This window comes from Megalops cyprinoides, chromosome 15, assembly GCF_013368585.1.
Source record: "Megalops cyprinoides isolate fMegCyp1 chromosome 15, fMegCyp1.pri, whole genome shotgun sequence".
NCBI classification, from domain to species: domain Eukaryota; kingdom Metazoa; phylum Chordata; class Actinopteri; order Elopiformes; family Megalopidae; genus Megalops; species Megalops cyprinoides.
In genome coordinates, this window is record NC_050597.1 from 19,139,237 (window position 1) to 19,266,973 (window position 127,737).

General features: G+C 42.7%; 3 protein-coding genes across 4 annotated transcripts in view; 1 reads left to right on the top strand and 2 right to left on the bottom strand.

The window, feature by feature from the left end:
• Positions 1-43,932: 43,932 nt before the first annotated feature.
• cdc42ep3 (CDC42 effector protein (Rho GTPase binding) 3) lies at positions 43,933-53,149 on the bottom strand. Of its 2 annotated transcripts, none has more exons than XM_036547009.1 (2): positions 52,666-53,149; positions 43,933-45,658 (listed from the first exon to the last, which is right to left on the bottom strand). In XM_036547009.1, the coding sequence occupies exon 2, from the start codon at positions 45,317-45,319 to the stop codon at positions 44,399-44,401; it is 921 nt and encodes a 306-aa protein (XP_036402902.1). In that variant the 5' UTR covers positions 45,320-45,658; positions 52,666-53,149; the 3' UTR covers positions 43,933-44,398. The 2 variants fall into 2 exon arrangements, with proteins under 2 accessions (XP_036402902.1, XP_036402903.1); XM_036547010.1 differs by lacking the exon at positions 52,666-53,149 and adding an exon at positions 50,655-50,682.
• Positions 53,150-78,593: 25,444 nt separating this feature from the next.
• LOC118789987 (regulator of microtubule dynamics protein 2) lies at positions 78,594-118,071 on the top strand. The gene is made up of 11 exons (XM_036546762.1): positions 78,594-78,647; positions 80,980-81,425; positions 96,504-96,699; positions 97,004-97,106; positions 98,480-98,540; positions 111,645-111,720; positions 113,948-114,025; positions 115,226-115,324; positions 117,034-117,087; positions 117,285-117,365; positions 117,979-118,071. Exons 2-11 carry the CDS (start codon positions 80,989-80,991, stop codon positions 118,030-118,032), a joined length of 1,239 nt encoding a protein of 412 aa, XP_036402655.1. The 5' UTR covers positions 78,594-78,647; positions 80,980-80,988; the 3' UTR covers positions 118,033-118,071.
• Positions 118,072-126,944: 8,873 nt separating this feature from the next.
• The window catches only part of LOC118790375 (cytochrome P450 1B1), a 5,435-nt gene continuing 4,642 nt past the window's right edge, over positions 126,945-127,737 (bottom strand). The window contains exon 3 of the mRNA XM_036547281.1: positions 126,945-127,737. This exon is cut by the window's right edge and continues 23 nt beyond it. Within this exon, the coding sequence (XP_036403174.1) occupies positions 127,148-127,737 (590 nt within the window). The 3' untranslated portion in view covers positions 126,945-127,147.

Consider the following 127,737-nt stretch of genomic DNA (forward strand, 5'->3'; position numbering starts at 1 on the left):
AAACCTGAAGACCTGCAAGAACTGCAAGGCATTGCCATTGCTCTTCAAAACCATGATACAGTATATAAATAACCATCACTATTATACGGGGTCAGGCACACTCAATAAATGTTGTCAGACATGTTATATCCTTCATCAGAGGGTCCACACAAACTAGAATCCATGCAGATCTCTGAGAAGACCATCTCTGATAATCAGTAATACTAGACAGTCAAACAAAATAAAGGGGTGATATGAAAACAACACTTGATCACAAGATCACAACGAGTTGAAATTCGGCATCTGGCATGGTCTGGGAGCCCACTCCCACCCAGAAGGAGCGCTGTTTTGAGGGGTGGAGGGAATCTAGGTCAGATCATCTTTCCACAGATAAACAAAGAATAAAGACAAGAAAAGATTCAGCCCTCTGCTTCAATTAGTGAGGCATCTGTGTCCTCCATCTGCAGGCCTCACCTGTTTAAAGGGAGAGAAGTTGGCCAGCTGTGTGCAGAACCTGCTTGCGGCACTGGGAGGGTCTGAGCTGTTTGATGTGTCTCCCTGCTCAGTTTCTCAGCCTTTAATGGGTGATGCAGCCGGGGTGAGTGAGGTGCACCGAGACAGAAAGTCATTATGTGTCTGACTTTTCTAGGAACTCAATTAGAGGAAAAACACCAAAGAGCTCTGCAGTTTGACAAAAGAGGCAAAAAGGAGAAACAAATCCAAAGTGAACGCTGAAAAAGGCAACAGGCACGGTAGTTTGTGTGTCAGGGTTAGAATTGCAGGAACTGGGACAAGCAAAACTGTGCCACACCAAACAGAGGCAAACACTCAAAGTGGAGAGTGGCAGAGGGACCAAGGTGCGTTGTAGGAAAGCAGGGGTTTCAGATGACCTAATCCCTCTGCCCCCATTAACAGACAGATCCAGAGTTGTTATGACTTTGTTAGGTCAGTAATATAATATGAATAAACTTTAAATTATTTATTATTCATCTAGTTATTTGTTATTTATTTAAATTGATAATGAATAAGTGGCAGGTTAGATACCCATACATGCTAGAGTATGACTAGGTTTGAATGATGTGGTGCTCACATTGTACGCTTTCATTTCATTACTGTTTAAAGTGATTTCACTGTCAGAGTTAATTGTGAATTGAAGCAAATGTCTTAATTGTCTTAAAATAAATGAACTATATAAAAACTTATTTGAAGTGATTGTTGTACAGGAGTCATGTTAGGGGAGGTGTGTCTTCTCTAAATAATGCTGTCCTAAACCCAATTGTATTGTCCAATCTCATTGTTACACATTATTACTGAAAAGTCTATCATCTTTGAATGCAGGATTGGGTGGAATTGGCTTTTGTATATATATATATTTTTTCACTGTCATCATATTTAAAGTTCAAACACAATGAATAATGGTTATGTCCACATTTCACTTGAATCACAGAAGTAGGCAAAAGATAAAAACTGAACAGATACTGTTCAGAGGCTACAACTGAACATTTGTCATCTAGTGGTGAACTTCAGGTGCTTTCATTACTGTGGGGTAACTATTCATTGAGTAATCAAAAGAGCTAGTGAGGGAAACTGCTGTTTCTATAGCTATTTATTTGAAGCCACAATAGTAGGAACTATTCATGTGCATTTTTTAGCTCACTATTGCACAGAAATACCAGAAGAACCCATTTTCATTCAACATTCTGCTTACCAGTTTGCATTCGTATGAAGCCAGGAGTGTGTGTAAATGAACCTGTGGTAGGAAATGCAGGTGTCATCATATCCATTGGGCATGTGGAAGTCTGACTCAGTTTTCACAACATGCCTGTCAAAGACCCTTTCAAAACTTTGAATGCCTTGTGTATTTTCTCCTCATCTTTTCAGAAGGCAAAATTCTGAGCCCCAGAAAAGAAGCATTTACTGTGTACATTTTTCATCAAGATGCACGAATGGGGGCAGTTTAGAAAAGATTTATTAAGCTAGTATCTCATGCTAATTTTCTGGCTCCCTGGGAATGCATAGCCCTACCTCTCTGAAACAAGAATTCGAGATTAAACCCATTGCAATTATTGGACCCTGCCACTGTCAACTGCAAGAGAACAAGACTCTAGGAGAAGGGACTCTGCCAGGGAGGAGAAAAAAGTATGGGGCAAAATAGCTTACTACTGAAAATCCTGTGTTTTTTCTGCTTCCAATTATCCACACCAGTGATCGGAACCACCAGAGTGAGCAGGGGATATGAAGTGAAGCGAGAGAGAAAGGCCGGCTGCCAGTTTCACCACAGGCAGCGGGTCAATGACAGCCAATCACGGCATGAAAAGGGAGAGGAAATTAAGAGGTACTTCAAAGAGGAGGCTCCTTTCAGCTGGGGTCAGAGGCAGCGGTGGCAGGCCGACTGAAGACGCCGTGACATCGTGTGAGAATGTCATTTGCCGACTTAAAGGAACTCCGGAAGCCTCCTCACCCGAGCCAGACTCATCAAATCAGATCTATCGCTCACACAGGAGCAGCTTTTTTTATCCCTACAGCAAACAATCCAAGGTTTGACACGAAAAAACAGCAGACGTCAGCATTACTCCGCCATTACTCTGACGACCAAAGCCTTTGAAGCTCCATTGTGCTTGGGAATACATCACTGGCAAATGAATTATGCATGGATATGTAAAGACTTAAAACAGTTTTTGCTGCCTTTCCTCAGCTTAAACTGTATGTATGTATCAGTGTGTATTACTGTGTGCATATGTGTGTGTGTGCTTGTGAAGTTACCCCATGGCCACCAGGGAGGTCCACACGTTTCTGGGTCTCTAATGCGAGTGTGTGTTCTGGTGGCGTTTAATGGTAGTGGAAGGATACAGCAGTTCATCAAGCCTTTGGTTCATCAGTACTGGGTGACAAAATAGTGCCTGTGAAAAAACTTGAGCCAGTTTTCTTCTTATTAATTATGGTTTATTACTGCCACTGTAAAACTCCAGTGAATGGACAAATCTCAGTGTGAGTCCTGCTCTGCTCTGTTTTTGACATTAATGATGAGAGTGCTAGCCGGTCTCCCTGCACCATACCCATGGAGACTCAAAGACGAGGAAAGACAGAGGGCATGAAAGGGGTTCTTTTGTTGGTTCAATGATAGACAACAAATTAGCAGCTTGTACAGGGGAGAGCTGTGAATTCAGTTCTGAATCTCAATTCCTGCAGAAAGCCCTACAGGGAAAGATCATCAAAAATAAATGAAAATGAATCAAGTCTCGAACTGAACCACCATTTCATGTCAAACGCAACTTGCAGGTTGGACTGTGATCAGAAGGCGAATGCTCCCGGGATTACCTCTGTTGGGCATTAGGATGGATTTGGATGAGAGGTGTGTTTAAGAAGATCTGTGGAATGACTTCAAGTCGAATCCAGCCCAAAAAAAGAAATGGAATGCTGGCCCAGTAAAATCCAAAAGAATGCAGAAGTAAGAAATTGCTATCAGCGCTCAGTGTAATAAACTCAGAATATTTATAGAGCAGACAAAGTACCACTATTGAAAAGTGGAGTCAGTGCTGCTTTATTCAAGAACAATAGGACTCACTCTCATTGCTTTTGAAAAGAGCCAGCACTTATTCAATTCCAGTGAAGCTGGGTTTCTCACAAAATTATTAATTTTTATGATTTATTATTATATATAATTTAGATATAATTTAACTTATACACGCAGCATTTATAACATATAATTATTTGCATGAAATTTCATGTTACATATTGCAAATGTCTACATTGTCCCCTAAGGACCTTCTTATAATCCTGATCCAATACATGTCATCAACAATAAAAGAGTTTGACGACATGTCAGCGTCAAAAGAAAACTGTTTTGTGTGCCAGTGACACACCTCTGGGCAGGGGGCAGGGGGCAAGCACAGGCAAAAAGGGAATTTTTTTCTGTTTTTTTCTTAACAAGCTTGTATGTTTGACATTGGACCACTCTGAGAAAATTGTGCCTTTGAAAAATTGTTCCGTCACTGGATAGCAATGCCTGGAGGCTGAACCATGAACATCACGTTATGACGTGGTACGTCAAACTGTAATACAGCACGAGTGTCCTGTACTATGAATTTTCCTGCTGTGAAGTGTACTGTTGAACTGGAACAGGAAAAAATCATAACCTACTACTGACTGTGTTGTTATACTCTTTTTGACTTTTACAGCTTTTAGCTTTAAAATTCTACAGCTTCTTCACAAATGCTCAACAGAGGTGTTTTTTTGACGGGCAGGCAAATGATGCAGGAGCCCTCAAACAGAGTTCCACTCCAGCAAAATAGTTTTATGTTTTCTCGGCAAACTATATTAGCAAAAGCAGATTTGAGGCTCTTTATCATAAATCTTCAGCTACGCAAACACCCTTTAAATTAAAACAGACAGAGGTGAGTACCTTCATAGAGGAGGTCAAGAAGGTGACAAAAATTGGTCCTGTTATGGTCATGAAAAGAAACGGCCACATTCTGAGGCTGTTCGATACAAAATGAGAGAGAAGACGGAGTAAGATTCTAAACGCAGAGAGGAGAGAGGAAACTCTCACATTGGGTCATATTGGGATGTGTCAGTCAAGCCTGTTGTCAGCAGCCCTTAGGGTTTATGAGCATGCAATCATTCTGATACACATGGGTGGAAAAATCTGCATTTCTCTACGTGCTCTAATTTTTATCGTCAAGCATCCTTTTAGCCTGATTTGGACTGTGTGTCTACTTTTCAGTTACAACACTATAGACAGAGAGAAACAGAGGAGGGGACAAAGAAAGACAGAAAGATGGTGGGAGTGAGAGAGAGAGCAAGAAAGAGAGATAAGAACAAACAGGGCTTTAGAGTGAAATAAGGCAGTGCAGCTTGTGGAATACATTATAGCCACGAGTGATTATATAGCAGACACTCCATGGAAAATAGGACAAGCTAAATGTCAGTAATATTCAGGTTCTTCAGAGTGGATGGCTCAGACATCAGTGGATGGACTAAACACTGATGAGTCAAAAACAATGTGAGACTAGGACACTTAAATGTGCACCAGAGAATGACAGTTGTATCAGGTCTGCTCACTTGACTGTCAATACTGCTGTTTTTTTTTTTGTTTGTTTGTTTTTATAAGTATAATTTTAAGTATAATCTGGACAAATAGGCCAAAATGTCAGTTGCATTCCTTAGGTTTTTGGTTTTATTCTCAGCTACACCTTTGATGCCTCCTCTGTCACTGTAGGATATGTGTGCGTTTTGTTTGTGTAATCCCAAACCAGTCAAATACATTTTCTTCCAGGTCCCAAAGCACCCCGCCGATTTCCTCCATAGCCACACTAGTCCCTACTTCTCACATCACCACTGGTGTCCACAAATGGCATCGATCTCAAACCAATTCATCCAGCTGCAGCCTGCCATGTTAGACTCAGGAGGTCACAGCTCTCCTGCTGAATATCAATCATGTCCAACAAAGAACACAGGGGAGTGTTTGTGAATACCTGATGAATACCTGCAAAAGGAGCACAGGAAGAATCCTCTTGTGTGTGTGTGTGTGTGTGTGTGTGTGTGCTGGGCTGGGGAAAAGGTCCTTTTAAAAATTATTAAAAATGAATCATTATTACTATTAAAAGTCATAGATGCATAAATCACGTATACAAACCCTACTCCGCCCCCATTTTGATTCTGAGTAATCACCCAAAATACAAGATAGGTTCCCATCATCCCCCGTATTCACCCCCCCTTATGTGGCCATAGAATCATTTCACGTATAATCCCAGAAAATGCCAACTATTTATGCTTCAGAGAAGTGGGATTTGTAAATGGCTTCAATCACAGAGAGACTATCGGCTATTTGCGTCAGCTCTTGAGAGGAAAATAGAGGTGCCATAATGTGTTCCTTTATGTGATCATCATTCCAAACCCATCGTTGCATGATTAAAAAGCATGCCCATTTGAATGAGCGTCACATATTAGCAGCTGATTCTTTCTGTGATAGAGTTATCTTTTTTGCAAATTCAGATGCAATCAAATTAGACAAAAATGCACTGCAGACAAAAATGTGTCGTTCGTTAAAATCAATCTCTGATTGCTTTGTCATGATGAAAATAAATGAAACCTAACCAGTTTGTTATGGCTAATATGATTGAAAGTGAAGTGCATATAATTAATCTGTTGCCTCAACATTAGACACAAATAAAAGGAATCAGGTACTAATGGGTGATCCTTACCCAACCTAACTCTGTCTTGTTTGGACTCGCTGACCACACTATAAGAGCACAAAGTGGGCGGGACCTGCCATTTCACAAAGAGTGAATGAGTTAACTGTTCCACAGAAGCATCTAAGTTAATACACAATGTTAGCACAATGCTCACAGCAGCATTGTGAGAACGATACCCATTCAGAGCTGGGAAGGGCTCATACATCGAGACTGACTTCCCCATCAATGTCAGCTTAAAGGCCATGCGACAAATGGATCCACCCAATGCATCAGTCATTATGTCCCAAACCATTGGAGCAACTGGACTATGCGGCAGCTCAGGCTATGTGCAGCTGATGATATGGCAAAGATGAGGCTCACTGCATGTGTCACCTGTCTTCAGAGGCAGATGCAGGGCTGAGCCCGCACACCTGGTGCCGGGCCAGGGGGCTGCAGCTGGGTTTGTCTCGGAACATTAACCAGGAGGGGCTTGGTCCCCGAGGCTGAATCAGAGCCATGAGCTTCAGGCCAATGCGGCCGCTCTTTTCCCTCTCACTCAAGGCTTCAGATAAATCACTAGCGAGCCATTTTGTGTCACACAGATGGGCATATCTAGCGCCATATAAAATGCTCATTTTTAGCAGCATTTTTGCTAGAGCACTTGAGGTAAAGCACTACTTGTGAGGACACAACAGCACTGTCTCAGATGGGATAATTTAATCATTTTGAGCTCCACAAAAGCGTTATATAAATGGCATTTACCAGGGGATTAAAACCCTCCACCCCCAGGATCAGTGCTGTAAACACTACCACACAGGATGTGACAGAGAGTGTTTTTGAGCGCAGCAGAACGTGTGTTCTGTTCTGGTGATGGCCTTTAGGATCAGAGCTCTAGATGTCTCTGGAGATCTGATTCTAAAGGCCATCATCAGAACAGAACACAAAAACACAATACAAGTAGAATGAACGTAACAGATGTAAACATATGGTGAGACATCTGTTTTCGACATGAACAAACAATGAAAGAAAACTGAACATTTCACAGCCACAGAGACCAGGCGTGCTTATTTACCTTATTTTTACATTGATTTTGTTTCTGCTGGTTATTTTCTCTCAGTTCGAAAAGTCTAAAGGAACAGAAGGAGAGTTAAAATAACTAATTGCTTGAGCATGTACGCGCACGGGCACGAACGTGCACACAAACTCCCACAAATAGCCAGCCATAAACACACTGGCAAAGTGCAGTTAATGCGGTTGAATAGATGTGATGTCGTGATGTCAGTTGATGTTACCGAGGAAGTGCACGTAATGTCATCGAGCAGGTGCAGGTGATGTCATTGAAGATGGGCAGCTGATGAGGCGTGGAGGGGAAAGTCACCATGTGACATTGTGGCTGGTGCACTGACCAAAACATAGTGAAACTACACTGCCTGTGACTGTCATCCAAGCTGTTATTGTTTTTTTTAACTGACTCTTCTATTCTAGTGAAAAATTGACAGTGTTTTATCCAAAATCTTTGCACTGTTACCGGTCTGGAATTAGTCAGGTGAAGAGACTACCACAATGGTTTTCATTTGACTGCCTAGACCTGTGGGAGATGGCTGTGGAGGGGACAAACACCACTGTAATGAGTATTGAGGAGGCTGGCGGCTTGTGTCAGGTCTGTGTCAAGCTGTACGCCACTCACAGAGCTGAGCCTGATTGCTTCCCGCTGAGGTTCTCTCTCCTCAAGGGCACTCTGTCCAAGTAAATAACAATGATGGGTTAAAAAAGCTTAAAAATAAACAAACCTTAACAGTGTCCCTGGAAATGGCCCAGTGAATTTTAAATCCTTTCAGCTGATGTTCAACAGGGAGGGACACATCCTGAAGCCTGAGCGCCTATTTTAAACAATCTGTCCAGGGCATTCACAGCGTCATCCCCTCCGAGCCTCCCCTTGCACACTAACAATGCCATGTACAGATTTTTTTGTCACAAAATTGAACAAGTCTAAAACCAATTCATCTTGTTTTGACATCAGTTGGGATGCAACCTTATCATGCACCAATGTTTGTGAATAGCGGAATATTATGAATATTCTTCGGATATAGTCCTCATGGATGAGCTGTTCTAAACCTTCATTTATGATTATGAGTAACGATAATCATAACAATGTGTTTTTATTTCAAGTGTGCATTAATTCAGAAAACATCCTCAGAGAACTGTAAATAGCTCTCTCACATCAAAGGAGATGTAGGAATTATACTAAAAGCAACAGCAGAAGGAATATTTTTTCTCTCATCTGATAAAATTTCCATGTTCTGAGTGGTTCCTTTTTGCACCATTTTGCGTAGTGCATCAGAGGAAGCTACTTTTTCTATGTGCCGGTGATCTGAGGGGCTCTGAGTGGTTAGAAATGGCCTTGAGGGGAGTACAGTGGAAGAGGCTGTACAAATGTCACACACACATGCACACATAAGCACACACACATAGATTACATCCTACCACACACACACACAATTGCTCTGGTTAACATGTAACAGCATGGATGGTACAGCCACGGTACAAAGTGCACAAGCACTTCTCTGTTTGTCTACTGCTTTTGGTGCCTTTGGTTCAGTAACCACACAGCACCATAGCACCCGAAGCTCTGACGAGGAAACTGACAGGAGCCGTTCCATTTCTCCCAGTGGCTCTGCGGATTTTTCCGTTCCAGGCAGTTCTCCCATTCGCAATTAGTCCCAGTGTTTGCACTACTCCTCAGCCACCTGTGTGTGTCTAAATATAGCCGCACATAAACCTCTTGCTCGTGCAGGGAAGCGAGAAAGGTGTTCCACTGTCACCCTGACTCCTTCCATTCTGAAAATGTCCTCTACCTGCCGATCACTGTCCGTAGATGTATTGTATTGAGAATGAGGCTGTGGAAAGCCTGTTAATCCAGGTTCATCTGTATTCCCAAGCAGCCCCGGTAGAACAAATTACAATTTGTAGAAGAGTGGATGATATCCCTGTCAAACACAGTGCTGCAGGGCCAGCTCATATTTTCAAAGCTGAATCGATCACAATATGCCTCACATTTTAAGTAAGAAATAAATAAATAGTCTGACACGTGGAATGATTTATTTGGCCATCATTGATGGATGAATGCTGGCAAGCAGTCCTTGAATTATCAGCATTGTTGTTTTTTTATGGGACCAAGGGTACAGTCATTCCCAGAATGCATATTCCAGCCTATTCCATTGGACAGTAATAGCATGATGCATTTTTAAACTTGTTTCACTCAGTGCTATTTCCTGCCCTTCAGTCTGAATGAGGAGAGGAGAGAGGGAGAGGGAGAGTGTTCTTAAACAACATGAACTGAATGCTATTTATATCTGATGGAAACAGTTTTGTTTTGAAGTTCCCTAGGTTTTATCAGTCAGTTTATAATCACCAGTATCAAGTGCACTACCAAACTACTTCCATAAAAGCATAATTGCATTGCATTGGGCATTTATTATCAAAATGATTTGACTTCAACAACAATTTATTTCTCTCTTTTCTTTTTTTCTAATTCATGGTCTGTTGAGTTTAATTCTTCGGGCATCAACCAATGCCTTTATTATATGAAATCCTAAGTTACTGGTTCTATTTCCTTCTCAAGGGAAATGCCATATTTTTTACATTGAAATTACTCCTCCAACTGCCAAACATCCTGCATATCAGAACTCCTAAACCCCTCAATAACTTTCATATCAACTGGAACTTCCTTAGACAAATAAGAAAGGGAAGCATCATGCATAGTCTCACTGGTCGTATTTTCCCCTGCCCTTAGACCTCCCATTGAATATTAAGACAAATTAATATGTTTATATATCCTGTTCATCGAATACCCTCTTCCTGTTGGACAAGCGAAGTAAAGCAAAGCAAACCTAAAAGTGACTGGAACTGTTTAGTCAGAAAAATGGGATTGTTCCTGACATTAATGATATGATCTCTGTCCAACTCTTTCACTGTCTGAGAAGATCAGAGGCAGTAGCTGAGTTTGTTTTCTTTCCTTTTGAGATAGCTAAAATACAGTGCATTTTTAAATTGCTTATTTCTTTGTCTCCAGCCTGCTCATTTATTCCCATTTAAATATTGACACAGAAAATGTTATCTGCAAAGCATCCTGTATTCAAAATTCAAGTCAGGTAGTTGAGTTGTTTATGTTTAATTACATATGATTGACACGTTAATGCTGTAGGTGACACACATGTTATTGTCATAATATCACAGCAGTGCTGTGGGATATTTTGTGTCAGTTGTTCAGAAAAGACAACTATATTTTTCCCATCTTGGATTTATCTCTGTGTCACAATATTAGATTTAATGCAGTTAAATGCAGTGCTGTAGATTAACTGGATTTATTCCGTGCAACCCTCAAATGCATTCTGGCATCTGCCACTCCTTTAAAAAGTCTATTTATTTATATCTTTCATGAAGGAAATTGGAGTCAACAGATGCCAAGATAGTCCATTATCCATGCTACAGTATCATCATACTTGGATGTGATCCCATCATTTCATCAACATAAATATTTATGATAGTCAATGTTTCCATGCATCAAAGAAATTCTTGGATATCTGGACGTTTATAGTTTATGAGCAAACATAATCTTCTCAGCTAGTGACTGCTGTGCAGACAGCTAGAGTGCAAATAATTATTAATATCTTACAAGGTCTAAAACAGCAACTTTCAGTGCAAGTAGATTGTGATATTACTCTTCCGATATTACAACACATGTTTTTTTCCTGTCTGCAAAAATGCGCAAAAATACATTAACATTGAAAAGGCAGAGGTGAAAAACATGATTATCCACAGAATGCTGAAGAGGAAGCTCTTGACTCCACTGGCAAACCTTCCTGAACATTCACAGTATTGCAACAAATAAATGTGATAAAACCTTTGCTATGACTCTCCAGCATTCCTCCACTAATCTCTGACAGACTATGGCATTAGCACAATTGAAACATCATCTCTCCATGTGTGTGTCAATGATCAATGTGTAATGAGTGACTTGCTTTTCCTTTGTTACGCACAACACAATTGTGGCCCACTTTGTCTAGCCCTTGTGGAGCTGTGTTAGTTGATGTTGGCAAGAGCCTATGCTGAAACAATGCTCATAAAGCGTAAGTTAACAGGTGAGAATAAAACGCAAGGAAATGATCTGGTTGGAAGTGACATTCTTTTGTAGATCATCCCTGTAAAGACCATTTAGTCAGGTGGTGTGTCTCATTTAATTCTCCTATTGTTTGCAAACACTTACTTCCCCCTCTCTTCTTTGTCTTCTTTCTCTTCTCTCTCAAAGCAAGAAATCCTCATATTCTTAATCATTTCTTGTTCATGATTTATGTAAATCTAACAGTAATTGTTTTTTTCCCTAGATCTGAATGACTTCAGTCGTAAGGGGACAATCACAAGGTATGCTTTTGTTTGAAATATTAAGCATGAGGAACCCTGGGCTCAACTGCCAGATCAGAAACAGAGCACTGTAGCAGCTTGGAGGCTGGAAGCATGTTTTTCATATCAGATAGGGACAACAATGGCACCTTCTGCCCAGATTTACTATAGAAATGAGCTAATTCCCTGTGCATGAAATTAGCTGTAATGAACACATTTCACATTGACATGAAAAGGTCAGATTCTGACATTTTTAGTCACACGCTCAAAATGTCAGAACACCTACACCACTCACATGTATAGAACCTGATCCCATGCACACTGTACGATGGTAGGGCTTTCTTATCCTGCCTTATACAGCCCAGGAAACCTTCCCATTTTAGACAGACCATGCTCAGAGCACTGATTACCTATAGTTACAAAATAATGCCAGCGTATGAAAGCTAAGGCATTCATTTTAAAGATAAGTAATGACTGCCAGACTATCAGTGTTTTGTATTTCTATTTAATACCTAGAGTCTGAGACGAGTTATCAAGAATTTTTGGTTCCAATCCAGCTCTGGATTAGCTCAAACAAGGTGGGGCCTAGGGCACCAGTAATTTCAGTGACAAGGGGGGTGCCATGGTGATCCTCATCCAATATGCTGTCGTGGCGATTGGGTGGGGTGGAATGCGTGTTCATTTCCCCATGGCTTGCTGTTCATTTCCTGCTCCTGAGTCAATTGTCTGTCTGTGGAGCTCTGTGTGGTGCAGCTCCAATGATCTCTGATCCTCGGGATTTTGTTCCGTCATTATTTATTCAGCACGCTGTCTTGTACAGCGATTAACATCGCTTACGTTTTATGCAATTTTCAGGTGAAGTATCTTGTTGCTTGCGGATGTGGCAGCCCAGAGCTTTGACCATCACTCCATACAGCTGACTGCTCCACACTGTTGTTTTGACCCCTGCTCCACACAATGAACCACAACATTCTGTCCGGTAACAACTTGTTCATATGGGCAAGGGTCACACAGGCACTCACCTCTATTCTTTTTAGTGACATACAGTCTAAATATATCTGTGTCCCCTGCTGTTGATGCCAATCAATGTTTTATATGTTTGCTTTTAAGTCAATGTTTTTATGTGTTTTACTTTTTAAATAATAAATGTTAATTTCTTATTGGCTCTAATACTAACTAATTTTGAGATTGGTACTGCAACACAGTCAAATTAAATTGATATTTTAGCTACAATATTAAAAAAAAACATTAATTGAAATACCAAACTGTTTCATAACGGAAATGTTTTTCCCTGAATTCTTCTCCTTTATTTGAATTGTTCTAATATTCTTCTAAATGGTTTAGGGATAGGTGGTAAATATGTGCTCATCTGGCCCAAAGTCTGGCCCTTCCTGTCTACTGCCCCACAAGATATGACCAAAAATAATTACTGAGAGAATTCAGAGAATTTCCTGTCATGTCTACTACATGACTCTAGCTTGAGCACCAAGACACTCGCCAGATATTTCTGTCTTCATTGAACAATCCTTTCTGAACAAATTGGGTATGTGAGCTCATTGATTTGCACTAATGTGTGGATATTAGAGGGAGGCTTCTGGGATGTGGAGCTGCATCGATCGAAGTGGTTGAGTGTGTCAGTGTTGCCAGTTGTTTGGTCTGGCCATCTGCAATGTGTAACCTGCTTGTGTTCACTGCCTCAGATACCAAATCCCTATGTCGCTGCTAAACTTATAGTATCATTATACTATAGACTGGTATAGTATCATTATACCGTGGTCAAAACAGTTAACAATCAAGCAGTCACAAAATATGTTACCTGGAAACAATCACATTTATGATATTTTTGGTCAAATTCCTGTTATGAATTATGATGATAGTATAGATGGCCTCTTTTTCAGTAAAGGAAGAAGGCAAACACAACAAATGCAACACTGTGCAACACATGCCACTTTAAATACTGGAGAATGCTCCATTGTCCCTAGTGACAAGGCTTACGGAAGGTCACAGACTAGGATGTCCTTCAGCCCAGCCAGCTGGAAAACATGACAGAGAGATGTCGCAGAGATACACGGCTGAAATTTGAGCTTTCGTTGTGTCGTCATCTGGAAGTTTTTCCCTCAGGTTGACATTGATGATTGTGAACAATCAAAAATAACACTAATGAGGCACATTTTGCCCTGACCAGACCTAGCCACTCCAAATAGCTTGAAAGAGATCCTTTTATAACAAAAAAAGCGACATAAACATAAAACCACTTAACAATAATTACAAAAATCTTATAAAGCCACAACACAATGTCTAAAAATGCACCACATACAACAAGTTTATTATTTTTCCCCTTTTTTCTTTGCCTTTGTGAAGTTTGTGTGTGTGTGTGTGTGTCGGGGGGTGAGAAGACTTGGAATTATTTGTGGACATCTTATTTTTTGCAGCCTGTGCCTCAACCAGTGGGCTTGCAGGAACTGTGGAACTGAATTCTCCACATAATGTCCTTGTGTTGTCTCTCTGATGTGTTTCTGTCGATCTGAGAAGTGAAAACTGCAGTGGGAGGAGGGGGAGCAAAACTGCAGGCCAGTGGGTTCACTGCAAGAGTGAGATGCAAATGCAAGCAAATATTTCGGTTTCTTTTTTCTGAGCAGCTCAGCAAGAGGCAACTCTTTGAAAAGTCACATGAGTGTGTTTCAGACAGAGGACACATGCTGCTTTGACTTGACCGTATCAGCTGACCTTTTTCACCATCCTACAGATATAGAAAGAAAGCAGAGGACACATTTTCTTTACCTATTCTAGATAAATGAGCACCTTTCTGTCTCTTAACCTTTTGGAGAGGCCATTATCCCCAGTTCACTCAGAGGACTGCTGGCACAAGTGAAACTTGACCAATTTGACTCTGTTTTCTCTGCAAGAACTCTCACAGGGGGGTGGCCAGTCATCCTGTCCTCACTGGACACACCCTGATGGAAAGTTCCCTCCATACTTCTGATGCTGATCCTGTGGGGGAATCCTGTAGGAGACAGTGTTAATCCCACTGGGAAGTCTCCCTTTATAGATTCTTACAGGTTTTTCCCTTAGGAAAAATACCTTCATTAAAAATAGAGGGAAGCATCAAGTCAGGCAAGCATGCAAAAAAATTGTATGTTTCCTTGGCAACAAGCTTTCCATCTTAACCTGTTACAACTGGCTCAGCATCCCGTCTGCATAAAACATGTACTCATTTCTGTTCTCAGTGATGGTTGGCACATTCAGATATGATCTGGTATATAGCAGTATGGAAGTATAATCAATTTGGACTGTAGTGGTGTAAGTATGCATACCCTCTGCTGCTCATATTTTTGGTTATGCCACCTACCCAGAATGGAGCTACAAGTCTGAAGAGACAGGAAGTGCAGGAAATTAGACATGTGACCTGTTGTGCAAGTGTGCCTCCTGACGCTCTGCCCTTTATTGCATCTGTCCTATCCAAACACCTGACCTTTGACAACACCTGTGATGTCTTGTTTTGTTTTCCCACCTCCCCTCCTGCCTCTCTCTCCCCTCACAGGTATGCAGCATACGGTCTCTGGGGGTTGTCCACTGCCTTCTAACATCCAGGTCTCCACCATGGACTCCAAGACAGATGCCTCTGACCACATTGTTATTAACCCTCCTTACCAGAAAAAGATTCTTTGCCTTGAATTGTAATTGCGTAGTAATAGTAAAAGTACTGAAATTTAAAAAAACTGCATGTATTCTCTTTAATGACTTGAAAAGTTTGAGAAACCCCCTTATCTAAAGGACCCAGAGATGGGGAAAGTATTCTTTCTTCAGTTATTAATGAGTCATACAGTACTTTGATGTAATAAATGATGTGATTATAAATGATCTTTTCCATGCTTTTTGCTCTATTAGCAACTCTATTCTGGAATCACCAATTGCTCATTAGGTTCATCTCACTGGAAAAACCTTTGTAGTTGTGCAGGAGGGCTAAAGCAAAAATGAATGCAATCCCCATACAGCTAACTGTATTTTTCTCACTACAAGTCCCATAGCACACCACAGTGATGTACAAGTCAAATTAGAGGATGGTCACTCCACTGACGTTATCTGAGTAGCCTGCAGGCACCTGACAACTCACAGGGTGCCTGAGAGCAGCGAGACACACAACCCCTGTCAGCATGCCCATGTCACAACCTTGGTGGAACACAGTCAACTTGATCCAGCACTGTGGGCTCCTGGTTGCAGTTGGCTGATGACACAGCTGGAATTGTGCCTGAGCCTTTGTCCACTTAATGATCATTTTCACAAAGCGTCTTCATACCATACCTGTAATTACTATTCTTTGTAAAAAATCATATAGAGTATTATTGTTGTGGTTGTAGTAGTATCATTATTATAACTAATGTTTAACGTTTAATAATTAATGTTGAATGTATTATTCACTTTTAAATGTCATTTTTCCCTATTAGCACCAGGGACGTAATGAGAGCAGAGAAACATTACAGAAAGATGGGACTTAAAGGATTGTCTGACCTGAACTGACAGACCTAACATCTTAGTTTCAATCTGTGGTGGCAAAATGGGGAGGGAAAAGGAAAGTAAACAATGTTTACATTTCCATTTCAGGTCAAGTGCCGAACGCTGCCGCTGATCTAATTAGGCTGATTTTCTGTGCCTCGAGGTCGACGAGTGCTTCAGGCACATTTTCCACAAGCGTTCACCTGCCAATACTGGGATCACTGAAGCTATTCTACAAAAAGAATACACATTTTTGTTTGGTTCACCTTAAAAACTCATGCTTCTAATCAACAAGAACTTGTATGTAGGAATGTAGGAAGACAATAGCTTATATGTTTCAGCATTAGACTGCCATTAGACTGGTAAAAGGGAGACAACTGAGAAATTGGGGCACTTTTTAACAGTTTACTGATGTAATGCACAATGAATCCGGTGCTCTGAATTATGGCATTCAAACACCAATATGCACCTGAAAGCTGATGAACTGGGTTACTCTAAGAACATCTCACCTTCATTTAAATGTACATTGCTTGTTATTTACGAATCTGCCACACTAGAAGCTGTAAACCGTTAATCACCTGCTGATGTGTGATCCTTTCACTGGCACACCTTCATCACCTGAAATAATAAGAAGTAGGTTTAGGATGATGAGTAGTTTAAAGGTGGGGTTTTCTCCTCCTCTTTCAACCTTGTGTGTCTCCTCTGCAGTTATAGGTTATACCATACTCAGTGTTAGAGCAAACATTCAAGATTTGTCCCCCGGACTTTCTCCTCTATGCACTCCTCTAGCGCATATGTGGCATTGATCCTTAAAACAATTGCTTCCTGGAAAACATTCATAGATTTCACAGATCACTTCTGCTCACAGATTACTTCTGAACTGCTCACAGATTACCTCAAAACTGCTCACAGATTGCCTCTCAGACCTGCTCCTTTTTGCTGACTTCTTCTTTCTCTGATTTTTTAGCATTTTTTCTCTACAAAGCACATTATAACAACCACTGAACTTGTAGTAGGACTGTCCATGCTCAGCATTCATTCACACATAAAGTGTGGGTTTGATGAATTTACCTCAGGTAAAGGAAGAAACATCGGTTTCCTGGAATGATGGCAAAAGATATAGCCCTGACCCTATTTTCTTACAGCAAATGGAGGCGAGAGCAACACTAGATGTTGTAGAATAGAATTCCACATATATTACATGCAGGGGTAGTAGGGATGGATTGAACACTTTTGCCATGACCCAGTTTCTGTCTTTATGTGCTTGATGTGTTTTAAGAGATGAAAAAACTGTGAAGCAAAGAGGTAAATGCACACGCCTGGCACCGTCTGTTCATTAAATTGTGATGATAGACAAGGTTTAATGGCCAAAAGCAGGTATGCCAAGGACCTTCAATAACCACAAAAAACCCCACTCTCCTCTTGTTGAGGCAGAATCCAATCGGTGGCCTTTTGCTATGGTTGTTCCTATTTATGCATTAGAAGATGGCAGATTAAAAAGACTCCAATAAAACCCATGAGCTGGGCAGTTATGTATGAGGAATACATATCAGGAGAACGAATGCATGTACAGGGAAACATGTCTTATGTGTTTCCGGTAGTGTATGTTTTTGCGTTTGTTTGTATATGTAGGTTTTTGCGCCGGTGTATGTATGTGTGGGTGTGTGTTCAGGCACATTTTCAGTCCTCGTTGCCTCTGTCAGACTGAAGCCATTACTGCTGCCTGACTCTTCACTCATTCAAGAAAACACTGTCGCCTCAGAGACTGTCTGAACTGCTGGTCTGTGATTTGTGTTGCGGGGAGGGTGTCAGGCTTTATTCGAAATAAAAATAAACAAAAATGCTTTCTCTCTGCAGTCTCCATCCAGCTGCTGAATATTCATATAGTTTTGTTTTCTCCATGTGTAACGAGAGACTTGAGTCGTGGAGACATATACGTTGAATTAAAATTACAATAAACTTTGCATAATTCATGCAGGAGTAGCAGTGATGCTCTCTGATGCAGACGGAATGCAGTGTGTATGTCATACAAATGCAGTCTGATTACTTCCCCTGAGATTCCGTGTCTAAACCAAACCCTGCACAGTAGGAAGCAGATAGCTCAGCAACAGCACAAAACAGAGAACTATAATTTTTCATTTGTGACAGAAAGGTTCTTTCAAAACACCTAAGGAGATGTTAACATTGTTGTACACCAACCTGAATGCTTTTTTCATTGACCCTCGTTTACAATTACACAGGTCTCAGAAAGCAGGTAGTCATTAACATTTAAAGTGGTTTTTGGGTGTGTGCTGTCAATGATAAAACAGAGCTGAACTGTATACCGCTACAAGCTGAGCCGTGAGCTGGAGCCTGCCGAGGATTTTCTCAGTCAGTTTTAATGAAAGAGCTTAATAACTTATCTTCAGTCAGCTCCAGTTCCCTCATTTGACATCCTCCCCCCACCCCTCTGAGTTTTTGAGTTAGACAAAAAAAAAAAAATAGCAGAGCTCTGTGCATCATGCTTTTGATCCCCCCCCCCCCCCTCTGATGGAGGGGGAGGCATGGTAATGCGTGAGTGTGGATTCAGTGCTAATGGACTGTGGTCCGATCATGATCTTGATCGGTGAAAGTGACTTGTGTGTCAGGGTTCTGTTTCCCAGCCAGCTGCCCTGTTATTCCTGCTGCCTCAGAGAGTGAGGGTGCCACCCAGACCACCCATCTGGCTGCAGCAGTGGGAGAAAGCACCTGGAAAGAGCATCAGGCAGTGGATCAGCCTCCATGCTTACACCTCAAATATATCTGCACAGGTGAGAGGATGTGAACAGGGACTCTCTGTGGAAACGTTAGTCAAAACGCTGAAAAGGAAATTTAATAAATGTAAATAATAAAAAAAAGTTAGAAAACAAAAGTAAGCAAATCATTTGTGGAGCAGTGGTTGAATTGCACTGAGTTTCTGACTATTTTCCCATTTCTTTACAAATATACTTTTATTTTTATTCTAAAGTGAGTTCTTTCCTTTTTAGTCCTTTTTAACAATGGCCATTTAAAAAAAAACTGCATCCTCTCTTGGAAGATGAAGTTAAATGTTTAAGGCCTCTGCCTTGCTCTATGGCCTGGCCTTGATAGTATCTCAACTTGATACTATCTCAATGCTTACAGTGACATGATGTGCAGCATGATTTCTGATAGGTTGCCTGGGGCACGAGGCCTGGTGGAACATTTACAGTGCTGTAAGTGGAGCCATACACTGAGGGATGCTTCAATGGCAGTGCCAACCTCCCTTTGGTTCCAAATGGATACTGAAGTGAAATGTAGCTGGATAGCAAAGAATGAGAAGTTGGAGCTGTGTTATCCTGAAATCAGAGGGAACTGGTCATGGGATGCTATCTATTTTTGCTTATCATCCTAATAACCTTACAGCTTAAGCAACTTTACTTTTGTTTTTCTTCTCTGTTGCTATATTATTGCTGTGCAGCTGTTTGAGGTTCATACTTTTGTCAATCAGAGAAGACACTGAAAAATAGCTAGATGATGTTATGTATTTCTGCATTTCAGATGATCTGATATTAAGGAAGTGCTATTTTGATGACCTGATCATCTGTTCAGTAATATAACTGCTTTCCTTGTTTTGCCACCTTGTCCTTTTTCCTGTCTCAGAATCAAAACAGCGATTGATATTCTTAAATTACCTTATTCTAGGGGGTTTACAGAAGTTCAATATTTAAAACATCTTTGTATGCATCAAAGACATTAGCAAAAGAGGCGTTTGAGAACAGTGAGGGGGCACAGAGTCACAAGACAACATACATAGGATTTCTACTTCATTTACATGTCTTTTTAAATGTCCTCATGCTTTAAACCCATAGGTATTATGAAACTGGTGCCTGGTTATGTTTCTTTCATTTTAAGTGGAAGTGCTTGGAAATTATTGATAATGGCTACTTTTGTTTTTTTTTTTTTTTTTTTGTCCTTAAAGAGAACTGAATTCATCATATAATCATGGATGTGTCCTGGATGTCCTCTAGGAGTAATGGTACTACAGTGGACACATTTTATCTACTCCCACTACAAAATAGTTATAAATGGCTTCATTTGTCCGGCCACAATTTATAAACTACTATAAGTTAAAATAAATATATACTGACGAAATATAAAGTAAATTTGACCGTTGAAAGAACAAGTTCATATCAGGGAGGCAGATTAACACCCAACAAAGGGGAAAACACTGGTATTTGTCAGTGTGTTTGTACACCAACTATATTTAACCACTATGGTTTGTTTATATTCAGCTTTCCATGGCTTGGTTGGCTGAGAACTCGTTAGTCCTTTAAGGTGCTACAACATTTTATAAAAGATTTCAAGTTGATTGATATTTGGTTTTTGCAGAACCCAGCCACTAAGGATTGTGCATATTTTCTGCCATGCCCTAAAATATTCGAAAGTATTGATGGTGCTCTTTCCTCTTTGGAGTTAAATGTTCCTGCTGGGAACATAGGCTTTATTCCATGCTGTATTTAAGATCCTAATGCCGCTACAACCCCTTTTAATTTAGCTTCTATTCAGGGTAGATATCAAAGGATTTGCATGTAACAACACCATTTGTGTCTCCTATTCTTCAAAAAATTCTACATTACAATTAATTTCCCAGTTAAGGCTCAGTTGCAGTGAACTGGAGAAGGCTCTGAAATCTAATCATACCTGGGAGACTGAACTTAAATTAAAGATTGGAAAGGCAGAACCGTATACTCTGTTTAGGGAACATAAATTTCTCATGCATATTACCAAACACAGATTTCACTATAATAACAGTCACCCAAGCCAACATTTTGCACTAATTGCAATTTTAGAAAGGAAAAAATTATATAACAAATATTTTTTATCCTTTATCAAAAACTACCTTTTTGAAAACTAACACTCTTCAATGTAATCTGCTGAAATGCCAATAATCATCTGACCTTCTGGCTGTTTTCCTTATGAGACTTGAAACTTCTTTAGTCACTCGATTCTGAACAACTTGACTCTGATTGTCATTTGATTAGTTATGTCAAACTGTAAATTTTACTAAAAGGGGCATTCATATAGTTTGCCACCCAAGCTCTATTTAACACTGTGGGGTACTCAAGGCTCTGTCTGGTTGTCCATTATACTGCTGCCTTTGCAGGGCTACTCTCACTGTAAAACTTTGAGGGATTCAACATAACATTGCACTGTTCATGGCGCTTGCTTAACTGAGTAAAAACTTTGAAAGCTATGAGCCTATATCATTAATTAATGCTGACATAAAAAATATATGCTTGAGTTATTACCCTTTGATTGAAGACAAAAAAGTTAGTGGTCTGATTAATCCTGACTAAGTTGGTTTTGTAAGGCCAATAATGTTAGCGCCCAATAACATTCAGCACTTATTGCCAGTAATTACAGAAGCTTGTGAAAAACAATTCAACTACCCTGTTATTATTTGCTCAGGCAGAAAAAGTACTCAACCACCTGGAATGACAGTATTATTTATGGTTCAGTTTCATGGTACAAGTTTTGCATTCAAACCTCCCTCCAAGAGTTTCCACTGCTGGACCCTCGCCTGAATTAGTTGGTATCTTTGTGACTCTAGACAGGGAAACTCACTATACCTTTCCTCAGAATACTGTACCTTCCCAAAAAAATTCAGTCCTCCTCCAGCTGACATATTTCTGTGATCATGATAAGGTTTTATGTACATCTGACTTGCAGAATTCCTTTCCAAATGTGCTTAAAATAATGGGAGATTGCAGTTTGACAGCTGGTTATAATATGAACTGGGCAAAATCAGCATTTATATATCTGAGCACTGAGGTAGGTAGGACCTACAGTGTATTCCCAGATATTCCAGTTACACATAAAGTCACTTGTTTTGGTATTGAGATGCATCCTTCTGTTTCCTGAATGAGTAAAAACCAGTACATATGAGTAATATATTTTAAAACAGTTAAGGGAATACATTTTACACATTTACAGTAAAGCATCATGTGTTGCACAAAACTCTGTGCCTCCTCAAATGCACTCTTATGGATTAGATTACAACATCTGTACTTTGTGTGAATTTATGTTTATTTAACTTATTTATTTTTAATTCCAGAATAAACTGAATGATATTTTGTGATACACCTGGACCATGCCTAAGGTGCCTGTTGGCATTAGTCGTCAGATTTTATAGGGTTAAAATCTCTTTCCTGTTCTACTTTTTGCTCCTTAGGGACCCCTCTGATGCATAATGTTGTTGGCCTCCCTAGGTGCACAAAGATTTTTGGTGTCTGACGTTAATTTTCTCCCTTGTTTGAAAGCCCTTCCCTCAGGGTCCTGTTCTTGGGGAATGGCAATATGGTGTGAAATAACCCCAAAATAAAACTGTAATTTCCAAACAAATCTTTTTGCAACATCCCTCATTTACTCATTACACATTTCTAATCCATGATGGAAGGCCAGTTCCTGGGCCTAAGGAGTTTTTTTCAGCTTTCTACTGAAGCAGAGAGCATTTTACACAATTTGCCCAAATACACAAAAAACAACAATTAATGAAGCTCAAACTTGCATTGGCAGGAAAGTACCAAAAACTGCAGTGCAGCTAAACATTACATTATTTATTGCCTAGCAGTCATGCTTATCCAGGGTGACTTATATAGCTTACATTTAAGGTCATCAATCATTTATACAACTGGATGTTTACAGGAGCTATTCGGACTACTGTAAGTACCTTGCTCAAGCTTACAGTGGCAATTGTCCAAAGGGGATCTGTACCTCCAACCTTCTAATGTCAAAACCTGCTTGTTGTCCCATGAATTACATTCTTAGCACTCCTAAAAACTGTAGGTGTATATACAGAAGAAAAGCATCGTTCGTAAACTACAATTTTACACTGCTGCCCTAGTTTTACTGTAGTGATGGAAAAGTTGAGAGTTTCATCACATTCCTACAGTATGTCTTGCCTGTTCATTCCCTGAGTAGAATGTACTCTGCACAGGTTCACCAGTTGCCCTGCGGGCATAAAAGAAAGCCTTACAATGGTGGGCTTATCTGAGACCTTTGCTTGCTTGTACCTCCATTTTTTCCCTGAGGGAAGGGCGGCCAGTCAGACAGAAAGCCCACTAACTGGAGGGCCAATTAACTCTGACCTTCCTGAAGGGTACCAAAGGAGTTGACGGCCCTCTGGAGTAATAACATGTGACAGAGTATGTGACACACACTCAAAATGGGCCATCAATTAATGGTGACAGGCAGGGTGTCTGTCCTTCATGCCATTTTTACTTTTTTTATGATCTAATGGGTCCAGGATTCTATATCTCATATTCCATACATGACAAATAACATGAACAAACACTGAACAAATTGCACCCAAGGTATATGAGGATTCCGTTGATATGAATTGCAAGATGAATGTATTGGAGGGCACATAGATTGACTTGTTGATATTGGTATAATGATGTTAGTGTCTGGGTTGGGATAGGAAAAAGAGATCACACTTGAACATTATGTCAAGACCCTTGACCCCCATTTAGAGATCATAAACAGGAAAAAAGATGAAGATGGAGTGGAAGAGGGATGCAGTGATCACAGTGAGTGACACAGAGAGAAGTCATCGGTGCTTTCTTATACTAGTATATTAAAAAAAAAAGTTAGTTGCATGGGAATTGCCTGAAACCTCTCCTCCTGAATCTTTATTCTGAACTTTAGGTGCGCCTGTCTGTGCTTGTGGATGTGTGACATATATGTGTGTATACATATGAGAGAGAGAGGGAGAGAAACTATGTGTCAGAGAGTATGTCTGAGTATGTATGTGAGAGACAGAGACAGATGTCTTAGGAAGTGTGAATGTATATGTGTGTGTATGTGCCAGATATGTGAGAGATGTGTATGTATGCACATCAGTGTGCTTGTGTTTGTGTGTGTGTGTGTGTGTATGTGAGAGAGAGAGAGAGACACAGACATTGTATGTAAGAGTGTGACTCTGAGTATGTGTGTATACGTGTGTGTGTGTGTGTGTGTGTGTGTGTGTACATATGTGCAGGTATGTGAGACACTGTGTCTGTGTGAGCATGGGTGTATTTGTGAGTGTGGGTGTATGTGGGAGTGTGGGTGTATGTGGGAGTGTGGGTGTATTTGTGAGTGTGGGTGTATGTGGGAGTGTGGGTGTCACTTTGCTTTGCCTCCTTTGGAGCCACCAGCCATCTACTGTCATGTGGACAAAGTCTGAATGAATAAATCAAGGCGATGACAAAAGAGGCTGCCTGTTTTTGTCTATTACATTGTTATATTCACTCAACAGTGGTGTGCTGAATTCAGAAGAAGACACAGCGCTGTCTGTTACCTCAGCTGTAACTGCAGTCTCACCCTACAACACACACACAACATTTTCACAGTATCCCTCTCTCTGTTCCCTCATTGGTTAAACGTATCTGTCTTCTGTTAGAAAAACTAGGATTAATCAAAGGACAAATGCAGGGAATATTCTAAAATGATGCTCTCCCAGTGGCTCACGAATATATTGTAATGTTTTCATCAGTAGATCAGTCATTTCACGGCTGGCTAGGTCATGTCCGTCAAGAAAGGAAAATATAAGACAGTGAAAACAAAGAGCCCTGAATGAGAACTGGGGCAAGTCTGTAAAGAACAGAAGAACATTCTTAAATGAAATCCTGTGATGAATAATCCATAACTGGGAGGAGATAGAAACCCCAACACTGGCTGACTTCGCATAGGATTTTGCATGCAGGGAATCCTGTCATCTTATACATGTTTTTTTTCCCTTGTAAACAGAGTACTGTTCAACTGAGCTGGGGTCTACAGGTTACATTACCATCCACCACGGCACGGTTCTCATTTACAGTTGTTCTAATTCGGTTAATGAGTGTGTGCTTGCAGCCGCAGTGTGGCTTACTCTTGAACCAGCCACCTTTGAGACCATGGGGCACAAGGTCTGAGTTGAGAAATCTCTGATCCATCACACAGGAGACTAATCAAGCTTGTACCATAGTAAACCCAATTACGCTCAAAGCACCTGAATCCTGCACAGTATACATTATTCATCAGATCATTACGCTTATCATAAAGGTCACAGAGACTTCATCCACGTGAGCTGAGCAGTATTTTTATCACAATTCAAGTCATATGTCATGTCATATTCCCACAACATTATAGGAATGTGTCTTCTTAGCAACAGCTATGAGAAAATTGTATAACTGCAGTCAATATGTTGCCTGGGGAAATCAGAGGGGCAAATGAGATAATTGGCCATGGCTAAACTGTAACATGGTACATGTTGGAGAGGATCTGCAGGAACATAATTTTAAGACAATAGAATTAATGTTTCAGTGACAGCATGTAAAGGCGTCTGAATGTCCCCCCGGTATTGACTCACACAGGTGGAGCCACGCAGGTGGTGGCTCTGCTCTTCACACATCGTCCTGCTTGCAGTCTCAGAGGTGGGAATATGGGAGAAGGCTGTGACGCCAAGGAAGAACTTTCGGAGCCCCGCCAGGAGAAGGAGCGAGGCGGAACACGGAACAGCACTCAGCGTGTGGTGAGTCACTGTGCCGGCGACCCAAACAGCCCTGGGACAACTGCCCCGGCAAGAGGGGGAGTACTGGGCCTGGCGGGAAACCAGGTGACACACACACACACATGCAGATGAGAATACAAACAGAGACATGGATATACAGACTGAAAACCACTGACGGAAATTCAGACATAAAGTTACAGAGCGACAAGCAGGCAAACAAAAGAGCAAACAGACTGACAGGCAATCTGGCATGCAGTCAGACATGTTGACAGAGGGCTTCACTGCTTTGTGTGCATGTCTGTGTAAACCTCGGCAAAATAGCGCTCTCCGGAAGCGTGCTTGTCAATCTGCCTCTCGAAGATGGCTTTGGGGTAATGGCACTGCAGGAGATGGGAAGACTCCTGGGTGCATGACTGTGCATGAACAACGAGGTACTATTCGGAACTCTCTGTACTAGTGTGAGCGGTGTCTGCTCCCCGTACAGCCTGGTGTGGATTCCTTCCTCATCTTCCAAAACTGGAAGAAGGAATCCATCACGTGCACGCAGGTACTCTGAACCCATGGAGTCCAAAGTTACCTTTACATTTAACATCAATTATGCAGTGCGTATGAAGTCTGTTCCTTTGGACACAATTTCAGCTGCTCCTGTCATGGGAGTCACAAAGATGTTCTCGGTTAGTGGAGATGCATGTATTGTTTTACTGGATGTTGGAGTCAGGTACAATGCTGGTGACATACAGCAGACTTTCCTAGCCATCATCCCATTACTCTGGATTTGCTTGCGAAACAATTTAATACTCTGGTTTGTTAATATGTCATATTTATGATAGGGATTTTCCACTCATTAGCCAGACAGGGAGCAAGCTACTTATGGTAATGAGGTGGTCAATGACAAGCACCTGCTGGCCACCAGACTGTGAGGTGGAACCCGATTAACCACCGTAGCTTATCTGCAAACAATTTCGGTGTGAGTGTCATCTTGAAAGTCTTCTTTTTTATAATGCTGCAGAGGTACAGTAGCAGACACACCTACTCATAGAATGGTTTTTCTTTTTTTTTTTTTTTACTATTTTTCACATTTTAGAATAATAGTAAATGCATCAAAACTATGAAATAACACAACTGAAATAATGCAGTGACCAAAAATATGTTAAACAAAAGTCTCATATTATGTCAGCTACATTCAGGATTCTGCTTTTTTAAAAAAAAAAAAAAAAAAAACACCTTCACTGTTCCACTATTGATCACATCTGTTTTCTGCATTCGGCTCAGCAGCTTGGGATCCAAAGGCTGAAATCATGACAACAATCATTTAAACAAAGAGAGCCAGTTGCATGACTTCTTCTTTGATAGGTTGCGACCTTTGAGGATACGGCCAGTTGGGTGGACCTGCGCGGCTCCACCTATGTAACAGTAGGACATTCCAGGTAGGACATTCAGACATCTTTACATGCTGTCACTGACACATTAATTCTGTTGTCTTAAAATTATGTTCCTACAGATCCTTTAACTCTAACAATCTGTTAAAATGCATAATTTGTACAGCATTTATTCCCCTTACAGTGCTTCCAGTAGACTTTTTTTCATTACTCGGATCTTGCATCCCTTATGATTTTACTTATACCCAGATTAATATTTGAGCATTTTAACAACCTACGCTTTCACACCACCATTAATTTCAAAGAGGTTCATTACCATAATTAATCTAACTGAAAAGCAGTTTGCTGATAATGAAGTGTTCGGTTCATTTCACTTCATACCTTCATTCTTGATGGCTACACCAAGGAGATTTATACAGGAAGAGAGCAATGGTATCAACCCCCCCTGCTGAGCTCTCTTGTAACTTGTAACTGCCCCCACGATTTCATTGTTTCCAGTGTACCACAGCCTGTCTTTGTTCTATGCTGTTTCTATTTTTGGTTCAGGTGTTCCTAAGAAAATATGTCACCCCTGTTCATTTAAACAAGACATTGTAGGACCTTCAGAGATGTCCCCAGAACCCCTCAGTACACTATTGTGTGCACTGCTGTAAGGTAACAGCTCATATACACTTGTGAAGTGAAAGCGAGGTCAACATTAGTAGCAAGGTTTGGACTGCTTGCTCTCTCCTGACATAAACCTCTCCAGACAGATGTGCTGTACAAAGCCTAATAAAACCGGAGGGATGGTTTTTACTCTTCTGTGCAGCCACAGAGGATGAATTCCTCATAGCTTGGCCTCTATGTCCTGCCGCATTCCATGAGCTCACCAACAAAGATAACTATGGAAGCCAAGATTCTGGGGAACTGTGCCACATCAGAGACCATACTGGATGGCACATCTGCAGGAGCACTGGATGTGGGAAAAAAATCTGAATTTGCACCACGCCCTCTAGTGGTACATTTCAGTAAGTCAAAAAGACCACATCACTTGTTTTAAGGTTGTACCAGGGAATATTGTAAAGCGAATATTATTCAGACTTGTTGAAGATGCAGTTCAGTATTTGTTTTGATCTAAAGTACTGTCAAGTTTCTGTAACTGCAGAAAGACTTGAATTTGGGAGACCAGTGATGGAAAAACAGAAGGCTACCCAAGATCACAGAGATCACAAAATGTCAGCATGTGAATGTTTATTACAAACAGCACAGAAAGCTACAAGCTAGCCCATGAAGGATGTCACATCTGTTCATCAATGAGCATGTTTAAATGCGTTAGCTGTGGATCCACTGCTTTCTGAGCATAGTTTATGCAGCTTATTCAGCTTCCCGAGAAAGCTAGAGCTGAATGTGTTCATTCAAGGAACACTATGAGCTCATGGCTGCTTGTTTGCTGGTGTAGAAATATGTCACTCTGTATGATTGTGCTGTACAAGAAATCATATAAGCAGTGAACACTAGATAATTGCATTGAACAGCACATTTTTCAAACCGGGGAACAAAAAATTCGTTGTAGCTAATTAGTTACATACATTACAACTTCACCTATCCAAAACCATTGGTATTGTGCAGAATGCTTTTCCATAGCTGACTCCATGATCCTGAGTAGGAGCCAAAATTGATCAGGGCCATGGCAGGAATGCATTCAGAATTTATAATTAGCTGATTTTTTTATTGTGAAGGAGAGCCCCCCTAGACCTCTCCATCTTAGATGTTTTATTGTGTTACATTGTTAAATGTTTATGTTAAAGACTGATTCTTATTTATATCATCAATTCAAACTTGCCCATTACAGATCTAATCTCATTAGCTTCATTAGTTTCATTCCTAAACAGGTTAATTCTATTTGTATAATTATAATTGTGTGTGTGTGTGTGTGTGTGTGTAAATTGTCTAAGCCAGCTATTGGTTAATGGTCCCCACCTGCCTAATCAAAGGAAAGTTAAAAGCAGGTGTAAATGTTGCTGAAGGAGCTTTCATTGTGAGTAGTTTTGCTGTGGCTTTCTGCTGAAATTGGTCTGGTTTGTGGTGATATACATACTAAGCTGTTTAAAGTTTTGTTCTTTTTTTCCTCCTTGCGATGTTATGTTCAGAGCAGAGCATTGGCCGGCATCGTCCCAAATATACAGAGCTGAAGAGTCTGATGTTTTTATTATCCATCCATGCATTCATCTGCCTGTGAAGTCTGTTTTATTTTGCACTTGGCAAGAGGTGATGGAATGCCTGTTTTTTATGGACAGTACACTGCACAAAGCACACTGGAGTTATGCTTCTGGTGAGATGACCGGGACAACCTCAACAGTCCTTGCTCAAGAGCAGCCTCTTGTTTTCTACACCATACTAGCATTATACATATTTCAGAGGACCCAATGATAATTTAACCATCATTTTTAATCATCGCATCGATCAGAGATGTCATGGATGACACCCCCCCCGTCCCCCCCCCCCCCCCCACACTCCTCTGAAGCGCTGCGGGTTTGCCACCCCTGAGACGACAGTATAAATAAGCTGTACCACTCTAAAGGTAGGTGTTAATTAAATAACCACTAACAGCACACTCATGGACATGAGGCACTAGGCCATGGGTCTGTTAATCTAATCTTCTGTCATAATGTGAAACGCACCTATAGGATCCTTAATCAGACAATCAGGACTCAGCCTGATTAAACTCTTTTACAATAAATGACCATCATCAATTGTAAGTAACTGCCATGATCAAATATGTTTAAATTTAATGCACAACTGCTATTTATTGCTATGGTATAGAGATGAAAATACAATGAGTGCGATTTATTCCTGGTCTGTGATATCAATTGGTTGTATTTGATACATCAGCTAATAAAGTAATAACTAATTGCTTTGTGTGATGCTTGCAGTAGCTACCACCATTGGTACTGCTAACTTGGTATGACCCTGTTCATTTAAAAGGTTAATTGTGATTATGACAATACAGATTTCACAGACAGCACATTAGTGTCCCTACCATGTTCTATTAGCATGTGTCTTTAAATAATGCAGAAATTCAGAAACGCTTTTAAACAAGCAGTCAAATTACAATCTGTTTGCTGAAGTGACTCACTATTAAGCAGTGAAAATGTAATCTGACAGACTAAAGCCCTGTGAATTTAGTCAGTCTAAACTAAATCCTCTTGGTAAATTGCAATGTCCTAAAATATCCCCATGAATCAGGTTATTAACATTAAACAGTATTTAGAATTCATTATCAAAGCCCCCTCAGTAGAGCGGCAATGAGGTGTAAAATGATTTTTCCGATTTAAAACAAGGGTACTTCACATGTCGTCCACCAGATGGCAGAAGAGGTTTACCGAAGATGAAAGCAAAATCCATGCAAATATAGTACAGTACTTCTCAATTTATGGCTGTTAATAAGTGCTCCTTAAAATAGTAATTTCAGTTACATTTAATGTTACTTATTACAGTTAATAGAACAATGAAACACTGAAGCTTTATCAATCAAGATCTTTATCATGTATTTGGTGTTACATCTGATGTGAAAACATAGATGAGAAAAAACATTCACTTTGATCAGTTTAACATCAAAAACACTTCTGACTACACACTCCTGTTACTTTGGTTAATTGAGCCCAATTTTAATTAAACACAGCATTCAGTGGTCCAACAATTGAGGTACAATGAGCTGTTCTGGTGTACACACAATGACCAATACGCTCTCAGCAGATTTAAAGGGCAACTCATAATAATAGTACCAATTCACACACACACACAATTACAATTACAATTAACCCGTTTAAACTAAGTGGGTCTCGTGGTTTGTTGATTATAGATAGTCCATAGCTCCCCGAGATGTCTGTTAGGATCCATTTGTTCGGTGTTAGTGTGTAACCTGACACCAACACGTTGTGGATTCTCTTCTCAGATTAGTGAATCTGAATGATATGCATGTCTGGATGCAGTATAAACAAGACATGCTGAAATAAAATACAAAAGAAATGCTTTATAGTAACCTGAAATAACAATTTAATGATTTGGTGTGTTTTATAAAAGAGACTGCACTGAGCATGTCATTACGTCCCAACCAATGGATGATGTGTACCAAAATCAGAACCCAGATGATTTATGTGTTTAATTTCAGTCACCCAGATTGCAGAATATTGTACTGTACAAAAAAAATTTTCCACACAACTTGGCCAAGATTTTTTTATGCTTGTGTGGTTGTCTCAAACATACAATTTTATGTTTAATCATGATGATTATGATGGATGATACACATGCAGAATGTTTATTTTCACAATGATGCAATTTCACAGTGGAAGAGACACTTTCTGCCTCTCTCTCTCTCTCTCTCTCTCCGTGTTTATTGCTTGCCAACAGTCACAGACATAACTCTGGATTAGGAAACAGTTTCAACAAATTACATGTAGAGTGTGTAAGCTTGTTTAGGTGGAACCACAGCGTTTCCCGATGTTCCACTCATTTCTTGAGTGATGCCAAGGTGCTCATCACATCCGTGAAATGATAAGAGCCTGCTGGAGGGAAGGAGTATGTCTAATGGAGGTACTCTTTGCCAAGGGAGGAATCTGTCTGTCACAGATTACTGTTTTAATAGGAGTCATCCACGCCTACATACAAACACACACACAAACAAGCACACTCACACCCATGAAAACTTGCACCAGTGCATGCCCACACTCACATATGCAGACTCACATACCCATACAGTAATGCGTGTATTTTGACAGGTTATATTTTAACTGGAGGATACTGTTGCTGAAGAGTGTGCCACATTGGTTATGTGGAGTCTGAAAGAATTGCGATAGCAACGGATCACACTGGGGTGTGAATCTTCAGTGATACTTTTACAATCTTTAACCTGAAACTCTTGCTGTGGAACTGCGTTATATGGAAAAATGTGCATGTTATTTCCTTTGATGTGAGTAAGAACAAAAACCAGGGTATTTGTGTAATTCATCAGCCATCAATGTGTAAATCCTCAAACATCAATCATCAGTTTATTCCTCATCAGTCATGTGGAAACTAAATAAGCAAATAAACACAAACTAACAGAAAAGCAAAATGACAAATATAAGCGAGCACTTTAAATATGGTGACTTAGAGTGTGGAAACTGGAGAGAAGTCAGGTGTGTGGGTGTTCTGTGTTATTGTGATTGCTCCGCTATGTGGTTGTTAAACCGCTCTGATGCAGTTTATGTAATTTGCGAAAGCAAAATGGGATCATTTTGGGGCTTAAAAGGATCATTTAGCATGCAAGGTGTAAGCTGCTCCACTTTCCTCTGCAGTTTGCAGTTTTAGATCCTCACGCCATACTTGTGTTAACACAGGTGTCTCTTTCTGTGAATTGTGAATTGTTAGTTGATCAGGTACAAACAAAAATGTGTTCCAATATGTACAAACTTGGTGGCTTCAGACATAAAGAGAGATTTGAGATATTCCACATCGAGAATATCTAATCCATGCTTTAATTAATAACACCTTTGGAATCTTTCTGAGTGCCTGCCACTGCCCATTAACACACATGCAGTTACCCCGGGGTTCTACCTGGAAACTACAAAACTTGTGTGGTCTTCTGAACTGAACAATGGTAAGTGCCAATGGAGAGCTCCTGTGAGTTCCAAACCCCAGAGAGCTTGGCCACACAGTGGGTTTGTGGTGTAACTAATGCATGATGGCTTCACCAGGTATAAGAACTGGGGAGTGTTAAAGGAAATTCACATAGCTGTGCATAACTCTGCTCTGGTTTATCCTCTGATAGGTCGATGAGACTCCCCAGGCGTGTGTACCCAAGTTTAGGATAGGTTTCTGGGGAGGCCAGTGGACAGAGATCCAGCCTCAGTGTGTCATAACGCTGGGGGAGTGTTCAACGCTCTCACCCTGCCAGGGATTGTGTGCCCACAAATCCATCTCTTTACCTCATAAAAAAAGACGCTTTATTCTTTCGTACCGGTAAGAGGCTTTCCCCATTCCGTTTTACTTGGAGAGAGTCCCAAAGCATAAATGTGTTGGTAATGCTCCTCCAAGTCCCCCTGATCAGCTTACGTCAGAAGGGCCATTTCCTTGTCAGACGTCCAGGTAGTTTAACAATTGGTAAACTTATTTTCCCTTTTTTTGCTGCCCCTCCTTTCGACTGGCTGCGTGGCCGATAATCCGGAACAGTAGCACTTGTTTCTCTTTCTCTTCTTGGGGGGGCTTTTCTCACTGCTAATTAAAATTCTTCCTCAAGGAGCTTGACTGGCTGGCATGACCCACCTCATATGATGCACAGCGGTGGCAATCGCCTCCGAATTAGGGTGACCCGGCCATGTGACAAATATTTTGAGATCATTTTTATCGACGGCGTGGTGCTTTAATGATCATCTCGCACGCAAGGGGATCGTTAGCCGGCCATCCGAATTAGCGCATTGCATGCGAAAGGCTTGGTGCCGGGCCAGATTGGGCCAAGCTGTTAAGGCATTTTTCTCTCCGTTTTCCCCCTTCTCCCTCCCTCTGTGTACTTTGTGAAGCAAAGCTCTGATAATCTCATTAGTCAAACATAACTTTGTCGAGAATGTCAGGGCTTTAGCCTAAACTCTGACTGCCGTTTTTTCACAGGGCATAAAGTTCACAAAGTGGCCTATTTGCAGACCCTTTGTCAGAGTGTGACACAGGGAGCTAACTCAGGCCTTAAACGCTGTGCTTTATATGATCATAGTCACCACCAAATGCATAATCCAGGCTTGATACATCTGATAACATCCAAAGTGATTTAATGTCTTCAACAGGATGTGTTCTGTAATAAAATAAAAAAGGGGAAGGTAGTAGGATCATATAAAATTGAATCAAAGAGAACAGAATCACTCCAGCTGGACTTTACATGCCATAAAGAGCCACTGAGTGGACTGACAGCAACAGTCTTGTAAATCTTTAGGTACATGTGTATATATTGTTATGCACATTATGGTGTTGCACTTAGTGTGTTTGATGAGTGGGATTCACATTCTCTATTGCAATTAAACTAACCACAGACATCAGTTTATCACTCCCCACTCTGGAGTGGAGCCAGTTAATTCTACCAGTAGGTGGTGCTGTTCTCCCACAGAAACGATTAATCACACTGTTGCCTCTGAGTGCCCAAACACTAACGCCGGACCAGATGTCCCGCGCACCTAATTTGTGCAACAGGCCATAAAATCTGTTTTTATCGTTCCTGGAGAATTATCCCGTGTGGGTCATGCCCCATGCCCTGCCCCACTGGGAGAGGTACTGCCCCATCCCCCTACTTCTCTGCTGGCAGCTTGGGGGGGATTTGGGGTTTTCTACCTGAGCTCACCTTTGTGGGCTGGCACAGTACGTTCTAACTGCGTGTCAAACTGTGTTTGCAGTGGTGCACACTCATAGCTGTACAGCCACAGTTCTACACCCCCTCTTAGTCTCCAAAGAGGCCGAGGTGGATGTGTATTCTGTCAGCGTTGGAGCAGGTCATAGGTTACTGATATGCACGTGGTGCATCGCGTGGAACACACAGCGACCTCAGTGAGTTACCCAGGAAGGTTCTGGCTTTTTTTCTTCAGGACGTGGGGGGTGGGGGGAGGTGGTTCTGCAGGGGATTAACAGGAGGTCATTTCTTGAACAAAAACAAACGGCTTTGTGTCTGAAAAAGTTCACTGCTGCTGGTTTTTACTTCTGGATTAGAACCTTTACCCTTTTCTGACCTTTAGAATAGATTAGCTTTTTTGGTCAGCTCTGGGGTCCCCCCGTCAAAATGATGGGCAGGGAAGTCTGAGGCTTTCCACTTCAGATTCACAGACCTTTTTTCCAGTAATTTGCTGACATCTATTTGGCGATGGTTAAATCAATGCCAGGACTGCTTGTTTATCTGGAGCTTCATGTCCACCTGTTTTTCATCAGTTTGATGATATTTGTCTCGGCAGCAAAGGTGGGAAAAATGCCGTATTTGCATGCTGTCTTCAGAGTGGTGAAAATGCTGCCATTTAGACTCACTGGATTAGCCAACCAGATTCTGCACACCCCTCAGTAGTTCACTTTTCTCACTATGCTATCATTCAATAGGATATGTGGCTTGTTGCTTCCAGTTATGTTCACTTATTTCTTCTAGCGTTTTTCCTAATTTCAGGACCTGGACCCAATGAACGTATGTTGGCCTGGTACATTGTTCAGTGGGTCTCAAATCCTCTCATGACAAGTGACATCACAATTTCTCAGTGGCAGTGATAACAACAAAACCCAATTGAATTAATGTACATATTCACACCTTCAGCACCAACACAAAGTATTGCAGACATGATATTGTATTATGCATCCAATTTACATACACCGACATATAATAATAGACAACTGCATTTGTTTTACATTACATTTGATTGCTTGACAATGAGTTGTCACATATGAACGTGGTTCACTGTCTTTTAGTGGCGTATGCGGATGTAATAATATAAAAAGCAAAGATGTTAGTGCAGAATCAACCCATAGGGGGCGCTCTTTTCACTGTTTTCTGTCTGGAACACTTGAGGATGTGCTTTAGTGCTCACAGATCTCTGCAGCTATTTATACACTCACAGTCAGTACATGGGGATTGTCCAGGCTTCTTGAGGAAATGTTTCTCCATTTCACATTTTACATAAATAAACCATTATTAACAGTCGACTTGACCTTTCTCTGTTGTTTCAAATATTGCCTTTAGTGTCTACTCTGAAGATAGGAAATGCATGACCCGTCTATGACCCAGACCTGACCCTGGCCTGACCTAGGCTTGACCCTGGCTGAGGAGAGCTGCAGTCCTGAAGGGTCTCCTGACTGATAGGGAGCTTGACTTGGCTATATGTTTAATCAGCTGGCTCAGTTGGTGCACTAGCAGAATTGGAAGTTTCTGGACAGCACAAGACACCCACCCCCCCAAAAGTGGACAGGATGTGACCTGCCTTTCTGTACCTGTTTGGTTGCCTTTTACATGCCTTTGCTGTCTCTGTTACAGAGATTGATTGACTGATTGATGGATTGGTTGGCTGAAGTCCCAGCTAGAGCACATGCTCTTCTTTCCGTGCATTTCCCAAACATTTTCTCAGTTCTCCTCCTCCCCCCTGTGTCACACGGATGTTAATGGATTTGGAAAGATTTCTGTACTTCAGACATCATCTGACTCTATGACAAAGAGCAGCGGCTCCATTCAAATGATAAAGTAACTGGTCTCCATGGCCACAGTTGCTCTGTGTTCCCAGCTGAAAGACTAAACCTGGGGCCTCTGTGTGTGGCATGTCAGCAGACATCACAACATGCCTCGCAGGTAGTGGTAGATGTGAATCACCTGTGATTGACTGATGTTCCTTACTTGTCCTGGTGCAGGGTCAGGCCCTCTTTTGCTTTTGAAAGCTTCATCTTCGCGAAAGGCTTTCAAACTGTCAGAACCTCTCGGTACACAGACATGTTGTCCGCTCTGTGAGGTCATCAGCAGGTTTGGTCCTGCCAATGCCCATGTCAGAGTCTGAAATTGATCTATGACTGCTCCCACAACTGCTGAGTGCTAACTGCTAACTGCTAACTGCTAACTGCTACCTGCGTGGAAACCAGCTGGCTGGGATGTTTTCTGTTTGCTCTGACCAGTCCCAGTCCAAATCTGAGACTGCAAGTGTGGTGTAGTCCTTGGTCTTGACTTACCTCAGCTTGTGAAGCACCTTCGCTGTCATTTTCAGCTGCCCCCCTTATGAAAGCATGGTCGTCAGAATAAATTAAAGTAAAATATGGCTTCTATCTTTTTAAATTCTTTTTTTTTAATGTCTTTTTTGATAAGTTGACATGCTTACACACCTGATGTGGTTATAACCTTTTCAGCCAGTGAACTTCATCTCAAGAGGCTGGTCTTTTTACCTTCGTTTTAGTCCATCTATGACCATGAGCCCCAAGCATGAATCAAAGCACTAAATCTCTGTTAAACAAAACATAAAATGAAGGGTTGCCAGCTGTCTGAGAACCTGTTTGAAATGTCTCGCAGATGTGAAGGCACAATCTTGTGACAGCTTGTAAAATGGAGGCCAGGACAATGAAAAGCCGCTGGAAAGATGGACAGAGAGGCCTTACCTTAAAAGGCAGAAACCGACGAGGGTTTCTCCATAACAGTAGGAGAGGACTGGAGCCTACTGACCTGTGCGCTCTTTTTAGCATTAAAGAAAAGGGAGAAAGTGAGTTTGTTTCACTCCTCACAGCAATAACTGTCAGGGGCCAAGGGAGAGTAGAGTGTGTGTGTGTGTGTGTGTGTGTGTGTGTGTGTGTGTGAATGCGACAGAGAGCGTATGTGAGAGAGAGACAGAGACCATTTTAATACAGCTGGTGAAGCTCAGTAGCTAAATCTCCCCTCTGTCTGGGTTCAGCACACACCTCAGGGGTAAACACTGCCTATCAAGTGGGTGAATTCTGCTAATTAATTTCAGCTCACAGCGCCCAACTGGGACAGAGGCAGAACACGAGGAACCAGACTCTTATCCTGCTTCATTCCTGTGCTCAGTCACTGTCTTCCAGGGTGCTGTGTAAAACTGATGCATTTACTTGCTTGTATGATAGTCAGGGGCTACTTGCCACACTGTCCCCACAGTGTCAGACGTTCAGACATGCTTTCCTCTCCTATTAGCGTCTCTCATTTTCCATGTCTTCTAAGTAACATCTCATAATGACAACCATATGATGTGCACGTGTGGCTTTAGAATCATATGAAACAATACACTTAGGGATCATGGGAATTAATCCGTGTAAGTTTGACCTACTCTAATGTGTGTGGGTGTGTGTGTGTGTGTGTGAGTGTGTATATATATATATATATATATATATATATATATATATATATGTGTGTGTGTGTATTTATGTATATATGTAGGGGTGGTATTAGGTAGGTATTACTGAATATAACATTGTGTTGTAAGGTTTGAAACCATTCCCTTTGCACTAGGTTGTGGTGTGTTATGGACAGTATTTAAGGCAACATATCATGGTCAAGTGTCCCGGAGGGGGATGGGGGCCAGTATCAGGGTCTGCAGGAGCTGGTAATGTCACCCAGGCTGGATTTGGCCCTCATCTATAAGTGAAGATGTGAGTGCTGTCTGTTGCCTGCTAGACTATGACCTTGTCATATTTCAGGCAGATGCAGTAAGCGTGTTTAAATAGCTCATCAACAGGGTGTGTTTTACAGGCGTGGGGCCCTCACTATTCTGAGCTCTGAGATTTGAAGCAAACATTCAACTGTGTCTAATTTTGACCGTTGGAAATCTTGAAAGCCAGGCTGTTTCCTGTTGAGTTCGTCAGTATTTGTATTTCCTTCAGTTTATTCAATGTGTTTATGACTTCTCTCCGTTCTATGGTCAGCTAATTGGACACTGAGTAAATAAGCAAACACGTAAATGCGAATGCAAATACGAGGCAGCTCAACACAAATCGATGATGGTTTCATACAGTTTCAAAGGCTCTTTATCTATGAAACAATGCACACACTGTACTGTACTGAATTTTATTTGCTCAGAAATATTCTGTGGGATTCTGTCACAGTCCGGTTCTGTTCACACTGAGTAAAAACATGAATAATTCATCCTGTTTTCAGCACAGCCCTCTCACATTGTGATGGATCCCATAAATTAGACAGATGAGTTGCCAAGTGCAGGCCCGAGGCCCAGAGAACGCTTTGCTTAACGAATCACTTGATCCATAATGAACCAGGCCTCTCATTCCTGGCTCTGGTGTAAATCTGCACTGCTGTGGGTCCAGTGAGTCCTGGGACAAACGCCAGACTGACCCCTCTCAAATCCAACTGTCCTGACAACCATGTGCAGACCCCTGATGTGAGAGACATGTACTGCACCAGTATGTACTATATAGGCCCACACTCACACACACACACACACACACATACACATACACACACACGTGCTCAGTGCTGGAACTGTGCCCAATACTGCCCACTGTATTTAACCTGTGACCCCTAACCCCTGACCCTGCTGCCTTCGTGGCAGACTGGCCACGTGCTGTGGGGATGGTGGGGGGGTTGATTTTGCAGATACCAGTCTCTGGTCTACCAGTCTCCATGGCAACGGAAGGCAAACAGCAGTCAACACAGCGGATTGAAGGTCTAAGGTATTTGTTTGGAGGGCAGTCTCCCCCACCCCCACCATCGGCCCACCACCCACCCACCCACCACTCGCCTGCCTCTGCTTCTCATCTCCCTCCTCTCGTTCTCCTCGCTGAGCCAGCGTCTCAGTCCACGTTTTTCCTGGCGGAGGCAGCAAGGTGAGCCGGACCAGCGGGGCTGAGTCTGCATGTTTGTGAACACTTGATCCAGACCCTGGTCCTGATCAAGAACATCCTCCCAAAGTAAACTTTCCCCGAAGCATGGAAAACCTCAGCGAGGCCTCCGCTAAAGGCCTATTATCCCCGCGTCAACTGTAGCTCTGAGAACATGTACTTTTTTGATTTTTTTTTTTTTATTATGAAGGAAATCATGATCATATTTAAAAATAAAAAACCCAGCACAACTCCCTCCCGTACATCTGGACCATTGGAGACAGCTCCTGTCCAACCCTGTCATCTGCGCTCTCCTTCACCTTCTAAGAGGACAAAAAAGTCTTTCTCCTCTCCGAGACGTCTGTGCGCCGTCCACAGTGACTTGCAGCACGTGGAAACTGCTTATTAATGTTTTCCGAGCTCCCGCCTAACCTGTTATGGGCTGAGAAGCGCAGTGGATCGTACCTCATGAACAGGACAGTGTTCCTATTATTCTGAGTTGTCTTTGAGCCCTGGTGGAAAAATTCCCCAGTTTGAGTTCTGCTTTCTTTGGCAGTCTCATCTCTGAGCCAATGCATGTTACTCAGAACCCTGACAGCTTTACCTGATTCTAGGAAACAGGGAAACTGTTTCCTCTGCCGGCCCCAGGTTCTGAACCCCGGGGTTGTATCCGGGAGCAATGCTGCCCTTCGGAGCACATGCGGTGTTTTAGTTATTGTGAACCGCTACATCTCAACGGAAAACCATGCAGTGATTTACATTAGAAACCCAACTGCGCATTTAAACACAGCTTTGTGTGTGTGTGTGTGTGTGCGTGACAGAGAGACAGGCAGAGAGGGACAGAGAGAGACTACCCTCTTACCATTTTGTAATTTCTTACTTTATGCTGTTCATCTGTATATTGTATCCATTGCACTGTCAAACTTGCATGAAAAACAGCAGGGATGAGTATAGCGTTAGATCCTGAAAGATAATTATTAAGTCAGCTGGATTCAGCTGTTCTCAAGGACAGGCTACCCACAGAATGTAGCACTGTACTCTACAGTTCTTTTCACCATTATTGCATATGGTATTCCAGAGCAAAACACTCACAATAAAAATATGTGTGATAGAAAATATATTATTTCAGGGAGGAATTATTTTCCTGGAGGAATTTTTGGGTTTTCTCATTGGTGCAGGTTTGTAGTACTCTTTTTGGGTTACATGAAATTGCCTCACACTAACATGTGAATAAACCTGTTTGTATCCTGGGTTTCTCAATTCCCTGCTTTTTTCTCCAAAACAACCCAATTTCCCCTGTGGAATTTTCCCAGGTTGCAAGAGCATTTCTCGAAAGTCTAAATATCAGACATAACCCTCAGTCCTCTCCTGTGAGTTCACTAAAAATAGAATAAAATAATTCCCGTTTAGCTGTTTCACAAGTGAGTCTGGGAAATTACAAGGCCAACAGCAGAGCTGACGCCAGTGTCACCCCTCTCATATGTCACTAATCTGGCTAAACCAATTCCACGGCTCTCTAATTCCAAGTAATAATGGCCACATGTCCCCAGCTCCAAAACAGAGGGTAGAGATTAAAAACGAGGGAGAGCTGTCTGGTCCAAACCCCTGTGGTAATCTTGTTTCAGGAGCTGTGAACCGAAATTTAGGCAGAAAACAACTAAGCACATTGTTCTAGTGTAATGAGTCCGTGGGTGCAGCCCATGCTAAATGTGTCCAATTGGTTTATTATTTTTTTTCTGATTGTTGCTCTCCACATGTGGGCCCTGGTGAATGAAGTCTGTGCTGGCAAAGACGTCTTCAACCAAGGGTTGCTCCAGGTCAAACTGCCGCACTGTTCCCGCTCTTGGTCATAAATCTGTTCCAGTCAAATAGGACTATTTTCTCCCCCCTTTGCTATATAAAGACTTGCTCAAGCTGGTGTTCTTTTTCCTCTGGGTTTCTGAGAAGAATCCCAGCTACAGAAAAAGAGTTAATTACAGGAACAAGAACGCATGGCTCAGGGATCAAACAACATGTGACAGCCGTAGGTGAATAAAAAAAAAAGATACAGATTTGTGAAAACTGGTAGCTAAAGGCATGACATGAATCCGTGTTTTAGAAAAGCAGACACATTAAGTAACAGAAAAAGGGATAGAGGGCGTGTTCAACTCTGCTGTCACATCATTTTTATAAGAGGTTCTGGACATTTGTTTTTGAAAAGAAAGGGATGCCAGACATCTGGAAAATAAAAATGGTAAATCAGCAGCGGTTATGATTTTGGCTCTCATGGCAAACTTGACCTGGGTCCAAACATGCCTTGTCTCTTTCACAACAGCATAGGATGTACAGTATAATTTCTCTTGTAAACAAGTTTAGAGACACAAGCTATGCTTGCTTAAGCAAAACACCATTAATTATCCCAGCAGAACACCAACGATCTCAGAGAAGTGCTCTTTGGTGATGGGTGAAGAGGCGCAGGCCCATGCAGTATGTTTCCATTACAGACTGCAGTCCTCACAAATTACAGTGCTCTGTGTTTTAAACAAGCACAGGTGACTCACCTGCATGCTCCCTCCCATCTACCATCACATTCTGCCATTACCTTAGCATCCATTAGAGGGTTTACAGTTTTGGCTTCTGCTGATGTGCGTTCAGGCCTGGGCGAAGCCCGGCTGAAACCGACATGAAAGGCCAACTGCAAGCACCTTAGCCTGGGCTTAAACCTCAAGTTCAGACCACTTGACCACGGATTAGTCACAGCTGGTCCAGTTCCAATGGAGTTCAGTCGTTTGTAGGTTTAAATATCTGCTAAGGCTATTCCCATTGGCGTAAGTAGTCACAGCTTTTAAGGACTGTTTGCAGACCATTTTCCAATGTCATTCATGGTTAACCATGGCCATTTTCTGTATTTTTGCAACAATTAGACTGACAATTTGCATTACTATGGTGGTTAAAAGCTGATTTCTGTGCTCAAAGGCTGCACAAATCACTCTGTATAGATTGTGCCCACTACAGCATGATCACCAGGTTCATCTTATTCAGCACTTATCTTAAATTAGCACTAGCCTCAACAATTTCATACTAAAATCTAAAATCAAGGGTAGGTTATGTGGGACAAAATCTGTATACATCCCTGCCAAAAAAAAAGAAAAATGTCTCATGGAGGGTTGTTGCAAAGGATTGTGGGATAGCACTATGAAGCATCTTATCACACTACTGTTACCACAACAACAACAATAATGCTAAATAAATAAATGTAAATGTAAATAATAACAACAACAATAATAATCCCAGCAAGAGCAACTACCAGAACAAGACAAAAGACACTTTGATTGCACATCAGTGTATAGAATGAGGCTGCAAGGAGGGGCAGACTGGGTGCACATGTACATACAGCAGCAGTTACATTAGGAAGTGTGTAAGTAGCGTATAGCGATGAATCTCAGGAGCTCTCCTTGCGTGGTCTGGCTCTCAGACTGCTGTTTCAACACGGGTGGGTCATCACCTTTTTTATCACACAGACGGCGATGAATAGCGCTCCCTCTCTTTGTAATGAGTGAAGTTTGCCCAGGGCTGCGAGTGGAACTTTACGGCCCTCACACTCCGTGTGACGGACAGGCAGTCTGAAGAATGGCCCCTCCTCCCATACCCCCACTCAGCTGATTTATGACTGCTGCTGTACACTTGTGTTTCACCGGAGGAATGTGGGGAATTTTGAGGACCCCAACCCCCCCCACCGCCCCCCCATTCTGCTCCTTCAACACAGCCCTCCCTGCCCCACTCCCGTCCGCACGCAAACAAACGGAACAAGCGCCTTCGCTTATGAACAGGGTGGCCCAGCCCACTGCTCAGGGCTTGAGGCGAGAATGTGGGGAATGCCAGAGGCAGGAAACGGTCTCCCTCTCTCTTTCTCCCTCGCTCTTTCCTTCCCTCTCTCTTGGTCTCGCTCCTACTCTCTCTCCTTCTCTCTCCCGTCATTCCTGTGCTTTCATTCTCTGTTGCTGCCCCTCTCTATTTGTCTTCTCCTGTCCTTTAATCCATTTCTGTTTCCATCCCTCTCTTTCTCCACGCTGTCTTCATTCGTCCACAAGACTGTCCCCACCTCTCCTCCTCTCACTCCCTTCTCTCTTCACACAACTGTGTGGCTCACGGCTTTTGCACATCCCTGTTTCTGAATTCATTAGTGAAGGAATTGGCCTAAACCAATCAAATCCAAGAAGGTGATACAGCTTTACCCCGGTAGCCTGCTCACATTTAAAGTAAGCTTTATTCCATCCGCTGCTCTTACATCACTTTTGGGCTTAGACCAGAGAAGGGGCTCCCAAACTATAATAATCCTATATTACCTGGTAGGGCCTACAGCCTTCTAGATAATTAGGTTCACATGGAAGCTCACACAGAACTATGAAGAACTCTGAAGGTGGACTAACAAAGTAATAATCTTTCTTTTCTTACAGAGGATAACATTCCTCTAAGCATCTGAAAATAATCAGTCCGCCCAGAACACCTGTGTAGATATCATATTTCTATGTAACTCGCAGACAAAAAGTATGAAAAAACACAGATTTATTTATTATGTCCACAGAATAAAAACATAGGTATTTATATAACTATATATCTATAGAATGTTCTTAAAGGCCTTGGTGGTGCAATGGCCATTATAAATATAAGATAAGATGAAGAAATGTACAGTGTTTCTTTGCATAATGCACTGAAGAAGATGGTTGCTTTGAAGAATAAATGGGAAAATTCTAAATATATATGTATTAAAGAGGAAGAAAGCAACAGACTGTGTCTCAAATTCAAAGCACAAAAAACCCCAGTACACACCTAAGAGAGTACCTTTGCTAATATTGGGAGATTCTGAGTACACTAACACAGGCTTAAATCTTCATTTAATCTCAGATTTAAAGGCACAATGGCCACGTTGTAGTTGCCGGTATTTGATAACACATGCATCTTGCATGCCCAGTGTCACAGCAGAAGAAAACTACATAAAAGCAAAACACTCCACTGAAGCTTAGAGAAAGGCCATGGCTATTAAAACAAGAGTCAAGCTCGTAAACAGTTCTGCCTTTTACATAATTATCTGGACATGAAGGTCAGCCTGCTGTAGATCTTTCAGTCTTGAGTCTTTTTTTTTTTACTTTGTTTTGTCCTGTAGCTTCCCTTTCTGTTCTGCTCCTCAGAGAAAGTCATTGGTTGTCCCCTGTCTTTGGTCTGTCCATTATGTTCAACACATCGTCCAGGATGGAGGGACCCAGGTCGAGTTCGAGTGACAACAGAGACCCCGTGATTTTGGATATGGAGTCCTGTGACAGGCTCTTTCCTTTCGAAAGCTCAAACTCAAAGTCACAAATGCGGCTGTCCTCCACGCTGTCGCGCTCCAGCCAGCCTGTGTAGCACTCAGAGGGCTTGGTGGAGGTCACATGGCGGACAATACCGTTACTGCTACCGTTACTGTAGCAGGGTGGAGGCGAGTTATATCCGTTCTCCCCATTGCAAACTTTTCCGTTTTCAGAGGGCTTCTTTTTCTCAGTTGGCTTCTTCAGTTCCTCCAGCTCATCCAGCAGGAAGCTGGGCTTGCTGGAGGTCTGTGTGGATGAACGGGAGTGGGAGTTGAAGATGTCCAGGGAGAGCAGCAGGGTGTCCGTCTGCAGGAGCTCCAGCTCCTCTGTCTCCTCTGAGAGGCTGGGCGGTGGCGGCTCCACGGCATCGAAAGGGTCGGGGATGGAGGGGAACGCCACGGTGGAGATGAGGGGCAGGGTCAGGGCCTGCGAGCCCCCGATGGCCGGGAGGGAGATGGCGTTCTTCAGCACCGGCGAAGGGGTCTCGGTGAAGGAGGCGTCGGAGGCGCTGTTGGCTCGCAGGAACTCGCTGTGCGCCGTGTACTGCGGGGGCACCCTCTCCTTCCCGGGCAGGAGCTCGAACTTCCCCTGCAGGAAGGACATGTCCCCGAACGCGTCCCGCTCCCCGCCCTTCCCGATGTGGACGGTGTGGCGGAAGTCCCCGAGCGGGGGGCTGATCATGTCCGGGGACAGGATGTCCCGCAGGCGACATTTTTTGCCCTTTTTGCTGTTGGTGGATTTCAGGTAAATGGGCGTTTTGGCTGGCATTGTTGGGGCAGGAAGGCAGATCTTGAGGAAGGAAGATGAGAACAGGATCCTCTTGAAAGTAAGGGTGACCTCTCTACCTCGTTGAGTAGATCCTCACGCGAACGTCTTTGAGGGGGGGCACGGGTGTTACATTCTCCAAAGCGGGGGGCTTGAGACTGTGCTGAGACCTGTCTGGAAGCACGCTAGGGGGCACAAGACTTTAGAGCACTGAGTCTCTAATGGAAGCACTGAGACTGTAGTGGGAGCACTAAGGCTCTGCTCTGCCTTTCTTCTGTTGGGGGAATCCACCTCTTCCCACAGTGGACTCAGTCTTCTGTGTGGAGGGAGAGAACAGGGTTGCTGTGGAGAGAGAGAAAAGTGAGTGAATAACTGTTTGAAGAATATATAGGACAGTCTAGCATGTCATATGCGTTTGAGTTACAGGAAGGTAGGAAGTTATGTTTAAAATCAAAACAGTACAAATGTACAAACTTTCTATTGACATGTTCCCATTTATGTCTCCAGAAAAGGGTTGCTGAAAAGAGTTGTTGAAAACTTGGTTGCATCCATGACAAGATGTGTTTATTCCAGTATTCAAGTGGTGCGATTGCAGGTACAGGTGTGTGAATACCACTTCACTGCACCACCTAGAAAGTGCATTCTCACTGTAGCCCTACACTGTAGACCAACTACATTCTGGTCATTCTGCAGTATCTTTGAGCTCTCATCCTATGATTAAACGCTTATAACAGAATCTTTGAGATCCTGTTGTCTGATCTAACACTGATAATGTAAACCTGTGGTACATGACCAGAACAAAGCTATCATGTTACTGACACAAGCTGGAGCTAGATCAGGCGCGAGCATAAAATGTCCCAGCTCCTCACATCTGGTGAGTGTAGCGGACGAATGATGGAGCTCGTGGAACCCGTACACGCTGTCTCGGAGACCTGCGCGAAGCGCCCGGCTCCTGTTTTACAGGGGATAATATGAAACAGCTGAGCGCCTGACTGGACAGAGGGGTCTGGAGGGTTTACGGGGATAAGCACATGGCATTTGCAGTGTGGAGAGGAACGCTGTCGAGACACGCAGGGAAAGAGGGAGAGAGAGGGGGAGAGAGAGGGTGGGAAAGACATGGCAAGAGGCAAGGACAGAGAGAGATGAAGACAGAGTGGAGGAGATATGGACAGTGAAGTTGTCAAGACATGCAGACAAAGAGAGAGAGAGATGAAGAGAGGCTGAGTAAGAAGACAGACAGAATAAAAATAGAAGGGGTAGATGGAGAAAGGAAAGGAAGTACAGACAATATGCTCCTGTTTCCATAAATAATACTTCTTGAAATAGTGATGCATGTCAGGACAGTAAATGCTAAAATACAGGAAATTTACTTCTACAAGGTGTCAATGGAGTGATGTCATGTAATGAAATCACTGATTTTTTATATATATTTGTGTGAATGTAATGAATATGTCTTACAATACATATAAATATATTTTGTTACACATTATATGTTGTAATATGAATAATATGCTCTAATATAGTTTATATAATCATAATATACAAATGCATACATTTGACTAGGTTTTATTATATTTACACATACTTATTTTAGTGAAGAATGTATGTTTTGGCAACACGGAGAGCTCACTGTAATGGCAACAATGTGATTTTAATTTGAACAGGAGAAAGAGGGATTTGCGGAGGAGAAACAAGAGGAAGGGAATGGGGTGTTGAGGAGTAGAGAAAGAGAGTGAGAGATGGAGAGGGGGGTGGAGAGTGAGTGAGGGAGACGGAGGGAGAGCGGAGCAGGCGCCTTTGCCCATTTATAGACATATTTACTTGTGAGAGGTCTCCGAGCGCTGACCTGCACTGACAGAGCGAGGCACGCCGCGGAGCGGCCTAGCGCAGCGTCTGTGCGGCCCAGTCTACCCAAATATGTATCACTAACAAAACACACGCATTCCTGCTGCAGCGGCCGGCAGCAGGGCCCTCTGCAGCCAACACGCTCACCCTCGGAGAGACCCGGCTGCTGGCTATGCTGTCACTTAAACACAGACACACACACACATGCATGCACACACACACACACACACACAGGGAAATCTACCAAATAAATGCACTAATTATTATTAATAACCACAATTATAACAGTAATAAGACTAATCATCAAGGCAAAGTATTAAAGGACTAATGTCTGGACCAGGGGGACATGGGTTTGAATCCTAGATGGGAAACTGCAGTTGTGCCCTTAGGTGCACTACTTTAAATGATAATAAAATCATTACGTAAAGTTTCTGCTGAGCACAAACTGCGGTGATACAGCCCTGTGCAAATCCTGGTCCATGAATATAACTCCAGATCTAGCTAGGTTTTCTGGTGTGTTTTATGTAAATCTTATCTTGGTTCCACATTTCTGACAAGTGCAGTGAGCTGTGTCAGAATGTAAGCCATTTTACAGCCACAGCGCCAACAGAAATATCTGTTTGAAACAAAGGTTTAATGTTTCCTTCGATAGTGTTCATTCCATTTCACAAAGGAAATCTAAGTCAACGCTAATGCTTGGCACCCACAAAAACAAAAATCTGTATTTTTGTCCTTGTGACTCAGTCTGTAAGTGGCCAGTGAAACAGGGCCTGTTTACCAGAAGAGACAGGATCTGTTAGGTGACTTTGTTCAAGTTCAAAATTGAATCAGCAGTGACGTATCTGTGTTCTGTGAAAAGTCTGAAAAAGCATGTTTTATAATCTATTATTGCCACACATCTGCTTGAGATGAAAATAAACGGCAAACTTCACAGAAACACCTAAAACGACATAAAGCAAAGCTAAAAAAACACCATCAAATGCAGAGCAGGGTAACGTTACGGATCCCTCAGTGAAAGCTGACACGGCTCACACATGCTCTGCTTTAGATCATGTTTTGGGGGCCTGAGAGGAATGTTTTGAGCCCGTGAAATTCCCCTCCTGTCTTCCGCTGTTAATGCTGTCTCAGGGGCTGGCCGAGCGTGGGTCAAGTGGAATAATGGAGTTGCTGGAAGCTGCAGCATTACAACTCATATATACCTGCCACTTAGCTGGCGCTGCGCAGCTAAATATAGACCAGGAGAGGAGCAGACACCACACCCACTCTGGGAGGGGGCATTCAGAAAGTGTGTGTAAACTAAAGGCACAGGAGAAAGAGAGTTTGTGTATTAATGTGGGACTGCAGTTCTGAGGTGTATGTGAGAGACTGTATGTCAGTATAACAGTGCAGGTGGAACAAGAAGATGTGTATGTGTGTGTGTGTGTGTGTGTGTGTGTGTGTGTGTGTGTGTGAGAGAAAGACAGAGAGAGAGAGAGAGGGACAGAAAGAGAGGGAGTGCATGTGTATGCATATGTGTGAGAGAAAGACAGAGAGTGTACATGTGTATGCGTGTGTGTGTGTATGTGAGAGAGGGAGAGAGAGAGACAGAATGAGTGTGCATGTGTATGTGTATGTGCGTGTTGTGTGAGGATGTATGTGTGTGTGAATGTGTGTGCAAATGTGTGAGCATGCTGCATGGCTGATTGCTTGAGTGAGCACTGCAGTGTTTAGGCAGATGCAGTGAGAATACTGAGCAGCCCAGCCCGTGCTAGCTCTGCTGATGCATTCGACTGCCTCCCTGAGCGTTGACCTTGACAGCATCTCTAACTGATCCACACTGCAGCCAACAGGAAGCCAGGAAACACACCACCAACTGCCCTGCCAACTGTCTACTGTATACATTACATTCTCAGGGGATTTCTGCATACTGTAATCATAGGACATATTCTCAGTCCCACAGTATCTTTAGACAAAGGTCAGTGAATCATAGAATTTGACCTACTTATTTATCTTCATCCAGGCAGATGTATAGTTAACTCAGACTTCCAGAGAAAGTGGAGCTGGAAGATATGAATCAATAACCACTGCCAATGTGCTGGAATGTGACATTAATTGCTGAGCTTGCAGATAATAATATTGAAGAGGATGCACATTTGGCTTTTGAACAGACTCTGTTTCATATGATGGGACTGCTTACAGACAGTAGCCATCACTCTCCTGCTGCCTCTCCCAGTCCTGGTGCCTCAGATAGGATTTACCAGTAGTTGAAGTTCATCATCCACATACAGTTAGGCTATCTTCCTGACTCCGGGCAGAGACCCACTACATTCTAATATGGCAGTCAATGCATAACATTCTCAAATGTTGTTTTTCATGGCACATTGCTACAATACCACAGCAGCGATGAAGCAATATTATGCGTTATCTTCAGGAAAGGCTCTTAAAGCGGCGGCGAGCACTTAAACCCTCTTGTGCATGTCCTGAGAGACCGTCTGCATGGCTCTATTGATGTGGCAGATCTCAGCTGCTATCTGACCTGTTTTGACGAGGTTGTGTTTTCTGAGCCATACATTCACACTTTGACAGCCATGGTAGACCGCAGCACAGCACAACACACTCATGCTCTGAGCAAACCCAGACCCTTTGATTTCAATGCTAGGAATTCAGTGCCGTATTTAATTTTTGTAAATATGTTGTTTTTGGCTTTAAATTTATTGTCACGACAAAGTCTGTGCTGAGCCCATGTGAAAGTGAAGTGTGATGCAAATTTTTTAAACGAAAGAAGCCTCTAATTAAAATAGCACACTCTGGGCCTGCTTTGTTCTCAAAGTATTCCAGAATACCCTGTGTGCTGCATGTGGTTCACCTCCTCACGTCTCTGTTTGAAGGAATTCTAGGAAATCTGACCAGCTGCATTATTTATAGTTATCAGCATGAAGGATGCTGGGAATGGTCAGTGATGTCACTTTTTCATAGAGACAGCAAAGACAGCACACAATGACAGAAAATTACAGGTACATTTAGCAAGAAGACAAGTTTAAGCATAAAGCAGGGCTTGTAACCAAGAGGTTGCTGGGTCAGTTCCCTGCTGGGGCACTGCTGTTGTACTCTTAGGAAAGGTACTTAACCCAGAATTACCTCAGTAAATATCCAGATGTATAAATGGATAGCACGTAAAACTGTAACCTATGTAAGTTGCTCTGGATAAGAGCGCCTGCTAAATGACAAACATGTAAATGGCAAATGTAATGTGAAGTCAACCTGATGTGCCATCTGGCCATCTGATCTGAATAGCTGCACTTATCAAAATGATCATCAATAAAAACCTTTTGACCAAGAGGGAAATATAAACTGATAAACTGATTTTTTTTTTTTGCTAAAAGTCCTTGAATCACACCCCCCATGACACAGCCTGGTATTTGGGGTTCAGCAGGTGCATGCTGGTATAGATTATCTTCTGAGAGCGAGGCGAGGGCCTAGAATAGCTTTCGAGTGCTTGTCATGCATGTGTTACCGGTGGCGCCGGCGTGAAATGCGGCTGTCGGCTTTGTTTGCACCTCTGGGGAAGGGGTGGCTGGACGGCACACTCATCAGGAGTGGAATCAGCCTGTGCCACGCGTTCAGTCAGCGAGAGTGGCGCACAGAGCAGCGATATCAACATGGCAGCTGTCTGGCCCGCTACCCGTGAGACAGCATGCCAGGGTGGGAGGTGGTGGGCGGTGGTGGGGGCGGCAGGGTGATGGTGGAGGCGCTGGCTGGGCCCATTCTGGCAGCTGTAAGCGTGTCATTTCATTAAGGAGATAATGCAGACAGAGGAGGCGCTAGATTGTGTGGGTGTGTGTGTGTGTGTGTGTGTGTGTGTGTGTGTGTGGGTTGGGGTTGTTGGAAGTCTGAAATTGAATCACCCTCAGAATATGTGGGTCAGCTTATTAATAGGCTAGTGTGACTGCACCACAGTCTAAATAAGAGAGATGATGCCATTCTGGAGTCTAGTCTTACTGTATACAGTGCAGCACTGGGATACAAATATGGACAGGCAGATGACTCTGCACTGCTCTGATTCTGCAATGCTATTTTACTTTTCCTTTCTGGAGCTTCAGGCCAATGTAACTGAAGCAATTTGGCTTTGTTGCCTATGCCACCACAATGTCTCAGAAATGTTATGTATCAACTGTACAGTCACCTATACAGCAATGCAGCGTACATCCATAGGTGATTTGCTGTCCACACGTGGGTGAGAATGGTAGGAATGACAATGTGATTGGCACTGCCCTCGTGGGCGGTTGGTGTACCACTGTGTACATTTCACACTCTAACCCTTCACCCCCCGAATACCTTTGTGTCCATGAATAGACAAACAGCCTGCCTTCATGACTTCGGCAAAACAGAAATACATCCTGCCAAGGATAATAGCAGCTCTAAAAAGCAGCTTTAGATTGAAAAGTTTGTGCCTTGAAAAAATAAACTCAATTACAGACAACCTGGTCATGTGGGGCTGCGGGAAAGAAATCTGACCGCTACACTACTACTATGGTGAATGACAGGGTGGAGTGTGTTTTCTGTTTTACTCTTTTTTTCCCTTGAATAGTTTTTTAGTGCCAACTGCCAAGACTAGTTCAGCTCTCGATGTGGTGTTGTCCTTGGCGGGACTCAGCCAGGAAACTGTATCAAAGGCTAAAAACGGAGAGAGAATGTCAAAACAGCCATTCTGAATTAGCCCTGATTTTTCTGGTGTTTTCACCCCATTATGAAGGGGCAGGACCCTCATTCCAAGCCTGAGTGCCTGGGTATCTTTTGAGGACAACTGAGTATCAGAGGAGATCTGAGAGGAGCCCGGGGCTGTCAGATGGACTGAGGCAGGGCATTCGATTGAAATTTCACACGCTGCCTTCTTGGAAAGCTTTCTTGAAACGTTTAATGCAACTGTTTTGCATGTGCCTCATCTGATCTGTGTGTGTGTGTGTGTGTGTGTGTGTGTGTGTGTGAGTGTGCGTGTGTGTGCGTGTGTGTGTGTGTGTGTGCGCGTGCGTGCGTGTGTGTGTGTGAACAGATGTTTATGCATTCCTTAACGAGGAGCTGAAGAATGCAAAGTAAACAAGGGGGACTGAGTGAAAAGAAAACATATTCAACAAAATCACAAATGCGATATCACTGAAGCACTGAAAACATATGTCAAATTCATACCCCTAAGACAGTGAGGCAACAGTGCACATTTCCAGATCTGTGAGGCAGATTCGTGTTCAGAACCAATGGAATAATGCTTACTTGCAAAGATTACACTGAGTAGCTTTCTCATTTACACAGCTGGAAATTTTACAGGAGCTATTCAAGCTAATCATGTTGCTCAAGGTTAAAGCAGCATTGTCGTACCCCTGGACATTACTCTGTTGTTAGTGCTGTTAAAGACCTTGTATTACACACGGGGTAAATCACACCATTGTAAGACCCCAGAGTTTTGCCCTTGCTTTCCTTCCCTACTGAGCGCACCACCAACCCCCGACTCAGAGAGCCTGCAGTCTCCTTACCTGCACCGGATGATCCCGGGGTGACCCCCAGCCCGGGCGCAGAGGGGCACAGGGAGTTAACGCCTCACAGTTGGAAGGGGATTGTGGTGCGTCGGCTCCTCACACCCCGTAGCTCGCTAGCGTGTCTCCACCCGGCGACAGGCTATTTCTCGGGACGCCTGCGGGACAGCTGTTTTTGGAATTCTTCTCAGGCTCACACCCTCCTAGCACCTGGGCTTGTCTGTCAGCGGATCTCCCCCAAATGCAGCCGGTTATGGATCTGTCTTCTCTGTCCCCTCACCTCTTCCTCCCGAGCCTCTGGCCACGTGCCTTTCACCCCGATAGGAAGAGTGACCCAGGTCTGTGCGGTGTGGCTGTCTGTGGGGAGGGGGGAGATTACTGAGAACAGGAGCTGTAGGCAGCAGGATGGGTATGTGGAAGGTTGGGGAGTGTGCTCCTGTGCTGGAAGTCCTTCTCTTCTCAAACGCTGCACTGTTTAAACTGCCAGTGCGGGAGTCTCTCTCTCTCTCTCTCTCTCTCTCTCTCTCTCTCTCTCTCTCTCTCTCTCTCTCTCTCTCTCTCTCTGCCTGGATCTGATAAAAGGAGCTCTGAAAATCTAGTGGGCAGACAGCAGACACTTTACAGGCATTGCAGTGTGGACTGGCTCCTCTCTCTCTCTCACTCTTTCTCTCTCTCTCTCCCTCTCTTTCTCTCTATCCCTCCCTCTCTCCTCCCATCTCCCACAGGCACTCTGTTTCACTCACATGGCCTTCTTCCATCTCTCTTTCTGACTTCAGTCTCAGTCACTCTGTTTTTTTTTCCATCATTCTCATTCTCTCTTCCTTCTTTTGTGTATTTGTTTCAGACAGACAGAGGCAAGTTCTGTAACAGACAGAGGAGCGCAAACTGGCTGGGGGCTGTGTATTGTATCACTCCACTGCAACTGAAACAGTGAAACAGTTATTAATCACCCCATGAACAGCACATCATAGAACACAGCCAAACCCAGTAAGTTTTATTGTTTCTTTAGCTTTGTGAAAAAAAAAAAAAGAATTATATTTACAGAACCTTGCCGGTGCACTTAATTCAGAAACCACAAGTCTTTAAGGGAGTCAAAACCAGCAAACCTGCAAACCAGATCCAAAGATTTCTGCATTCTCTGCCTGCTGCGAAATCTGTTCCCTTAGCAACGCACCATTCTGTGCCGTGACATCACGTTTGAGAGCATGGCAATGGTGCGTCTCCTTTGCATGTGTGTCTCATATTGCAGGGATGAGGTGGGAGGGGGGTGCTGCTGTATTCTGGCTTGTCCTTACAGGTCCCAGTGTTTGCCAGAGTCAACCCGGAGCACACAGAGAGAGGTGGTCCTGTGTTGTCTCACTCACTGTGAGACAAGCTCTGGAACAGAAATTCCGTAAGGCTTTTCCTCAGTTAATTTCCCATTCCTTATATCTAATGAGTTTATCACAGATTGGTCACATTCTTAATGGGCTGCAACTGTGGAATGTCAAGTTCTGTGATGGATTTTATCATGTGAAAACCACCCAACCAATAGAAAACGTGGATACTATAAGTGCAATTGGTTTATGACTGAGTGCCCATGTAGCGTGCATCATAGTACCGCCCACCAGTTAAGCTAAACAGTGGTAATTTGGTAACATTTAAACTGCAGTTATGAATGAAACCCTTTTACGCTACACAGGGATGTCACGGGGTGTGACGTCACTGAAGTGAACATGTGGGTAGCACATGGTCAGGGAACGGTACAGAACAGTTTGTCTCTCCATGAATGCCATTGGCCAAAATCAGACTGTGGGATTGCACAATGTAAGGAAATGTATTTTCAGACAAAACACAACATAGTTCTTGAAAATCACTGCAGCTGTGCTTATGGCTTGATTAGTTCTGTGGATATGCTTCATGGCACTCCCATCCTTTAAGGATAGTTCCAAATGATGTGCTTCCTTGATTGAATCAACCTTTAATTAATTATCTATTTTAAGTTTGCACTGTACTCCCCAGCCACGGACATGTGAATCCCCAGTAGCAAACTTGAAAAATCATGTGTTTAAATGTTGAGCCTGATTTAAATCAGGTACATTTTTCATGATCAGGCTCCAAGTTTAAAAATCACCTAAAAAGGTCCCCCATGCAAGGTAGTATATTTTTTGTTAGTTTGATCAAGATGTAAGAAATCTTTATGATTCTTTGAAAGGGCTTTTGTCTGAGAAATCATGAGAACAAGGTGTTTTTCTTTATGCTCCTTCATTTCCAACTGGGAGAACCAACACGAAATGCGTGACCACAGCTCGGCTCCTTTCTCCACCTCAAACTCTGTGACATCGCCAGGAATATGCATGTCATCTAACCTGCCACAGTTCGTTCCCATCACCCAAACAGCCTTGCCACTGTTCTCAGGGCGTAGTTTTTGGCAGGACATCTTGCTTTATGGGGGGAATGGCTCCTTTAATCCCATTTGCTTGCTTTTGCTGTTGGCACACAATGGCAGCCATGTGTGTGGTTTCTGTGACAGTTTCTGTGTGCATTGACTGGCACAGTCTTTTGAGGTCTTTCCCCCATGAACTCTATGCAGACCTGGTTCACATTGGTCCAGCTGTCTGGGCACACAAGAAATGCAACCCTTCAGCCATGCACAAAATGGGGGCGGGCGGTGCGGTGTAATTTCAAGCCTTTTCACAGTGTCAGAATTGATTGTAATTCTGGCTTCACAGCTCGATGTCGCACATGGTTTTCACCACGTTCATTTCCAGCTGGGTCACAGCGTTAACAGAATAGCACGTTTGTGCTATCTCGTTAGTCCTTTGAGAGTGTGGTGTATAAAACTATCCGTATGTTAGGAGACTGAAAGGAATGCCTGGGAATGGGTTTGAACTTTTTCTCTATCTCTCCCAGGACCATGAAAATACCCTGGAACCTAATGCTTTCTCCTTGATTTCCTGCTTAAGCTGTGACACATAGGATACATTGCATTTTTTCCTAGCACACAGTACTCTGTTCTCTATGCAGTGTGTGATATGCAGCACACAGTCACTCAGATACCTCTATAGTGTAATCACCACCACAGTGCATTTCCGGCAGAGCTGGTGTGATGGCTGTCCCCCCGGGGCCCATCAGAGTAGCGGGTTCAGTGACTCACATGGCACTACAACAACATCCCTCCAGTAATCACAATGCACAATGAATCTGCTGGTAGCTTACCTGTACATCCAGGTTTTTGTGTGTGTGTGTGTGTGTGTGTGTGTGTGTGTGTTTGTTTGTGGGTTTGTGCATGTCTTCAGAGAATGGATTAGGAGGAGGAGCTGGGGAGCCACCTGTGCTCCATGCTGGTGTCTCCTATGATCCTTTGCTTCGGTCGATGAGGGCAAAGTTCCGCCTGACAAAACTCCAATAGATTTGCTGGACCTCTTTGAACAGGCAGGAGTAAGATGTTTTAATGCTTTCATTTAACATGTGTTATTTGGAAAGGTGCACAGTAAGCTGACAAATACAGCAAGTGAGGCCTGTTGACAACAACCCATTTTCTATTTGTTCAAGGAAAAGACATAATACAGTTGTCTTTGCTGGAACCACTTTTTATACGGCCTCCTGAAAATCATTAGAAAATAAACATACATTCATTAGATTTAACCACGCAATGAATCTCAACCTATTCATTTTACTTATAAAAAGACTGTGCTGTAGGCCAAGGCACCAAGGTTCACATTGACTTGTAAGAACAGCAAGACACACACTGCTTTATACCTGGAGTGAGATACAATATATAGATCCCTTGAGATATAATTATTTTTAGCCAGTAATCTGTAACATAGTAATCTGTGTTGTTTAGAGAATCTGGATGAATTTTTTGTCCCATTACTGTTCCCCCATGTGGTTTGATTACTGAGGTTACAAGTATGATGGGGTTTTTAACCCAGGCAGAGATGGTAGACACATGTATGTCTCTGCGTCTGTGGATATAACATCTTTCCTGCCACGTGCTAAAATCGTCTCCAACGCCTTGGAACCTAAGAAAAAAACAGACTGAGGTGTGAGCTTCCATCTTCTCCAAGTGCAGAGCCACAGTACTCGGGTGTGATCGGTTAGACTTAATGACACCGTCTCAAACACCCTATTCTTTTGGGTGTGATTATCTTGTGGCCAGAAGCGTTTTCTTAAACGATGTCTCCCCTTTGGTTTGTTGTGTTAAATTGCTCTGTGACACTGTGTCTGGCACACATTCGCCTCTGAAGTAAAAAGTCATTTCCAGAGCGACCAATAGGGTGGACACTGGCCAAAGAATTCTGGTAGCTCCACCGCGGGCCGTTGTCTTGTAATCAGATTGCGGCATCGGGCAAAACCAACCTCGAAGTTGCCCAAAAAGAAAATACCACGTGCTGTTTCAGGGGCGGCTATTTTTTCCCTGTGAACTGCCTGCACAGAAGACCCATATTACAGAGTGCAGATAACCACAGCAGGCCCAGAGCAGCTTCAGGGCGGGAGTCCAACCAGCAACCAGCTCAGAGGCACAGTTTTTAATTCCGGCACAAGCCCAGGATGTTCTCCAACTTTCTATATTTACTCTGCTATTCCGTTGGGAGAGGGTGGGGCAGGGTGGCAGGCAGGGGAGAAGTCCTGTAGGAGTGAATTGCCCTCAACTGAGTCATGATGGATACTTCCGAAGAACATAGCTTTCGATAACCCTTACTGATTGTGAGCGTAAATGCATAAATGGTGGAGCTACAAGTCTAGATACAGTATAACAACACTAAAGAGATTTCTGTTCTATTAAACCAGTTTGGTTAAAAACACAGAGACACAGTGATTTGCAACATCCCCGAATGAGGATTAGGAGTGATTACATTACGGGCGCTGTGGGTTGGCTGCTTGTCATAGTCGATAAGAAGACTTCATTGACTGGGACCACAGAGATGAAGCTGGACTAAATACTAAACAGAGACATTGCCCAATGTTCATATTTAACCACCCTCCATCCCACTAATATGAATGTAATACATTTGCAAAAGAACATAATGTATTCTACATCCATAAATGCAGCAAATAACCACATTCACATATATTGATTGCTCACAATAAAATAAATTACAATAGCTATTGAGCATTTTTTGACACATAAATATATATATTGCTAGATATATTACAAGCATGTCAGAACAGTATCTTTTTATAGACTAGAAGCTTATTTGCAATGCAAAGCAGTCACAGAGAAATCAGGAGCAGCACCTTAGACGACGTACATTGTGTATAAGGGATAGTTGATTTTCTCTGGAACACCCAGTTATACAATCTTAATGTGGACCTCCGTAGCATGTGCAGATAGCTGTTCCAGACTCATAGCTGTAGGTCTATTTATACAGGGATGCCATCGGTCCTCATGATTACAGGTGAAATGAGTAGTGCCTCCAGTACCTATCATGGTTTTTCAATCCAAGAAGATGGAAAAGGCAAAGTGCATTCTGGGGTTTGGATGAGTCTTCCACTGCTGTGCCATTGTTTACAGGGCCACAGACAAAAAACAAATTGTCTTGTTATATTGCTTTCTTAAAAAATGCTTCAGTGTGCATTCCTGCCATAGTAAAACATAAGGAAAAGTACATGTTTGTAAAATTGGGGTTGAATCATACTTGAAGTTGTGCAAGACTTGTTTAATACTTCCACAAACAGACACCACTGCAAACAATGGGAGAATGCTAAATGAAGCTGAACTTTAAAGAAATAGCCAATTAGCTTGATAGAAACAAGCAGTGACTTTGTGTGTCTTGGAGTTATGATTTTGATGACTTTGTAGAGCCTGTCACCAGTGGATAACACTGCATGGCTCTGACATTGTTATGGAGTCCAGAGATGGTGACATAGCACAGCTTGTTAATTTAAAAGCCCATTTGGTGCGTCAGTCCAACTGTAGTAGGCCAGTCGTAATGTGTATCAGGTTAACCTGCAATTCACTCACTAGCAATTTCCAAGAATCATAACATGTCTTCTAGCTTTAATGGATGGTTCTGGACTTATCTGATGCTTTGAATGATCTGTCTTCTCTTGCAACAAAGTGCATGCTGGGAAGTGTGCGGGGGCCTTGCATGTCATTCTTGTTGGGATTTCCGGGAGGCCTCAGTTTATCAGTGCGGTCAGTAAATAACATTCCAGCGACAGAGCTAAATTGCCATGAGAAACAGAAAAAAAAGAACATTCACAGTCTGGTATATTTCAGCACCCAGCTTGTTTGCCTATGCAATCAATGTCACTGTTAGCTGGTTAGCTGAGTACAGTGTTTTTACATTGCATTAAAGTGATCATTTGTTGACCTAGAGAGACGTACATAGTCTGCACTTCGCTCAGCACCACATTCACACAGCTGGATGTTTTTACTCTAAATATTTCAGGCTATCATCTTGCTCAAGGGGACGTCAGCAGTCAGAGACTTTCTGATGATCTCTCACTCTCAAATTCTCACCTGTACAGGGGAAACATATGGTATATTACCTCCGATCACACATTAAAGTCCAGCTCAATGTGTTCTCTGTGCAAGGCCAACCATGTGGTATTTAACAGTGTTCTTTAGTGGCACAGCGCAGTTCCAGTAAAGCGCACAGGGCTGGCACATCTGGAATAGGAGGCTTTAATCTGGAGTTATGTAGAGAAGGCCTGATCCGAGCAGGAACTACAGACTTCATTTACTTCAGACGAAGCTCTCTAAATGCTCAGCTGCTGATAGACGCACATTAATTAAGTTTTCCAAAAAAAAAAAAACATCCCTCAGTTACTGCATAAGTGATTATGTCAACAGAAAAACAGGCCAACGTTAACCACCTGAAATGGATGGAGCTATACTCTGTCTTCTTCTCAGATGTTCTGCATTATTTAATTAGACGCTACACTTTGTAGCACAGAATTGATGAAAATGGGAATGAAAGGGTTTCTCTGAGAGCTGATATGATTATCGGAGCCATCTGCTTTGTGTCGCCTGCATCAGTGGTGGGATTAATCTCAATGGTATTCAGCCCTTCATGGTAAACAGCACGCTGTTCTAAGCCTCCTATAAAGCAGGACTTCTCGACCACAGGAAGAGGGCACTGAATCATGTCTATCGGGACAATCTTCTGCTGAATTTAGCATTCATGTCCCAGCTGTGCTAGCTCTGAGCACCATTTTGAAGTAGAGTGGAAGACTGAGAGTGGGTAACTGGTGCAATACCTGCCCCAGCCCGTCCAGCATAGTGAAAGGAACATGAAAAAAAGAGAGATTTCATGGTGGTCCGTATGACACCCCACGCTCTGCCTTGCTGCACTGCACACAGACACACAATCAGAACACAAACACACTTCACACAATGTGCACACTGGTACTCCAACAGCAAAATACACATTTACTCAAGTATATACACACATACACACATGACCACATGGACACACAACAATGAATGAATACATTTTTATTTAAGCAACATTACATTTGTTACTTAAAATACTTATTTTCTCTTAGTCCCTCTGGTATTCTTTAATTTCCTATTAAGGAATGCATAAATATCTGTTCACACACACACACACACACACACACACACACACACACACACAAGCATGAAAGAAAAATGTGTCCTATTTTCAAATTTCTGTCTGTGTGTGGAACAGAGTAAATGCTAGTGGGAGCATGGCACATGCCGCTGATAATTTCATCCTGAGTGTATGTGTAGGCGCTGAGCATGTGAAGAAGGACAGTAACACTGTGCAGGACAGAAACAGTGCAATAAATGAACAGGACTGTCCTGAAGGAGCAGAGATGATTGGCCTTATTACAATAATATAACAAAACATTTCTTGCTTGCCAGCAACTACTGTGTAATACATATTGATTTCTAAGACACCAGTGTCAAATGGTACTGTATAATTCTCCTTAATTGCTCTTATTAAGAGCAAGTAGTTAATCTATTGTTATAGCTATGATCACACATTTAAAAATTCACATATATATTACCGACACTCTAAACTATTTGACCATTAGCATGAAAGTACAGCCTCAGCTAACATCTTAAAATATGCTAGATAATAACAAATAACAGATGGTTAAAAAAAAGCTTCAAATTAATCCAGTTAATTTCAGCTGCAGAGAGACAAAAATGCATTTGATTCACAAGTGACTAATGCAATAAAACTGTTTTGAAAATCACTGAGGCTTTTTCATTTCAACTGATGATTTATATTTCCTGCTCATCCACATTGTAACAAAATGAAGATTCTAAATAGTTTCATTATGAATTGTTCTGGAATGTTATAGGATCATATTATTGGTTGAATGTGGCTTGATGTCATGGAAGTGGCTGAAGAATGGCGTGCAAGAAGCAGGGGTTGGTGGTGGGAAGCACAGAGCAAACTTCTGATGAGCCACTTTTGCTTTTCTTCAGAATTTCATGTTAAGCTATTCCAGAGGGGCACTCAGATGATGCAGATGGAAGGAAACTCTGAGCCTGTAAAGAAGGACAGAAAGACATTGAACGTGCAGAAAGACAGAGAGATACTGAGCACACGTAGAGGGACGGAAAGACACAGGATGTGTAGAAGAGCATCTAATAATTTTTATTATACCTCACAGTTTGACTAGAGAAAGTCCACTACAAACGTGACTGATCTCCCCTTGGTGCAAGACCAGATTGCTGGTTAAGAGTAAGGAAGAGTAAAATCATGTCCTTTTTCTATGCCTTTCCAATCCATTTGCAGTGAACCCAGTCATTCGGTCCATTCGGCTCCATGACATCCAATGCAAATGCTCATCTCCCACTCAGATTCCTGACCACAGTCCTGGTTCAAACTGGTCTCCAGCACTGTGACTCTGCCCACAACGTGTTTGGATAGAGCAATATGTTCGCTGGTTTCTATCAAAGTTCCTCCCAGGGACACAAAAGACCGTTACATAAATGTCCCCTTCCAAGCATTCTTTATTCTGTTTGCTGTGCAGTTGACATGCGCAAAGCTCATATTGAACAGGAGAGGGAAAGTCCTATGCATCGCCACACGGGACGGAATGTGGGCCAATCCATGTGTACAGCAGCTGTAAATCATGTGTAGAAGCATGTATGCGTGTTATATTGAAAGAGCTGACAGGGAGATGGATTGGGTTCCATTAGAGAAGATGACTTTAAACATTGTGCAACGGCAGCACGAACCTCAGTATGGAGAAAATCCATGGCTCCCGCTTTGGAACACCATGTAATTTTTAATTTGGATCACTAGTGAGCTTCTGTGGTGAGTGCAAGTCATACCGTGGAACCGCCATAACAATGTGTTTTCTTATCGTGTAACCCCATAAAACCCATAGTTACTCTAAATTGTGTAACTCCTTTCCCACTTGAATTTGGAAGTCCCGCACAGTCCCACGCATTTCAACCTCTGTCCGGGGCAAAATGTGCTATGTGTTAAATAATCACAGTCAGGTCAAAGAACACCATTGGGCCACATTCATTTACCACAAAGACATTGTTAAAACTGGCAGAGGGGTACAGATGATAATGGGTAAAATAAGACCACATGCAGTAAGATGAGGACAGGAAATAAGCACCGATAAATAAGCCTGATTTTTGGAGCCAAAACAGTCTATTCATGTGATGCAGATGTACCAGACACTCAGACACTCAGCCTGTACTTTGGCTGGAAGTGTGGGCTCATGCTCGACTGAGCCTTTCAGCCAGATGGTGGTTGATTCTCAACCCCAGTGAGTCACCTCTCCTGCTCCTGGTTGCACCTTGGTGATTTTGGAGGAGGAAGGACTTGGCCCCTTTCCCAAAGCCTCTGCAGTTGGGTGTGTCTCTGTGAGAGCACCTGCATCAGCATTATCGCATCCATTACCTGATTTGTGTGTTGCACTGGCTGAGTGTGATCTGTTTCAAGGGGGAAAGTATTTCCATTCTACTGCTGACTGTACTGTAAGAGCAGTGCAGAACACTAACCCGATACCTCAGAATCCTGAATCATGGGCAAATGAAGGCTTTTCCTCATATAACTTTGACATGTTAATAACTCTGAATTATGCTAAAAGACTGTTAAAAGAAGTTTCATAATTCTGAAGTGCTGACAAGACTATCCCCCAACTGTGAAAACATTCAGATTCCTTCCTAGAAACAGTATTTTTCTCTCGTTTTCACCCCCTTATAATACTGATTTTAAGTATTTGTTTTTGCCTGTGACTGTGTGCTCAGGGATTGCCTTGGATCATACATGGTCTGCACAGCCAGTTCAGAAGACTGACATCTGTTTCTCAACCAATAAAGAAGGTAAACATTACGAAATGGATCTTGCTAGATGTATCGTATAATATATGCGCATGGTTTATAAAGTAGTCTATCATTACCACTCTCTCCATCCTAACAGTAAATATTCCAGCCCCTTGTAATGGTTTTCTAGGCCCATCATAAATTAGAAGGTAAAAGGTCCTTTTTTCTTGTAACCTCTGCATTCAGACAGACTGGCTGGAATGTGCCATTTTCTGGGCAGAAGGAAACCCTCAGCAGAATCCCTACATTCTCACATGCAGGCAGATCAAAGAATGGCTATCTCTCATGTGGTTTGAGTTTATACTGGAGAGGCTGGAATTGGGGACGGGTGGGGGGTTATGGCCCCCCCTAGGGAGGGACGGGGCTGTGACAGGGCTGTGAGTAAATCTTCAGGAGAGAGAGATCAACCCTGCCCGTCTGGGGATGGTTATCTGCTGCTCTGTGGGCAGAACAAGTCATCAGCCTGAAGATTTTTATTACTGACATGCACACACACACACACATACACACACACACACACACACACACACACACATGCACACACAAATACACATGCACACACAAATACGCACACACGCGCACACACAGAAATAGACACACATGCACAAACATACAGTTGTCTGAAATACAGTGGCTAGAGTTCTGTGCCTTATGAATCAGTGTGTGCGTGTGTGAGTGTGGACAAGAGGTGACATGCGATATATTATGAAAAGTTCACTTTACAGTTCCCTGTGCTTTTTACAAACCATACAGCACATTTTTACACACTCAGGAATGTCTAAAAGTTACATAAGTGTTCCTCCAAAACTTTCACAGACTACAAGGTTCTTTATTGGGTTCAAGCACTTAAAATGCAATCCACTTCTTCAGCATGTAAAGGTGTGTGTGTCTTTCTTTGTACATGTGATTTTGAGTTTATTTCAGTGGCAGATTTTATTAGACATTTTCAGTCTTGCACTGATCCATGTGGTTTGTATTACATATGTTTGAATGCCACTGTCTCGTGCGTTATGACAAAGAATGTGATCTGTTTTGTGGTTTTGGTGTGTGTTTTCTCACCCTCCAAATTCTTTGTTTTCCATCTGACGCCCTTTGAACTTGGAATGCAGACATCTGCAGAAAGAGGGTCTCCTCACTGTTTCCCCAAAACACTTCCAGACATTAATGTGGGCACTAGACTATCCATTCCCCCTTTCCGCCTAGCGCCCTGTCCCCGAGAAGAGACATGTGACGCTGTGGAAGTACATTGTTTGCGTGAGACTCTGCCCAGCACAATCAGATAGATATCGTCTCTTGCATTCCATTTCCCTTGATTCAGTCATGACACAGGGCAAGGGGAGTAAGACCACACCAGTGATTCTTTCCCTCTATCTCTCTCTCTCTCTCTAGCAGCTGGACTCTGGGGAGGAGAGACAGAAATAGTCCTGGGAGGGGTGGCTAGGCACTGACCGCTGGCATGCATGAGGAAGCAGCCTCCATTTCGCTGGTGAGGATATGGTTTCTAAGCACTAAAGAGCACACAGCCAATGGCCCATATGTGAGACTGCAGTCCATCGGTACCCTCAGCTATTCTGGGCCAGGCTGCTTTTACTAAGAGACAGAGACAGTTATAGAAAATGGGAGAGAAACGGAAGAGAAACAACATGGGAGAAATAAGGAGAGGGAGGGAAAGGGTGAAAAAGAGTTTGAGAGAAGACCAAATAGAAGGAAAAGTTAGCAACAGTGAGAGAAAGCATGCCCATTCAAACCAACACACATTCTGAGAATCTGGAAATCTGGAAGCAAGCAAAGGGTTGGTCAGTCTCCAGGTACAGTATGGAGAATCAAGGAATGTCTTATCAGATACAGACACCAATGCAGGACGAGTCTGTCTGATTATATTTCACCCCTCTGTCTAAATGTTATTAATCTTCTGGAGCAACTGCACAGCTAAGTAAAAGAAAAAAAGGCCAGTAATACAGACATGGCTGGTAACCAAGTATGTCATGTTTTATCACTGAGGAATCTGTGGCCCGAAAGTTCATTTTATGTTAGTGTTTTCAGTTATGAAAGAATTTGTCTATGATTCAAAGAATCGCTGTTTTTGTACACTGAGACTATTTGAAATTGGTGTTAATCCCTCCCCTCCTCTCTCCCTAACATAGAGTCAGCTCAGGGCTGTTTTGGTTGGTGGTTGGTCGTAGACGTGACCTCACATCAGACAGAAGGTGTACCCTGGGCGTTAACAAAGTGTGCTGGTGTGTTTCTGCACACTTTTCATGAAAACCTTTTGCTGGTGTTGGGACTGTCTTCTCATTTTGTAATGTCTAATTGTACCTTGTGTACACTCCAACTTTAAGGAGACATAACATGGAGGAATGACTCAACACTCCAATCCTACCTTAGGCACAGACACCCCTAGGCCCAAAATTAAAACAAACTTTTCATGTAACAGCAAGATCAGCAGATTCATCACAACTGTCCTCATTTGTTTGGGGGGAGACCAACAGTTAATCATGTTTTTGACTATCTTCTAAGTCTTTTTCCAGACATGGTGAACCTCTACAGGGAAATGTGTGGTCATGGGATCATGATTGCAGTTGGAAGTATGGCTTTGAAAGTATATTGCAAAGAGGATTAGATAATGTTGCTTTATTCTCAGCTCAGCTTTTCACAATATACAACTCACTAAAAAAAATAACGGTCTGCAAACCTGTACTTACAGTATGTCTTATCAGGCGAGTTTTCAATGTAGTCACATGATGTTTCATCTGGTGCCACCTACTGGTGAGTAGCTGTTTTAGAGCAGTGTGTAAAGCTATTAGTGGACCTGAGGAAGATAATGTCTCCATTTTGCAAGTATTCCTTTCCCAGCTTTGCTAATGACATACAAATCTCTACAGCATAACAGAAACATGAACATTTCACTGGATTATGTTTGGAAAATGTCTGAAAATCTGGGGCCATCCTTAGCTTCTACAACTGGAGCTGTTCAATAAAGTGCACAGATGTGTTCAAATTTGTTTTTTGAATTTTCTCCTCTAAAAAATATCTACTAGTCACTGCGCCTGGCTAAACTGACTGCTGTACAAGTACACTATACTACACTATCAATATACTATATGCTACTGCTACTGTCTTGGTGGATACCCTTACATTGAGACTTACATTTTACATGCTGAATATTGTACTGAACTACTTTAGAGTAAGCATTTTAATCAAGGGTACAATGGCAGTGTTCTACTTGAGATTAATACTCATTAATCATTCAGTACACCCCCCCCCCCCCCATACTCTGGCCACTGTCCACACTGCCACAAAGCCCTGAGGTGCCATGTTGGTTTATACAATGTGTGTTTTTGATTTTTCTCTTCTCTTTGAAGTAGTTGGAACTTTGCCGTGAGGATCCAATATCTGGTCAGATGATCTACAATAAATAATACCAATAATAATATAATTTCCCATAAATCATTAACCATAGGCAGTAGGCGTAAGGTTTGGAATGTGACAGTATGGAATTATGATGGCGGTGCAGAAATAATAATGACGTATTTCATGTTTATTTTCTTCTGTCTTTAATGTTTAGTTGACAAATGAGTCTAGCAATACAGTGAGGTAAACATCAAAAGAATGCAACTGTTTATTCTTTACATATAGTTTTAAAAAAGCCTGGAGGATAGCAAGGGCTTGCTAACAGGCAGATTTGTAGAGACATCGGAGGACATCTGCCTAATCTATCGGACAGAAAAACCCCATTCTGCTGTCTTCTGTGACTCAATGGGAATCACATTCTATGTGATGTTCTGAAATCGGTATTACTGTGAGAGAGTACAGAGAAAAGACTAGTGAAGAATGCAACATGTGAAACACAAGTGCTTTTTTCTACCTCTGCTCTGAAAGAGTGTGTAACAGCGCCATCTGTTGATTAGTAATGTCTCTAATGTATGTCAGGCTGAGTGTTCATTCCACTTTGCTGCTTGATCACTTTTGGTGGCATATCTGACCACTACTGCTGCCACCTTCTGTCTACTGTTGACCAGCTGAGGACCAGAGAGAAATAAAGAATAAAGCATTCCATTTGTTGATATGATGGCGCACTGTACGTGTAGTACTGAAGTTCTGTTTCATACACAAAATCCAGAAGAGCAGGTCATTATTGTATACAAAAAAGCAATTTAAGGAAAAGTTCCATTCATGACAGGTATGTGTTACAAATATATTAGCACAAAAAAATGATTTTTTTTTAATATTCTTTATTGTTCTGTCCTTTTCTATTTACATCATTCACCCCATGAAATCATCGACTTTCTCTTTGTCAAATAAACAACAAACTTTCATTTAACTTAGAAAGCAAGGTAGTTTTTTTTTCATTTTAAAATGTTTTATCCATTTATGTATTTACTGGGGTGGTGTGATTTTACTGTGACACACTTAAATGTTTTTGCATATAAAATATAAATATTGTGCCTGGTGGTGTCTGTCCATGTTTCCACAGAACACATGATAAGTAGACCTAATTGAATATAATCTGTTTCACATTGCTTGTTTTTGTTTTGAATCCCTGCGCATTTAAATCCACTGCTAATACGTACTGGTATGTTGACATTTTATGACGAGTCGACAACGCTTTGCAAATCACTGTATGGTAATATTATGACAAGCTCAAATACTCTGCAAGCAATTAATCTCTCTAAAACTTTCTCATTCTCTTTCTCTTGCCATCCTTTTTTCTCTCCCTCTTTCTCCCGCACTCTCTCTCTCTCCAAACCTTTTTTCCTTTACCTCTTTCTCTCTTTTTATATATAAATATGAAAAATTTGTTATTGATCAAGAAAAAAGGCCTCATTCCAGCATTGTGGCAATTTATTTGAAATATTTAAATTTTCTTGCTTTTTGAGTCAAAGTATCAAATACATACATGGCATACATAGATGTAACCAAACAAGTAAAGGATTAACAACAATTCATCAAGGCAGCCCTTTGTCAGGCATTTTATACCTCTTGGCAATCAAATCTATTGGGTATGTTGAGAATTAAACCTTCTATACTAACTGTGCATCCAGTTAAATTCTGAGAACGTGCTGATGGTGGCACAGTGTTAATGAATAATTAAACTTGTAAGGAGGCTCATCAAGGCTTAAACAGATTTCAAAAGGCCTACGATGGTCAGGAGAACTGCGGATGGGAGGGATCTGTGGCTGTGGTCAAGGTAAGACGCTTTGATGGAGATGGTTATTGCTGGAGTTGTCTTTATTTGATTGACTGATTTGTCACAAAATCATGTTTTTAAAATTGTAAACATCACCTCCCCTCTCTGTAGATGGGACCCAGCGGACCATCCTCGTACCCCTCCTGCTAGAGATGGGCCAGGTTTCATGCCAAAGTGAAAGCCACACACACCACCTGTCTGCCACTTATCGAGACTCAATGGCAGCCAATCTCCTGATTGCCTGGAAAGGGACAACAAACCTGAGAGCAGGCGAGAGAAAGGGGTTAGAGACAGAGAGTGAGAGAGAGAGAGGACACACGGGAACAAAACCTGCGTCAGGGTAGCGCATCTGATGTTTATCTGTTGTATGGTATGTAAGGCCAATGCTATGTGTCACGTACCATTCCACCCCGAACAGGGGCAGAGACAGGACTCTCGTCATTCTCGTATGAGCTTCAAGGGATTACTCCACGTCGCCAAATCACCAGAAGGGCACTGGGTCATGATACAGTCATGCAAGGTCACAGATGTCAGCTGAAAGCAGCAGAGGTTCCACAAGTATAATGTTGTGCAATGGCCCTGTCTGTGACCTGTCCACAAGGGTATCAAAGCACACTATACAGCATGATCAGGAAATATGCATTTTAATTACCGGTTTAGTTAGCACCACTTCAAGGCTTTCTTAAGAGAAACCAATAGTAAGCTCAAAAAAAAAAAAAAAAAATCATGACACGAAAAAGCTTTGTTTTGACAGTGTGTGCTCATTTTGAAAGTCATTGATGACATGAATCAAGTCTCTTGAAAGGAGAGTGAAGGATTTGGGCAAAGACATATTCATTATTTTAATCATTATTTTCAATAATAATGAATGACTAATGATTTAATAATAATAATTTGATGATAATGAAGGTTATTTATTATTGGTGTCACTGACAAATTGAAACGTCAAGATCCGTTTCAGGAAAATTGACAATATGTGACTTACGTATGGTACGAACTTTCTGAATTTATTTAAACACATTGATACACACAATTTACCGAGTAAAAATTTACAGCTTGTTTAAAATCTTTATCAATGCAAAATGTTTAAAATACGTTTTGGTTTTGATGCAATCCATGCTGTTCCATTAGCCTATTCACTCATACTTCAACCATCTTTAAATCTGTTCAAGGTTATATGCTTTTTTCTGCATGAGCTAGAAGTGGCTCTAATGGTGATGTCATCTTCAGCAGGTTTTTCTTCATTGGTGGAACAAGGCTGTTGGCAAAGGACCATGGATTCAAGCTTAATCTGTTCTCTTTTGTACTTCTGGTTTCCCAAAATATTCTTCATGTTCACTTTGCTGTGCATTTATACATACACACAGCCATGCTTTTACCTCTGAAGCATTGCAGGGCAGCTCCAGACATTTCTACAGCCAATCACCTGCAGTATTTATGAAATAGCAGGTGTGTTTACACAGGCGGCTGTAGCTCGGCAACCATTAATTGTTATGGTCTGCTTTATTTTCACACAGCACCGTAGGCCAATAATTATTTACGGCGAAGCTGTCACTTACCCAATGCCCATTGAAAAGCCCAGTGATTAAAAAATTGCAGCATAAGGAAAAAAGCAAAAATAGAAACTTCTCTTAAGGGTATCATTGTATGTAGTGTTTCCACTGAAATACAATACATTTTTTGACTGTGGTTTGAATTAAAGTCTGCCGCTTACGTGAGGTTACATTTGTACTGCATGTCGTCAACTGATGACAGAATGTTCAAGAAGAACTTGTGTGAAACCCAAGCACATTCACAAGGGGCAGAGTTTAGTGTATAACGCCCATCAGTGATTATGTGAGGATTCTTTTGGAATTAATGTGAGATCAGATGGCACTTTAAAACGGGATAAAGAGACAAAGAACATTACTGAGTTGACAGGGAAAAGATGAGCACCCAGCGGGCATATTACCAAATTTCCCTTGACTGTCCCTGTGCACAGTCAGGTCCTAAAAACATCCAGCACCACAGAGCCCAAACCCATGGTAAACAGAATGAAAATTCCAGCCTACCCTTTCATGTCTATAGTCACCCAGGACCCTTGTGAATCTTCTAAAATACCGGTGTTCTTACTTCAATCAATTCATTTTTTTTATGAAACAAACTGAGAATCAAAACAGTGTTCTCATGTAACAAAATGTACTTAGCATAAGTGGAAAATGTGTGACATAAATAGATTCATTCTTGCAGCTTCAGTAAGTGAGGGCTTATGCATATATTTTAGAAGTAAGATTTAGTTAGATGTCTGCTACTACATGTGGAAAATTTTGTACACATAAAAGTGAGCATGTCAAGATAGTTTCAAAGAATAACATTTCGTCATTTATCTTTTAACATTTCCCCTACCTGGTGGTTGAAGCTGAGCAGGGCTGGGATAAGTTAATATTTGAAGAGGAGACCTCCTGGGAAAACTACTTTGCTGTCGTAAGTAGTATTGATGGTCCAGTAGGGGGTGTTCTCCCCTCTGGACCAAACAGTAGAGCCTACTGTTTCAGTGCTGGGATAAGGACACTGTGCTGTAGGAGATGGCATTGTTGAAGACCATGGTACTTATGGTAACAAGTAGGGGGATCCCTGGTGTCTTGGTCAAATTTCCAAACAGGCTCTTTCAATTTGGACTTCTGATAATCCCCCAATTTAATAATTCTTTACTTCTTCAGCACAGCTCATGTGTGGTATTAGTTGCCTGTGGTTGCAAAAGAGATTGTATTACAGTGGAACAGGAATCTGAGCCAAGTTTACAATACCACTCTCAATATAATACCTCTCTCTCTCTTTCTCTCTCTCTCTCACACACACACACACAGTGTTGGGCTTGTAAATGTAAACAGATAAAGGGATTATATAATCTTTCCCTACTGAACGGCACCAGTTTGCACGTTACATGCTGAGGGCTGGTGTCACCTTTCAGGAACTTTTCTGTCATGGGTACAAGGGGAGGGAGGGGGCACCATTCTACAATTGGATATCAAGAAAACTCACAACGACACACTGTCTGGAACAACTTCATTCCACTACCTAAAGTGGGAAAAGTTTATTTCCACACATTGAATTCTCATTAAACGCACTTTGTAGACTTTTAGCACTAGGAGATTAATGGAATGCTTTTTTAAATTGCTTGCTTTGTAAATCATCCATAACAGAAAATTCTAAACTGCACTTTGTTAGTAGAGCAGTGATTAAATTCAGTGCTGGCTAATGGGTTACCAATTTACCTTGCCCACAAATATATGTTCACTTCTTCTCCATTGTGATGCTAGTCTTAGTGCTGCTATTAGTGCCACTAAAGTTACAAACTCTATATGATTAGCTGGCTATGTTTTTAACCATTTGGTACCTAGCAAGCTACATAAAGACTGAGTGGGGGAAACAAGGTGGTGTGTGAACTTATTACTTAAATGTAGCCAAGCTGCCTAGCTAACTAAGCAATGCTTTGATGCATGTCCTTGTGACATTATGAAATGTTGTTCCTCCTTTTGGTAGAGATTAGCTAGCTAGGTAGACACATAACAAAACACAATGGTATGACACTCATTTTCCAATAAGAACCCATTTGAAATATCATCCAACATGCCTATGTACTTCTTTCATGGGGATTAGTGCTGATTTTGAAGCAATCAATATGTTTCAGACCACAAAATGGCTTGTGGTGCATTTCTTCTAACATCAGGGAATGTTATCCATAGCATTTTCCCTCTCTGCTCCTTACTAATCCTTACTAAACTCCTTACTAAAGTACAATCTTGCATAGCCTTTAAATACTTTTCTATGTTTTTATTTATTTATTTAATTATTGCATATTTCAATATTCATATGATGTTGTCCAAAAGCATTGTTTGCATAAATCTGATATGGATGAATACCCTTCAGAAGGAAAATAGCCCTCCTGATGTACGTATGAAGGCTACACAAGTCATAAGCTTATATTTTGAAACAGCAGAAAAATTTATGGAAGCACAATGCTACATTAAAGTGATAGCTGAATAGCAGCGAAGTGATTGAATCAGATCCGATTTGTTTTAAAAAGGAAATACCCAACAATATCCTAATTAGAGGACATCCTTGGGCTTGCATTCGATTAAGTTAAGAGGTTAACACAGACACCACAACAGGACAAGCTGGATCACCACAATGCCAGCAAGCATGTTTAGCAAGTGTGCCAGGGCATTTGCATGATGTGTTGCACTGAGAAAATGGATCTGTTAATGAAATTAGCTCAGTTAGGTTGTTTTACAGACCTTGTGGAAGGATCATCCAAATCCATACCCACACTATTTAATCACCCATCTCACAAACTTTCACCTAAAGTAATTGTACAGAAGTGGGAGTGGACATTATATTACTATAATTATTTGTTTCAAAGCTTGAAAATATAACACCCCTATAATAACCCTAACTCCTGATGTCTTACCTGAATGCGTAGCAGTGGCACTATTGTACCTAATAAGTAGAAGAACATTCATGCATGGCACTGGGCTGCTTGCATCATTGTTCACAGGCCTCATATTCCATGTGTGAGGATGTATACTGTCACCATGGAAAGGCATTTGAAACAACAAAGTGTAGGGCTGACAGATTGATATTTTGATAATTATCAGTTATTATGCACACTGAGTTTGGTGCTCAAACAACTGGCACAAAGTCAAGTATTCAGCAATGGAACCATGATTGAATGATGCATGCCAAGGACCCGTAAAACCATCAACATCTTCTTGCTGCCTTTATCTCTGCGCATCACACTGACGATACATGAGCTACACCATTCATGTAGGATTGCCACAGGATTGCAGCTATAATTACAATTTATGAGGGTTTCTCTGACCACACTCAAAAACACTTAAAGAGTGGCAAGCTTTGAAAAGCTGCTGAAGTCCCCTGAAATGAGGCTTCATCATTTTAGGACTTTCTTTGTTTGTCATATAATGTTGCATATAACTTGCAAAGATAACTGTAGTCTTACATCCAAGGACAGTGCCCACTACACCAAAGTTGGAAGCAGTGACCTCTGTTCCACACACACAGACAGACACACACACACACACACACACACACACACACACACACACACACACACTGTACACACTGTGCAAAAATATGCACAACTTGGTGGAAGGTCCCCTAGCTATTGACAATTGAGTTTATCTTAAGAATTTTGTCATTATTAAACTTTATATTTAATTCAGTTATCAGAGGGGGTGTTTTTAAAAGGCCAGAGGCCTTTTAAAGAGGCAGACAGATCAATTTTCCTGAGACTACATTTTCTAACAACTTTCTACAAAGTGGTTAGTGGATTCAGGAGACAGTTATAGGCCCAAAACCAGTCTATTCAACTAGACAGTTATGTTCAGCTCCAAAGATGGTGTACAAAATGGAATATAGAAAAATCACTGAGATGAAAGTAAACTAACCACAATGCAAACTTTGAGCGGTTGAAAGATTCTCTGCATTTTAAGGGCATTGTTTTAGATTGCAATACAGAGAGGACAGATCCATTGGTCTTCTCTTTATCATTGTCTTATCTTTCAGTGTGGCTTAGAGAGCAGTTGGCATCACAATTAATTCAATGTTAACCAAAGTTCAACCACCTTATGTAAGAGGGTAAATGAAAAACCTTACGTAATTCTGAGAGAGAAAACAAAACCCACTCAAAACACAGTCTCATCAGATTGCCTAACAGTCCTGAGAGATTTTTTAACACATCCATTCTCATTTCTAAAACAGTTTAACAACTGTTTCAGCTCTATTTCTGTGCATGAGGCGAATCAGAGCCTGATTTTGCATGACTGGAGTCCTCTCGCAGCTGTGGCTGTTTGATGATATATTTGTGTTGGAGAGGGCCTTATCTGCAGGCTTTGACCTGATCGGAGCGGGGTCAAGGCTGGATGCACATCTGTTATCGCCCCATATCTCCCCGTGGAGCTTGGTGAAGGCCACAGGCGGGGCATTCCTGACACCGTTTCTTTGAAACGCATGTACCCTTGTACTCTCTGAGAATGCAGGCTGTGGGCTGGAAACAATAGCACCTATTCTGAGAACCGAGTGGATCGAAGGAGCTGCACGTAGCAATCTGCGCACCGTACATGGGAACCCTGCTTCCCTAGCAGGGCGAAGCGCCCCATTGGTTGGAGAGTAGTACACTTCTATTGATTGGAGAGTAGTGCATTTGTAACTCCTATTCTTGGAACACGGAGTAAGCACAGTACACTTGACCCTGACAGTACCCTGACAACTGTGCATCTCTCCTCTCCTTCATCAGTCCCTGCCCTTTAAATTCCTTTTATTCACCTTTTTGTGACATTATGCAATGCACCTCCCAGAATGACATCTCTAGAGGTTTAGAATGGAGGGCTTTTTTTAGGATAAAACTGTGAACTTGTCATGGTAGATCCATCAATAAATCAATCCAATTTGCAGCACATGTCTTTTGTTTACACTGATGGACACATTTATAACTTGCAGGATCAATGTAATGTCCTGGTAACTAAGAAGTGGCAACCCTGCTCTTTGTCAACCCCCTGACTTTGAGAGCCTCCTCCATCTGCTTCACACTGATATTTTTGTGATTTCACCCATTTTCACTTACACTGAGGTTACAAAAGTATGACATAATGACACTGGTGCTTGCTGAAAGACACACAGTATATTCCAGCAACAGTATGATCTGTATCTGTAGATGCCTTGACTCAAGATCCAATACTGGCCCTTGAACACATTTTAAATGCCCAATGTCCATCTGTGCTCCAATGTCCATCTGTGGCCATTCATTTGTGAAATGAGCTCCCCATCACCATGGGAACAGCTGTCACTTATAGAGCTCCCTGATCCAGTGCAGACTGACCTTGTCTAACTGCAGCCCACTACTGTAGCACTTTGTACCATATTCTGCTGTTGTAGCTAACCACAAAGAATCTATGCAACCCCGCATAAGCATGTCTGCCAAATAATATAAAAGTAGTTACTGTGAAAATTACAGCATTAATGTTAACAACATTAATAAAAATGAAAATATTATTGCTGCTGTTGCTACTACTACTGCTACTACTACTAATAATAATAATAATAATAACGTTTCTTCCCTTTGGTAAGTGTAAATGGTGAATAAAGAAAGACAGCCTTGTCTGAAATGCTGGCATGGTTCAAGGTTGATCAGATTGTACACATATTTATGAAGGGCATGAGCACACGCTGTGCACAGTGTAATCTGGCGAGGGAAAGCGTCCCAAGCGGAATAAATCCTACAGCATCATACAGGTAAGTCTGGACCTTCTGCATGCTGATTACTGATTTTTCTGTTTCCTCCATGTGTGCATTTGTGTTGGTGGTCTCAGTCTTCAGTGTGCACACGGCTCTATATAAAGTAGAAAGAAAAACAGCATGACCCAAAGAAGAGGTGTGACAACATGCTTTTATGCTGACAGCTCCCAGGTCAGTGTAAAAATGTCATGCAGGCGCATCCCTGCACTCATCACCTGGATAAATAGCCCAAAGCAATCTTCTTTTTGCCAAAACACAGAGGAGCTGCAATCCTCAGCTCACTGTATGATATAGGCCACGTGCCAGGGTTGAGGGTTACAGTGACTCTGCACAAGACACTGAGGCGGACTGATCAAAAACAACCACCATTCTTTGTTACTGCCCAGGATTCTGAACTGTGGAGCTGAAGTGTTGGTCGAAAATGCTGTCACAAAAGTTGACTCATTTCTTAAGACAGCAGGGCTTGAAGTCAGATGGCTGTCTAAAATCAAAGCTAACATGAATGATGTGAAGTCTTAAAATCAAACCAGCTGTTTCGCTGGCACAGCTGAATGAACATCCACCTACTCGGTCCTTATTATTGTAGCCCTTCACTGCACTGCACTGCTTCCACACTGCTAAACACATGTTGAAGTGTCATCTCAGGTCATAGTAGCCTTTAAAAGTTGTACTTTTATTATCTGAGCAATGATCTAACTTTACAGAATTATTTGGGTAGGAATTATGCTTTCAGTTGAATTGGTTGAATTTCAGTTGAATTCTTAATTTTGTGGAATTTGAAAAATACAATAAGAAGCTAACAAATCCCACCAAATTAAGCAAATATTTGAGCTTTTCCAGGACGTTCTTACCTACAGTGAATGATTAGCCAGGAGCTGTAACATAAAACCTCTAATAACCTTTTTTGTTTGCTTTGATTCCTACTGGTTGAGTAATGATTGCGATATCATTGTGAATGTTTAGCACAGAAGCTGAAGATTCATAAGTGAGTAGTCACTGGAAGTCATTATTGCACTTCGAGACAGAACACGCCCGCCTTGTTCTTAGCTCCTATTGGTTACCACTGTTTTGATGGCAGTGCTTCAGGCCCATGTCCTTTAATTTTTGGACTGAGTATGGAATTGATTGCAAAAACAGCAGACCTCAATGTTAGAAGGAATTAATGAAAACGTTGTTTATGTAACATTTCAAAAGCATTTGACTAGGGAGTGTACATTTTTAAACCAGCAGGAGAAATATTCTGCACCGTGATCAGGTATGTAAACTTCTGAAACCATGATGAAATTCCAGTGTCACTCATGAACAAAAAAACAGACATGATTTATTTTCTTTCCCTGAAAGAGTCTGTTACTAAGGTGTGTTTTGGCTTTCTTCAAGCAGTTAAACTACACTATCTTGTTTAAAAGGTTCAAGTACTCATTGTACTCATACTGACTATAATCAAGGGCCACATTAGATGCAGCATTATTGTTGCAATTTCATACTGCATAAGAATCAACAGGAGGACACTGGGCCTTTTTAATCTTTTAAATCTTCTTCTGATCTGCCTCAGAATTTTCACTGAATGAAAAAAAAAATTAAAATAAGAACAACACAACAAACTAAAACAAAAATTCTCAGTGGGAAAGAACATTTTTACTTTCCAGCGGCTCCTTTCCTTGCTCTCATTCTAACCCCCCCAAAGTCTAAATCTGAATTTTGTGTCATATAACAATTAATGTTGCCATGCATAGAATATCTTATCTTAGAATGTGGATGCATTGTAAATCAGATTTTTAGATATAAATTTATCAGTAATAAAAGCATTTTACATTTCATATTCTTCATCTTGGATTTTGAGCCCCCCTAAGAGCTGATCAATCCGTTGAGGAAGACATGGTGCATACTGGTTGTGATATATTTTTTCTAGTCTAATCTTTTCATTGGTCCACAAAGGAAAATGGCATTTGCTTCTCCTTTTGTAGCTGGCTGTTGCAGTGGGTATGAGGTGACAAAGGAGTGTGGACCTGTCATCAGTGTGGTGATGTAGGGAGGTTCACCTACTATGTTATTATCCCGAGGCATATTATCTGGTACACCACCCAACTGATGACAAGTCCTTGACATTGATTATTTCAATATCAATAGTTAAAAAAAATAGTAAAAAAAACAAACAGTGTAGTATCATTAATATAGACATACAATAAATACACTATATGGACAAAAGTATTCGGACCCCTGACCATTACACCAACGTGTAATGACATTGTATTCAAATACATATACTTTAATATGGAGTTGGTCCCCATTTTGCAGCTATAACAGCTTCCACTCTTCTTGGAAGGCTTTCCACAAGGTTTTGGAGTGTTTCTGTGGTAATTTGTGCCCATTCATTCTGTAGAGCATTTATGAGGTCAGGCACTGATGTTGGATGAGAAGGCTTGGTTCGCAATCTCCGTTCCAGTTCATCCCAAAGGGGCTCGATGGGGTTGAGGTCAGGGCTCTGTGTGGGCCAGTCAAGTTCTTCCACACCGAACTCATCAAACCATGTCTTTATAGTCCTTGCTTTGTGCACTAGGGCACAGTCATGTTGGAATAGAAAAGGGTCTTCCCCAAACTGTTGCCACAAAGTTGGAAGCATAGCATTGTCCAAAATGTCTTGGTATGCTGAAGCATTAAGATTGCCCTTCACTGGAGATAAGGGGCCTAGCCCAAACCCTGAAAAACAGGTGTGGCCAAATACTTTTGTCCATATAGTGTATATATCCTTAATACACAGATAAATACATATTGAAAGAAGGGACAGAAGGGAAATCGGTAATTTAAGATAAACGTAAAGTTAATAAAACTGTTAACTGAAGATATACCAAGCAAAATATTTCAACCTTAGATACTGACGATGATACGTGTGTATTTAAAATACATAGGTCTATGACTTGACTTTTTTCTTCGTTCTTTTTAGTCTGTTTTTAGGAATATGAACATGGTAAAAGCAAAGGAAGCACAAAAGTTTCAAAAATTGTTCATAGCTGAATTGTAAAACTAAAATAAAAACGTATTTTTCCCACCTGCGCTTCGGTTTACGTCTGTCGAATGAATACAAGAAAGGAGAAAGTGAGTAATGACGTAAGAAAAACAAACATATCCGGAACCTTAATACGGAACGTTATTTAGGAGGTGTGGGGATATTTTTTACTGCTACACCCAGAACTGTCAATCGTTACCTAGGGAGGTTTACGAGAGGACAGGCACTGCTCGACCCCTACAGTAAGATTTTACCCTCCATTATATTTTTAAAGAAAATATTCTGAAATATCCACGCTTTCATGGATTAGTCAACCTAGTTATTTTAGCAGGGTATCAGAGAGAAATGCTATGGAAGCCAGAGCTCCATAGCTAACGTAACGTTAGTTAGGTAGCGAGCTAGCTAGCTCACTACTAGCCTAGCTAGCTGGCTAAATGATTAGTATTATTTTGTTGGCAAACTACTCTAACAGAGCGAAAAAGCTGCCACATTCTACACCTAGCTAGCTAGCTACACTGGCTATTGCGTTACTCGAACTTAGGTGTTCAACCTTAGATTCCAATAAGTTAGTAGCCTTTTGGTACCTTAGCTGTCTACAAGCGTGCAACTTCTCAGCGCAGGTGTAGGTCACCCAAGGTAACATACAAGGCTATCGAGCTGTTCGGTATCTGTTGAAATTTACTGGCAAACCATTGTTCTTGGGGTGGGGACATTTTTGCACCCCTTCTCCCGTTCCAGATAAGAAGTTACTGAAATGTAGCTGCCTCTACCTGCCTGGTCACGTTCGCAGTCCCACCAGTCTGTCCTGTATTAGTGTGCTAATCTCGTTAGCCACGTAATCACGTGGTCGCAGTCCATAAGTGAGTGATGGCAGGAGTTAAATTCCAGTTCACCAACGATAGACACCGCAATAGGCAACTGGTGGCCACGCGTCACCCCTGTCGCAAATTATGTTTTTGAAGAAACATACTCAAATATTTGTTGTGTGTGTGTGTCTGCTTGTGCTGCTTCTTACTGCTCTGCTGAACCGGCACTTTGAGGGGCTACATGTAGATCCCGTAATTCGTAGGAGCACAGGGGCTTCCGCTAGGCTGGTACAACAAAGCTCCTTATGTGTATACATGACTTCATGCAAGCAAGCTCAATCGAACAGAGGCTTCTGCCTTTAACTAGAAATATATGTACAAGATTTAAAATTATTCAGACTTAGAATGTAATTCATCCAGAAGAGGACAGAAACATAGTTTAACTGACTGAAAATCCATCCAACATTAAGTGTATAAATACATGTAGACATACTACTGATGGCTGATATCACAAGCATTATGCCGTCTTTATTAATCCGCTTAGATGATAGCAGTTAAATAGAGCATTCAGAAAAATAAGTGGAGTACTTTGGGTGTTGGTTCACTATGAAAATAGCAGTATCATTTTAACTATCATTTGACTATTTATGCTAAAAAGTCATGTTTGCCATTCATGGTAATCGTCAGAGTAGTGTATTTGCTTATATATTTGGAATGGTGCCATGATCTCACCAAAGCAAGATATTTCTTTGCTTTCAAAATACTAATTTATAAAGACCATTGCTACTAGAAGTACTAATAATACACATGAATTATGTACATTTTTATCATCAGTGCATTAAGCAAAATTGTTATATCAGTGAACCTAAGATGCCTGTCTATCTATCTCAGAGATTTAGCTTTGCAAACATTGTCAGCAACAAATAGAAAGTTTTCTTTTTCTGCCAGACGCAGCTGCAGTTTTAAAAGGAATCTGCAGAGCAGGAATTACCCGGTCATATCTAATAAAGATGGCACTCAGTGCTTCTGACAGGATGGTTTACCATGCAGCAGCGTGTCTACGTGTGCTACTACTTTAATCCATTTATACAGATGCGCCGCTATTTGTTTTGGAGAGGGAAGTCTCTAATTATGTGTTCTTGTGCTGAGGCAAGTCACGCAGGATGGGATCGTGTAAGTTGTTGTTGACGCAGCAATCGGGAGGCAGGAAGCTTTTGAGTGCTGGGATGGTTCGTGACAGGCAGCTGGCAGGCCTGGCCTGTGTGGCAGATAGCTGTTCGCCTCCGCCTGGGCCCGATCCAAGAGAGCCAGCACGCGATGGCTGCCTGGAGCACGGCACTTGCTGTGATGGGAGGCGAGGCCAAGGCCTTATCAGCTCCATCTCACGCTGGAGCTTTCCTCTGCAGGGCATCTGTGAGGGCACTGACAGCTTGAACAGGGGCACAGGTGCATACAAGTTCATCGAATGGCCTCTCGAGAGCTGCGTAAAGGTTCTTACTGGAAATACACCGCACAGCGTCCTGCATCAGACCCTGTGGTGACTGTAATGTTCACTGTTAGGAGTAAAATGCAGCAATGATATTCATGATAAAGAGAAATATTGTGCTGTTGGTTACACACAGGTGTGACAGTGCTGTGCTCATGTTTAAGGTTCTTATGACAGCCAGCTAAATAAATGAGTGAAAGACTGAAAAAGTTGTCTTAAGCAGAGCCGTTTTCAAAGTGAATAAGCAATGAGATTCAAGCATTATAACCCTTGTTTCTGCAGCCTGGCAGGATGGCCCAGTCGGACAGCAGGGCACTGGCTCTGAGCGTGTTGGCTGGGGCCGCTGGTATCACGCTGGCTGTGGTCTGGTACCGCAGCCAGAAAAGCAGGGGGGGCGCGTCCCTCCCCCAGCTGTGGCTGACCAGCAACGACGAGCGGCCGGGAGCGGACATGTCCAGGACGGCGCTGGCCCTGCAGGCCCACCAGACGGAGGTGCTCGACCGCCTCGGGGCCCTGGTGCAGTGCGTGTCGGAGCTGAAGGACGAGGTGAGGGCGCTGAAGAACGCCCTCCCGCAGCTGCAGGACCAGGTGCGGGCGGAGCTCCAGGGCCGCGGGGCGGAGGGAGCGCGCAGGGCCAGCCCCCTGCACAGGACCCCCCGCCGGAGGAGAGCGGAAGGAGCGGTCAGGGAGGAGGGGCAGAGCTCTGAGGAGGCGGAGAGCGAGGGAGGGTGAGTCTTCCTCTCTTCTGATTAGGTCGTTCTCACTGCCCACGTCATTCATTGGCCTTCCTGGGAGGCTCCAAGAGTAATGCCCCCTTACTACAGAATCAGCAAAAGCGCAGTTATTACTGATCGATTAGTTGCCATCACTTTGCGATTGATCAGCAGTGCAGAGCGATTGGTCATCGTTGTGGAGTCATGGTCATCAGTGCCGACGGAATGGTGATCGTGATTTTTGTTATTTGTCATTATCACCAAATGAATGGTCGTCGTCACTGGTTGAGGAATGATCAGCACTTTGTGATCATTTTTATTGTGTTATTGGTCCTCATTGCCATCGGTGGATGAATACTGGGAGGCAGGTGGTTCATCACCTCTGCTGATGCTATCTATATAAAGTGGTTGACATGCAGCTCCCCTGTCTCCAGAAAGCACTTAGTGGTCTGATAAAATGTACTTTGGGGCACATTAACTAATAAGTCATTAATTGACTGATTAGTTAATGTGCCCCAAGGTCTAAGATGGTTTCCTCTGGACCTGTGTCAAACAGCATTTTGACTGATGGACCTTCTTCCACCAGAAGCTCTGTCTGTTGCCGTTGAGTATATGTATGTACAGGGTGTAGACAAAATAATGGAAACACCAAACAACATATGAATATTTAATAACTAATAAGGAGTTTGGCCACACTTTGCCTTCAGAACAGCTTCAATCCTTTGAATTCTGTTATACAAATGTTAAAGTGTTTGTAGCGGGGTATTGGGCCATTATTAAAGAAGGAAAGCCTCTTTGAGAGAGAAAGGCAGTAGAAGTCTAAATCCCAGGGCTACCCATAATGGTTCTGTGATGTTTTGATGTGGTGATTGGAGAGACCATGGAGGGTGTTTGACTTCATCATGGTGCTCATGAAACCACTCTTGAATCCACTTAGCAGTGTGTTTGGGGGCATTATTATCTTGGAATATGGGAGCATCTTGTAGAAAAAATGTTTGCACCATAGGGTGCACCTGGTCACATAAATGGCTTTGGATTCCTTGGCCATAATTCTGCCATCTATCAGCTAAGTTAGAGTACCATATTAGTTTGCTCCACTGCTCAGAAGTCCAGGTTTTCTGCTCATTACACCAGGTCATGCATTGTTGTGCAATGACCTTGGTTACAAGCAATTTCTGAATGGCAGCCCTACCATAATTATCAGCTTTGTGAAGGTCATGACAGGTGTAGATTCAGTCATGTGGTAATTTTTGAGGCCATTGTTTTGTGGTTTTTGGCAACTATCCTGTTAAGTGTTGGCTCTTCCCTGGCAGGGAGTTTCATTTTGCAGCCACTGCTCCTCTTTCCTTGTGCAGTCTTTCTTTCTTTGGCATATGCTCCCCATGACTCAGTAAATAATTTCTGCTCATGCACATGCAGATGTAATTCGAGCACCAACTGTCTGACCATTTTCACAATCTGTTCAATCTCTCTCATATAGCTTTAGGAACTGACAAATTAAAGTGCTGATTTAAAGTGTCTTTTTAAGTAGTATTGACATTAATACTTTGTTACTTCAAAATACAAGTCCTTTTTCGTCTGGTGTTTCAGCTATTTTGTCTACCCCCTGTGCAAATGTATGTTTTTGCATTCACGTGTGTATGTGAGAGCGCAAGTGAGTGTTTGTCTGTATGCAAGAGTGTGTGAGCATTTATGCATGTTTGTGCGAGTGTGTTATAAAGAGTCTTGTGGAGAGCCATGGCCTTCTGAATATATGCATGGCTGCCTCCTTTTCACTTATATGAGCCAAATACCTTATCACATCCCAAGGGAGAAATCACAAAAAAAACAGATATCTTTTTTTGGATAGACGGCTTATTAAAGACTGTCTAGAGAAAACAGTTCATCATCACCTGGTTAATGAAGGATATCAAGGAATTTGGCCCTTTTCGTCCGTAGAAGTATTTCTCTGTTGGCTTTACATGTTAGTTGTGCATAAGGTTCATTTCAGGTTCCAAAATGAGGCACTGCTGCCAAGCACTCCCCATGAACTCCCCATGAGAAGTTATTTAACCTGAACTATTTCAGTAAATATGCAGCTATATTAATGGATGATATGTAATATGTAAGCTATCTAAGGCTGTAAGTAGATCTTTCTGAGGTATTTATGGTTAGCAGCATACACCTTTTTGAAGCCTGTCGAGAAAGATTTTTTTGTTTTCAAATTATTTGAATAGTTTAAACAGTTGTTAGGGTTATAATTGAAATGCCTCCTTAAGGCTAGCGCACAGTATAATTGTAGTCCAGCCTTAGCTCTTTTAATTGCCTTTTTGAGTATGCTACAACTTTACCACTTAGGATTCTGTGCTGAAATTGGACCTTGTCGTAATACCAGACCACAGGATATGGGTAAGGACCTGCGTGTGACTGTAAATGCTTGACTATTTACCTTAGGAGCTGTGAGTGGAGAACAGGGAAAACAGGAAATTCTTACCGATTCCTGTTCCGAGCTGGGGCTGCCCACAGCCAGTGAAAAGTAGCTATAACATTATACCAGAATGTGCCAAAAAAGTAATTTGTCTAAGCCATTAGAGTTTTTGCAACAAAAAGCAGAGTCATGGAATAAGGAAGATAAAATGCAAAAGAGGGACTGCCAATCTGACAATACACAAAGACAATGAGGAATTTATTGAGCTTTGGCAAGAGCATGAGGGTTTAATTAATTTGCCCTCTAAGACCTACCACTACAAACAGCAGAAGCATGACCATTTGAAAGAAATAGCCAGGCCTTTGTTTGTATTGAAGTTAAAGTAAGTGGTTTGTAACCTTCATGGGGAAGCATCTGTGACCAGCGTGTGGTGCCGTGAGCCCTGAGGTGATAATGCAAAGTATGCTTCTCTGATTTCAAAACTTCTGTGTTGTGTCACCCCTGGCTTTTCCAGTTTTTCAATGTCTCAGTCATATTGTGAGCCACAGCAAGAACCAAAATTTAAAGGAATTTAACCCAGTTAATTTATACTAGGCCTTAGTCTGCAGGGCAGAAATTCTCTCTGTCTTCACTGGCCATCCCAAAGGTATGGCCGGCTCTGACAGCTGGCTTGCAAAATTGGACAGGAAGAGAACTATGAATATTTGAAACTGATTTGATTATATGAGGCATAATGACATTTGATGTAATAAATTCAGCCATGTCCCTGGCTGACCTGCTCCACCTGAAAGCTCGTAAAGGGTGAGAGAAGCACCCTCTGTGGTGCTCCCATCAGAGACGGCTGAGAAGGGTTATTGGCTGTCACACTGCTTTTCAATTATCCCTTGCTGTGCACACTTAACACATATGTATCTGATTTCTCAAGTGCTTGATTTTGCAGGGCCTGTCTGTTGTATTTTGATGTATCTTAGCAACTGTTCCTTTTTAATCTGTGACTGTGAAATTTCACGGTGCATTTTGATTTTTTTTTTTTTTTTTTTTTTGGGGGGGGGGGGGTGGTAGCGGCAGTCTCCTTTGCGTCTGTTGAAAGCTGTATTTAATGTATTTCATTAAAAGGCAGTCAGTGTGGGAAATCACAGATCCAGCCCTAATACTTTAATCACATCCACTACCACTCATTCATACACCTGTGACGAGAAACGAGCGCATGGAAATCGGGATTTGGTTTTCGGAGAAAAAAACAGATGTGTGTAAGTGCCTGCGTACAGAATGTTCCAGGTCTGTACAAACAACACAGACATTTGAGGTTTTCAAGCAGAGAGATAAAAAAATGAAACTGTGTCAGGCTGATATTTTGAGACATGCTTGCTGTTACGTGCTGCACAAGCTTGTCTGTCTCACGTGCTGTGCTCTGTCTGGATTGTTTCTCCTATGAGAATGGTGAGACTCACCTTGATCGACTCGGTTCTGCTGTGCGTGCGTACGTGCAAAAGCTGCTGATGCATCAAAACAATCCCTCAGATCAAAGCTCGCTGTTCACCCTCTCCAGCGTATTTGAGCAGCGTTACGTTTTTGGCAGTGACCCAGCTATTGCCTGGGACCATTTCTGCGCAGCAAGAAAGGAGGCAGGCCAACAAACAGGGCTGTGAATGGGAAGCACACCTGCTGTTTGCAGATTGAGTCTTCTGACAGAAGGACATGTAGGTCTTGACAGGGTAATTGGAGGGCCTTTTTCCTTCTGTCTTTGTGTGTGCGTGTGTGTTTGTGTGCCCGCATGAGGGTGTGCACGTGTGTGTGTGTATGTGTGTGTGTGTGTGTGTGTGTGTGTGTGTGTGTGTGTGTGTGTGTGTGTGTGTGTGTGCGCGCGCGCGCGCGCGTGTGCTTGCGCCCATCTGTGCATACATGCATATATGCGTGTGCCTGCTTGTGAGTGATCAGGCCTGCCCTCAGTTTTGGTGATTATTATTGGAAACTGTGAAGTCACAGTGAATGGTTTTTTTTGCCATTTCAACAATTGTCCCCATGGCCCCTGTGTTCATTCAACAGAAGCAGTTCTAGCGCTATCAGAGTGTTCACATGCTCCCACTGATGCTAGGAAGTGTTCTATTTAACTAATGCATGCAGTACCTTTATGAGAATTTGTAGAAGTAGAGACCCTTAGAGCATACATGACAAGGTGCTTGATCCTCCCTAGAAAGTCAAGGTTGCAGATCTATTTATCAGTGAAGGCTGCAACTCCATTGGACACAATTTGATGGGTTAAACGAATGAGAATTTTGGTTAGCACCTTTCATTTCATTGATCAAAATAAAGTGGTAATTGATAATTAAATAAATTGGTATATATATATATACTACCTGCAGTGAATAGGATTTTGCAAAGTGCTACGCCATTTTTAATGGAAGTATAGTGCATTTTAGATGATGTTTATGATGGTGGTGTGGATGATGGTGAAGATTATGCTAATATCATTGGTAACGACACTAACAGGTGTGGTGATGATGATGATGAAGAAGATGATGATCAAGAGACAGTGCCCTGAGCAATATCAGAGATGCAGTAACAGGTTTTTGTTTTTTGGTTTTGCAACCTGCTCTTCTACAGTGCACAATGTGCAAAATGATTACTGAATAAAAAAATCCTGAATAAATACTGAATAAAAAAATGACAATGGCAGTGACAGTAATGTAATATAGTGAATGTCTCTTGGATCACCAAACACCAAACCATAAAATGCTGCAGAGTTTTGGAGATCACCAGTAGACTGGAGACAGAATCTGCCTCCTCCGTCCTCAGGTGAACCCGGGGAGTGCGCACCGCTTGTGTCCCGCAGAAGCGCGGCTGTGATGATGAATGGCGTGCAGAGGCTGGAGTGCTAACTAATGTGGTGACAGCATCGGGGTCTGGGGTTTCTCCTCGTGGCTGCTTTTGTGTATGTGCGACGAGACGTTGGTCTGATCCTGCTCCAGAGCGCCTCGTCATGGTGTAATTCCTCCCACAGCGACGGCCGTTGGCTCTGCGCTTAACCTGCACTGGCTTTATGGAGGCACAAGTAGGCACTTCGGTGTTCTGGGTTTAGAAGGTGCCGAGGTTGCCTTGTGGAAGACTCCTGTGGTGTGTGGGTAGGAAGGATCCACAGCCCTTGTGTGAACCATCCCTGATGGTGGAAGCGGATGAGTAGAGGAGGAGGCCAGTTCACACTGCAGTCAGTCAGAAGATTTAGGATGCAAAGCACTATAGTGTTTCAGACAGTTTGTTTTCTTTTGCAGAGTGCTGAACTTGAACATGCTCCATGAGATGGTTTGTTTGCTTAGCAAACGCCCATATCCAGAGTGCCTTTCATAGCATGTGTGCTACATACACTATTATCCATTTATTCAGCTAGATATCTTATCTGCTGAAACAAATTTGGTTAATTGCCCTACTCAGTGGTACAGTGCTACTGCTTGACAAGAGTTTTGAATTCAGCACCTTCTGGTTACAAATCAAGTTTCCTTCACTACTATATTCAATGCACTGCATCCTTTGTTGTGCAATGAGATGGTCACAGCTTTATGGTGAGGAAAGGGATTGTTAGGGAAGAAGAAAGCAAAACTTTTCATTTCTCATTCTTATACGTATGATTTTGTGGAAAAAATAATGTCTTATGAATCCTTGACTTCTCTGGTAGTGCGCCGTTTGGTTTGGGATGTGAGAGATTGAACATCGAGGCGGGGAATCACCTGCTCCCAGGGTCTGCCCTCAGCCTCAAAATCCTCTCCAATCAGATCCCAGGTGTTAAGCCTCAAACCCCACCTCCCTCTCTTCCATCTGTAATTAACGATCCCTCCCTCCTGCCTCGTGATTCTGGAATGGAGAAATATGGGCCCTGGGGGCAACGGTTGGATTGGGGCCAGCAGAATGAATTGCACCCATAATCCCTACATCCCTTTAAAGAGCTCTCACTGCCCACCGTGTCTCCTCCAGCTTAGAGAAGCTGCAGCACCCTATTCCTGGTGAGCGCTCTTTATTAGAAGGTTTCACAACAGCGGGGTGTGGTTGCGGCTTTCTGTTCATTAACACCGAGGTTTTAAAAGATCCCATCAAGGATCAGTTGCATTTATTTGAAAAGGGGGAAAAAAGGAGGAATGTGCAATTAATGTGTTTATGAGTTGCGATGTTATTGACAGACAGGGTTTGCGGTGAGGATTTTATTTAGACTTAGATGCACAGCATCTTTTTCCCACCACAGACTGTTCACTGTGGAAACGTGATAGGCAGATTCCTATGAGACAGCTGGCTTATGTGTGTTTAGCCTCTGAAATGTCGCTGGCTAACACTTTAGGTATGTCTTGGATCCATGTGTTGGATCCAACATACCATATCCTTTAACAATGTGTTTATCTCTTAATCAGTTGAAGGAACATTATTAGAGTACATAATTGGTAAAACAGTAATTAGTCTGTTTGCCTGTAGCATTTTGTCCATCCTTAGAGCAGGAGGTTGTGATTTAGGTTGCTAATGCAGACTCATAACAAATACATGTTTTGTTTCTGGATGAAAAATTGTAGGGGTAATACTGCTGTGACTTGCACCATGAGGACCGGTGCCTGGTGTGTGCGCTTTATGTACGTGTGTGTGTGTGCGTGTTTGTGCGTGTGTATGCGTGTGTGTGTGTGTGTGTGTGTGTGTGTGTGTGTGTGTGTGTGTGTGTGTGTGCGTGTGTTTGTGCGTGTGTGTGTGTGTGTGTGTGTGTGTGTGTGCGTGTTTGTGCGTGTTTGTGCGTGTGTATGCGTGTGTGTGTGTGTGTGTGTGTGTGTGTATGTGTGTGTGTGTGTGTGTGTGTGTGTGTGTGTGTGTGTGTGTGTGTGTGTGTGTGTGCGTGTGTGTGTGCGTGTGTGTGTGTGTGTGTGTGCATGTATGTATTTGGGTATGTATGTAAACTAAGCGTGTTACACTTCGTGTTGAAATGTTTTATGCGTGCCAGTGTGGTGCGCTTGTTAAGAAAACGGAAGGCTTGTAAGTGAAAGATTGCAGGTTTGAGTCCTGCGTGGGGCAGTGCCGTTGTTCCCTTGAGCAGTGTGCTTAACCTCAGTCGCTTCAGTAAATATCCCATCTGTATAAAGGGATAAGTAACATGCAAGCAAAGTATGTTGCCCAAGGTAAGAACATCTGCTTATCAAATAAACGGTAATAAAAACAATCGCGGAAACGGCGGTGGAGTTGGAGGGAGTTATTGAAGAGATGCACTATATGCTGTGCGAAGGCTCTCTGTCCCCTTTAGGCCATTATCAGCCCTCTTTCACAGGATCGCAGGCAGAATACAACAGCACTCACACGTTGGTTCGTAAAACTGCAGGAATACCACAGTCATCAGTTTCATAATCCACCTTTGTCTCCGTGTTTGCGGATTGCTTAGACGCTGGCACACTGTGGCTGGCCTTGGCATATTTGCACAAGCTCAGGTACTGTGGCGTGTAACCATGAAATATATCAGGGATTAGCCGGAACACAAACGCTCGCTTCCTATGGAGGGGCCGGGGCTCGCCGTCAGCCTGCGTCTCGGTGCCATCGGGGAGGTGAATTAAGACAGAGGTCTGGATCAATTAGGGGTGTGCGGATGTAGCCACACTTTCGAGGTGTAGCGTTCAAGGTTTCAATTTGCTCGCTGTTCACCTGTCAAAACAGCTCGCCGCGGCCTGCCCCCCTCCATCCACGCATCGCTCCTCCATCTCCCCGAATCAGAAACAGGTCATAAATCTTGCCGTCTTGTTTGCAGAGCTGCCCAGAAACTGTCAAATCCTCGCTTTCCCGGTGTCTTGTAGGAACTTGTAATTCCCTTTACAATTCCGACTTCATTTTCTTCATGTGGCTTGCAGGGATAATAACTTCACTTTAATCATAACTAACCCGTACATGTTATATAATTTTGAGTTAAAAGAATGTATATAAACTGTAGATAAAATATGCAGAGCATCAAGCTTCAAGCTTGCATGTTTGTCCAGTCACACATACCAAAGGTCTACTTTTGTTTTTTTTTTTATTTTGTTTTTGTTGACTACTTCTTGTACAGCAGAAAGCACTTAACTAGAGCATACACACAACATGAGTAGATAATGCAGGTGGTTTTGAAATGGGGACCAGTGGCATGCTATGCTATAAGGAGTTGAGTGTATTGATCAGTAATGTGTATCTCTGTCATTGTCTGTCTCTTTCTTTATGGTAATGTTGGCAACACAAAAGCAGGTAGTGAGGTATCAGACTGCAGCTGTATTTCATTGACATGAAGCTCAGGTAGTCAAGACAGCAGGACTAATTCCCACTTTTGGCGCTCAGCCATTAGATGTGCTTTTTCCTTTTCTTGTCCAGATGAAGGATAGCCAAGTGTGGCATGGTAGTTAAGGAGCTCCGCTTATGAGCAGACACTTTGAGTCCCATTTAATCCGTAGCTTCACTGTTGTACCATTATCCTAGATCGAGATAATAGTGTCTGCACAGCTAATTGGTACATAATGAAGGGGAACTGCTACTTTGCATTGTCAGATTGCTTCTACAAGCCCCAGTAGTGTCCTGCTGTATACATCAGGCAAATGCAGGTATTGCAAATTATGAAGGACTTAAAGGCATGTCCAGTTCTGACAAATCCATACGTTGTCCTATACCCCCATTCCACTTAAATGGGTTCAGCAATATCAAAGAGAAAAAGGCAAATCTTCCTGACAAGATATCTCTTTGCTGTCAGATTGTTAGTAATGCAGGACAGTCGTCATAAGTCCTTGAGCTGTAAGTGCTGTGTATAAAATTCACTCTTTCTGTCCTGCTTTGACTCAGTTTGTGTTGATAGGAATGCAGGGCAGTGTACCTGATCACTGGTTTTGGATTTTCCCGCTTTCTGCAGAAGCTTTTCACACATACCATCACAGTGAGTTGGGGCACTCAAAAAGTGGACGTTGTGGCTAATGTGAAGCTCGAGTCAGCTGGAGGTGTCTCTAGCCCCCTTCACTTTATGCAACCCTGTTTTGGCAACACTAGTCGCACATTATGCTTGTCTCACTGCGACAACCTCTGCACTTGTACAGGAGCACTAAAGCAAGATAAATGCAATTCTCACATACACTTGCATGCCAATGGCTATTTTTTGCACTGCAGCTCACACAGTGAAGTGGGCACTCATTGGAGCACAGGCGCTACTCCGCTGATGTCATCTGAGCAACTTGCAGGCACCTGACGAATTGCAGGGTGTCTGAGAGTGGTGAGATGAATAAACCCTGGCCCACCCACCCACCCCTAACTCCAGCAAGGGCCAGGGATTCCGCCACTGTAGGCTATCGGTCATTAGCTGCAAGTGACACAGTCTGTGCCAAACTGGGGCCAGAGGGTCTGAAGACAAGTCCATTGTTGACTGAGCCATTTGGTAGCCAGAAAATTAATGAACAATGATGTTTGTAATTGCGCCCTAAATGAGTTTATATTTCCCAACAACTAGCACTAGGTAGTTAGCATTAGCTGTGCTTGGTTATAACATAAGCTGGATTGCGCTGGCCTACATGCACTAACACCATCGTGCAAAAACGTGATTTGGCTGCCACTCTACTCCTGGGTTTTGCCGTCCCAGTTTTCTAGGAATGAATGATTCTGAGCAGCAGATCTGCTTGTTGGATACTACATCACGTGTCTCAAGGGCAGAAAACAGATCGAAACAACAGAACAAATAAATCTCACCTTTTTTTGCACCAGAAGTTATACATCAAGACGTAGGTGGTTAGACTTCGAATGCCATGTGAAGCGTGGTCAGATAAGGAGCTCCTCACAGCATTATGAATGTAATATAAGTTCCACATGTCTTCATGTTTTACTCATAATCCCACTCATGTTTTAAAATGAGGACCTGCAGTTTTTGGACAGTTTTTGGATCAGATAGCGCAGCATAAGTATGAGCATTAGTATCTGCGCACACAGGAGCCGTGCTGATTTCTCAGTCGCAAACCTCACCTCAGATGCTCTCTTGTTTTGATTGTTGGAAAGAAGATCCTGCCTAATGGCTTATTGGCAAGCTCATTAAAGGAAGAAGCTGCCCTTTTAACAAAAGTGCTCCTTGTTCAGCGGTGAATTCCGGCCGAAAAACATGATCTGTAAAGTGTAAAGTGTACTGCGTGCACAACCACAGAAAAATCATTTCCATTTTACAGCTCTCAGGTCATCCTGATTTTGACTGCAGGTGTTACGTGGCGCGTTTACTTATCCTGGGTGTGTTGCATAACTTATACTGTACTTAAACATATTATCCACAGATGGAGCAGTGAACATAGCACCGGGAAGCAGTTCACCTCTTTAAGACCCCAACCTTCCAACAGCTCTCACCCATATGGCCCCTTCCTCTAAATACACACTTACATCCTCAGAAGAATGCGTATTGCTGGTGCGCACAGGAATACGTAGCAGTGGCACACAGCGGGTGTTGGAATCCCCCCATCAGATCTGGACAAAGGGACGTTATTGGGTGCGGATTTGGCACGCCGGAGGCACAGGAAGCTGCAGGGACCCGGGGTCGCTGTTCTCAGGAGCAGCAGGAAGTGGAGACTGATAATGAGGATCCTGAGAAACCTGGCCCCGCCCAGCTTGGCCCCGCTCAAAGCAGCTTGTCATTACCTTTTCAAATCACAGTGAACTGCTTGTTCTTTTTATAATTAGCTGGTGTTGGTCTCCAAGACTTTTATTATACGCCGTGGTGGGGGGTAGGGGGTGGGAGGGGAGCGGGAGTCGGGTGCGAATAAGCTGAACTGAATGCGCCAAGGGCCAGAGGCTGTTGGCATGGCAGCCATTCTTCCACTGTGTTGAGAAGAAAGGTTTTGCTTTGGTGACAGTCACCGTGAAGCTCTCTCCCAAACATTCTCGGTGCATAAATCTGTGTCTCTCTGCATGTTAAATGGCCTCATTCTCCTCTCTCTCATTTAGAAAAGATTCCCCTTTTCACTGAGCAACAGACAAACTAAAAGTTAAAAGTGGATTTTTATTTTTAAAAATGTAGCTTTAAAGTAGTTATCAAACAGACAGTGAGGTAGTAAATGGGAAGTGCATTTTGAGTTTTAGAAAGTGACATTTTTACAGAAAAGTATGTAAAAAAAAAAAAAGTGTTTGTTCACACTTGTTTCGAAATATATATGATTCTAGCAATAACATTTATAGTTAAATATAGTTTAGCCCTCACGCATATTTATAAAATGTGTTCTCACAGCATAAATACACAAGTAAATTAAAACATGACAAAATGTTTGATTAAGACCTTACCTGAAGGAGCAGGCATTCCAAATATGATCGCGTTTAGGTTAGTCAGCATTCTTGCTTGCGCACAAAATGTGCTCTAAAAACAGGACGCCATCTGTCTTGTTGTTATACTTGTGCAAACTTTAATGCACATGCTCAAATAGTATCTCTGATGTTAAGGCAGGCTGTTGGAAGGCTGTGCACAAGGTGGTCACCCATAGTGGTATCAAGGAGGTTTGCCTTGCTCTCCAGGCCTCATTTGGATCAGTTATTGAATTAATCCAGCGGCATTGTCTGAGATGTAAGACCTTTTTTAGCATTCAGTGTATTAAACATGCATACCAAAATCACTGGTGCCACTTTCAGTGCTAATGCTTGTGCTCGGCCATGTGCATCTATCCTTCTGGTCGTGTTTGTTCAGAAGTGAGCGAGTTTGTTCATCCGTATTCTTGTGTGCATTTGGTCAGGTATATAGAAGAATGAATTTCATTCAAACCCCTGTGGTTGTTTAGTCGGGTCTTTGGGAAAGGCTGGAGCTCGGACAAGAGCCAGTGTGACCACAGTGAGTGTGGCGTGCGCTGTTTGCCCTGCTGAGTTTGCTAATTCCTCCCGGGGGGGGTGAACAGTTTGGAACCTCGCCACCAGCTCTCACCAAAACCCTGCAAGGAACACTTTGCTCTGAGGTTTTAAGAATGCTGGAGGAAGCACTCTGCTTTTGGTAGTCAAGGCGCATGCAAACTTGGCCCCCCACCCACCTCCCCTCAGAAAAGAAGCAGAGTGGGAGGAATGTGCTGATAGCTCAGCATTCAGAGCTGCCACTGTCATCACACATAGAGCAAACAACTACAGCTCTGCAGGAAAAATCACTGAAAACATCAAATTATCAGACAACTGGATGTAATTTCTGGGTGTGTTGATTTTAACTTTTTTTTTTTCTTTTGTAAGTTTTTCCTAAATCGACTGAGACGTGGAAGTCTGAATGGCTCACACCATATCTACGGTGTGCTCTGAAAAGCAAATGGCATGACACTACAATAATAAAAATGATAACATAAAACAGTAAGTACAGATTTCATAATATAAATCAGTAACCACTAAGACCAAAGCAAAGCCGTCTGCTAGAGAGGATGTCCTCACCTATACCATCTCTGTCAATGAAGGGTAGAAAGCAAAAGCCTTTGGAAATTTACATTGTATGTACTGGGCAACATGGGTGTTTTGTTCTGTAAATGCACCCTGAAAAGGGTCATATTCTACCAAGAGTTTTTTTTTTTTTTTTTTTTGGATTCTGCTTGGTCCTGATTAGCTTGGTCGTCGTAACGTTTTTGTGGTGGATCCGCATGTGACACGCCAAATGAAATCTCACTTCATTGTGTTTCAGTTTGTTTTTAATTAGTCAAGTTATTCTTGAAAGAGTACTCAGACACTGAAAAGCAAGACTTGCCCTTTTCGGTGTTAAAGCTTTCCTCAGAGAGCACGGGAGGGTGTGACCCCACCTCCCCCAGCAGCTGTTGGGCCTGCGGAGACCGCATCAACACCTCGCTCAGTCACCGACCAATCGCTCCCAGACCCAAATGTTCCCTCCGCCGCCTCTGACGTAAATGCGACCGCTGCCAAGACTTAATGGATCCTTTCATGTTCTTATTTTCCCTAGAGTCTTTCATTTACCTGACTGTTATTATTACATTTTTCTCCTTTCTCTGGTGTGATCTGAGGCAGTTATTGCTTGCTTACAGTAATTGAAGAGGGACTTGAATCTATAAAACTTAATTATTAATTAAAATGCAGGTATTTTGTGTTTCACAATCAGCAGAAGTAAACAAACCTCTTGGTGCGTGACGAATGATCCCTCAGGTGTCTGTTGTGAGAAGTCATTGATGACTGACGCATTATTTCATGAATACTTTAGCTTTGTGTCATGTGTCATAAACATAATCTCATGAAAATGACTAATAACTTTTTCAAGATGATCTTACACATATGCCATATGTCAGAGCAGGCTGAGCTAATCTCAGATCAGTACATTCAACCAGAATATACTGCACAGATGAGTTATAACATTATAACATTATAACTTAATTATTTCTTTAGCACATGCTGAATAAGAACTTGCCTCTAAGAAAATTAATTCTTACAGAACCCACCGCACTCATCTATGTGCTGTAAGAGAAGTAACTGTATAGTGACCTGTACTTACAAGAATCATATCTATCCAGGAAAATTAGATTCTGCAGAGTGGTTTGTTATTAGATCACAAATGAATGCTTTTTTTCTTAATTGGAAAGTGTTCTTAACTATCCTCTTCAACCTTTGAACCAAGTATATTGAATTTTACAATTTATGTGCAATCTTTTAGTGAATATAGTAAAAATAATGCAACATAAGAATTTTAGGGTGAGGCTGCACAAAGTTTTGGTGCCGTGTAAGCTGCAGCGCTTTGATGCAGTCATTGTCTTTAGTTCAGCTCTGCTTTTTCGTTAAGCGTCTATGTAATAATTAGCGCTCTGTAGTTACAAGGTCATGGCACAGCCGCTGGTTCATCTCTAACTTGTCTAATGTGAGTAGAGGTAACCTGCCGGTTAGCTTTTGTTTTCTGTCTCCTACATTTTTCACGATGTCCTTTTGAATGTAGTGAACTGTGGAATGCTTAATTTCCCTCCTACATCTTGGTTGGTCTTAAAAAGACAATTATGAAAGTTCAGAACGCTGTGTTTTTTCAGTAAAATTAACATCTTTGACTGGCTTACATTCACTCAGCTAAAGGACACAACTTCTTTTCTAAAAATGTATTACATGCTGAATGCTGCAGTAATTAATATGATGTACTTGATATGTTCTGTTCAAATCTCAGCACCTTTTTTGTCTTAGTCAGCACCATTGAACTCAGTTGAATTTCATATGTTGCAAGTAAGCCCAAACTTATTCTTCTAAGTGGATTGCTCAATCCTTATATGTATGCTATTTAAACAGTGAATGGGGGTCCCAAGCGGTTCATTTGGCAGGGCATTTGAAAGCATGCCGAGCCCTACAGCCCAGGCTCGAAACTAGCTATGTCATGACTGGGACCCCTCGTCTCACCACCCGCAGGCACTCTGCAATACATCAGGTGGATGCGAGTTTCTCAGATGAGATTAGATCTCAGATTAATGGAGTAGTGCCTATCCCCCACCGTACTCCGCTATGGTGTGCTGTGTGACATATAGTACAAAAATAGCTGTTGTGTATCTGCATGCAAGTGTATCTGATTATTGCTTTTGTGTCCCTCCAGCCCTGTGTGAGATATACAGATACTGTAATATACAGTTTCTAAAAGCAGCTCTGCATTATGGGGACACAGCATGAGAAAGTCAGCTGATTCTTATATCAGGAATTCTTATAAATGGAGTGCACTGTATATTTAAAGGAGCATGGTATTTAAAATCCCCATCCCCTCTGGTTTTTAGCTATGTGACGGCACATACGGACACAGAGGACGAGGAGCTTGGTGAAGGGGGCGGGGCCAAGCACGTGTCAGCGGGTGACATCAGGGAGGCGAAGGATGAGCTCACCATCCTGCTGGAGAGGGCGGACAGCTTGCACGACGGGTCTGAGTCAGAGAAGAAGAAGGGCCTTACAGTGCTGCTGGAAATGAAGGAGGAGGTGGGACACGCTGACCTCTTTATTTCACCCAGAAGCGGTTTGTTTTCTCCATGAGATCCCACAGTTTCTTTCTAACACGGTATATCCGAACAGAGAGCTGAAAGAGTCACTGCAAGTGCAATCCACTCAGCAACAATTCAGTTCATGTCAGTAATCTGACCACACAAGATAATTCACAGGGGCATGGCTTGTGATGTATGGGATTCGGAGGTTTGTAATTAAGGTTCAGCAGCAGAGGTGGCGTCCGTATGGCAGGACGGCGAGTGCTTCACAGTTTACAGTCCTTTGTGGTGTTTTCCCGCAGTTTGGGCTGAAGACTCCGTTTCTCTGGCGCCTGATGCGGGCCTATGCTGACGCACACGACATGGCTTCAACTGTGGAGGAGAAGAAGAGTTACGCAGCAGCCGGTAAGCTATGACTTAATCGACCGCATGCGTTCACCCCACTCACCCCTCTGCTGTACATTCCTGACACCTACTCTCCCAGTCCATGCGTAATGTTTCTGCCCTCCTTTGGGTGTCGAAAGGCTAAGCACGTGCAGCTTAATCTCAGAGGAGTCCAAAAGTACTTCTATCCATCATATGACATGTGTCTGCTGTCATGTGCGCATAGTCAGCCCAAACAGTTTCTCAACAGTTTGTCACAGTGTTTCTGTTACATTTAAACAATGCACAGTCCAAAAGAAATGCAGCCTAAAATGGAACAATTCTGTATTCACTTGTTAGTTGTTGATTTTCGTACAGTGATTATTATTGCATTATACTTGCTTAGCTAGTTCTGTTAAGTAGTTATTTGGACTGGCCTCTGGTATCAGAGGCTGTATCAAAGAAGTTTTTATATTCATATAAAGTTGCCTAGGTGAAAACACTAATTTGGGCATCTGAGTTGTTTATTTAGGACTATTTGGAGAGAGCTTTGCTTTTTATTGTTAAAATAATAACTGATCTTTCACATGAAATTGCAGTCTGATTTGGCAGAGGTCGGGTGCATGGGCCAGGTTTGTGTGCTTTATGATGTAATGCTGTTAGCAAAAACCAAACCATGTCCAAAATAAATTCTATAAGCGGTTATGAAGAATGTCATTTCTTATTTTAGACCACAGTCCCAGGAGTTGTGTGTTTGGCATAGAAAGTAACATGTTTCTCTCCATTCCCACAGTTTAGACTATCGGAAGCATGGGTTTGTTTTATTTATTTAGATTAAAGCACATTTTAAAGGTACTTAAAATTCTCATCTCCTTCCTTAAGAACTTTAGGAATGGTTTTGAGTTCCCGTCAATAGTAATGCTGTTTTTATACTGAAATGAACATTACAAGGAAAGAAGACATGAGTCTTGTGCACAGCACATCTAGTCCAGTAGTAAATCTTGACTACTTTAGTTTTGAAAACTGCAGACTGCTCTGTGAAAGAACTGGGCAATAAACCTTAAGTCAGGGCCCACCAGGTCATTTCCATCCAGGCTACATCATTAAGGAATTTGAAACAGAGTGTACTGTAGTCCAGGGTGTTGGGACAACAAAAACAAGCTATTTATAGAGAAGGGAATTAGTCTCTGGGGTGGGAGGGGGTTGTAGTAGTAGCTGTCATCCTGTTGTTCATTCACACCTGTTTTTCCTCACATATTTATGAATGGCAGCTCCCCAAACCCACTCTGCTTCAAGTCCAGTCCACAGGTTTTTATGTGTGTGTGTGTGTGTGTGTGTGTGTGTGTGTGTGTGTGTGTAAAAGAAATGTAGCTTTTTTATGTACCGACAAAATGCAATATAATTTCCACTGACAGGAAAAATGGTGGGAGAGGAAGCCATCACACTGAACCCAATGTGTGCCGACAGTCATCAGTGGTGAGTGAGTTTCATTCATGTTCTTAGCTCATTGCCACCACAGCCACTCAAAATAAGAGCCCTTCCTCTGTGAATGATTGAATGCAGTCAAAACCTTACAAGTGGTGCTTCACAGGCAGACGTCATTCTACCAACCTTTGAACTGTGCGCTGACAGGAAAGCAGTAGAGTAAAAACTGCTCCAAATGCAGTATCTTTAAACTCAGAGTTCCTCTTCCTCTTCCTCACCCTGGAAAGACATGACACCCCAGATATTCTGTTTACTGAATGGATATTAATCTCTGTATTCCTTCTGTCCACCATGCTCCCATGGAGGTTCTGGTTGGCAATCAGACGTGCTGCTGATGTTCAGGCTGGTACGCATATGGTCACATGACTTCATGAATATTCATAGAGAGTCATCAAGTCTGTCTGAATTTTCGGTTTTAAACACACTGAGATGAATATCTGTTGAGCAGATGGATTAGCTGTGGTGACTCCTGGCAAATTAGTTCTCGCTGCCTCAGTGGCCACTGTATCCTGTGGGTGAAGTACCTCACAGTTCTCTGCCAAAAGGGTGAGAGGTACTCACCTCCCGCATGTGGTCACAGGTCTCTCTTTTGAGAGCGATGCCTGTGTTTCTGTTCTTCTAACACAGTGTCCTGTTGAAAAATGGATCAAATATATCCACACTCACAAATATTTTTAGAGATAGCAAAGTGTTTCTTTGCAAAGTGTTTTTTTTTATATAGAATTGGTAACCCAAAGCACATGATCAGAAAATTCCACTGCTGGAAGAAAGTGGTGAAACATTTTCACTGCTGTTTTGATTCAGACCCTTTGTTTTTATACAAATGACTTACAGATGCATTGCGTGCTTACAGTTACTGAAACATACTGCAGGTGTTAAATGACCATTCCACCATTTAAAACTGGGCTCTGAAACCTTTCCTTTCACCTTCCAAAAAAAAAACATTCCTTCTATATTAATGTTGTGCCTTATCATTTTTGCTGTGTCTGTGTGACTTTATCACATTGTTGCACTGATATTGTTAAGAAACAAAGACTGTATTATTCTGCTTTAACATAAGCCAGTGTCACCCCCTCATTTTCTCTCAATATGTCTGGCGTTCTTCCTTGAAACACACAGACACACGCACCCTCACACACACACAGGCACAGCTCTCTTGGCCTCTGTGCAGGATGTGTCTGTTGTTAAAAATTGTGACAGATTGTTTCCCATGTGACACCCTCCTCTGGCAGGTTCTTCCTGTTGCTTTGTTTCCCTCCAGTTCCTCGAGAGCTAACTTTGTCTCACAGTAGAAATAACAGAGGAATGCTCAATACTAGGGCTCTGTCTCACTCAGGAAAAATTCTCAGATATTCATTTTGGAACACTCTTTTAAGATTATCTGTTACTTTTGGTTGTCATGCATCGAGAGAGATATACAGTGACAGGTACATTACCCTCTACCATTGTCTTTGAACAGATGTATCCAGTTGCAGCCTAATTTCAGGATTTGTGTCCACACACTTTTGAGAATGAAAATTATATGAAGCCTGTGTATATTCAGGATTCCTGCGGAGATTGTTTTGATTTATTTTTCAAGAGCATCCCGTGGCAACGATTGGCAGCCTTTGATGTTGCCAGGTTCAAGAGTCGCAGGCCTGAGTGATGAGATGGCTGACACATCTTTTAGGGTTGAGGTTTAGGGTTGGTGTTTCAGACCACGTGGCTGTGGTCCTGTCTGTGCAGTGTGCTGGGGCGAGACCATTCATCGCTCATCTGTCGTCGAAGGAAAAAAAAAAAAACTTCAGAGGAACATTCTCTCCCATTGGCTTCCTTGAAAGGAAGATGGGGGTGGGGCTGTTGCCTTTTTAAAAAATGTGTCCGTCAAAACACAGCAGTCCTGGACTGTGTCAGAGAAGCGTGAGCTTTATATAAGCTCAAGTCGATGGGCCCTAATGGATGGGGTGTCAGGATAAGGAGGCGACCAGTGCACGCAAAGGGAAGGAAAAGCACTGCTCACAGATGAGGGCCTGCCTGATAACACAAATGAACACAGATGAAGTCATTTTTATACTTCGCCTCAAGTAAGCACAGCATGTGTTAAATATATACTGATTGTACAGCTATATTCACTCAGCAGCTACGGCCCACCCTGAATGTCTTTTAAGACTTTATTAAGACTATATTTATTCTCTGATTGTCGCCGTCACCGTCATGTAAAAAATTAAACGCCTGTGTAACTACATGGTAACTATTTCAGTAACAAGACTTTATTAGCCTACCCTGTAACTGCATTATAGCTAATATGGAATTCAAATGAATCATGTTCTTAAGTACGCAGGTGTAACAACTCAAACATTGTTACAGGGTGCTACTACATGAATGTAGTTACACTGTATCACAGCATATACTGTATCTTACTACTTTGTTACATCTGTAATTATCATGCTATGTAATTATAATTTTGTGTTACCCTGTTCTATTACCATACGAAAAGTAAAACCAGAATTATTGGCTGCTGGTTAGAGGCCAGCATCCTTAGCTATGCTATACCTTATGCATTCTCTGAATAATTTTACATATGTCTCCTTAAATAACATTTCTACATGAATGGCTTTTGGAAAGTGACCTAAACCCCAACAGTCAGCCAATTCCAAAAGAAGCAGTTGTGATACAGGTCCAATAACTGCACAGTATTGGAACTGTGCAGTACATGTCCACACACTGATGTACTTTCTATGGTAGTTGCATTATTCATTGATATATACTGGTTATTATTTCTGTGCCTATACTTTTACATTGGACAGATTTTAACTTGGGAGGACCACAAAGAGAAATACGCTGTGATCAGTGTTGACTTCCTTCCTCTCCTTATTCCATTCGACTCAGTGTTGCAACACACGTGGTGTTGTGTAATCAGCCTGAGCCTGCCTGTGAGGCAGCTTTATCAGGAACACCTGGATGGCAGGTCTCGCTGCCAGGGTTTGAGCGAGTCTCCACGCTGCCTGTCACACTTGCATGCAGGCCGCTTCCGATAGCATCTCAGCTCCTGCAGGAATGTAAGCAGGCACCGGAGCCTCCCACAGATAGCCCACTGTACACGTGTAAATAACACATACGTGATTAATGGCCCTGCTTGTTGTTCTGTCTGTTATTGTGTACAAGGACTACATTGGATAACTGCAGGGTGGGGGTGTGGGTGGAGGTTTAGACTGGAAATGGGGACAAATGAGGGGCCCCAGATGGCAGGAACTCTGGAAGTGAGATCTCCACTCACTCACACTGCTCCAGAGGATGAGAGGGAAATAGTTAGCCCCATCCCTGGCTGCTTTGTAGAAGTTGCTCCGTTAACCAGCATTCTTGTTAACACTGCTCATTAGGGAATAATTAGCATTAGCTCATGCACATACCATGCTGGGCTTGATAGAAGGAGAAAGAGAAGGCTGTGTTTGTTTTGTTATTTTAAAAAAACAATAGCTTGAAGAAAAGGCTTAATTCTTAATCTCACATCCACCCAGGGGGTTTTGTAAGAACCTTAAGTCAGTTTAAAACTTTTAATTTAGAGGAAAATTGAGTAAAGCCTATCCACAGGCTGAATAAATGCCTTGGACGCAGTTTTGGATTGTGCACGCTCCAGGAAAACCGCACATCAACTAACACTCTCGTGGTGTACCTGGAAAAAATGTCATGTCAGAATTAGCCATCTCAGCCAACCATGCAGCCAGGTTTAGTTTTACTGTAGTCCACTTTGTGGTGAATGTTACTGCTGTACACGGTAATGGGAACATGAGTGCGTTTTTAAATATGGTGTAAATGTGCGGCTCTACAGACAGTTATGGGATGGTCTGGAAAACGGTGACAGGCACCAAAAGTGGAAGCCCCAGTCATGCTAACAATCAAAACCATCACCATAAGTTGATGTACTGGTGAGGCGTCCAGCTGACCTTACTGGGGTGTTGATATCAGTTTATATGATTTTCTTTGTCGGGAGGGTCCTGCTGACTTGGCCAGAGCCACAAAGAAGGGCAGAGCATAGGGGTGCCCTGGCTGATTGATGGAATAAAGGCCCATGTTTCGGTTATGCGTGGGAACACTTTGTACCATGGTTTCTCATTTCTACTCCAGGGCTCCAGGTTAGTTGCCATATTCCGATTTCATGGCTTTATGAGATGTGATATTATTTGTATAAGGTATGAGAAAACTGAAGCCTCAAGGCCCTGCCAAAACAGTGTGGCATGTAATATATGCTGTAAAATAATGTTTATTGAGTCTCCGCGTTTTTTGTTATCATCACTGACTTGGGGGCTGAAATGTTAATGTAGATGATATAGGGTTTCACAGGACTGACTGCTGCTGTGTCGGAAGAAAACATTTGTAATTGATCTGAGTATCTGAGTACAGCATAACGTTTACATAACTGGAGCTTTATTCGCTCAGATGCCCAAGGTGCCTACATACTGCCTCTTGTTAGTACACCTCCATGGCTGCCTGCCTGTCTGCCTCATATAACATGCAACATGTGGGACTACTGACACAGAGCTATTTCATTGTTCTCTGTTTTATTTCTGTGTGTTTTTTTACCTGCACAATGCAAGTAGAATCTTATGTAATATTTTATTTTGGGGGTCAATACTTCAGTAGCTTTGGTTTATATGATGTTAAATGACACTCTATTTTGTTTATTTTGTCTATTTAGTTTATAGTCTATTTTGTATATAGATATCCAGTAGCCATAGGTGAGGGGCAGTGGGCTAATAGGGGAGGCTTAAGAGAGCCACATGAGGTGGAAGACTCAATGTTTGAGATGCTCATACGCTGGGATGCGGAAGTAGCCTCAAGCACTGGAAGAGGACATCTGTGTTTGTGGGACAGACAGAGTGGGGTCCTGAAAACTGCACAGGTGGGAATGGTGGGAAGTAGAAAGCAGACAGACAAGGTCTAAGAGTAAGTGTGGAGTCTAACTGACAGTCATTTACAATCACACGAGGCTTCAGCGGAAGCTGTACTGCCTCCCGGAGGATGGATATCATTTCCTTTTCTTGTTGAGTCCTTTTAAAAATACATACAGTATAGATTTTCTGTCTACATGTAGGAGTGACAGGCTCTCAGGATCTCTCACTACTTTTTGTTCAGTTACACTTTCACAATGAACTGGTCCCCTGAAGGGCAGCTAGGGCTGTATACATGTAGGGATATATGGTTGTGTGTACAAAGTATATGTGTGTGCATGCTTGTGCGTGCTTGTGTGTGCATGTGTGTACATGTTAGTGTGCATGCGTGTGAGTGTGTCTGTGTGTGTGCCTGTGCATGCACTGTGTGTGTGTGTGTGTGTGTGTGTGTATGCATGCGCATTGTGATGATAACTGTCTCGTGATTCTTTTATATGTCTGAAGAAATATGAACAAAAATTGAATCATTGAATTTGGTTGTACAAACTCAGCAGATGGTGCTGTTACAAATGCTTCGTCAAGCCGAAGACCCTGTTTTTTTTGTTTTTTTTTTTTAAATGACCAGGAGTTAATGTATGTCTGATGGAAGTGAATATTGAGAGGGGAGGCCTACTCATCCCGAAGATTAGGCACGCTTTCCCTGTCAGACTAAAATGAGAACAACGGCACAGGAAGTCTTTTGATGTAGCGGAAAGGAGTGCACTTCACCCCATCGAGTGAAGCCAGAGCGTTGTGCAGCAGGATGATTCACACTGTCACTCTTTAACCTTTTAACTTCGCTGCTGTATAAACCAGCGATCAGAGCTTACTTTAGCTCGCATTCCTTTCTACCAGATCATGCGGCCTGCGTGATTGTGTTTAACTGTCCTAGAACATTCTTTAGCACACTACACATTTGAGAGCTCTTTAATTGACTGGGCGTGTGTGTGTTGGCTGTTATTGTAAGGATGTCTTAGGAGTTTATTAACTGAGGTGTTAAGCACAGCAGGTTCGACTTGGCTCTTACACTCTCTACTGATAGACATAAATGCTGTGCTGTTTGGGATGTTAGGGAGTGTCTTTACTCAGGGCAGGGTGGAGGACAGCAGGCAGCAGCTCCATTTGAAAAGATGCTTTTTGAATTATGTCAGACTCTATAAACTGATGAACAGAACAGCATAAACTTTAAATCTGAGGTACTCTGACAAGGCTTACTACAGCTCTGTTTCTTGAAGCAGGCACTGTGAATATTGCAGAGGCAGAAGAATGAATGAATGAATGAATGAATGAATGAATGAAGGTGATTTACGGTGGGAGAGGGTAACTAACCTCAACCACCACCAAACAGAATTAGGCTTCAGTACAGAGTATCTAAAAAGTTGTGGACCATCCATGCTGATTTGTGTGGTATACAAAGACAAAGAGGAGGTAATGGTGAAGATATAATCTGTACAATGTATATTTGTGGTCTTTCCTTTATTACATGTAAAACAAGGGGAATAATGATTTCTGATGGTTAGCAGCTGTACCACCCTATGTGGTCTTCTCTCCAAATGACGTGAACTCAGAGGGGGTGTGTTTGGTGAGGACAAGAGAGAACCCAGAAAGCCAGGTTCCTGCTGGAGTTTGGGCTGTGCCAGTAGGGGGTGCTCTTCCCACTGGACCAAGCAGAAACCAGTGCAGTAATAGGGTACTATGCTGGGTGTAGCGAAAGGCAAGAGCAGTCACCCCACCCAGCCTCGAACCCGGGTCTACAGGGTACCAAACCTGCAGCTTGACCGCAACGCGTGGTGGTCAGAGTTCATACCCCCACTGTACTTCTCCCATCCCAGGGTGCCCCACTCACTAGTGCTTGACCCATCTCTGGGGTCCCTCACACCGGGGTCAACCTAACCTGGGGATCCCTCATACGGCTCACACACTGGGCATGCCTCCGATGGTCTCACAGCAAGCCATCCCACTCTGACACCATATGTAGCAAAGGACGAGAGCGGTCATATTGGCAAATATTTCTTCCTGCTGTGGAAAATGTTCTTGGTGAGAGTTTTACTGAATGCAGGTGTTTGCATTGCTAATCATCGTTGATCGTGTTTTGGTCTCTAAAAAGAATCATTAGGAGGCTCTCAAGAAACATTTGTGCCGTTTACAGTCTGCTGGCAATTTTTGTCTAATTTTTGTCAAAGTCTTAGTCAAATACTTAGCTCACACAAACACACATACTCACCCACACATATTATGCCTTCATAGGAATTCCCAGCCCCTTATTCCCAGCCCCCTTGTATATTGTAAAAGCTAGCTCCAAGCAGTCGGCCTCCTTTTGACTGTTCTCTCCATTTACAAGAAAAGTATGAAATAAACTGCCAAACATTTAACTCTTAACCCCTTTTGTATTAGGAAGATCAGGTGGGGGATTTCAGCAGAGTTGAACAGTTGACCCAAGAGCATGATAGAATGTAGCATTGCGCAAAGTGTTGGCTCTGACACTTCCCTCCCCTTTCTGTCTCTAGTTCTCTTTCAGTCTGCCTTGCTCTCTCCCCCTTTCCCCTCCTCCCCTCCCCAAGGCTCTCTCTCCCTCTCTCTCTCCCTCTCTCATTCTCTCTGGTGAAACTGATAGGAACTAATGTTTCAGTGGAAGGAAAGAACCCAAAACAACAGCAGGCAGCCCCAGGGCGAGCACGCCTCTCGCCCTCACATCCTCCTCTCTGGAGACCAGGGGCTTTTTCACACGTTGCTAAAATAAACTTTACATAACGAGGTGCTGTCTCTCGTAAAGAATGCAGCTGTGAGTGCAGGCCGCTGTGAACCAGGCTTCCAGGATCCTCTGAACACTTATTTTCTGTAGAAATTTAGCATCAGGACCTCAGAAATGCTCCATCCTTGTTGAGGTACACAGTAATTAAAGGTAAGTGTGTCCACATTTCACTGTGAACACATACTTAAAAACAGCAGAAAGTTCACATTTTTATGGCTGGTCATTGACAACAGAACTTTTGTGCCATGCATCTTGACTTGGTCCTCAGCAAAGCATTCTGGGGAAAAAGATTTGCAGCTTCACCCAAAAAGAAGCCCTATGTATCTATACCACACATTTACTACAGTTTTTCTTCCCCCACATCATTTATAGGTCCCTGTTGTACCATGTGTACTTCTCTTATGTATTACATGAGCGTTTTGACCCTGTTGGTGCCAGTAAAACTAGCTTATTCATGTTCACACAGTACTGTACCACTGCCCAGGAGCCACCAGTACACAGAAGTAAACCCAGCAGAAAATGATTTTTCTTACGTCACCAAGGGAGCTATCTGCTATCCAATTGAATACAATATCATTTATTCAGCAACAGAGGTTATCCAGCTAAATGTGAGTAACATTTCAAGGTGTCTAAATCGAAAAACATCATCGTTGTGAAATGGCCACCTCAGCTGACTTCCCTGCTATGCCAAATAACTTCTGTGGATTCTTAACCCTTTTGCATGTAACTTATTTTGCTATGTAGCGTGCGTGTTACGTTACATGACTCATTATGTTTTCATCAGCGTTATTAAGCTTCTCATAGTTTTCACCACCACATTTCCTATACTTTTTAACGTTAAATCGCTGTTTCCTCACAGCTAACATTAGCTAGAATTTTTCTAATCTAGTGTTCTAATCGTAGCGGTTTGACCGTATGCGCTAAACGGCTAATCACACCAGTGTGACCGTACGCGCGAAAGGGTTAATAGTGTGTAAACCTTTTCCCAGTACAAACCACCCATCCTAGACTAGAGTTCTATATCCCTCCTTACCTCATATCAAGGTGACTCGGGTTAAGAGCGATCAGGAAGAGTTTGTATGACAGCATGATGATGGGACTCCAGCAGCTAGTCTCTGCACATCGTTCAGTACACTTCCCATGATCCTCCCAGGTTGTTATCAGTCGCATGAATGTATCATAGTGTGAGCAGAAGGAATAGCACTGAAAATCCTCAATCACTCCTTCTGTTAACGTGGTGGTCATGCATCATGCAAACAGCATTTGAATTGAACAGTGGCTTGATGAAGGTGCCTTCGATCAGATTGATGTGTGAATTTACACTTACACTTGGGCATCCAAAGAAGGCTTTCTTACATGTGAACACGACCTCAGAGTTTGTCTCTCTTACCACGTTACCCTTCCTCCATTTTAGGGCAGTGCGCTGTACCTGGCCCAGAGAGGGAAAACCCAAATTCTTTTGTGAGACACAAGCCAGGGCTGTGTACCATGTTATCGCTCAGCAGGGCCGTGTACAGACACCTCAGGCTCTGCAGCCTGTAAACCTTGTTGGAACCAAATAAAATACTTAACAAACCAAGAGAAATACCTGAAGGGACTACGTGAATGTTGAGCAGTCTTGGTTGCAGCCTGCTCCTCCACCGCTCTAGATGCACAGTTTGATTAGTAACCACTCCTGGAATGCATCTCTGTTTTTGTTTCCCTCCTCCTCACACTTGATTTATCGTTTTTAATCTCATTATGTAAAAGATGTATGGCTCTGCGAAACAAATTGCAGGGTTTTTCTGTCTGTCATAGATACATCTTTGTCAAGTCACTTTTACTGGGTTTTAATGCGTGTTTTGTGTGGCCTACAAAGGTAGTCATTCCCATCCTCATTATTTGTTTGCTTTGGAGACACTCTTACTGTGGGCAAATGACAAGTTTGTTCCTCATTATGTTTATCTCTCATGTCAGGACCGCCCTACCGTTGAATTTTCTCCTGCAGTGGGCGACACTGGTCCTTTCATCCCAGCAGGGGGCAGTAATTGGCATTGATACTGAGTGCTTTCAGTGTAGCTATACGACCTTGGTCCTGGAGGGCCACAGTTCCTGGAAGCAGTTGTGGTCCTGGAAAGCCAAGGTGGCCTTTTTTCCATTATCGGAACTAGAACTTACAGGATATATTTTTGCACTGCCTTTTCCAGGCCTATTATGGCCACAAGTGGGGCTTCAAGCCTCACCCTTAGCCTTACTCATGCCCATGAGCCAAGCAAGTGCAGGAGGCAGAAGGGTGGAGATATTAACTTAAATGCTTTGTTTGTGATTATAATCACATTGGGGACACTCACTCACTGGTTTTTGAGCCAATGGAAAGCTAGCTAGCTAATAATTACACCTGTTTCTGCAAGGCTGCAATTCCTGTAGGATACTGTTCCACTAAGGTATTTATTCACCCTCTCACCAGGTTGACTGAGGGAACTTTTCACCTCTGTCCAGTTCCAGGTCAGTAGAGGGAACTCTGCTCTTGAGATCTGTCGCAGAGCAGCAGATGTTTACTAGAAGTATCTGAAGGTAATAGTCATGCAAGAGCACAAGAAGAGTTCGGAAGAAAGGACCACCGGCATTAAAATTTATTTTACATGGCCTCTCATCAGGTAGCAAACTGCAGGAGATTTGGCTAAGTCCATTAAGTGCGGTGGAATGTTTTCATTGGAAACCAGTGGGTGGAATCGTGCTGATAGCATCTGCGCTTGTGTGATCTCACACTCCACAGAGTGCACACGAAGCGCAAGTGATGTGACGGCTCACGGCGAAAATAAATAAACACGATTGGTTACAGTGACACGGATATGCCCTATTTCGAGGAAAAAACTCCTATAAAAAGCCAGTGTGTTTTCAGTACAGTAGTTCTTACACTGTCGTCCCATTGTTTTGTCCCCTGTATCTAAAGCTCTGCTTCACAGTAAAAAAAAATCATAAATAATAATAAACAATAAGGCACATTGACACACTAAGTGTGTCATTGCCCTGATATGAATGGTGTGCTAAATTCAACCAAAGAAATGATGTAATCAGAGGATTCTAAGGCCCAGGGTTCTATGAGTTCCCTTTGTTCCAACTGTAGTTCCAGTTGTCTCATGGATCTCTCAGTGCGAGTTTCCATCAGCTCAGTCATCACAGTCTATTTTCAGTGTCTTTAGCATCCTGTTCTTCACAGAATGGGGACATCTGTGCCAGTGGGAGAGTGGTGAATGTCAATAAAAGTGATCAACAAAGATCACTGATCTGTGGCACTCTAACCAAACCTGGGGATATCTGCCGGTATCTCGCTCCCAGCACAGTGAAACCTTCATGAAAGGTTAATACTGTATGTCACTGCCTGCTCGCTGTGTGTCGTGTTCTTGTGTGCCCTGCAAGTATTGAGATAATAATCGATAGTTTGTCTGAACACACACTTGAGGATGCCTTTTCAAATATACTGTGTATATATATTTGAAAATGGTGTGGAGGGTCAGTGTTTGCATGTGAGGATGGCCTCCTCTGATTCTACACCTCATCTCTGCACGGTTCTGAGGTCAGGGATTGTGGTCACCACTGCAAACCACATGGAAGGAGAGTCACACATGGGGCGTGTACAGGAGTAGCACTGCTGTGTAACCTGCAGGCATGTGCCTGGCCTCTCTGTTTTTACATGGCACGCACAGAGGGAGGAATCCAGCAAGACCCAGGAGAAGCCGGTTCATTTTTCATTGTTTTCTTTTTCTGACAGTGTGTTTAGACCTGGCAGTGTATGCCTGTCCCGGGTATCAGATTAACTCCCATTGAGTAAAAAGGAAAGAGACCGTGCCAGTGCATGAGCATGCTCTGCCTGCCAAATAAGACTTTAACAGCATAACCCCCCCTTGACCCCCCCCCCCCTCCCCACTCGCTCCCCTGGCAGATGACCTTTCCACCCAATGATCCTTTGCATAAAAGGTGTTTGTACCATGCTGCGGTGTTTGACACAGTGCACCAGCAGGATTAGCGTCTGTGTGGAGAAAGGGCTTTGATCAGCCCATTCCTCCCCTCTCACAACACTCATCACCCAACAAAGAGACGACTGTCCCTCACCTCACTCTGCGTGCCTCTGTGTCCCACCCCCTCCTCTCCCACCGGAAATTAAGAGAATGAAGAAAGGGAGGCAAAAATGCGCAGTGTGCTCAGCCCCCTCTTTCCCCTGCTGGCTCTGTTTAATTAGAGTCCCTTTGAAAAGAGAAGGGGTGGGGAGGGGCGGGGGTTCACCCCCCCTTCCCCCCACAAGTGCAGGTCGGGAAGGATGCAGAGGCACCTGTTGCCGCCTGGCTGCTGCGCTTTGGGGAAGTTCTGCTCCTGCGCTGTAGCCACTGCGTCCCTGTGCAAACAGGCCCGTGCACCTTTTTAGCTTTCTGCGTGCCTTCTGTGGCTGGAAAGAAGCTTCATTACCGGAGCCGAAGATGAAACCACCGTTGTTGGTTTTGTAATTACTCAATCACTGCCATGATGATTGGAGGTGATTTCTTCACCTGTCTCTTGCATGACGGACCGCAATGTTGGCACAGAGGAGAATCTGTGGAGGTGCCATGAAGGTGGATTCATCCAGGTTTTTTATATTTTCTCACTTTTGTGCACCCCTGTTTTGGAATCACTAGTTGTACACTGGCTGCGTTTGTCACCACAACCCCTGCGCTCACGGAGGAGCACTGAGCCAAGGCAAATGCAGTGCTCCATTAATGTATCCTGCAGCTAGCTGCTATTTTTCACATAAGTTACACAGTGAGCCTCAGTGGACTGGGTGCTTATTGGAAGATAGGTGTTACTCTTGTAACGTCAGTTGAGCAACTCAAAGGTGCCTGATGAATTGCAGGGTCCCTGAGAGGGGTGAGAAAAGGGCTGCCCTACCCACCCCTATCCCATGTGGAACAAAGCCATTTTTTTCTGTAAGCTTGCTACAGGGAATGACCTATGCTCTGTTGAGCAGGGGAATGCGGGTACGTGTGTGCGTGCGCATGCATTTGCATGTGTATGTACTATGGAGGAAATGGAAATATAGTAATGGTAATAGCTTTGAAGTTTAATAGCCTATTACCAGAGCTGACCAGTGTACCTTAGCAAGCAGTAAAGTATTGCACATTATTGTCATACAGTCTCCCATTCATGCTTTACTGAGACTAATGGCCATGAATGAATTTGAAGTCAGCTTTGAATGGGCTCCTTAAACCTCTCCCCCTTTCTTTCCTCTTCCTCTCTCTCTCTCACTCACACAAAGTATTCAAGGGTTCAAACTGTCATGACAGGAGCTGTCCAGTGTTGCCAAAGCATTTAAGAACATGAGAATATAAAACCAACCCTCCAGCCCTCCTCTTTCTCCATCAAAATAAAAGTAGACATGATAAACATTGTCCTTTCTCTCTCCCCTTCTCCCTCTCTCTTTTGCAGGTATGCCATAATGTGTGGACTCCTGTCGGAGTATGAGAGCGTGCAGAATAAGATAAAGAATGGCTATCTGTTCAAGGTTTGTGTTGTCAGTTTGATTGACAGTGCAGGTAAGGCTGGGTATTCCCAGCACACTAGGAGCCTCAGGCAGCACCTGGCTCTTTCTTACACAATCCTCTCGAAAAGAAGGAGTTGCATCAAACCTCAGCTGTGCCTCGCATCTCCTGGAAATTAGGAACAACGTTCCGAATGACTCCTAGCCCGCATTCCCACCCTCTCCCCAGTGCTGGCAAATTCCTCCAAGCCCAGTCCTGCTCAATAACACTTCCCTAATTCTCTCTGCCTCACTGCCAAGGAAACAGACACAAGAAGTTTTCCTTTGGGTTTTAATTTTTAAGCCTCTCCCTAGGCAAAGATGGCATTTGAGAGGTCTGTTTAAGAGGCCTCAGTGTGTTATAGTTTGGTCCCAGCTAGCAGTGTTGACCTGTGGGCGTACAGCTGTGGTGGGTATAGATTCATCTGGAAAAATTCAGTGCTTTTCCTTGCATTACCTTGAAGTGCAGGTAGCTCCAGACGGACATCAGATGCGTACTCCTTTTCCTCCCAGCTCTCTCATGGAGGAGAACAACCAGCTACTAGTGCAGCGACCGGCATCTTCTGGTCTATGATATTAGAATATCAGTAGTTCTCTTTTCCTGTGGTTTACCCTTTTCAGTCACATTTAGCGAGCTAGCTAGCAAGAAAACTGACAACAATTTGGATAGATGCTAGTGTAAATGAGGCTTTAGTGTCCTCTACACCTCCCACCCAAGCCTTCAGCAGCTTCGCCGCACGGTGCCAGTTGTTGTTGAAGACATTCCAAGAATGCACTCAAACCAAAGCCGGCGCAACAATAGCTTGGCCTTCGGCTACAGAATTACAGTATTAATAAACAAAGCATAAACGGCCCTGTTTCCATATTACCTCTGTGCCCATTTCCCACCGTAACCAGGCAATGTTGGAATCTAGTCAGATGAGCTAATGATGCTATGGTAATGTTATGATTCCTGTTATTTCTGCTGTTATCATATGCACATAACAGACTTGATTATGTTTGTGTGGATTTGTACAGTTATTGTACTTCACCCCAAAGCATTTGTTGACTTTGAATTTGTTTCAAAAAGAAAGTGAAGAGCAGTTGGTTATCTGCCTTAGATAAATCTGACATGTGTTACTGCTTGTAGATTTTCAAGATTGTAGGCAATTTGAAATTACACCAGATGAAAATGATTATGAATAAAGTAAGTAATCATATTGTCGGGCGTTGTAAAGATAATAGCTACACGGCTGCTGTAGAGGAGCATGACGCACGGTGCACTGCTCCCTCGAAGAGCGAGTGTTGTCAAAGCTGGTATGTCATTTATTGTTGGCTATGTCAATTATGTGTCGATTTCATAGGCCAGATTACCTTCGTCAGCACTGGTCTCATGTCAGTTTACCTTCTGTCCATAGCAAGACCAAAGATGTGGTTTTATAAGTCGTCCTTCATAAGTTAATTTTCATTTGAGCAGGTTAGACATCAGGCGTTTTATATGCGTATTTCATCAGTGTTGTTGTGTATTTAGTTAATTTTGTTGTAAAACCTCTGTAGGACCTCTGAAGGTCCTCATGCTCTCTTAATTCAGTCATGCTCAGTGGAGTATAATTGGGAGTTAAAAGTGGTCCATCGTTACGGTATCAGTGGGGTGTTATTGGGGTATTAGTATCTTTGTGGAAGAGGGCAATGTGGGAAGTCAGTGGACTGTCAATGGAAGCTTCATCTGCCCATCTCTGCCCCTGTGGGGCCAGGAGTGCCGGGGGCCGAAGAAGCCACAGTGCAGTGCTCACTGGAGCTGCTGCACGTACCCTTTATCTCACCTATCAGATGGCTCTGAAACACTGTGTTTACCCGCAGAGCACTCTGACAGGAGAGCTATCAACAAGAGAGGGAGATGGGGGAGAAAGGGGGAGGGGAGGTAAGGTGGGGGCTAGGAGAGAAAGGAAGGTAAGGAGAGAGTGGGAGAGAGTGGAAGATACAGGGAGGAAGCAAGAGAAAGTGATAAAGAGGAACAGAGGGGGAGGGAGAGAGTGAGACGAGGAGAGAGGAGAGAGGAGAGAGGGGAAGGGATTGGATGAGAGACAGGGGAGTATCTCCAGAACGTGCGTGTGTGCGAGATGTTTGTGAAATAGTTGTGGTTATTGTCAAACAGGATGGAACAGGTCAGGGAGAACAGTATCGTGCGTAGCGGACAGTAACAGTTTTCCCTTCTCTCTCTCTTTTTTCCCAGGATCATCTTGATAAGGCTATAGAGCTGAAACCTCAGGATCCCCTGTCATATTACCTTCTGGGACGATGGTGCTATGCTGTGAGTGACAGGAAGCAGACAGCATTACACAGTTACTGTACATCACTAGCATGCTGCAATATTTAGTCAGTCTTCATGTAGTTGTATGTAAATGTTAATTTTTCACACTATGATTCCTCAGTTCATGCTCAGAAAAGACTATTAACAGCCTATATATAAGGCCTGTTTATGTAGTGCACTGATCCACTTGAATGTTTTCAATAATTTTTAATAATTTTTTTTCCTACTGGGACAGGAAGTCATTGTCGAGTTGTAATTCCTGCTGTCTTTCCATGACAGACCATTGTGTAAATGAACAGCCTCTTCGTTAGCCTTCAGCTGCTGAGATTGTAGAGAGCGTACAGGTATTATATTCCCAACTGCCAGCGTCTCATGAATTCACAAAGGGAAGATTGGAAAAGAATATAGGCAGAACTGCATGAAGTGAGCAATCTTCTTACTGCCCAGGTCCCACAGAGCAGTGGGCAGGGCTGCAGTGTGGAGCAGTGGGTGTCTATTCACTCTGTATGGCCTGCTCTGCTTAAAAGCCCTGCAAAGGAAACTCCAGTTACCTTCACACATTTGAACATGCCTGTCTGTCTCCTCTTACACACGCACGCACGTACACTCAAGCAAACACAAACCTTTGGAACCCTCCAAAGAAGAACAGCAAGCTGAAATGAAAAGAAAAATCACATGCTTTCTTATGCAGATGGATTTAAAGCACTCTTTGCAGAGAGCTTCTGGTAAACAATGATCCACTGTTAGCACTGCGATGCCGGCCTCTTTCAAAAGAGCTGTGATGACATGAGAGCACTGCTGCACCTGCAATTACACGTTTCCAGATCCAGTGGGCGTGAGGACAGAGTGCCGTACATGACACCCCCACGGGGGCCTGCTTCTCCTAGCCCGTTCTCCACTTCCTGGAAGAAAGCTGAGGAGAGGGGGGCGGGGCCACTGGGCCCTGCGTCAGACATAGCGTGCGCACTCACTGTGACACTGTGAAACCTGGGGCAGATGACACCACATCCATATATATAAATTTAAATGTATGTGTGACGTCATTTGCTGATGTCACATTGACTGCACACACTCACATGGTGCTGCAGGAAAGTATGTATGTGTGTGTGTGTGTGTGTGTACAGGGGTGTGTGTGTAAGCTAGTGGTGGGTTAACACCCAGATGGCCATATATAATTATGTTTTTTTTGTTTAAATGCAGGTTGCTCAGCTGTCTTGGATAGAGAGGAGAGTTGCCGCTACCCTGTTTGGAGAACCTCCAAGCGCAAGCGTTCAGGACGCGCTGAAGAACTTCCTCAAGGTACTTTACCCTTCTCCCCATCAAAAGCACCAAGGCCAGCTCCTCTATATTCTGTAAACGAGGGGGCAAGACTGTGACCTTCACTGTGTAAATTTAAAACCTCCTGTGACCACAGCACGCTGCTTCACCAGCTGCACCAGCTGGGCATTTTGGGCCTCAGTTATGGACTTAAGTGGGTTGAAACCTGGTTATACATGTGTACATGACTGTTGGTACGAGTGCATTTGTGCATACGTACATGCGTGCGTGTGTTTGTTTGTGTGAGGCTGTGCGTGTACAGTATGTGTCTGGGTCTGTGTACCCACCTGGATGCACTGCTCCTGTTGAGACAGTAGCCTTTGATGTTCTCTTAACCTCCTTCCAGCTGGTTCCCCCCTTCCCTCTCTTTTCCTGCCCTCTCACAGCTGTGCAGTAGGGCCTGTTTATTTTGTGTTTCATTGAGATCTGCACCCGGTTGTGCACCAGCGACCAGTTTTAAGAGCAAAACTCAGGGTATTTAGATAAGAGTTAAGTTTGTTCTTCCAGTCTACCTGTTTATATAGAGAAATTAAATAGCTCCTGGCCAGGATTCCCATGCATGACTCTTGCTCACATCTTGTGTATTTTACCCATCAATTTTATTTGAGTGGTTTGTGTTGTAACTTGTTACTCCTTGCCTGAGGACTTTGAAAGGGCTGTCTAGCTTCAGCAAACATGTCCTGATGACTTATACAACATCTGCAGCCAAAGCTGGATCTGAAAACAGTGGCAGCAGATTCCTTCTGATTTCTCTCTCTAACCTGCTGTAAAAGCACAGCACCGTCAAAGTTCAGCACCTTATCTGGACTGGGCACTCAGTGCACCTCACTGCACTGAGATTCCTAAGGTTATCTGTGATGGATTTCATTTTAGGCTTGCCAGTGATGGGAGACAGAAGCTGAAGCTGTGAGTAGTAGTCCATCATTGGATTTTTCATCCAGACATGTGACTGATAGGCAAGGAGGCCAGGTTTTGGTTTCTGGCTTATTGGTGGCTGGCAGGTCGCCATGGAAAACCCAGGTCCCACTCAGCTTCAGCTTTGTCTCCAAACAGAAGTCCCTCCTCCTTGTCATCGCCCTACTGTGGTACGGTAGTTCCCCCAGTTTCTATCTTACATTGGCAAAAAACACCCAAACTGTTTTGTATAAAAACTAGCACCGGTCCAGCATCAGTGCTTTGGGGTACCGTGTATCTGTACCAAGCAGGCCAGCTGTTATACTAGTGTAATTATGTTCCGCCCTATCCACATATTATTAGCGGAACCGAGGAGGCTCTTAGTCACATCTGAGCCCTCCCCTTGGGCCTTCTTCCTTCAGAAAGGAATTGGTCTGAATCAGTTGTATACATTCTACCCTCTTGAGAAAGATACAAATTGTGTAACACTACACTTCTCATGCATAAGTCATAAAGGATGTGGATCACATTGCTCTGATTTTCCCAAGAAGGGAAGTGCGTGCGTGTAATGTGGGCTCCCACAGCATAATGCCATGGACTGTCTTGCGTGCCTTTGTCCCTTTGTGCGTGACATGGTGTCTGATGCCCTGAGAGTTGAGGGAAAACCCAAACCAGTTTCATTTTGAATGAGAATGAGTTCTGGAAAGGAAACCGTCAGAAAAAGTTTCTGGGTATTATGGTCAGGTTATTATGAGCTGTTCCGTCATGTTTGTTTTTATGCTTGTTTTGGCCTGCAGGTCGAGGAAATCCGCCCAAAATATTCCAAATTCAACTATGTATTTTTAGCTAAGGTAAGTGGGACCTTCTGTTGCGTGCATATTTTGTGTTTTTGGTTACCTGTCAAAAATTTCCCACTCCTACCTGTTGTTGTTTGTAATTTAATGCCTGTGTTGTTTTCCATTATCCTACATAACATGCAGTCAGTATATGAAATTCAACCGTTTTTTGATATTTCCTTGTTGAAAATGTGTGGCTGGTCTCTTCTCAGTGTTACAAAGACCTGGGTCAAAGGGCACAAGCCATGAAAATGTGTGATGCAGCATCTTCCATGTGCACGGTCTCCAAAGAGGTGAGTAGCTTCACTCATCGCTACTGTAATATGGACCACAGTATAGACCAGAGGCCAAAAGGGCCTCATGACAGACTGCTGTAGGATGGACTGTAAGTGTGTAAGTTCAGCTGCAGGCCTTATGTACCTGATTGTTGACCTGGCTGTAGTCTTGGCTTTAGACCTGACTTTTCACTGTACTGTACTGCAGCATATTTTATCAACAGTGGTCAAAAGTGCTGCCCCATCTCCACTAATCAGAAATGTGCATACTGTTAGGCTTAGACGTTAACCATGAAATTACTGTAATTAAGTGCACTAGTGTGTAATAACGTCAGATCTTTGTGCTGTTCAAAAAGAGGTAAGACACACAAGCAGGCCTCAGCTTGTATCCTGTAGGGGCTTTACCAGCTTCTGCCCGGGAAAGCAGCCAGTGCACCAGTAATTCAGCTACTAGACTCAGGACCGGACGGTCATAGGTTTGTACGCGGGGTGGGTCACTACTGTTACACATTTGGTAAAGGTACAGTTCAGCAGTTGAAATGCCCTCCTGCTCTTTCTTTATCCTTCCGTTTCTCTTCATTTCTCTCTCCCTCTCTCCCCCCGTCTGTCTGTCTGTCTGTCTTTCTCTCAGGATGAAGAGGCACAGAAGGAACTGGACTCCCTCCTGCCATCACTCAGTGTATGAGGACACTAACGGGGAGGCATCACTCCTCCCACACTTCATACCGGGACCTCTGTCCAGAAGGAAGTAAATCTCTTCTGTCCTGTTCTGTTCTGTTCTTGTTTTTTTTTTTTTTTAGAAATATCACAATTTTCTTATATTTTTAAAATTATGTTGGTTCTTCCATGAAGATGTGCTTTGTTTTTACTGACTAGAGGAGAGTGCAGTGCACTGAGGATTGATTCAACGGTTAGAAGGTACTCTGTCACATAGGGACAGTTACCGCCTTGCTGACATGATGACAAGCTGCTCAAAACTGAGAATCCCCCACCTCAATCCAAGCCATCCCAATGTGTTCATGCCTACCCCCCCCCCATCCTCAGAGAGACTGCGGAATCCTTTCCACAGTCAGTCAGCTGCGAAGATGCCCTTACAGACAGACGCTAGAACCACTGCCAGGTCGGAACCAGACAGTGTCCTCTTTTTTTCTCAATAGAGGTGGATCATTTATCGCTTCACACTTTACCCAAAAGAGGAGAAGGGCTCATGTTCTGTCTGGATCTGTGAAAGAGTTGCCCCACATCACCGTCCCTGGTGCGGTGATATCTGTTTCGGAGACAGTGGCATCCTGTTCACACGTTCTGTCTCCAAAGCGGTCCAAACAGGGCCGGGGGCCTGCAGCAAAGAGAGAGAAGTCCTCCTTTTGTCCAGCCCCTCACCATCTCTGATGGCATTTGGGTGTGTGCGTTTTTCTTTTGATAGCAGACTTCAGAGGAATGGCCAGGGTGTCTGCTCCATGCACAAGATAGGAGAGAGGCTGCTGTTTGCGGTTCATATATTATTCCTGCTCCTCAGAGGGTGGAAGTGATCCTGTCTGTATGTGGCGTTCCATGTTGATATCGTAGCACATCGCATGCATCTCGTAGCACAGCCGAGCAGACAGCAGGGTGTCTGTTGTAAAGCTCCCCAGCTCACACTCGCTCTGTTGCACAGCAGTCTGGCACCCCGAGCGATGACCCTGGAGAGACACAGAACCTGATAATGAGGCATTGCTTTCATTCTGCCCTCACTGAACAGGACGAGTTGTCACCCACCGATTTATCTTTATCGTGAAGGGTAAACATCTGAGATAGAGATATGTTCCTTCACCTCAGTGTGAACTTTTATTCAAAATCATGCTTGAGATTTGGGCTTGGGATTTAATTTGGGTCAAGTGGTAGATAGAATTAACTGAATTGTCCGGATTTTATTTTTTACGGTATTTTTTAAAATTGTTTGGGTGTGAGGAGCAAGTGAAATATACAGCAATTGTAATCTTACACTATTGATTCTGATTCTGATCTGTGTTTCTTGTTCAATTGTTAGTTGGGACGGAGTGGGTGATTTTATTGGGACTGTCTTCATTCATTGTTTGCACTAATGTCCTAAACTTCACCTTATGAGACCAATTACTGAGCTGCTCAGAAATGTAGGCTAATTACTAAGTGAAATACTTGAAGATTCTCTGATTTTCCTCTTTTAATATGAGGATTTTGCAATGTTCCAGTCTTCTGAATGTACATGACTTATTTTTAGGCATATATATATACCCTTGTAAATTATCGTGTAAATTGTAATTAAATCATACATAGACGTCCTATAAATATAAACTATTGATTTATATCTTTCAGATTTTTTTATTTTAAGAGGTGTTTTTCTCATGTTGCAATAAAGCATGCCGGTAATTGAAACAATACATCAGTTTTCTTTTGAGTTCTCAAGTTCTTAATTTCATCTGGTTCTGTTTTGCCCAAAGTATTTATGTTGGTCAGATTCCAAAAGCAAAAGCAAGAAAATCCAGGTGTTTTAACAGCTTTCTGCCTGCTTATGAAAGGTGAAAGATGCAGTTCTGTTTGTAAACTTTTGATTGTGGTAAATGTGCTCAATTGTCTACTTTTAAAAGTGTTTAATTTGATCACACTTCAACAAAGCTTCCTCCCACTGTATACATGTAATGCAGTCACCATGTGCCACGTGCAAAGTGCTGCTTTGGGCTGTGGGTTGCAGATGCAAACCGTGTAAAATTAGAGGGTGGGATTAGCAGGTGGATGGGACACTTTTCGGATGGAGCACATCTACCCTGCCTGTGGCTGCTTGTCTTGGAGAAATGAGTGCATTGCCACAATCTGGACTTCTCACCTGACCTCAAAGACACCTGGAACAGAGCTGAAAAACACCTGTGAGCGTTCTGTCAGTCTAAGGTATGACTGACATGTTGTGCACGGAATAAGGAGTTACGGTTTGGAATGAGTGGTTATGGCTGTGGTCTACATTTGTTCTCATTGTTGAGGTCGGGCTGGGTATGGAGTGGCGTATAGTTAAGGTCATAATGGGGTCTGGGTCGGGTTTGGGGCAAGTTTTGGGGTGGGAATGGGAGTTGGGGTCCATTGGCAGGGTTTGATGGGGGATAACATTTGATTTATGGTTTAAAGGTTGGGGTTTGGGGAGTCAGTGTGGAGTTCAGGTGGGGATTGGGGTTAGGGAAAAAGAGCTTACTCTCCCAAGTAGGTTTGTGAGCTCTGTAGCACAGAAAGATGCACAGACCAATGCATTGTGTCTTACCCAGAGAAAATTTGTTCATTGTTTCTCATTTAGGAGACACAATGAACAAAATTTTCCATATTTTAAGCCCCCAGGAAACCTTATTTTATCTGTAGATCCTTTCTATTTTCCTTTTCCTGTAAGCTTGAGGTCCAGTTTTGGTTTGTTTGCAGTCCTGAGATTCAAAGTGATTCCGATCTGTGTCACTGTTGCATAAAGTGTTAGTGGGGCTGGGGCTTTTGTTCACGTTACTCAAGCGCTGTTTTAAGTGCATTACCTGGTGCTCCTACGTGAAGTATATCACATCGTGTACATTGTGTGACACATACACCAGCGGGCTGGTGTTAATGTTTGGGTTAAGTATAGAGTTAGGGATGTGGTCATGGTTAGGGTAATACTGTTGAACAGGTCTCAGTCCAGCAAGTACAGACTGCTGCAGGGTGATTAAGACACTCACTAGCACATTCCACTGCTTCCCCAGTTCCCAGAGGAAACCTGGGGTGTGTGTAAGGGCTTCTTCACATTAACATGTCCCAGGCAGTGACCCTGTTCTGTTTTGGAAACAGACATGTTGTCTTTTCAGCTGCAGTGGCTTCTCTTTCTCATTCTTATCTGCCTTTTTTTTTTTTTTTTTTTTTTTTGCATGACACCCACAACAATCAGTCTGAGAGCTTCCTTTTCGCTCAGTGCAGTAGCCCGTACACCTGAGCCCACGCAGTGTTGAAGTGGTGCCCACAACAATGGTTGGATAAATGGATCACAGACAGTTTTGACAGTTTAGTGGCACTTACACTCTTAAAGAGGTTTCCTTTTGTTCGCAGGGGTTTTGCATGGAACTCTGGGTAAACGCCACTCCTTGGCACTGTCCCTCTCACTGCAATGAGATATGTGGTCTAAATGAGAACATGCAGGTAGAGTATTGGTCATTTTTTGGACAGCATCAAGAATTAAATGAAAACTGATAGGAGGAGTGGAGTGCGTGCATTGCGGTAAATTCTAGCATGTCTTCACTGGAGGTAAACAAAGGTGCTGTCTGTGTATTCATGACAGAGGTAACCTTCCCCCTCTCTTTCACAAGAAAAAGCCCTAATGCATTCTATTGGAAGGGTATCATAGGAACTGTAATAAATATATTGTTGCTAATGACCTCAAGCTGCGATGAAGCTTTTGTAGGGAGATTCACCACTTGCATCACGTACCATGAGTGAAGGATTCATTATGTTGTGGGTGTTATCCGATAATGTGAGCCCCCCACCCCCACCACCCCCCAAGGCTGGCTGGGTGGTCTTCGCGCGCCTGTCACCTTGTCAGTCAGACTAATTGGTGCACAACGAACATGACATGGATGATGACATCATCCTCTTCGGTAAGAGTCGCTACAAATCGCATTGTCATGACAACCATTCCAGACACCTGGAGCCAGGTGCATCATCCATACAAACACCTGCAATGTGAGAGCTTCAGCACAGCCGTGCTCCAGCTAGTAATTTCAGTTTGTTCCTTTTGACTGATGATTTTAATGTGATGTCAGGATGACAGATTCTGCAGTGTAGATGTTAAAGACTAACTCCAGGAGGATACCTAGCCAAATATTTAATGTATTTTTTATGATCGTAGCGAAATTGATGGCAAATGTTAGGTAGAACTGGAAGCTAATGTTACGCTGCTAGCTAGAGCCTGTAGCACATTACATGCTCTACAGTAGTACGCTACTGTAGAATATGTAATGTGCTACAGCTGTGTACAGTTGTGCCACGTCAGTCTCTCCAAACCTGATTGTGATTGCATGTCGGCGTGTCTGTTGTTTATTTTCCATAAACACTTTCCTGACTGTTGGAAACCAAATTTTCCTATTGGAGGCTTAGTTCCTCCTTCCATTCTTTTTTATTGAACATACCAGTTTCTTTCTCACCTTCCACAGTGCGCCATGTCAGATCAGACACTGATGGCTCACCTCTGTGTCACTCCCCCCTGCACCAAAGCGCACCTCTGCTTTCTAGCCTTTTAAAGTCACGTGTCAACAGCGTTGAATCCCCCCACCCTCTCTGTTCGTCTCTGTAATACATCACCTAGAGAAATCAAAGTCACTGCAGAAAGTGCCAAGGGAAGCCTTTGTGCTCTCTGACAGGAGCATGTCGCACTCTCAAGGTTCAAAGGGAGGTCACGGGACCAGTCAAGTGTATCCCACAATGGTTTGCACGCTGAAGGATATCACAGCTACTTCATGCACATGTATGTGTACTAGAACTGCTGCACAGAAAATGTATGGCAATAGCCAGTTAGCAGAGGGCATGGTGGGGCAATATTTCGACACCCCCCACTCCCCCAACCTCCCTTCTCTGGCAGCTTTGCTGCCTGATGTAGCGTGGATTGCACAGCATGTTAAGCTCTTCATGTAAACAGTGCAGAATGCAGGTCCGGGCCTCTGCTGCTTTCTTTTAAGGAAAATGTGGATAATGCAGGGAGAGGCGCCCGCCTGTAACTGGAGACAGATTTAAACCAGCCCGCACTGTGCTGCCGTAATCACCCCAAGCCTGCGTTCTCCAGAGTAACACCTGGTGCTGAATCGCTTCTGCTCGTCTGCGGCCAGGTTTGCTTGTGGCTCGTGTTCCAGCCCGGGTCGCGTGGGCTCGACGGCTAATTGGAATGAAAGCTTACACCCCGAATTTTATACCCACACCCCACACCCCAAGGTTTACAGTGCAGTATTTTGTCTACCACACATTGTTCTGCTTCTTTTCACAGTTTGGTCTTGTTTCTGGGTTTAATTAGATGCTTACAAGCTGCTTTCAGGAAAGTCCTGACACAGGTTAAGAGTGATGTCCGTTTTCTGGGTATCTGCATTTTGTTACCTGCATAATTTTCTTCTGAGTTCAAGGCACTGATTTCATGATATTTTATTGCTTCCTCAGGTCTACTTTTACTACTGCTTTAAAGAGGTTGTTGATCCAAGGCTGAGAAAAGCTTTTCCTTTTATTTTTCCTTCCTTTTTTATTTGAGGGGGGGTGGGGGGTATCGGTAATCTGCTTTCGTTATCTGAACTTGTCACGCACTCGGAGCCTGTGGCTGGCTGTGAGCCCTTCACGGATAACGCACAGGATGTTCTGTGAGACTCCGATAAAACATGGTGCAGGGAAAGAGTTATCATAAACACTTCCCTTTTGTTCTTGTGCCATAAGGAAGCACTACCCACAATGCACTGCGGGAGGCCTGGCTTTGTTATGGGAAATGCAACGACTGTATTACCTGGGTGTAAGACAACCAGATTAGTCAGCGTCTTTTTGTGAATGTTAAACTTTCTTGAGTGATCAGTTTAGGGGGCTATTTGTCCCCCTTATACAAACTGCTTCTTTCAGCCACAGTTTAGAGGTGCAGTACAGTTCCTTCCCCCGTTTGGACAATGTCAGGTAGCTACCTGTAGCATTTCTCTGTTGGGAACTAGTATTCATGTCAGCATTTTCCTTTCAGTCTGTCTCTAAACATTGCTGTTTTTACAGGTATAAATGACAAGTACAAGCTTGACAAGCTGCCTTTTTGTATAAGGTGTTTCAGAATGCCCCTAGGTCTCGAGTGCACTTCAAAAAGACCAGCAGTATCTTTAGGCATTTAACAAATAATAACTATAATCACAATTCAGAAAAGTATAGTAAAAATCTTTAATTTCATGTCATTCAAAGGTTACAAAATTATCTGTGATTATCTTTTTTTGGTTCTATAAATATAAGATTTTTATAACAGTGAAGCTATAGCAAATATATTACATATTTTTTAAAAGATATACAAAGCAAACATCGTCATACTGTGACAAGCAAGTTAACTTACATAATTTAATGGCATGAAATACATAAGAGATTTTGCAAGAGCAACGTCTTGCATGTTTGAGCTTATACAGTCAATTAAACAGTTAAAACAGACCAGAAAATGAATCCTGCATCTAAAAAAATGTGAAGCCAAACCTCCTCAGCAAATGTTGGTTGAAGAAAAAACAAAACTTGATCTAATATAGATCTAACATGAGTAAAATCATTCAATAAATGTATGAGACAGCAGTTCACAGACACAGGCTAAGTTCAAGTGTACAGTAAAATGTATAACCTGAGTGCACCACTTCACCTGTTAGTCATGGAAACAGCACGATATGACACATCTAGCTTGCCTATTTCCCTCAGATACTTCAAAGTGCCCATCCACCGACTGGACGTAATCATTGTTTAACAAATGGGACAAACTGGGGCTGATCTCTGGAAACCCAGGGTGTGCAGTTGGTACATCGTACAAAGCATTTGCCGAAACATCATGGACAGGCTGTCAGCTCAGTGCATACCTGGTTAATGATAGTATTTTTGTTATTTTTAAATGATAGCAGCGTTGACAGTGTTAAGAGAGTGACCCCTGGTAACCGTGTTCACAGTTACTGACAGCTCGCATGCAGTGAGCACTGCTGCTCAGAGATCGAATGCCACTCGTGTGGCAGGAGATCTGCGGCTCACACATTGTCGCACACTGAGACGTGTGTCAGGCTTCCGTGAGGTTTCCTACACGGCCACGGTCCCCGCACATAATTTGCAAAGAGCTATGGGATTTCCCCTGGTAACTTCCCCCCAGCAGATGTCATGGATACAGGCCATTGAAAGCTTATCTTTTCCTTTTTCTCCAATCGTTACATTTTACTTTCATTTGTGAAAAGGACCAAAGGCAAAGTAGGCAAGTCAGTGTTGAATAACAGGCAATACTACAGCAGAAAGGAGAGCAGAGACAAACAAAAATAAGTTCTGCTCACTCACTGCTCAGTATTCTGAGGCAAATGCATTTACCTTCTCTGTTCCCCGCTCTGTTTTTGGTGTGTTAGTACGTCAGTAATGACATCCCTATAGTAAGGACTCTCACCGCCAAGCTGTCATTATCTAATCCTGAGTACCTTCCATGGTATGATTCCCAATAAAATAATCCGCTCTTCCTCATTCATGTTCTCCAAAATTCAGAATTACAATGTTTTGAGTCATTGTCCTCTCTACAGTGGCTTGCAGTGTGAAAGTCTTTCTACCAGTGATGGCCTACAAACAAGAAATAATTGCATTGGTTAACAAGTTTGTCAATTTAGGAAGGATCACCATAACCAAATGATTCTTTTTATATAACTGTGTTTTTAATTTGACATACATAAATTATAACAGATAGGCACTTTGCATTAAATTAAACAAGGAGATTTGGTTACATTAAATCATTTTGTTCAGGACAGATCAGAGATCAGTTTAAACTTTAAGTCAATTGGCTTTTTTGTTAAATGATTTGTGAACATACAAAGGTAAGGCTACAATAATGGGTGTAATTGACGAAAAATGAATCATGCTAGTGATCCTTACTAAAACTGGTAATCTTGTTAAGTACTATGACAAATCTCATGTCTTCCGTGAGGGATCAAACATGTTGATCCATCCAAGGCCTTTAGTAATTTAGCAGATGCTCTTATTCAGAGCGATTTGCATAGTGCATACAATAAGGCAAATGAACAGTAGTATAATAAAAAATCTTCCATAACACAATTGCAACAGTGACTTATATAGCATGATGCTACCATCAACATATTTTCATACACAAGTGTCAGAGTGAGGGGGTCCATGTAAAATGAGCCAAATATAGGAGTCCTATTATAGCAAACACAAGGTGTTCCAGTAATGGAGAACCTATGGCATGTAGGATGTTAGCACTAGGCAAGAAGGGAAGAGCTGGGTTTTCAGTCTGGGCTGAAATATGGCCAGCAACACTGCTGCTGAGATATGTGCTTCCCCCTAGGCAGGAAACATTAGATAACCAGAACCACTGGCAGAAAGTAGAAGGCTAGCATGGGTGTAGAGTTTGATGGCAGCAAGACCTACTGTAACATTCCTGAATCCAAATGGCCACGTTGGAAACTCAGCACCTGTGATCAGTTGACCAATTGGATAAATCTGGGCAGCATTCACCAGTCACAAGACATTCAGACCCGTCATCTCTGTGCTGACAAACTGCTGCAATCCTGAATATTTGCAACCACCCAAAGGTCACTTTGCTCAACCATGGCCTATACTGACTCATTATCATGCACACTGGCAAATCATGGGCCAAGCTAATATTGCTGATACCTTCCTGTACAGGAGTAGCTGTTCACTCTTTAACTGAATGCTACACACACATACTCATACATACATGTGATACGCACTCGTATATGTACAAATATGTGTCTTATGTATTATATGTACAGTTCATTGGTGCATTAATTTTAGCTCTGATTTCAACTGTTAATCAAATATACAAAACCATTTTTAAAATTATAGGTAAGCATAACTCATTATGATGAGGAGGATGATGATGTCAAAGCCCTGTGAAACACAGAAAACATATAAAAATATAAAAATCTATTTTGCCTGAGTGTTCCATCTATAAACATAAAGCTCTACTGTACATCATGTGAAACCTGATGGCACATGTTTATGTTCAAAATTATACTTAAGTGTCAAAATTTGTTTTTTTTTTTTTACCTTCATTGTTTTGTCTTTCATTTAATTCAGTTTATAAATATTTAGTTCAGTGCTGAAAACCCAAGTTCACCATTGGTTTCATTGTCAGCTTGCTGTTGCACGTAGGTGTCCAGTAGGGCCATGCTGTCGCGGTGCGTGACCGCGATGGTGAAGGGCTTGGGTTTCAGAGTCAGGCCATACATGTAGTCCATGTTGATGGCCTCGTCCGGGTTGGCTGAGAAAACGCACTGGTGCATCAGGAGGGTGGTGTAGAGGAAGAGCTGCATTTTGGACAGGTCCTCCCCGATGCAGCGCCTCTTGCCCATGGAGAAGATCAGCACACTGCTGGTCAGGTCCTTGTCCAGAGCCCCGCTCTCATCCAGGAACCTCAGGGGGTCAAAGACCTCTGGCTGAGTCCACTTGGCAGGGTCGTGGTTGACGGACCACTGGTTGATGAAGACCACGGTGTCCTTGGGGATGTGGTAGCCCAGGATGGAGGTGTCGGTGGTGGTAGAGTGCGGGATGGTGACGGGGACAAAGCTGGTGAAGCGCATCACCTCGTAGATGAAGGCCATGATGTAGGGCAGGCGGGGTTGGTCCTCGATGGTGGGCAGCCGGCTCCTGTCCACCACTTTGTCCACCTCCTCCTGAA

Bases quoted from the DNA above. Each gene is read 5' to 3' on its own strand.
- cdc42ep3 (XM_036547009.1), bottom strand. From the start codon at position 45,319: ATGCCAGCCAAAACGCCCATTTACCTGAAATCCACCAACAGCAAAAAG.
- LOC118789987 (XM_036546762.1), top strand. From the start codon at position 80,989: ATGGCCCAGTCGGACAGCAGGGCACTGGCTCTGAGCGTGTTGGCTGGG. The intron at 81,426-96,503 runs GTGAGTCTTCCT...TCTGGTTTTTAG, and splicing joins GAGGCGGAGAGCGAGGGAGG to CTATGTGACGGCACATACGG. The intron at 117,366-117,978 runs GTGAGTAGCTTC...TCTTTCTCTCAG, and splicing joins TGTGCACGGTCTCCAAAGAG to GATGAAGAGGCACAGAAGGA.